Genomic DNA, 129,019 nt, shown 5'->3' on the forward strand with positions numbered 1-129,019 from the left:
TCAACTTCCTTGCGCTCTTAACACGGCGTTACCGTACAATGATTCGTAGGCGAGGGCGGATCCATTCGATAGTGGGGAGAAATGGCGGGAAACGCTGGCGTATTCAAAATGATAATAAGATTTATTGACTAAAACTAATTAAATTTAATTACTCTGTATAGTCGGGATTGTATTGTGTCATTAGTGACTCAGCGATGGTATAACGGTAGAAATTGAAAAATTAAATTACCATTCCTTCCAGCCTTTGTCATCACGAAACTGGATCCGTCCCTATTTCGTAGGCTATCAAGTTAAAGTTGTACACGTACATAGAAACATTCGTCGCACAACAAGCATGGGAACACGTGATGGACGTCGCCATGGAATATTTCCAACGATTTTGATAAGCTGATACAGGTCGTTTCGTATTTCTTCGCCCTCATTTTTCTTTTTTCGATTAAACGTGGCTTGGATGACCCACTAATCAAATTTTTATTAAACGATCTTTTAGAAATGAAAATGTTCAACGCTTAGACTGATACATAGTGATTTTCGAGAGGATAAATGAATTTGGTGAGCCATCGATGAGATGAAAAGAAAACAAAGCTGTGGTTATAGTAACTGCTTTTTATTTGTCCGGGCGACGCTCGAAACACGTTTTTTCTTTTTTTTTTTTCTTTTTCTTTTTACCATATAGCTTTCTAGATTCAAAGAATCCGAGATTTACACATAATGTTCGTTTACACTTCCTTTCTGCACCAAGCCTCAGTCCACGACCGACGTAAAACGTTCGAGATAATCGTTACACGCTGTTACAAGCGATTTCACGACCAACAGGAAACGAATCGGGCCCAAGAATCGTTGTTCCGTTAACCCTTGATCGTATTTTCTTTAACCCTTTATAGGTTTAATTTACAGTCGTTAAATGTTAGATTAACGCTATAATAATCGGGACTAAAGCTAGGCCCTGTTCTAGCACAGGACCGTTTAATAAGTCACCGAGGTTAACACTTTCGTTTAATATTAAGGTTATGTTATATACCGAACTATAAGTGAAATTTCATCTGAACTCTAGGGTGAATTAAATTTCATTTCTCTCTTTTAGGCTATGTATATATCGCGATAGGATTAAGTTTAGGCCTGAGTTAAGTCTTCGTTTACCTTTTTCGTTTCGAGTCTGAATGAGAAACTTAGACTAAGTGTGGTGTCTTTAAGTTTGGGATTAAGTTGAGCTAGGAACTATGGTCTATAGAGGGCCAACAAGAATTTTCAGTCAGTCGATCACCTTGGACGACACGATCGGTTTCGCATTGGTCAGAGCAGTCTCATGATTATACGTGGGTTAATCGTGAGCAATGGGTAGAAACGAATGTTCTTCAGTTCGGCCAGAGAACGTTTCGTCGAGGAGACTCGATACTGGCGACTGAAGGAAGAATAGGGGGAAGGGGGAGGAAGGACAAGATAGGTAGAGATGATGAGCCTAATGTTAGTGACATGACTTCGTGAAGTCGGTAGAATGTCAGAGATCTTTGAGACTATCGTCTTAAGATAAACCTCTCTGATCCTTTATACTCGTTTATAAACTTACATCGATCTAATCTATATTTCACACAAATTTCGTCCACAACGATTCCTATAATTATTCCACCAAATGAAATATACATATGTAGATCAATCAATGGAGTATAAAGGATCGTACCATTGTGACGTACATATTCACAATTCCATATAGCCAAGTAAAGCCAAAGTAACGCCAAAGTAACATTCGGAAAGTAACAGAGATTATATCCACCCCTAACACGTTTGTCTAAGTCGACTCGATGAAAACAGCGGGCTCGAATGTACGGCAGTCGAAGGGTGATCGGTACACACTGGAAGAACAAGGTTCTACGTTTCCCATTCGTATAGTTCGACTTCGTTTACCGACGTCACATCACCAGGTAGCGTACATCTATATGCAAAGGGCGGCGCAGGCGCAAGCTCTCGATTTCGTTCCCTTTCGATGCCTTATCGGTTCGATGCCTGTTTCTCGATCCGCGATCCACGATCTCGATCGATGTGTACGATGAAAAGAAATGTCAACTAAAATAACCAGACCCCATTCGATATCGCATTGTGCCCGTCTAAACGACAGCAACAAGATTTTTTTTTGTAGTAAATAGACGAGTTACAATGTTAATTAGTAGAGAGCTTGTAGTTAATAATTAGAAACTTGACGTCCATTCGACGTGTCGGTCGCCTGTTTCCTGATCGGATGATCGAATGAACGAAGATGACGATGATAGTCCCGGCAGTGACGATTGCGCCAGCCACTAGCACGTGTATCGAGAAAGATAACACTAGCAGCCGTACGCTTGGCTCATCTAATTCGGTGTCGCGTGTGGTTGCACTCGACTGGCGCTCGGCGGCGCTGCGATCGCTCCAGTGGCTGCGAAACGCGGCAATTATAAATCTGTGCGATTATACGAAAGGCAAAAGTTACAAAAAAAGATGTTTCGTTCTATAGAGAGAATACTTTGAAAGATGTGAAGTTTAAAAAAATGCTGCCTCGACGTAATCAGCTTCTCGAAGCGACTTGTTTGAAACTTTTTTTGGGAAGTATCCAGGTGGACACTTCTAGTAAGTCACGTTTGACTTACTTTTACGTAGGTTTTATACAGACCACGGGAAGCGATGCAGATGCTATCGAACGCACACGACGAAATCGAACGAAATAGTGACGATGACGGTAACAATTAGTGCCAGTAGGTAGTAACGGTAGAGTAACATTCTACGTGTTAGCACAGATTAAAACTGGGACTAGGCTGGCTGTAGTTTAGATCCTCGTTAATTCTCCTTTAATTTAAAAGCGCTTACTAGTTAATCGTTGTGTAGTTAGTTACTTCGGTAATAAGTAATTAGGCGTTAACTAACGATAGTCAGGAGTAACATGGTAAACTGTTATTAATAATTAGGTAACACTATAAAAGAAGTCCACTGGCTGTTTTTTCTCTCGCTGTTTTTTTTTTTTTTTTAACTACTTTTTTCCTCTTCTTCTTTCCATGAGGATATCCGTAGTTCATTTTAGAGCTTCTTTTTTCTTCTTTACTTCCCTTTATATCTTGTCCACTGAAGGTAGGTCTAACTACATACCATCGTTACCGCTTGCCGATCTTTCGCTTCAATTCTTTTTTTGTGTTTTTCTTTTTTTGTGTGGGGCGGGGGGTCGAGTTCATCCAAAATACGAAGAGCAACGAGTGAACACTATACAATTAGATTCACTATGGCACGCGATATTAACGCTGCTTATCGCCGCCCTGCTTTCGGATATCTACCTACCTACCGACTTATATCTTCTACTTATCCTATCTACCTCATTACGAGACCTGGCCTGTCTTGCTTGGCTATCTTGCCTAATCGAACGAAGGACAACGCGCGGATAATGGTGTACGAATACCACGTTGCCAGATTTAATGTCAATTCCTCAGGAGATACTTATGATTACGTTATGGCGTTCAGTGATTTTAAAAATACTCTTTCTTAGAATTTGGATACCTCAGAACACTTTTGTAAAATAGATATTATTTCGTGAATTAGGCCAAACTGACTGTTTTTGTTCTCCTCCATCGTATGAAGGTGAGATATAAAAGACGAAGTGAGCTAACCTGTCACTTAACCCTGAAATACTATAGTGAAATACTGCATTCCCACTCATTTTTATTTCAGCTATTCCTAAAAAGATTCTAACCGCTTTGTTACTTATGTCATGTGTACAATTTTCTAAAATAGGAGAACTAAAACTATTTTGTAATAGATTTGTTTGAAATGATTGCTGTAATCTTGTAAACCTAATCTCTATTCTTATTGAGTTCCATAATCTGAACTTAGTTTGAAACGTTGCCCGTAATATTTTAAGTCTAACCTCTATTCTTATTGATTCTCAAGATCGAAATATTGGTTTCTAGTCGCGCCATATTTAAGGTTAGAGCGGTTATGTAGCATTGCAGGGTTAAAGAAGAAATTTCCAAGGCTCCGAAACTTAGAGTTTGCGATCTATCGGGCCAAGCAGACTTTCTCGAACGATCTTAGACTACGATACACCAGGATACGAAAATATCATTGGAACAAATACTGGCAACGAGGCATCCTACTCGTCTTCTCTTCTCCTCTTCTCCTCTTCTGGCCACGCAGAATTACATCTAACGAAGTTACACCTTTAATAACTAGTATCGTCTGTAATAATCGACGATCCCCTTCAGATATTTTTCATCATCTTTTGTGCCAAACGCATTTCCATCTTATATATAATATTTAGGCTCGTCCTTCCCCGTGTTCTCCCCGCTCCTCGATATTAATTCGTCGTTAAATGCTTAACACAATTATTTATCGATAATACAATAGGTAATACGATTCTATTTATTTATCAATTAATTGTATGCTAGTTTACGATACGACGCGCCGATCTCTTCGTCCCGTTCTCGCCTCGAAACTCTGAGGAACGTTGCGAAGCAAGCGGGAGAGAGAGAGAGAGAGAGAAAGAGAGAGAGAGACAGAGAGAGTGAAAGTGAGAGAGAGAGTGTATGTGTATGTTTGTATGTATATAATAATTTCTAGATCGATTCAGAGAGAGAGAAAAAGAGAGACGGAGGGGCAGAAAATACAATTTTGGTCTAGATTTTGGAAAAGTTGATAATAGTTATTAATTTCGACTGAAATAATTGGAGACCAATGCCTCGAATCTCTCTCTCTCGTCGTCGTTCATCATCCTTCATCATTCTTTCGTCGTTCATTAATAGATTCATGTCAAAAATGTTAGTACTGGTGTCATTAAGATGTTAATTCATAGTAATTGAAATCGCACGGCGAATAGCGTCGGTTGTATAATACTTGTTTGTGTATATTGTGTATGCATGTATGTATAATACGTCTCACTAATAGGTTTGTCACTCTAACAATACACATCCTATATACAATGAGAACAACGCAGTGTGTTCATCGATCAGTTGCTCGACAATGACGATTAATTTACGATTTGCTCGACCCAATGCACGCTTCTCCGTTCATTTATCGTTTATGCAAGTGTATAGTATTATGTACCCCTCTATTTAACACGCGACGAAGCGTACGAAGCTCGTTGCCCAGTTCTTTTTATCTCGAGGAACTAATAGCGGTCTTCTCATTTTTATTTCGGCACCACGATGGAAAAACTATACATTCTTGTGTATAAAAAGTTGGAACGAATCGTCGCCACTTCGTACATGTGCTCGGAGCTTTGACGTCACGTGGCTGGCCACCATCTTGTGTCGACGAATTCGTTGTGTCACGTGATCAATGAGATACAAAATGGCCACCTTATCCAATTAAATATCACTGTTATGATTGTAAATATTTTTTCAAATTTTCGCTGAAGATATCTACTCTAAAAGGAAAATCAGAGGAAATCTGTATTAATGAATGACGGATAAATAGAATGACAGAGGGTAGCGGCCACGCGACTCGCGTAAGTTTTACGTTAATGAGAATCCTCCTTCAAACGTGGAGCAGCACTGATACCGCGCGACTAATAGGAGCCTTCTTCACAAATTAAGCCATATGTTATTGCACATTGAACGATTACGAATGCACGTTATATGAGTCCCTCTCAGCACGCTTTATACTTCGCCAGGAGTTTATTTATTAATTGATTAATTTACCCGAGTGCTTCACTTTTTTCTCTCATTTCCATATGTATACGTACATGTGTATATATGTATATTCCTGCCTCCTCTTCATACTGTACCATACAGCAGTTTTAGACCATCTATGTTATTGACCTCGAAGTAATTCCTATATATGTTGTTACATAAAAATGGATTTTTAGATATTTATTTCATGACATTGCTAGTTTATGATTCTATCTTAAATTTAGAACATTACAGAACATACATATTCCGCACAATTTCGGAACACCAAAAATGACATTATGTATATATAAAAGTGAGAATTAATGTTTCAAAAATAACTATTATTGTTATGGAAATAATGTGAAACTTAATTACCAATAATTACTAATTACCAATTCTTAATTTAAAAAATTTTAAAAAGAATTAAAATAATAGCAAATATTCTTATATTCATTCACAGAAACAAAACACTTTTAATTGATAGATGATCTAATACTTTTGCACAATACTGTATATATATATTTGTATGTATATATATATATATATATATTCCTTCATTTATTTTAATTATTTATTTTTTCATCCGTTTCTTGCTTCTTTAATTAATTATTTATCCACATCTTTCTTTGTTCGTTTATTTATATATATTTATATATTTATATATATATTTGTGTTTCTCTCATTTTAGTGCCTACTTATTGTTAATCAAGGAGGAATGTAGTCGTAGTGGTCGCGTTGGATTGAGCGAGCTAAAGAATCGTTCGAGGGAGCCGGCACGTTCATCGTCCGGTGTAAAACTAATAATTGAACAAGAAACCCAATTTCATCAATGAAAAATTAGACATGTATTCTCCATTTTAATTCCAAAATATGTGCGAAAATGCTTACATATATTGGACTATTTGAAATAGATTTAAATCGACCTGACTTCGATTTGTCACTAGTAACCTAACCTCGAACGTTTCTAACCTGTTAACCGGATCATGCCTTAATCGGAGAGTCCTGTAGTCATGAAATTAGTAGTTGATATAGAGAAAGTATTCAATTTCTAATTTTAATTCTTCGAAACAGAAATATGTTGTAATTTATTTTCTGTAGAAATGAAACGACATATTAAAATAATAAATCCGTAGGTAAAAAATTTAATAATGAAATATTGGAGCTTAAGATAATTTAATCCGCCTTTCGTTTCATTTAAGAAGTCTACGAACTTATTTAATTTGACTCAAAATTATTCAAAATTATTGAATGACAGATGTAGCGTGAAAAATGTTTCATACGAAATTTGATCATCAAGTATTAAGTGAAAGAATTTAAAACTGGAAGAAGTAGATAAACACGTCTAACCTTTCATCGCGTAAATAGAGCCAAAGTTGAATGGCTAGTGAATCCGCGGAGGCACAGGTTACGCTCTATATGACTCGACGCGTGTGGATCAGGCATAAACCAATCAGCGTTTTGGAACCAGAGAAACTGAACCGGCCTGTGATGGTTGTCTAGAAAAAATGACATTGCTATCTCTCTCTCTCGAAGTCTCCGCGAGAATCGGAATCTCAGAATTACCCTAATACATAACGATGACTCTTAAATGATAACGTGTCAAGCGTAAAGACTATACGACGTTTCTTATGTCCATTTCTTTTACCTTTAATTAATCGTCTTCATCCCCGCGAAGAAAACATGAGCTCTATAATATCCATGCGATAGCTTTACAACAACCCACGGTTGTACATCGCGTCACGAGATATGATCCATAGAATATTCTTTTTTTCTTTATTACGTGTATACGTACGTGCATTTTTATAATCGACAAGATCGATCTCGATTCACATCACTCTATAAATAGAATCGTCAATATTTCACGCGTGATTCCGTATATCGAATATACATCACGTATATATATATTTATATATTTGTATATATTAATAGTAATATATAGTATATATACATACATATACATATGTATTCGTGTATCTTAATAAGTATATTACGGAGCTCTTCTATATTTAGTTCAATTATTATTTCCTTGTTTTGGGATAATTCAATTCCTTACGATAAAGTACTAATTTCTATCATTTTACATTTTCCTTGTCTTTCGCCTCGCCGTGGAAGCAGAAACACGATATTTAAATTACATTAATTACGTAATTACAGATTAGATTTCCCGCTGGCGAAACGATGACAAGATCTCTCCGTTTTTCTCTTTTTTTTTCCTTTTTCCTGTTTATAACTTTTATAAGGCCCAAATATTGTGCGCTACCTGTTCAACATGGAAATTACGTCAAAAAAAGAAAAAAGGAGAAAAGAAAAGGAATCGCGAAAGCGTGTGATTCGGTGCTGCTTTGTGTTGAGAGAACGCCCCGGAGGACACCGCGCGTCATGGGTTCAGTTTCTCGATTCTCTCTCACTTATGTGTTATGCTTGACCCATTTAGTCAGATGCGAGGAAAGACGCTTCGTCCGATCTACGACCAACGACAACGACGGACTCACCCTATGTTGTCGTTCGATCTCTTTCGAGGACAAACAAAAAGAAACCAAGCAGAGGGAGCGCGAGTCGGGTCCGCGTATGTCATTACTAACAGAAGATCCGACAAGTTTTCTGATGTTGGCAAGCTCATGATTTTGGCACACCTAACATTCCCCAAAAATGCAATCGGTCGATCGTTTTCCTCGCTGAACACCGTGTCCTCGAAGCGTCGAGCTTGGCAGACTTAACCTAGACCTATCGAAGCTCGAGTATAGCCTCTTTCTGTCGTGACTCAAGTCAGCCAACCACAGACCACGGATGATGGGAAATGTCCTTTAATAGACGATCCAATGATACGCGGCGATCCCTGGAAGCTGGGCGAGGATCGATCTCGTCGAGGAAACTGGACGTTCTTCCCTAATATCGTCATCTTCGTTGTCTACGATCGTCGACAAATCAAACGGATTTAGAACTAGAATCCGTTTGTTATGCTCCTCTGTGTTGCTTCGTCTCGTAGTCGGTTCTCTCTTGTCCCGTTTAGTGCGTTCGTTTCCCTCGACGACACCCTCAATCAGGCGATCAGGTGACCATAGAGAACGCTTCTCCGAACTCGCTCCTACGTCGGGCCACAGCCCACAGTTGCCGTGCTACACCCCCTGGAATGCGTTGCCAGTGTTCATTTCTTTTTCTTCTAGCTGTCCACAGAAGCGTCAGCCTCAGGTGGCGTCACTGTCGCGCGCCATAGACTCCCTGGCCTCGCTGCGCCGGTGGCGTCCTCCCGTCGGCGGCGGTTGACGGTAACCGCTATTCGCGACCACGCTCTCGCTGGTGGCGCTGCTGCTAGTGGAGACGCTGTCCGCTTGTGGGTCGAGGCTGGCGCTAGAAGACGCCAGCATCGCGAGAGATGGCGAGGACGACGAAGGTGACGGCAACGAGGGTGAGGAGGAGGAGGAGGTGGAAGTGGAGGACGCATTGGTACGTTGACGCAAGCTCCCGAGACCTTTGGACGACTTGGTACGTTGACGTCGCGACGTAGACGCCTGTGGCTTGGCCTCGTGCTTGACCGAAGCCTTAATCGTCGTCGTCGACGACGTCGACGTGGGTGTAACGCGTTCAGGTGTCGACGACGTCGTCGCTGCTCCAGAGGCCACCTGGTACCTGGCTGTCGGTAGAACTTGTTGTTGCTGTATTTGCGCTCTGGAGCGATGGTCATCTCTGTGTTGTTGGGGTGGACTTGGCAGGCTGTTCTGCAAAGCCCAGTGATCTTTTCTGACGGTAGACCCACCAGTGGCGACGTTGTTGACGGACGAGGAAGAAGACGAGGCCGACAGAAGGTAGGTGCTGGCGATTGATGTTGGACCAGCAGAGGTGGAAGCGGTAACCGCTGATAGAGCTGCTTCCGGTGTACCGTCAGCCATCGGTGACCCCGCAGGGCTCGGTAGACCGCGTATGACAGGCTCAGGAACAACGACTGGAGGACGTTGCTGCTGCCCGTTGCTGCCCAGATCGCCAGCGCAGCCGTAATCGTAGCTGCAGCATAGCTGCCCGTCCTACGGAGAGGTTCGTTGGATACTGGGTTAGCCAACGGCGGAACGAACCAAGCGACTGTATCGTGTTCGCCTGACTTTCGCCCTCTTCCGTTTCTTTTTCATTTTTTTTTTTTTATTTATTTTTTCCTTTTTTTCTCATTTTTACGCAGTATCCGTACGCGGGTATTCCCCCGTCCGCGTGAAAAGTCTTGGGACGCGCGTGCGTGCTGCCATCTGTCAGGTGCGCGGTGCGGTATAAAGGATGACCAGAAGCGGGAAATTCAAATTGGGCATGGGGATTCTGCTATCTGCGTTGTGATTGCGTTTTCGTCTGATTAGCAAGTGTCTTTTGCAGATTTTGAAAGACGGTGCACTATCTTCGGCGTGAATCTGAGTTTGTGAACGTGTGCACAACTACGTCATGATGTTAAAATGTTACACAGCTAGAAGTAACTTTATGGATCGATAAGAAAATATTCGTCATCAATTTCTCATGAAAGAAGCGTGTAACGAATGAATCCGCGAGTTAAGAGGAGTCGTTACAGATGTTACCCTGGTTGACTTACGACGTTGATCCAAGACTTTTCGCGTCGCTTGGGGGGATACTCAGGTAATCCTCCACATAATATGTAATTCATTGTTTAATTGAAATCGCATACGTCGTTCCGTTGTGGTGAAAATCCACGTCCTCCATTCGCAGATGACCCAGGTTCGACGGCCCTTTCCTCTCGACCGTGCACGATCGGTAAAAATGTTGGATTTTACGAGCACAAATTACAAGGACTCGACTCATGACAATCATGCTCTGACATTCGGGGGTCAAAACAATGAATTTCCATAGTATGTATCTGACACCTTGACGACATCGTGTCTAGGTTACCACTACTTCCAGCTACGATTCTGACAGAAATAAATTTTATTGTCAAATCTTACGTTTTATAATTTTTCGTATACTTTAAAAAGTTTCAAAGCAAATATGCAATTTGTTAAAATGTGCTTATCAAGAAATTTAGTTTTGATGATGTCGTTTGAAAATTATAGGTTCGGTCGCATGAAACTTATAAATTTGGTTTGTCCTAATCTTCTTCTTTTTTATTCTTACATCTTCTTTTTAATTTCTTAATTCATAATTTCGTTTTCTTTTTTGTCAGAATCGTTGCAGGACAACACTCGATAGACAGAGAGAAAGAGACTCTTGGTGCTTCTATCGAATTTCGAATGCAGATCAGAGAAGGGTGCAAAAGAGGCTCAAGTGTAACGAAACCATAATAATAATAATAAATAATAGTAATAATAATAATATAATAATAATAATAATAATAATAATAACAATAACAATAATAACAGAAAGACAAAAACGAATCAAAATGCAATCTGTGTGTGTGTGTGTGTGTCTGCATGTGTGTGCGTGCGTGTGTCTGTATGTGTGTACGTGCGTGTCTGTCACCACGTGCGTCGTGCGCCCGACCGATACCAAATATGTAGGAAATTTCGATTTCTTTCTCTTCAATTTAACGACAATGCATCTTCAAATGTGCGCTCTTTGAATTGAGTGATTTTGACGTTAACTGAATTATAATTAGTTAGAAAATAACATGGGGTGAGTCGGTGCATGCGTATCCATTGTAAACGTGCATTTGACTACCTTAATTAACCTCAAGGATCGTACATTTCTTGATCGACCGATCGACGCAACAATAAATTTTTTAATTGCGACAATTATGAGATAATAGCTTGAATATTCTTCTTTCCTCGTAAAATATGCAGTTGAATAATACTAAAGTTAACTTAAAAGTAGCGAAAACTCTGTATACTTATTCTTGTATATTTTTATCATTCAGAGTAACTAATTTTCACTTTTTTTTATAATAAATAAATATATAATATTTTTTATAATAAATAATTAGCATTGATGTTTAAAATCATTACGAGACAATAACATAGTATTTTTATTCATGTCAAAGGCAATTTCATATTTATAAAAAATTGTCCTCAGATCGATCAAGAGTAATTCTGATTATAATTTTTAATACAAAACATGCGTACGTGCTCGCGATTCACCCTGAGAATTAGATCTTCTTGCCACACGTCTATGCCACACGCTGTCATATAGATGATCCAGATATACTCACTAATGCGTCATCTGCAAATGCTTTATCAGCTGTACCAACTTTGCCCAGAAAAGTACTAATGCAAAGTTATCGACAACCAATAGAAACATCGCCACACAATTATTCCGATTTCAACTTGATTCTCATGTAAAGACTTGCAAGTCTACACGTGGCATAGACGACCAGAGTGGTTGTAACCCAACGCAAGAAAAATTTGAGAAATTGGAAGCCTGGTGACCAGCGTGCGGCGATCAACGAACGCAAGAGACCTCTATGAACGAATGAACCAGATTACTCCCTCTAGTGGATTCTAAACGAACGTTACAACACAGAGAAATGTCAAGTTTCAAACGAAGATACAAATAAGAAGCGAGTGGGGTTGGGGCAGCGATAGCTAGAGTGGAAGAGAAATAAAGTTACCAATGTGCTATCCCATGAAGCAGGCAGAAGGAAAACGAAAGCATTTGAGAGCTCGTGGGCGCTAAAATAAGTGACAAGTAAGAAATAGAAAAAAGAAGATAGAGAGAAAAAGACATTAATAATAAATAAAAAAGAAGAAGAAGAGGCGGGTAGAGAAGATTATAGGTGAGGTAGAAGTGACGTGATTACCGATGCACACAACACGCGCTATTGCTCACCAATTGGGCGCAGTACGGCACCTGCAAGGATACCCATCGTTAGGCTAGTTAGGTTAGTCATTCACGGCCGATGTGTGTATTTACGTATGTTATGAAATGGCATGGGATATTAAAAATTTTCACAGCATGATTACACAGCATACGTTTTCGTTCTTTCTATGTTAATTAACAGGTATCCGCTCAACACATCAGCTCATCTCTCCTCGCCGATTCATTTTAAACATATAACCAACTTAACCACTTTTTCTCTTTGAAAAGCTCCATATATCACTCTAGTTACTTTTACTGATTTTTCTCTTTTTCTCCTTTTTTTTTGTAATTATGGATTATCAAGCTATATTAAATATTACGTTGAATATATTTTATATTAAGGACTATGGTATTATAATGTTGTTAGTTTTGTTTCTTTAATAAGATAGATTCTAATGAATCGACGAGGTCGAGGTCATGCTACACTCGGTCGCAATGAGATACAGGATCCACTCTCGATTAGTCGTTGTCAGGCGAATATGTATTTAATACGATCCATGCAGGGCCGACCCGAAGCAGTGAAAGTTTTCAGTTCGAATCTCATGAGAATCGGACGAAAGTTGGATCAGAGCTTAACATCTTGCGCGCGCGATTTGAATTATTTCTCGCGGCAGTGTTCAATTTGTGTGAGACCTAAAACACCATCGCTAAAGTTCAACGCAAGCTAACTGTTTATTTACCGAAAATTATTCCATAGATTTCTTAAACAATTTTTAAGCTATATATATTTGTATATATTTATAATAATTCAAGCTATTTAGCATCTGGTTTATACAGTGAGCGAGGGTTAAACGAAAAAAAAAGAATAATTATACAATTGATCAAATCAACTGTTACTACAAAAATAAATATATAGATATATATATATCAGTATATAACAACGATAACATTAACATTAATAATGATCCTCGTTTCTACGTTACGTACAGCACGTGATTACTCTGATCATTAAATAAACATGCATAGTAAATACATATATGTATATACGGTGCCGAATTAGGAATCTCGTCTTTCTTATTTAAAGTGAAGGACTAGTAATAATAATAATGAACACTGCCGCGTGCAAGGCAGCCAACGAAAAAACATTACACATAAGAAGAGTCTAGGCTAACTTAGGGACGCCCCTGAACGTGTCTCGTACGCTGGTATTGCCAGAACAGACAGATCCAATTGAAGTAATTTACATATGGTGAACACAGCTTTAGACAATCCACATAATGGCAAGAACTATAGCACGACGCAATAGTTAGCTCACGCCGAGAGAACTTATATTTAAAAAATTAAAATTTTGTTCAAGAGAGACTTCGTTCAGCCTTTGAAGTCAGGGTGTCGACAATCTATACTTTTATTCTACTCTAGATAAGGTTAGCCTTAGACCTAAGTTACGTTACATTAAGGTCAAATCTTTCTCCTTTTAAATTCTAAATTAGACTAATCGCTAGCTTCAAACAAATTTTAAATTCAGTTAAGTACTCTAAATCCAGCTTACATCTAGACTAATTCCAAGTTAGATCTAAATGTAACAGTTAATTTACGTTTTAACTAAGCTGTAATTGAATATTAGTTGGATTTAGTCTAAGTGTGTGGCTAAGCTGGATTAATCTAAGTCTTGTGTCAGCTAGGACTGTACTATATCTATGACAATGTGAGGTTATGGGACTCATGAACTCGTAGATTATACTTATACTTCAAAGACTTTAACGAAAATGAGTGGAATATTTTGATGAAATTTTTTTCTCTCAGCGTACGAAAGAACAAGATTTTATTAGCGCAGATAGCCTTGCAAGAAGTTGATTCGCGTTATACACACCGCAAAAATAAATGGCATACTGGAAATAAATGACAGTCAGTATATAGGTACCTTGTATTATAGGGTTACCTACTGACACTGTAAATAAATGACAGCGAGACGAAAACAGAGAAACAAAAGAGTGAGAGAAAAATAAATATATTTATATGCTGACACGTGTGACTCTAATTAAACACGTGGCGGATTTTATATTGCGAAGCTCGAATCTCTGAATCAATTAAAATTATCAGCTACGATTATTCTTTTATATATTATGCATACAGAGTTAATAAAATAATACTTTCTAGTTAATTAAAAAATATTAGTAAATATATTTACAATTATTTCGTGGTTTACATATATCTTAAATTAATCACATCAATACTGATGACCGTCCATGCAAAATGCAAGCCATGTTAATTTAGCGTTTGAGTTTACTGCAACTGAAGCAGAAATAGAGATAAGAAAAACAGAAGAATATTATATTAAAGAAAATGTTAATCCGCCACGTGTGTTATGTACATCAATGTTTTTGGAATGATCGCCTGCCGCACAGCAACTGGTCGCGCCTCGTCGGAACATAGTGAACGTAATTGATTAGACGCATGACAGAACCACGGCTAAATGAAGGCGACATTTAGTTTTTTGGTTATTTACTGACCTTGAGCTCTTGATTTCGCGGGAAAAGAGAGCGCGGTAAATAGAAACTTCTGGCCACGATGCTTATCTACGTTATTAAAGCGCCATATTTGAAATGTCCTCTATATGTTACCAGAAGAGAATTCACTGAACAGTATCTTATTATAAACTACCAATTTTTATTGAATACAGGAGACATTAGTGTATAAAAAAAGTAAAAGCAGAAAGAATATTCCTACGAAAACGTAATATAAATCAACAATTTCATCGCTATATCATCTAGGCCATAGTTCCTCCACTATAATTCGCGAATCTCTTTCCTCACGGACCCCCCTATTCTATCCGTATCCTGCGATACTGATGATTCTTCGTTCCCCCGATGTGACCGAGGCCAAACGTCCTCCTTACCTTGCACTCGCACGTGGTGCACTTGTCATTGGGATCCTGCCAGGAGCTGCCACTGTCGTGGATAATTCCGGAGTAGCTACATGGTCGTGGTCTGGTCAGTACTGAGAGGGAAGTGCCATTTCCAGGCAATTCTCTCGCACAGGGATCATCTTCGCAACGAGGACAACAATCCCCATCCTCTGTCACAGGGTTCGAGCAGGTCACTGGTGGACACTCCATCTGCCAGCAGTCTATTTCGCCATACTGTAACATATCAGATAGTGATTTTGTCAAAATCTATGTTCATTTGAGACCATCGTCAGCGAAAACAAATGACACTGAATTTAATTACACTACGGAAGATGGAATTTCGTGATCATTTGGGATCCGCTTTTGTCTATTATTTGAGCAATATGTATTGTATTTGATAATAATTGTTCTGTAAAGAATAAGGGGTTAGGTTAGCAATTGTTGAGGTTAGCGCTGTTACCAGGCATTCGCAAGTCTGACACTGGTATATCCATCGTTCGCCACTTCTGAAGACTAGGTGATGAAGCTCTTGATGTCTGCAAGAGGCTGCAGGATCACATTGCGGACAACATTTGTCCCTATGACTTCCAGGAGCGCTGCAGTCGCATATAGGGTCTTTGCATGTGATAACGCCATCTTTACAAGTGCATCTTCTGCAGGGATTCCCAGCTGGCGCTAGAGTCTCTCCGTTTCTCACCTCTCGATTCTCGAACCAGCAACCTGTTAAAGATACAAACATTGTTATTCTATTTTAAATATTTCTCGAACTCTTCTCATTGAAGTTCAATGAACAACGAATATTTTGTATACTTGAGAAAAAGTAAACTATTCTTAAAAGAAGACGGTAAAATAAATTAAGATGTAATATTACATTTCTGCACGAAAATATACACTTACTCAGCCTACATTCCTCCATGGTGCGATTGTCCTCCTGAAGTGGACAAACACATTCATAACCTCCTTCGGTATTGACACATTTAGCACTAGGATGACAGGTGTGCCTCCTTTCGATCGTTTGATCGTTGCACTCGTCGATATCAACACACTGTGTACCCTGAGTACTATCGTGGAGGGCGCTTCTGTAACCTGGCTTGCAACGACAGTAGTACCAACCGGGCATATTGAAACAAGTCGACGACTGATGGCATCGATGCAAATCACTCGCACACTCGTCAAGATCTAGTTCACAACTGTTGCCGATATAACCACGTCGACAGGAACACCTTCCTGGCGCCACGCACTCGCCACCATTTTGACAGGTCTGATTGCAGACAGCTATAAAGAACAAAAATGACATATAGGAATTATTTTGCCTTTCTGAAAGATTCTCTAGTTTTGAGCCATTCTAAAAGAATATAATTCTTTTTTAAACTGAATATTTTATCTCCTTTTCTTTACTTAATCATATTTGACCAAAATTAGATGCAGTAAAAACTGGGAAAATCTTTAGGATAACTTAACACAGGAAAATGAAAAGAAAGTTAAAGAAACAAACATACGTTTGCACGTGTAACCATCGCCAGTGTAGCCATCCTTGCAGATGCAATAGTAACTTCCCGCAGTGTTAACGCAGGTGGCGTGTTCGTCGCACGCATGATGGCCAGTCGCACACTCATCTAACTCGGCACAGTTGAACTTGTCTACTCTGTGATAACCCGGAAGACACTCGCACGTATAAGAACCGATCACGTTCACGCATTTTGTGTTCGCGTTACAGTGATGCCCCTCAGAACCACCTTGCTGCTTGCATTCATCTATATCTGTGGTGCCAAAGTATTTATTTAATTATTCCAAATTAATTTCCTCTGTTAGGTAGACTTTCAGATGACCTTGAGCAAATATAACTTATAAACGAATTTAGTGGTAACTTTGCAACTTAATAAACCATCTGAGTGATGGACTCTTATAAACAACTTTAATTTAGTAATTTTGTGAACATTTTCTTCAAGATCACTTAAAGTTCAAAACGATGGTGATAACCTTCCAAGGACCAAAAAATAGCTTTGAGAGATGAATATATTTATTTTCATTATAGAATTGCGAAGATGTTTGCGTGTACTTTATTTTAATGCGTACGTAAACTATGAATACACGTTATCACACGATGCTCTTTTGAAACTCATTAAACCGCCTATCAAGATGAATTTCGAGTAGTTATTTACAGACAATAAGGCGAAAACCGATTCTAATCTGACTGTAACAGAGACATGAACGCAACCATGTTACCGCAATTCTGTAACTGCAATCGTCAACGACCTGGCTGTTCGACGTGACCATCGACAAAGCCACGAGTAAGCAAACATGTTGGGATTGGCCACGTGTGCACCAACATCGATCCTCTACATATTTTACGGCAGAGGATCGATCGACGCGAAGCATCGCGATCAACCTGCCATCTCGGTAAGTTCGATCGAACTGAGGGTTGTTAAGCACCGTTCAGATTAGTCAAGTTACTCGAATCAAGTAGCTTGAATTCGAGTAACTTAACTAATTTGAACAAAGCTTCAAACGTCGACATAAAGAAAAGGAGTATGAGAAATAGAAATATAAAGAGGGAGAGAGAGAAGTTAGAGAAGCATTAGGTACCGTGACAGTTATGACCATCCCCCTGGAAACCGATATCGCAGTGGCAGGCGTACGTTGTTTGCAGGTTCAGGCAGGACGCGTTAGCGTGACACTTGTGGCCCTTCGCGCAGTAGTCCACCCCTGGTTAAATTGGGTTAGCCAGGCGGATGCAAAGACAGTTAGAACATTCGATTATTGGCATTGGATCAGGTTCTTTTCGACCTCAGGCTCAGTTTAGTTTGCTCGCCTTACATGCCATTCGACATGCTTTTATATGGTAGTAGAATATAGCGGAATTTTCTTCCAAGGATATTTTCATATATAATGTGAGTACCATGGAATGACATGCAGCGTTTTGTTTGCTAGTAGTTATGGGGTTTTAATGCTGAATTATGACTGAATTATAGCATTGAGTACAATCCTTGGCAAAATTTTAATTGATTTATGACTACGTAAAGAGCATTTAAATTAAGGAAGCGTGAAAAGTAAGAAATTAGAAATTTCTGGTATTAATTAATTTATTATCTTTTTTAATCCCATTATGTTACTAGAACTAGTACCTTTCAATATTTTTAATACTATCAATATTTTCTCCACGGATTGTACAATTAGTAGGTTAATCGTATACTGTATGGTACAAGCGAAATTTTATAAATGATTTTTATTAGAATGTTAAAATAAACGTCACTGAATAATTAAATATTATCATCGTCCGCTAAACATGTACGATCGTGATTTACTGTCAGCTGGACGTTCATGAATTGTCATAAACATCGAAGAATATTGATCAGTATAATAAGTATCATCAAATATTTAGTTATTCGAAATATGCTTGTTTGGATAACTGTACCTGGACAGAACTTGCAGCATTCTTCTGCCACACTAATCTGCTCGCTCGGTGGACAGGGCAGTGGCGGACATCTTGTTTCCGTATCGAACCTCTGACAGGTGAAGCTGCCATCGAAACAGTCACATTCTACGCACTGTTTCGGCGAAACTTTCTCACCGTGATCGTAAATAACTCCGTGCAAATAACATTGTTCTAAGGATAATAATTAATCAGAGAACATTAGTAAATAATTGGTGAAAAATGGATTTGCGCAAACTACTCTGAAGCTGTTTCCACAATTTAGATAATACGAAAATTAAGATTTGACAATTACGCGGAACTGAACTTTTGTAATTATGCAATTAAATTAATCTTTAAAAATTTGCTAATTAAGACTTAAAAATTATACAGAGATTAGAATTACAATTTGAGTGAAGTAGAATACATACTTAAGCAAGTGGGACAGCACTGTCCCTGAGAAATGACAGGATTCTTGCAGGTGACAGGTGCACAGGGTGTCGGTCTGCACTCGATCTCCCCATGAACGCAGGAACATTGTTGGCAGCCCTTCTCCCAGGTCGCACCATCCTCGTGGACGGTACCGTTTGCCCTGCATGATTTTTGGCACTCGCACTCCTCCACTCTGCTTATCCTGCCCTCTGCAGCGGCTAGCTAAAAGGAAGGACGTGAATAAGCGAATACAATGATTGTCTAGGGACTTTTCAAGTAAACCCCTAAATTAGGCAGATATTTAAATATCTATAGAAAAGATTTAAAAGCCAACCTACTAATTAAAACTAAATCTGTAACTGACTCAACTTTCCCTATTTTCTCTGATGGAGATCCTTTGAATAGGAGGATTTCTTTGAGCAGAAAGATCCGCAGTCCAGTCATAATTCTAACAAATTTAACCAGACCACTGCTGACTACTCACCCTATGCGTCAGCTCGTTAAGGTTATGCATCAGCTGTTCCACCGTGTTTTGTAATATAGAAAATTGACCGCAAGTGGGACATGATGAATCGAGCTGAGGACACTGCGACAGGTAGCCATGGGGGCCTGGTATCAGCTGCACATCCTGCAAAGCACCCTGTGGCGCGACAATCGTACGAACTTATCTCAGTTGATTGAAATTTCAAATTCTTAAAAGATTATAATTACATTCCGTTTTTTATTTTTCGTCTCTAATCAATTAGAATAGTAATTAGTATTGTATCGAAGGAAAGTATAACCTCGCTGAAGGATCTTAGGAAAGTTATATTTGTATTTTATTAAGTCATGCTAAAAATAAAAGATAAGACTTATAAGTCTTGAGATTTTAGCACGGAAATGTGGGTAAGAGAAACAGAATTAAGAAGAAGAGGAGGTCGTACCTTAAAGAGAAAGTGCCTGGCGTTTCTCTGTCCAACCCAAAGTTGAAGCTGTGGCAGAGTGAAATTGGTGTCAGGTGGTCCAGGCCTAAGCAGCCGCCTGTACAAGGGATGACAGTCGACGAGCAGCTCGACCTGCGAGCCGCTTACACTGAGGGCGACCTTGTGCCAGGCGGCGTCGGCCAGACGAAAAGGAAACGCCTCCACGTGGACGCTACCGTCCCGGCGCGATACGTAGTGAAGTCGAAGCTCGTCCTTACGGCCGCTGCTCTGCAGCTCCAAATATCTGCGAATTCATAGAAAACAGTCTGATCGAATCCCAAGTCATGGAGGTTACTGGCCATTCTATTTTATTCTAATAACTAGTAAATATTTAAGTAGTTAGTCATATATATTATAGCGCGATTATGAGAATAATTTCAAATGAATTTTCACTAGGGATATTTTATTAACATTCATTAAAGTGATACGTCGTGTTTTACTATTTTTTCTGATTTAGGTTAGGATTTGGTATAAATTGTGTGTGGCTATAGTATAATTGGATTTGACTCGGGTTATAAGATTAAATCTCTGTCACTAGAAATTTACTAGATATTGGTTACTTAATCGCATGAAATTGTTTAATAGCAACCTAGCAGACCAAGCGGTTCAATAATGCAATTACAGAATGTGGTACACGAGCCGCGTCTGTAGGTCGATTAAAATCAGCTGCAGTCTCTTAATTGAAACGTGTACACGGAATTAAATAGATTACGTGATTGAATCAGAATAGAGTTGATGGCGTGTGTGTACCGCAATTTCCGTTTCACGCTTATCGTCTATAACGGGCTCTAATGTGGAACACATCGACATTAGCACACTGTCCCTGATAATAAATGTAATCGACATTCCAGTTCCAGGAAATATTTAATATCATATGAAATATGTAAAAGGTTACAGATTTAGGTTAAACTCCGATTCATGAAAATATCTAGATCAGATTTACGAGTCGTAGGGACATCAAATCAACAATTAATTCCGCTTAAATTCTAACAGTGGTTTCTGCTTGACGAAGTGTGTTAATTACTGTCTAAATACGCAGACACGTAGGTGCATACATCCAATTTGTGTCAGCCAGGTCAAAACGACTAGACTGCGCTACTCGCGTTCCAACAGAGGGTGCAACTACTTTGAGGTTAAGTGCTCTCCTTCGTTCCCGACTCAACAATTGACACAGTAATTTCCTTAAGAATGTGTCTTCCTACCTTTTTCAGTTGGTCGATTCTATTAAACCCCGCTAACTCGTTTTCCGATCGTAACTACGTCTTCAATCGACTGGGACAAAATGGAAGGTTTAGCCATTTCCGACTAATATCCTTCGCTCATTCTATTTCGTTATTTTAAGAAAGTAAAAATATAGTAGGCAGAACAGAATGGTATTCAGAAGACTCACTTCCAGTTTATTAAAAGATTCTATTAAAAGTAAGCCGAGTTATGTTGTTAAAAATAAAGTTAGTTCTTTAACTAAGATATTTTTCATCCTGATGAAAAGTAACTGATTTTATTTCAAATAAGAGCTGTTCATTCCAAAGATAAACGAAAGAGAAGATTAGAAGAAATGTAAAATAATAAAAAAAGAAAGAAGGAATATGTATAGATTGCCCCAAAATATATAGGGTTTATTTATAAGGTCGATTCTATACATCGAAGCAATGAAAACTGTACACATATATGAAAATAAATAAATTTCTTTTAAATGATTTATCTGTATCTAACCTGATTCGCAAAAAGCAAAAAACATCGATCGTCGATGTAAATTCGCATCATCATTTGAATTCATAACATTTAATTTTTCCATAAAGAGAAACAAAAAAAGTGAAAAGAAACGAAATAAAAGCGTCAATAAGCGAAATAAAGGGATTTAACGCCATACTCTGTTTATGCGTCGCATGAACGCCACCACGATGGGGTCGCTTTGAATCGCGAATGAAATGAGAGGAACGAAATTACGCGTGATCCCTACCTATTGTTCCCATGTGAAAAGGCGACGATCGTCCCGGAATTGGCCTCCTCTTGTCGCAGAGCGGCGGCTATAGTGAATTCCGGAACCTGCCGGAGTAGCGTGGCCGCTTGTTTGAAACTCGCCTCGTTCAGTCGGAGCTCCCTCTCCTCGCCTGAAGTAGTAAAACTCAATCATTCCTGCGACCCACTCTGCCCTTCTGTGATATCGCTACTAATAACTCCGTCGATGTAATTTCATTTCAAGAAAACGATTATGCACGAATATAGATTTGTAAGAAAATTTGTAATTCAAATGGAATTAAATTCTAGAAGTAAATATGGTAGATAAAGAAAAGTTTAAAGCAAGTGTTAGTAACTTTTGTAGTAGACATTTTCATAATTATAATCTCTGTATTTTGCTACAGGAAATAAAATACAACTTCTGATTTATTAAGTAAAATTATGTTGTCTCTTCGTATCATTTAAGCGTCAATTTTTCTTTTGTCTATAGTAGTGGGCTATCAGCATACAATATAATATATTGCAGCGCAAGTAATGTGCACACTCAAAGACAAAAAGCTTGTAATTTAATTAATATATAGTGGTAAATATAGTGGTAAAATAAAGGAATAAGAAATAAAGGAAACCGGAATGATTGATGTTGATTATAGTAAGGATTTGGCCAAGTTTGCCAGTGCTGCCGCCTAAGTAGAGCAACAATGGATAAAACTACTTGTAAAGTCTGCTAGATGCGATCCATCATAGAATAGGACTGGTAGAAGTTCGGGAACATTGTTCGGCTCGACAAGGCGAGGATTCACAGACCTCGTATGTAGGTCAACCGAAATTTTTGGTGGGTTGCATCGATTAGTCTCATTCACGGTTCCTGCTCGCATAGTTACGTAATCCCGTGAACATGGGAATTCGATTGCTCACAATTGCTTCATCCGTTACGTCCAGGAAAATTCCAACAAACTTTAATATCTCTATCTCAAAGATTTCTGTACGATCCCTCTCATAGAAATTAGATAATATACGCAATATTATATCAATTATCTTATTTAATCCTATATAATTCGAAATTTATCAAAATGTATCAAAAATTTTAACGATCGAAAACCAATAGAAAGTCGATCTTTAACTTGCAAATTTAATTTTACTATTCTACATATCTAAAACATTTAAGAAACTTTGATTAAATTCTAATCTTACATTAAACTTCAAATTCTATAATACTTCTCATAAGTTTCTAATCATGATATAAATAGAAGAGAAAAAGGTCATATTGCGTGTACATGTTCGCCCATTAATTCCACTAGAGTTATACCCTAGTCACGCCATCTACACCGACTGTAAGACGACACCTTTTGCACGGTACGATGGCTCATTAGCTGGAACATGGCACGAGCGATAAAGTTTCGCTGGAAGCGGGATAAAGCGTGGTTCCTGTGCAAAGCTGATCCTTCGTTGTTCGATTAAGCGCACTGGCAGAATTAATTGTTCGCGTGGGCCTCGCCAGCGAACCGTGTAATCGGACGGGGCCCGCGGCGATTGCGCGTCTGCCCTAAGGATCGGTGTCTCCACGCATGAATGCAGCGCGCATGCGCCAGGCTTCTCGCATGGGCCTCGAGTTTCAGACGCGGCGCGCGAGCCTTAATAAAAAGTAACCAGACACCAAGGGCCTATAACGTACACCCGAGGGCCATCGAACGCTATACCACGTTCAATTATCCAAGTCCATGGTTTGTTAACGGGTAAGTGCACGTAACAGACCCTTTTAAGCCGTACGTAATCGTTTTGCACCAACTGGCACACGTATCGATGACTTCTGGTCGGTGACACTGAACGGGTGATGTAGAAGATGAAGGTAGATTAAGGCGAATTTACACTATTATACTCTGGATGTGCATGGCAGGTAATTCATGTATGTTGGACGTGAAAAATGAAAGCTACAATGTTTATACGAATGTTCATGCAATGTTTCATCTAACTGGTTTTCAAAATGTTTGTGATCAATTAGACAACTCAAATCTACAGAAATTCTAACCTCTAACTAAATGCTACTTCACTTAAATTTACTCAAGACCAAACATCGTCTATAAATACAAAATTCGTGAAGAATTTGCGAAATGTTTCACATTAAGATGCAAATACAATTCGCCAATACAAATCTAATTCAATCAGATTCCCATATTCGAAATCGATAACACAGAAGAATGATCAAAGGGAAATCCTAAACCAATAGCCAGCAATAATTTAGCATCTGCGAAGATAGTCGGCGAGAAAGTTATTCGTTTCGCAAATAAACAGCGTATAGATTAGATCGGTATAAATTCCCCCCAGATGGGATAGACATGGGGTCGAGCAATTTTAGGACCAGAGTGGTTCTGGTTCCCCATCGAACTACAAAAGGGGGATCATGAAATCTTGTTTTCCATGTTCAGAGAAAACTCTGACACGTGTCAGTGTATATCGTTCGAATCCTTTGTTCAGTGATTACAATGGTCTCCCAATACGAACTGAATGAACCGAATTTCGGGGATGCTTCCTCTTCCTCAATCCACTGTACAAAAGGATATTTATCGAGGGTGAACACGTGACAAGAAAAATAAGAACTAAGTGAACAAACACGTGTGTAATGGAAAAATAATAAAACATCCATGATGAAGTATCCATTTTACCATATGATATTATTTAAAATCTTCACAAAGAACCTAACCTTAACTGTACAGGAAAATTAATTACTATGAACAAATACTTATGATTTAAAGTAAATAGTAAAATGACTAATTCACCCTGTATTTGAAACAGATATGTATAACTGAAGTCAATAGTAAATAGCAAAGCAATGGGACATATAGTACCTAACCTTAACTATACCATAAAATTGATTACTAACAGAAAGGTCATTTATCCTGTATGTCAATCATAACTGTATTGCTAAATTCAGTATCATAACCTCATTTTTCTAAATCAAGCTAAACGAAATAGTTCCTTCATACCTCATTCATAATTGCGTTATTCAATCCTAATTTCATAATAAGTCAGAGGACTCAAACTAAATAACTATAAAATTTCTTCATATCGTACCTCAACATCAGAAATATGTACTACAAATTATCTATTCCGATTCAAATTAGATAATAAAGTAGTTCATTGATTCCATATTGGTTTACCCAAACCCCAAAAATGATTCATTCGTCCCATATATCAAATGTGATAACTGTACCTCAGATTCAGCTGTGCCAAGAACAACTACTATAACCAAACACTCCTGACTCAAGCAGAATAATCAAATGATTCATCATTCTTTGAGATTCTCCGTTACAACCACTCGCAATTCCATAAACCATCTTCTGGATCCCAATGCAAGCAAACTTTAAAAACAATCATGATCGTCTGCCAAGAACTCGTGCTAAGGCAAGGAACGTCTCAGTCGAATAACATCGACGATTTCGACTCGTAAAAACGCTCACACGCGAAGACAGAGAAATGAGCGAAAATAGGGTTGTGCAAGGGGTTGCAGTGACGAAAGGAAAGCAAGAGAAAAAGAGGGTTCCCTTTGGTTCGACGTTGCAAACCGCAAAGAACGTTCAGTTACTTCCGCGAAACCATCGACTGAGGGTGCAGACCGGGCCGGTAATTGAAATTTCTTTCGGGGAAACCCCTGCTGTCGCCCTTGGGCCAACCACCCCCCATTCTATGCTCGCTTTTCGCGGGCGTTGCACCGTCGCCCACGCTTTTAGCCACGGCTGTGTGCACGTTTCTCTGACGTCGGATGTTCGTGGGAAGGGGAGGTCGGATATTTATTCGCTATACAGGGTGTCAGCATATTCTCCATTTCATGTGGAACGTAGAACTAAACTTCGTTTTAGGGGACTTTAAATTGACTCATTTTCTTTTCTCTTTCCTTTTGACTCATAGCACTCAAATATGTCAGTTTCAAATGAAGGCAATCATGGGATCAAATGTCGTATCAATATGTAAAATATTACAATAACGATAGCGTAAGATATGTTATATTAAAAATATGATAGATAGATTATATGATCTAATATCGTGAGCCTGCGGACCAAACGTATCCATTAACTGATTAAAAACTGTTACATAACCTTAAAAAGGATTATCGCATGATGGAGAGAAGAGAATTGCTGTTGCACGTTCATAGAGTTAAAAGCCGGAAATGCCGCGAAAATGCCGGGTCAATTCGCTCGAAACTTGAAAGGACAATCGATACTCGCAGACCACGAGGGAATTCCCTCCGGAGGTCTGCCAATGGAGACGACGCGGCTATGAAACTGACCTTTCACAATATCGATTAATCAGTCGTTATGTAACCATCACGGTTCAACTGATCAGGGCCAATTGTTTTTCCAGTTGATCACTGTATCGCACGAATTCGTCCCGTTCCGAGAAATTAAAACGCTTTTTCGAGAGTAATTGGAAAAATTTCATACATGAAAGAACTTCATTGGCAAGATAAAACTTGAAAAGAATAGAAAATTCATGAGTTTTCCTTAACTAAATCTGATTCAATTAAATACCGTGTTATTTCGAATGTGACATTTTTATTTTCGATATTAACTCATTACATAACCTCAAAGATACTTTGTTCCGATTTGTTTGCAAATCGTTTTAATTCTGGATTTTGAAATTTTTTCCTTTTTTAGACACTTTTACTGAAAATAGCCCCTTAATGAACACATGATTAAATTTAACAAAATTTCCTGTATAATCGCTATTTAATTCCATTCAAGTTTCCATGTACACAGTGATCGAAAAATTGCCTAGGCACTAAAATTAATTTTTGTTATTAACGAAACATATTTTAATTTTGATCAAAGTTTAGTCAAAAATGTACATTATGTTCTTGAACCTCGATAACTTCTTGACATTAAAAGGATATGATCTTACATTTTTGTGACCTCTAATCATCGATCGTTTATCTTCGATCACAAAATAATAATAAAGGAACTGTAACTTTATTATACTTCACAGTAACTCTGACCCCCCCTTCCCCCACAAATATAATTCTAACCTTCAATGATATATACATAAAATCGCAAAGCACCTACATACATTTCCAATGGCGAATACAAAAAAGGAGGGCGAGGTAACACGCGATACGTAAGAAGTAAGAATCGACTTTATGACTGACGATGATTACCGGTCGCAAAACTCTATAGGAAGATAGCACGCGGACAAAACGGCTCTCCGATATGCAAACAGGGCTATATTCGGGTTAAGAGAACCTTCTACAGATAGCCGTTTCGGTTCCTGCACCACTCGTGAAATTTACTGCGTCCCGTACAATCTGCACGCAATACCGTGCGCCAGTGTAAATTGCGCGATATGATTTATGCTCGTTTCACCCATATTTCGAGCTGCCATGTCCCAAATATTGACACAAGTCGTCAAATTCTTCGCTTAAGTTTAAGTCTTCGGAAGAAAGGATGAAAATTGTTTTTAAAAAATGGACAAGTGTTTTTTATTTGTCTTATGAAAGCATGTATGTTGTTTATGTATGACAAACATTGAGACAAGTGGAATATTTTGGACGAAATTAGATTATTGAAGGTTCGAAGTAAAATTGAGTTAAAAATAGTTGATGGCCTTTTTTATTTCTCTAATGGAGTAATATATGTTGTTTGTATAGTACGGTATATTGGAGAAAATTAAGATAAATATGAAAATGATACTTGAAGTTCGAACATATTTAACCTCTGGACAATAAAAGATTTATCTGATACGTCATGCGATTCTCAGTACAGCGACGTGTTAAAAGTGTCATTTAACCTTAAAAATTATCTTTCTCCTAGTAGATTTTCCGCTAGACCTTTGAACTGTGATTCTCAAATTGATCTCTTGACGTAAACGGAATAGACTGTTAACCCGTTGGCGTTAAATAACGTCTCTGGCTCGTCATATGTCTCTTATACTAAAGTATACAATGTTGCACGACATCAAGACATTCACATTGCAATTTACGTAAAAGAATATTTTAATTTCAAATAATTATAAATTGTTTTCTTCAAACAATTACAGTTTACAGCGAGTGATGTATAAAAATCACAGTCAATACAAAACATGTTGACAAACAATCTTTGAAACCATAGAAACGATTCTATCCAAGAAACTGTCACGAATGACAAAACAATTTGTAAACGACACTCACCCTGAAGATAATAGGCTGGCTTTAACCTAACCAGTCCTGGCACCTGTGTAACACCCTGCCGCGTTGTATTGTGCAGCTGTAACGCTTCCAAGAGGTCTATGCCTCCACCAGATTCGCTTCGTGTCCTGGATCTCGTCCCCAGGACATCGGTGGTCTCCTCTGTGACACCGACAGTGGCCACCGCCGTCTCTTCCTCTTTCTTGTTTGTCGTGCCAGACACTGTAAAACAAACCGATCGTTAAACGTTTTCCAACACTCCACAAAGGCCAGTCATAACATGGAATTGATTTATGAACGAATTCATCACTGTTCGCTGTACATACAGAACGAATTGATCGTTTGTATATAATCGTTTATAAAGCCACTGATGAATAGGCCTTTGGAAGTTAGGGGTGGGGGATTTTTGATAGGCATCGTATGTTCTGGATTGTTTGCAAAAGGGGTTTATAAAGCGAGCGGTGATTGCGAGAAAGGAAGATAATTGTGAAATGTTTAAGATATCAATCCCTAAAGCGAATCATTAATAAGTGATTGCGATATAACATCAGAAACTTTGAATAATCTGTCCTAAAATATAATAGCGATTAATTTTGAAAGCCTATAAAACGGAATATTGATAATTTCGAGAATACTAGGAAAGTGTTTCTGCGCAGGAATCCTCGACAAAGGAAAGATATCCTTTCAAAACTTGTTCTTAGAGAGAACCAGTTCCAAGAAGAAGAGTGCTCGATATCTTCTAAAAGAAATACCGATAACTTCAAGAACCCTGAAAACCGCTTGCAAAGAAAGCAACGTTCATCGTTTGTAGAACCCCCAAAAAATCCTATCCCAGCAGCACGAAACTTTATAATCCTCTTATAAAGCTTCAAAAAAAGCAATCCCCCAAACGAAACCGATGCTCCATTCACATCGAAAACCGCAGATCTAAACGACGCGATTGAAACACCCAGTACAGTACCACCACACGCGCCGTGCAACAACCTTTCATGTGGCTCGTCAAACGAGAAAACCATCAGGGAGAAAAAGAAAATAACCACCCGTCAGCCACCTGCCAGAACTTTCAATTCCCCAAACGAGCCGCTCCTCCTGCCCTCTGGCGGTCAGCCATGGAAAAAGGACACTCTTATTAGCCATTCCCCATGATCGAGGGAAAAGGATATTGACAGGTCTACCAAAAACGTCAACCAAAAGAGAAAAAGAGAGAGAGAGAGAGAGAGAGGAAAAGAATCAACTTGCGAAAGCCTTTTCCACAGAAAATTCTGTCATAGTTCAGCGAAATGGATTTTTCATATAAAGCTCGAGCGAAACGATCCGCTGTTTACGAGTGGTAGAACGAGAACGAGGAGGAGATGAGTTTGGCGAGAGGAGATCGAGGATGGGGAGCCGAAGGGAACGAGAAAAAGCGTAGAAACACCGATAACGAGCGTCGACCGTGAAGAGTCGATCGATACCAGCACGCTACTTCGAGAGGTTACCTCGCCGCCTCTTTTCCCTATCCTTTCCTTATCTTTCAGCTTCTTCCGTTCGATCGGTTCTCGTCTGTCTCCTTTTCTCTTTAGTATTCTCTCGCCTCGAGAATGGATGCTCGACGAACGGCTCTCAACATTATTCAGAGGACAGTGAGTGGAAATACACCATTGAACTTTATTGCTGTTCGAGTGGAGGAGTCCGCGGAAACGTGGCTCGTTTCTCCAGACGAAATGGCGAGGGAATATCGAACTGTTCTCTGTAGTTTTACAAAGCAACCGGGAAATGGAGCATTTAAGAGGCGGAGTTATTGAAATCTTGCATTCGGCTGTCGATTCGTCGTGTTCTGACTTTGATGGGATGTTGCTCGAGAGAAATCGGGAAAGTCTTTTCGGCTGCTTTGTGTTTGACATGCAGGAAATGGAGGGTAACGTAGGTTTGACTTAACGCTAGGTAAATTGTACGTTGAACGAAGATAGGGTAGAGGTAAAGTAGGGTTGGTAGAATGGTAGTTCGGTAAAGATGGTCATAGAATGTTGCGAAAAATAGTAATTTAGAGTTGAAGAGTGGTATAACAAGCATAAGTAGAATGGAAGGTTAGGAGAATAGTAATTTAGTAGAGACAGTATAGAAAGTTGGCGAAAATAGTCATTTGCGACTGAGAGATTAAATAATTTAATAGACATGCCACGTTAAATTCAAAGACATAATTTAGGAGTAAGAAGTATCAGGATACAAGTAAGTAGGACAGAAATAAAATAAAAGTAGAAAAATAATTTGAAGAAGGTATACATAGGAGAGTGGTGAACAAATATAACACGGGAACTATTTCGCATAAAAGAATATTTCAGACAGGGTACGACAATTTTGATAAAGGAAAGTTCTTATTCGAAGCCGAGCAACACAACGACTATTTTATAGATGCTCAATGTACGACCGGAAAGTTGGCGCCACATGGGTTATAGCACAGGCGCTTGCGATGCTAACCTATCAACGACGACAATCTATCCAACTAACTTGATGAAACTAAGAATATAATCGTTTAGAGTGAAGTGCTATGATTGCCATTATTTTTTGTTGTTTACTATCTTTTGTTCTCACATTATACTTCCTCAGAAGTTCTATGGAGTTTTCCAAGTTCTCCAGTTTCAGATTTGTATCGTTGGATCGTAAACTAATATGGGAAGTTCGCATTAAATTACCTTTCATCTTAGAGTCCAAATCGATTCCTGTATGTTAACATTTCTATTTACGAAATAGAGGCTACGACTACAATTACATAACTTCTAAGTCAACTTTGATTGAAAGAAAATTATGTGTGGTCCAACATAAAGACTAATTTCTCTGTTATTTTCTCCCTTTCTTGCTTTTTTTATTTATTTACTTATTTGCTGTAATAACAGACTTAGATTTAGAGAGGAACTTGATATAAAAAACAGTTATTAAAATTTACAATATACGAAGATCTTTTCTTCACTTTCCGCTAATTCCACCGTGAAACAGAAGGATGAACTCTCCTTTGCATTCCAACCTCAAAAAGCGTCAAATACTTTCAATCAACCTCTTCGATAACGAAAATCCGATAAAAAGTAAAAGAGCACGAAAGAGGAAGGGAAAAAGCATACAAAGAGACGAAGAAAACGAGCTACTTAAAAATTCCAACTCGAATTCTAAAGGCTCGTTCGCTAATTGACTGGGAAGGCTCAGTGACGAATCAACGGGACCATTGAAGAGTTGCGAGGAACGGGACCAACAAAACGTAAACAACACCCGGCGAATGCTTCTAAAACGGTCCGTGAATCGGTTTGCTCAGTGGAGGAACACTTTTTTAATTGCGTAACGAGAGGGACGGTGAAAAGAGACAACGTGGAAAATCAGCATTTCCCTTTCATCCGCGTAGGAAACACAATCGGAGGATTTTGCGCGCGAGACACACTGCCGCAGACATTAATCGGGGCAAATCGTCCGCTAAATTAATGGCGCTGCTGGTACGGCAGCATTCGTGTCTAAAAGCGGCCCGATTCGCCAAACGCATGCCTCCTGCGTCTTTGATCCATTGGCGTACCTCTCTTTGTCACGCTTTACTTTGCGTTTCCAGACTAAAAGTCCCTTTGACTTGTGCGAATCCGTCATTAATCCTACAGAAATCCTTAACTTCAAAACTGAAAGTCTTTCCATTGTTGCTTTTTTCATCTTGGGTTAGAAATTTGGAAGCGTGCTGACTGAAGATCGTAGCAGTCAATCATTTTCTATTTTAGGGTTAGAATGTTTCGTATTCCTTCTCGAATGATTTTGCTTAGTAATTTCGTTTCTAAAAATCAAAAATTCATGCACATTTTTACTGTCAACAATTCAAACAAATTACTTTCTCGAAATCGGCAACAAAAAGGTAATTTTCTACAAGTCCTTCAACTACAAACGACCTAGAAGGTAATCTACACGTTAATTTCCAAAATTCGTCACCAGAGGGATACCACCTTTCCAACATTCTTCGACACAACTTAATCATTCGAAAACCGACTTAATCACCACCAAAAAAAAAAAAAAAAATTAAATATATCCTACGAATGCAATTAATTTTCATAACCTGTCTCCCACTACATTTCTCAAATACCACGGCGAGAAATAAATGCGAAGAACGTTCTTGCCAACTATCGCTCGTAACAATCCCGACGCGAAAACTTCCAAAGCTCGCGAATTCCCCTGCAACCCACTGGTAGGGCGCATAAAATCGTGGCAAACAGAAAAGTGGTGCAAGCCCCATCGATTCGTTGCAAAGGGTTAACGAACCGAGCGAATTTCTGTGGGGCGACGCCAATGCTCATCTAAGAGCGACGACGCTTTCTTGCGTCCGAAAACACGCTCGTGTGTACGTGTCTGTACGCCCTTATACACCTATATACATACATATACGTGTGTATGTGTGTGTGCTCGCGCGCGCGCGCGATAGCCCGACGCCGAACGAAACTGGATGGAATGGAACGACGGTGGCAGACTGCCGGGCGTCGCGACGCCCGCTATCGAACCGTACGCGGCATTATCGTTCTCTTCGAGCAACAGAGACGGGACGAGAGAGCAGGGTGGAGCACGAGGGTGTGCACGACTCGTAAACCAACTCCCACACGGTCAAATACACAGGCCAGATGCAAGTATGAATGTCTCGATGCCGGTGATGATGATTAACGAGCCTGGCCACACGGATTCCTTCGATATTTACGACTGTGCACCTTACACGGGACTTCCGTGTGAAGATCGACTCGGAGCCTAGGGAATGATTGGTGGTGCTGGTGTCAAGTTCAGTGTGCACTGATGAGTCTGAATGGGCATCCGTGGATCGTGTGTCGTTCCGTTCGGCCGCTACTCTCTCGGTACTATAGGTATCTATCTTTTTACTAAAGGTTTTTTTGGTCATTGGAAGAAAGATCGTTTAACGGTCCGCGTCACCGATGTCGTCTGTCTAAGTAGATGTCGCTGCGGATGTTAACGGCCGTGTCAAAATCACGCGACTTTTTGTAGGCGTCAGTTAAGAGAGTTGGAGGATCCTCTCGCGGTTACAGATTGCTTGGTTAAGGATTGCTTGGTTAAGGACTTTCTTTCTTTCTTCTTTATTTTGTTAAGGAGTGTTGCTAGAACGAGTAACGGTAGTAGTTCAGATTGAATAGGTGCTGATGAAGTGGTACGAGGGTCGTATATTATTTTGGCCAAGTGGTACTTCTGTTTTGTAGGACTTTCGCGCGCGTCAAGTAGTTTGATGGAATTTTATCTTTGTCTTTGATGAATATTGTTGTGAATTCTTTTATTTGGGTCGCTTGGACGTCGAAAAGTGAATGTAAAATGTCGCCGGTCAAATTAACGATGCGTCTAATTGTGAGCTAAGTTCAATTTAGATACGATAGGTTTCTTCCTTTTTTTAAATCATCTTAAAATCATCTGTCGTCAAATTTGAAGTTAAGGTAGCTTCTGATAAGTTTTAGTTAGAATTATGTAAGATAAATTTTGACATAAAGGTCCGTAATGTAATCTTTAAATTATTTAGTGCGAAATGTCCCTAGATTAATCAACGATATATCGAAACCGAAGCGTCTCACTTAATGTTACAGTCACGTGTTAGCTTATCGAATTACTTTATCATCATCTTTGTTATTAATGTTATTATTCGAGAATATATATTATTAGAACTTGTAACAATACTGCAACACGTGAGCCGAATGAACCGCGCGAATGCCTTTTAATGAACATGTTCCACACGCGAGGATAATGACCTTACCACGTTCTCGCGCGCGTAACGCCCACATTTATCATTCATAACGTTCTCTTTACGATACAATCCGTACGCTTAATGGTTATTAACGTTGCCGAATTTTCCAACTGGTACACGCCGCGAATTAATCCGTTTCGTTTTAATCGCGTTTGCAGTGTCCAATATCGCAGCCATCGTGTAAACGAGATTTTAGTATCCAAATTAAAGCTTCGTTTCCAATCACGAGATTACCGTACAAGTTTCGATATTGTTTATTCGCCGTTGACAAATATGCAACTAGAAATAATTAACACTGGATTCAATATTGAATTACGTTGAATTGATTCGTAGAAGTACCATTCGCGATTAACGAAACACAATTAAGAAAAGACATCGAAACTGTCCGATTTTCATTATAGCTCGTTTCAATTACATTGGTACTGTGCCCAGGAAGATAGAATTCCATTTATTTGAATCTGTCGAATGGCAAACAGTAATTCTCTGCTGTCTGGTACATCGTTACTACCTACTGATTCTCAGCGCTGCTATGTACTTATAATTAATTCCAAGCCTGTTAGTTCACATTCAGGTAAGTAGATTGGAACAGAGGTTCGTTAATTAAAATTCCATAGTTTAGATAAATGAAGTGGTAGCGCAACGATGATAGCTGGTATACGGGTTACGATATAGCAAGGTCGTAAATAAAATTATCGAATAGCGGCACTAACTGGTTACATGGAACTGAAGGCCCACTTATACAGGTATATATATATATATATGTATATACGTTGCCTTCTATTTTATATTTTCTTGCAATAGAAAAGAAAATGATGAGTACAATATAGCTTATAAACAACAATATCTAATTTATAAGTAAAACGTTAAACGCGCAGTTAAATATATTTCTTAAAATTTGTAGAAATTTTTAAATGATTTTTAAACAAATTTCAATATCGTATTAATTAATATAGAGGGTGTATCTTTATCGAATTTAAAGTATAACAGACTTAGACGACTCTTTGAAAACGAATAAGTGTCGTTTGGCAGGATTGGCAGCATACAATCCTCATTTTACTCATTAAAGCTGCAGTCTTATACAACATTTTAAAGACACACTAAAAGACAATAAAAAAATTCTCCAAACTCGAAGCCAACATCACCTTCATACCAAACGTAATACACGCGATTCCCATATTATCGATACCATGTATGAAAAGTCTAATCCTCATAGAGGCTAATGGCAGGCCCGAATCATCAATCTCACGGGGTGGTATTCTATTTAAAGCTGGCTGCGTGCAACGCGCGCCGCATTTTTCATTCACAGTAGACCGGTCATAAGGAAACGAAACGCGTCGACGAATGCCAGGGACTGGCGTCGTCGAATCGATATCACACGGCGGTCAAGCATCGTGTCCGGCGACGATACTGTTCCACGACCTGTTTCATCGATCCATCAGCCACGGGTCGAAAGCGGTTCCCGACTCTATGGGGGTCGCAGCCCCCGGAAACGTCGATGAATTTTGCTAGATACGAGCGTCACGCGGCTTGGACGCTCCTGAAACTCGTCGTTGGCAAGCTCACGGTTTCCTAGAACCTACGGCTCATACCCTCGATCACGCGACTGCCAGACGTCGGTGATTATCGTCATTAGCGCCAGTGTATCGACGGAGAATCGGCAAACTATGGATTTTTGGTGAAATAAGAAAAATAAACGACTGAACAGGGGAAAAGTGAGCGGACGTTTTTAGGGATTTTAATGTCCTTTGGTGTCTTTGGCTGTTGAAAAAGGAGTATAGTTTGAAGAAGAGGAGGATTAGACTTTTTTTTAAACGAGAAGTGCGTATAAGAAGATTATTGCAATGATTGCAATGATTCGACGCAAAGTGCTGGTACTTTCCATATGAAATTCAGTAAAATTTAAAATTCTGTAAATGTTAATAAATTTCCACTATCCTGAATAAAAAAAAATCTTAATCTATTAAAAAGTTTAATCGAGCTCTTGAATGTTTGACCGTGTTTTCGATAGTTTATTACGCTACTACAACTAGATGCGCAATATACATATTATGCGATTTTCTATTATCGTTTCATGTAGTCGATAGGAATAACAATTGAAAGCACAATTTGTTCGAACACGAAATTTCTTGGAAGAACCGATGAAACGTAACTCGTTCAATTGTACAGGTGCATCGATCCGTATATTCGACACGCAAATTTGAAGAAGTCGATTATCGTTCTCAGACGTGATAATTGCATGAAAATTGTACGAGACCTAACGTACGAGTGAAACTTACTTAGCAACTAGAAGCAACAACGATCTGTTAAAAGTTTGCACGATTATTTGAGGCGATAAATAGTTAAATGGCTCGTGTTACGAGGAAATTCGTTCGATTCGAGTTTACTCCTATTCACGATGGCAATTCATTCAATAGTTTTCAATTATTCACAACTATGGCGTGTACAGTAGTACTCAGTTACAATGACGAGCCATTCAATGCATCGAGCAAACGCATAGGCGTTCGTTGTTTGATTGTTTCGATCACTTAGTCGTGTTTTAAACAGAACATTTTTTATTATATCAATTATTTAATTAATATTATACATTCATCCACTCCAAGCTCTTAACTATTTTCTATTATTTCCAGTATATTAGTTACCTAATTAATTAGTTTCAGTAGTAGCCTCACAGTTTCCAATTCTATACAACAAACGTTCCTCTGCCAATTCGATAAATTCATTTTTATAAATAAATGCGTCAGAATTCGGGATATATGCACTTTAAATCACACGAAACCAGTGATAATAATTCTTCAAGTACTCACCTTTAACCGTCCAGAGAATGCCCTGCGCGCCCCCAAGCGTTAAACCGATTGATAATAAGAATAACCAGCACGAGGAAGCGCAAATTATCAAAGCAAACGAGATCGACATAACCAAAGCGCGATCGTTCTCGTGGCAAACGCGACACTGATCAAGCATCGAAATATGGGGAGTCCCCGGTTGCTAGCAGCACGCGCCACATTTTCGTTTCACGCGGCGGCCAGGATCGGATTTCCAGACCACGCGTTGTTTTTCTTAACGTGGCGTGATTTTACGCGTAGGATTACGCGAGATCATTGAAATTTCTCGTAACAGGGCGTAACGTGAGGAGGATTAAGATATTCTTAAACGTCGATGGAATTTAACCATAGAATACCATAACGCTGACAAAAATCGGCCTCCTCGTGAGAACTAGCGAAGTTCGATCATTGGTGACCAGGGTCAAGGTCGTTGTGGTTAACTAGTCGTGGTCGATAGTCTTGGAATATTACTCGCGTCGCGGCGCCACACGACTTTCGTGCCCACATTATGGTTTTCCCCATGAATATCAACATCAACCCCTTTATAGTGTGGTAAGAAATGTGAATTTTAACCATTTCATAATGGAAGAAAAGTAACACAAAAATAAAGAAAATTTGCTCGGCAGGATATTTTGATGTTGATATATTTTTATAAAACTCGAATCTTATTCAAATTACTTTATGTACGTAAGTACATTTTGTCGATGGATATTTTACCATTTTAAGCGAGTTGGAACTCGAATACTCTCAGCTGAAGACTATTACCGGCGTTAATATCGGAAGTTTTGGCAAGCTCGCGTGAAATTAACACAAAGGAAATCATGTTTTCGCGATGGCGGCGATCGATCGCAACGCGCCGCACAAAAGCGCCGTGATTGAGGAAAGTATTAACGTTAAGGCGGCCTTTTTCAGGCTGCAAAGGCGATTAAACAGGGTTGTGCCAGTTGGTAGTGGCCTTGTCGACGCCGTTTCATCAATTGTCGAACGCAAAGACGTTTAAACAAAAGACGTCGTTGCATAATCGAAGACCGAACATTAAACTTTTCAATACAACTCTCTCTCTCCCTCTTTATTCCATCTTCCTTCCCAAACCAAATTAATTACTCCATAATTTCAATTACATTTTGAAAATCAGAAGATATTCCGATATTTTCCGCTCTCCACTTTTCAATAATAATCAACGAAATCTCTAAAATAAATCCTAGAAAGAATTCCCACGCCTACACCTAATTCCAGTTTCCTCAAACGAGGTGGTAGCCCGGTGGTCAATAGCCTGAAGGACGGAAAGTCAAACAGTCAAATAATAAAGAAAAGGATCTTCTTGCTTTTACCTAGAAGACGTTATCAACCTTCGAGGCTCGTTATCTAACGAAAGCCACACCAGACTACGATAAGGATCTCGATGCCAGATTTTTAAGACAGAGGTTAGAGATTAGAACAAAAGATAAGAGAGGTATAGGAACAGGTACATGTTATACAGGTCTGTTGCAGCGATCGGACGAGCGGTATTTAACTTGACGTGTCAATATTTGGCGATAATCGGCACCTGTGCACACGTTTGCCTAAAGAGATTAGGCTATTTTACCCCGTGGTCGAACGTGTGTTCGCGAGTTTCAGTCAGGTGCTGCGCCACGACGAAGGCCCCACGTATATTTAAATCCACCATGTGCTATTCTTAATGGAGGTGTTGCTCGATCGGCCAGTCGCGCGGGAATTCAGCCTTTGTCGTTCCTTTGGTGTTGGGCTTCATGGCATTTCGAGCCATTGCACGACCTAACCTCAACATTTTCTATGGTTACTTCCAACCGAACTATTTTGCTTGAATAAACGATACAAATTGTTACATACAAATGGCGTGTGAGTAAATACGTTTGACTGAACTGTTGACTAAGGTAATGGAAAAACTAGATTTCCCGAAGTATTCGTGGATTTCTCGCGTGCTTCAGTTCGCTCGTTTTACTTTAACTCTCAATTGATATCGTTGGTTCGTAGATAATTACGAAAGTTTAAACAAGGTTTAGTAATAGACTGTCGATCTTTACGCGATTATGAAATATTTGAAGGCGAAAACATGTAGAAATGAAAATTAATGAGACATAACAATGATATACAAAGTATAATGCTTGGTAGAATATATAGTAAAGGAAATAATTATTATCCGTTTAAGTTCTATCCAAACGAGATTAGTGACATGTAATTTAGAAAATTTTGTTACGAAAGAGCTAGACGAAAGATAGCTAAAAATGATACGTTATACAGGCTTTTCTTTTACATTAGTATAATTTTACTTTACTCACTATGATGATATTAATTGGAGCCCTAATTAAATTTGTTCAAATATCGTTACTACCACGAATCATAGCTATCGTGTGGATGAGAATAAAAAGTTAAACTACGTGTTTTAAAATTCGGCAAACTCATTCCAAAATTATTGCACCGGCCTGTAACCCAACGGTGGCAATTTGTGGTCAATAATACGGCAGAATACATAAACATTGTTGGAAAAATGTTCAAACTGGACTTGAATTCATGGCAAGGCTGCTCGAGAAACATCGTGTGTCAGAGTCGAATTTTTATCGTGCAATCCACTCTGCGGTCGCGTGCCACGTTTACGTTAAAGAGTAACACGAAAACTTTGTGTGTGAAAAATTTATGACACGTCGTTACGTAAATCAGCGGTGTATTTTTGTCTGTACGATCGATGGAATACCCATACAGGAAAGAACTTGCCTCGAAACCCCCATTAAGATCGCATAGTAACAGTTTAGATTCTTATCTCCTACAAGAATCAAATCTACATTTATTTCCCACTATTCCACTATTTATAGATTAACAAAATGAGACTAAAATTTTTTTGTTTTCACGATTTTTTACTATCTAGAATAAAAAACGATTTTTATTTAACACCTATTTCTACATTATTAAATTTCACACGAGCCATAAATTTTGATAATCCGTTCGGAAGCCATATTGATCAACTATATAACCTCAAAAGTGGAAACAAGAAACGTTCATTATTCGTGCAACTTTCTTACGATAGATAATTTTATGGAAGCGACTTTTTTTATTTCGTCAATGTTAAACATTAATCGTGCATTCAGTTGATAAAATTGAGAAATTTATAAAAGTTAATAAGTTTGGCCATTCTAAGAGATTAATCGTTACAATGCTCCTTTTTTCATTTTCTTATTGTTATTACGTAACCTGATATGTATATCGTACAAATATGTGTCAACTCGAATTAGGAGCACCCTAACCTATAAACTGCTATTGACTCTACGAATCTAATCGATATTTCCCTGACACGGCATAATTTTGAAAATCACTGTGCCACGAATAAAATCGTCAAAATCAAAACGACGAATAAAATTCTCTCGATAAAGGGGTTAGAGTCGCGAGTTCCTCGAAGGGGTTGAAAGGTCAAAGTCACCGTGGCGCCAATGGCAGAGACGCTGGCCGTCAGACAGAAAAGAAAGGCGACGAGACGCGACAGAGACGACGATGAGAATGCGTGTTTCACAGGCGCAACAAAAGACTTTACGAGCCGACTACTATTTTCGAGGAGCGTGCGCGACCGCGCCAGCGTCGAACAGCGTCGTTTGACGAGAGGGCACAGAACACCGGCCGTGTCGCGATTCTTTCCTCCCTATTTCCCAAAATGAAACCATTCCGACACGAGAGAGCGCACGCCCCTTTCCCATTCTGCTACTATTCGTGGTACAATCTGTCAGTTTGTGAATCCCTCCAACCTTTGATCTACATTTCTAGAATGGATTCACATCTGGAGCAAATGCATTATCTTTTGGCATTTAGTAGCACCGATATAAACACGTACATGATTTATCGTACAGAAAGAACATTTCTAGCCTTCTATAAATGAAACTCCTTCTCTTTATAAATGTTTTCAACCGTCTGAATTGAAGGATTAGAGCAATTTGCACTTCCAATGAATATTGATGGAGTTTGTATTGGAATTAATACGGTATCGAGAGATGCGCAATTCGATCATTGGATGTCGGATTTTTTCAAAAGAAAACCGAGTAAATAAGACCGTGATCTTGGTAACTGAATTGCGATTGAGTTCATAGCGTGCCTCTTAACATATTCGATCAATTAACGCTAAAGTTTTTCATTCAGTTGGTCAAATCTTCTAACATCACATATGTTGATATACAGGGTGTATCGTAATCGCTTCAGCAGTAGATAGGAGGTACAGAAACAATGAAGAAGATTCGTAGGAACCTGTGTCCTTGTTTCAAAGTTATAGCCATTTTTGTATTTCAATAATCCGGAACTGGTTACCTTCGTAAAGGGTGGTCGGAATGGCCAGCCACGGTCTGTGTTATTCGACATACACTTGAAATTTTTGAAAAATTGCGAGATTCCTTGACACGGCGACTACCGGATTGCATGCATAGACCAATGCCATTTCGTGCACCTTCTATGAAGAGCAAGCAGTTGCAGATTATTGAAACACAAAAGTGGCCATAACTTTGAAACAAGGATACATGCTCTTATGAACTTTTTCATTACTTCTATGCCTCCTGTCCGCTTTTGACGTGGCTCCCCCATGTTATGATACACCCTGTATAGTGTTATTAGATGTATTTAGTTTTGCTGTCAGTGTGCATAACATTGAAAGATCGTCTTGTAATTGATGAAGATAGATTGGCATATCATAAGGCAGCATGTGTTTCAAGTTTACAAAAATAGAAGTTACTTTATCATCAGTTAACTTTGAGGTTAGGTTCATTAGGTAGCTCTCCATGCTGGCGTCTCAATTGGTCCTGATTATCCAGAAACCACAATTTTTTCGATGAATTTTGCACGCTGAAGGGATTTAACTGTCGTTCGAATGTCTACACAATGTCAAAGCCACCATATCGCGTCGATTCTATCGGTACTCAACTATCTGTTCCGTCAAGATCAGAGGCGAGTCCCAACGATCCATACACACCAGCGATCCATAATTCGCGTCAGGCGCACGTGCCGTTGCAATTGGCTGGCCTGCGTTACCCTCAGGATCTCAACTCTGTCACGAGCACAGCAACGAGATATCGTAAATTCCAGCTTGTCACCGACAACGAATAAACCACCTCTGTATCCGTAATCCCTTCCTTATTCCCTCGTTTCTCATTTCCGTCAGTGTACGCGATTTTTCCAGTCGTTTTTTCCTGCCCTATATCAACGTTGACGTTTCGTTCAATTGGACAATGTAGAATGCATGTTATTGGTACGTGACGATGGCGCATAGAACTCGTCTTATTGAAAATCGTTCAGAGAATTTGTTGGATTTGTAAATTTAGAAGTGAACGAATTTTAATGGAATAACTTCTTTCTGTTAACACGCGCAATATGAGATTCTAGTTGGTAAGAATAATTTATAGCGCGTCGTGACTCGAGTTAGGTTTAGATCAGATTTAAGTGAAATTTTTCTTACTGGAGATAGATAATAAAATTTGTTGAATTTATCGATTTAAGAATGAATAAAGTTCTATTAAATTTCTCAGATCATAACGTGAGGAATGTGAGTTTACGATTATTAACGGTAAAGTAGTGATTTATGGTTCTATGATTTCCTTGATAGAAGTGTTCGGTAACTGCGTGCGTAGGATAAAATTAGGAGGAAAAATATGAGGCGATAGATATCGAGACGTGTGGTTTTATTAGGCGTTCGAAATAGGTCGTTCACTTCCAAACGATCGACATCGCGGGAATATTTTATAGGGATTTGTGACGAGGAACCATAACAAGACATTGACTTCCAATCGTACTGTCAATCAATAAAATCTTGTACGACAGGGAATGATTTAAAGCTGTCGTAAAATTTATTAATAATAATCGAATTTTAGCAGGTAAAAATTGATCATAGCTTTTGTACCTATACAATGATTTTCAGATGGTCGTATCTTTTATATCAGGTTAATCACTGTAATTTCATCAATTTTATCTCATGTTAGACTTTCTACGAAATCGATGAATTACACAGGCGACAAGTGGAATTTAATATTGGCGTCGATCTTAAAGAGGGATGGCTATTGACCAAAAATCGTTTCTTAGGCGAGATTAATGAGAGGAAAAAAGATATAAAAAGAGGTTAGGAAGGCCTTTTAATGGGGTCATAACGGGTTCATTGTATTTAAAGTGGCGAAGGTTATCGCATCTTATTAATAGCAACCCATAAGAGATTAAGCGAAACTCATTGCTGGAACGTGAAAATAGCGACTTCTTTTCGTAAACGTTAGAATGGATCAATCGATAACGAATAAATTATTCTCGGTATCTTTCAATGAATTACATATGACTTGCTATTTCTCAACTTATTACTATTTTGCAAATATCAGAAGATAAAATGTTCAATGGAAACAAAGATAAAGTACTTTTCGAAGCATCGAAGTTAAAAGACGATTTCTCTGACTTTATTCGTGAAAGATAAAAAATCAATCTAAATGTCTCGTATATTTCGAAAGACGCTTCGAAATTCTATATAGATGGCGGTGTTTTAAATTCGCGGTTTCAGCCATTTAAATAGTCCTCTAGCCACGGAATCGAAGCGTTCGTCACAGTGATCGATTTCTATCGGTCAATTTTTAAACGTCTCTCAAATATTTAATCGTGCAGCATACGTAACGCGTATCGACGACCACGATGGAAGTCCGACAGTTGCGCCGATTTTATCCACGGCCTTGCACGAAATACGAGAGCCATTCTCGCGTTGAAACACTAGCTCGTAACTAGATTTCTAGTGACAGAACGGTCTCATTAATCGTGAAACGTGAAAACATTCAGCATGGACGAAGATATTCATATGAAGATGAGAAGTCGAATATTCTCTGTTTTCTTTAATAATTTGTATCAGAGTTATTCGATCTAATTAAAAATCAAATTGATCAATTTCACTTTCCGAATATTTTTATTTGTTGGTTGATTTCCTGTAAGTTTATGCAACTTGAGAGTCATACGACTACGATGACATCATATGAGTATATGTGTGAACTTTTTCAAATTTTATTTCGCGACTGTATTATCGTTGGTATCAAATAATTTGTTTTTTTAAATTTCCAGTTCCTATATTTCAGATTACATTAAAAAATTCCAACAAATTGTAACAATTTTAAAGATAAGAATCAGGCTTCTGTAAAGTTTACATTTGTTTCTATCAATGTATACTGATATATACTAATAATATACTATTTTATGTTATCCGCCTAATAAGATTATCTTTTATATTTCGCATTATTTTCTTTCCAGGAAACAAAATGGCTAACTTCAAAGAAAACGATCAGTTTTGCTTCTACATAGCTCATCGTTATCCTCTGCAAACGCAATAGACACTGTGTTTGACATTACCAGAATGATAATCACAATCAAACACAGCTTTGATGTAGATAGGATGACAAATAGCGCAACCTTAATTCACGTACATATATTTCAAAGCGTGAAACACAACCTAAATTCGTTCGTAGGTAAATTCGTTTCGTTTTCGAGCATCGAGTTCGTTATTAAGTATACAAAGTTGATAAATGCGTTTTTCCCACTGGCGAAATTAGCTAGACGATGACAAATTACTTTCTTCCTCAGTGAGGGTACACTGAACGGGATATACTATCGCGATAGCAACACTCTCTGGGTAGAAGTATACTCGATACTCGTACGTGAAAAGATACGTGTGTTCGAAAGCAGTTCACTTGAAGCACGGCCATTTGGAACTTGTTCGTGGCGTAAAAGGAAAGCACTTCCGGGGAAGGAGTCAATCCGGAAGCGCGCTAAAAGCCTGCTTGGAAATTGAAGTACGGCATTCCTTTAAAATCTTCTCTGTGATTACGCTATGATTCCCGCGTGTTCAATAACGACGCTACTCGTCGAATAAATTTGAGAAACTCAAAATTATTATTCTCTCGTATCCCCTCTCCCTGTTTCCGATAAACAGCTGCGTTAAAATTAAATCAAAGAAATTCGAATTAATTTTTAATTACGTGTAAAGTCATACTTATGTGACTAGATAGACATTTGTTCCGTCTATTACGCGCAAAACAATGTACGTTAAATAAATAAAATTTGTGATTCTACCATAGAATAATACCATAGAATAAATGTTGAATTACTTCAAGAAAAACTCTACATCTTTATTTATGTATATCCGTGACCTGGAGGCTGCTATTACGCAGAAATATTGTAAATAAGGAAAGGTGCATATTATTGTACCCTTGAGTATACATTATGTTTTGGATTGCAAGATCTAGGAACAAAGGAACTAATAAACAGATTTCTGTTTATGTTTTAAGTAGCCTCTAGCCAAAGCTATAAGCTTAACCTTTTTGGTAATGTCCTTTTGCTGTAAATATATGAACCTGCTCCCAACCTTTCCATTGTCTAGTAACACTAAGAGAGTAAGGATCTGAATCAGCATAAACTTATACTTTCAATTATTTCAATATACTTTTCTATTACAAATTCATCCACTCGTTCTTCGATCATTCAACCTCAACCTCGACAAAAAATGATAGAGCGATAATAATAATAATCTATCCAACACCGTGGTTTCCAAATGTAACAATGATTATACTATGTACTGCAGGACGCATCATTCACGCAGCTTCTTTTCTAAATTCGTACGAATCACTTCCGCAGCCTTGCCACCCTCGTATTTACGGTATCGAGACGACATAGGGGAGTGAGACTTGCTCGAGGGGGTGGCTCGATTGATCCCGTAGGATGAACAAAGTGGAAGTCGTCGCTTAAAGGTACCCTTCAAGAAAATCCCCATGGAGGAAGCGAGCGTACGCGAGAAAGGGAGCGATGGAGACAATTTTCGCGCGATTCATTCCTTCCCTTGACGAATCCACGGCTTCTCCAGCCCCTCTTGCCGCTTGTAAGAGAAAGAACACCAGCAGAGGCTCTCTTTATTCCTCCAGTAGCAACGGTGAAATCTCGAGCGCCCCCTCGACGCGCCCTGACCACTCGATAATGAGCAATTCGCTCTCCATTTCCCAGCCTTTTGTGCCGCCCTTGGTTGACGCGTGCCGCGTGTCCACACCCCTCCTGTGACGCTCTGACGCTCCTCCTGGAACCGCCGTATGTTCGTTAGCCCGCTTCGTTTCGTTTCATTTGGGGCGGCGCTGCCTGAATTTCGGCGGATCAGCGGGAATCCCCGGTGGATGCATAGTGGCAGAGGTTATTTTCTGGCAGATTTTTGGTAGAAACAAGACGTCCTCAGGGTTAAAGAGAATTAGGTTTCTTTGTCTGTCTTCCGTTTTATTCAGAAGGTAGGAAGGAAGCGAAGGATTTGTAGAATTTTCTTTGAAATGAGGCATTCTTAATTTTGGCAAATTGTTGGCAATCCCCGGTGGGCTCATAGCGTTATGTTCTGCGAGATTTTTGGTAGAGGCAGGAGTTTCTGGCAGTTAGGGTGACTTACATCCTTTTTCTCCTTTACATTTGTTTACAGTTGAAGCGAAGGATCTGTAGAACTCGTTTCTACGAAGCTTTTAGTAGAACTGGATATTGCACGTGTTCTGGTTTTTGGAGATTACACAGAGTTAGGCATTTTTTGTATTTCAAGATCAAATTGGGAAAGGTGTAGAGTTTCGTTACAGATGATACTATCTAAACCTAGATAAATCGACGAGAATCCCATTAGATGGATAGCGTTAAAGTTTTATCCTGGTAAGATAAAAGCTTCTAGGGATTAATGATACTTTTTCTTAGTGACGGCAGCCACGTAAATATTTTCTTGCCCTCTGGAGTATAACGCAAGAAGTTTATAAAATGAAGTTAAATATCGAAGCCTTAAAACGTAAAGCAAAATAAACTATATGATTGAGTGACATATAGGTATCCAAGAAACATATTTGAATATTCTGTTTCTCGTGACATATTCTACTTTCCCTTGATACACATTTCATAAATCTACTAAACAATTCAAGAGAAAACAGCATGTTCAAGTATTAAGGCCCGTTTCCAAGTAAATCGCCGCGATAAAAATCAATGAAAGACTCATCACTGGCAGACATAAAATAAAGCAAGTTCTGGAAAGAACGTCATTTCTCTACCTTCTGTTTAATCTATGTACATCGATCTAACTTTCAAAGATCACAAATCTTCTTTCAACATTCGTCATACGAATTTTACATTCGAGCAACGACAATTAAATAGTCTTCATTTTATTTGGTCCTCCCTATTCTATTAGCTGTCAATCATAATCGATGTTACACACTTCAGAATTGATTGAGAACAGTCGATGAGACACTCGAGGACGAAGCCACTGCGACTCGCCCTTTAAATAATCGACAAACCTGTCCCTTCAATAATCAATGCCGCCCCCACGGTGGTTACGTTCACAGAAAATGTTCAACGAGACCGAATTAACCCTGATGTGCTAAAAGTGTCAGCGTGAAATCGTAATGGCTTGTTTTCAATTGGCGAACTTGAACTAAGGATACTCGACGAGTTGCATCGTGAATTACTAAAATATCATAAATATTTCACGGTTCTTGCACATAATAAAGTAACGTTAATCGATCGACGGTTATTAGTCGAATTGACTGTAATAAAATCGTTGTACATGTTGTACAGCAATGATTGCAATTTCTAATGTTTATTTTAATTCGAGCTTAAATTTTAATATAATCATAGTTGATGAGTTGAAGTGATCAATTACGTAATTGTCAGAAGTAGACATTTTCCACACGAACGAAAGACATATACAATTAATTGTGGCGCGTGATTAACGCGTCAACAGATTGAAATTGATAATGACTAAAAATATTGAAAATAAGGTGTTTATTATAACGTTTAGACGATCACCACTTCGATTTCATTTATTCATTTGTATTCATAAAAATTTGAACTTGCGTAAATATCTGTCCAAGTGTAATTAGAAATGACAGAAAAGTTGAAAATTATGCAGCGAACGATTGAACTGGTTTCGAGATAATTCGCTTCTTGTAAAAATCGAGTTTCTCGTTCGTTTCTTTTACACGCGCGCATATATCCATACCGACGAGATTTTTAACGAGAAAATTCGTTTGCTGCGAGGCTGAAAAGGCCTGTGCGCGCAATTATCGAGAGCAGTTCGAATCCTTTTCATCACGAACACCCGTGTTAACCAATTACCTCGACCTTGACCCAGGCTTAGGGTAGTGGCTCTCGAATTGGACGCGGAGTGGCGTTCTTCAATTTTTCACGCTACTCCTCGCGAATTTTGTTCGCCACCTAACCTGAAATCTGTTTCGCGCTTAAACCTCGCAATGTAAGTCGCTGAATTTTTTCATAAGAGTACTCATCCTCGTGGTTTTCAGATATATTTCAGGTACTTGTACATATTTCCAGCCGAGAAACGATAATTATGTAGAGCTTAAATGGCAAAAGAGTTTTAAAAAGAAATCATTTGTTTAGTACAAAAAGATTATAAATTTCATCAGGCAGATTTTCTGCACCTATCTATGTGAATAATCGTTAGGTATCTGCACCTTGTACATTCTTCTCGCATTTAAATTGCCCATAAAATTTCCCAGCCTAATTGCAACATAGATTTCAAATGAGAATTGCAGAGAAACGAATAGTTTCCATCTTACTGCGTGAAAACAGTTGTAACATTCTCGTGTTATCAAAATCGTCCTTTTACTTCATTCCAGGGCCAAACGTATATTTTTCCATCCTCCTTGTGGCTTAAAAAATATTACATACCGCAATATTGAAATATCCTTCGTCTTAATGATCTACCCACTATCTAAGAATATCTGTTCCTATAAAATGACAACCACACTTTTAGGCTTTACGGTCTAGAGACAGGTTCCCTCTCTTTCTTTAGCTATTTTATAATTCGAGTAAACAAAACCTGTTCTTTTCCTGTCATAGGTTGGCAAAAATCTCTGTAACGCTAATAGAAATAATGATACACCAAACTACAGAATACGAAATTGGAGTTTCGTATCACGTAGCAGTGTTGACTCGCCGTGAGCGGAGGAGAGGCCAATTAATACGCGTGAGTAACCCGTTTTACAGGGACTTAACACCTGTTCCGAATTACAGTGGCGCGTAAGGAAGAGGATTCGTGACAGGAAGGGAATGAAGGGTCCCATCAGGCACGTGCCAAGGAGAAAAAAGTACTCGAGAGAGGTAACGGTGCGTAAAGCTGGATCCCCTGGCACTCGTGATCATGGATTACATTAGATCGTCGATCGTAATAATGATAGCTCCCGAGACTCTTGAGAAACCCTCGAAAAAACACTTTATTCTGCGTCATTTCTCCTCGGACACTTCATAAGCGCCTATTATATCTACAAGAACTTGTAAAAGTATAATAAAATAATTTCCTTAGCAGCATAACTTGTAAAAGTGTGATAAAAGAACTTTCTTTTAGTGTCTTTTTCCTCTCTTTTCTCAGATAATTTAAACGATAGTTAGCTGTAATTAATTAGTCTGTATTAACATTTTTTAAAGAGGCAAAATCATGTCATAAAAATATGTTATACATAAAAGATTATAAGTCTACTTATAGTTATAAGTAGAGAGATATGATAAAAATGAATATATATATATATATATATCTGTGTCGATAAAATTCAACGTTAATTTGGTAAAAATCCCTTCACATTTTTAACAATTACAAGGATTGATTCTGACTGGATCATTCTGACTGGTTTGGTCGTTCCAAGCGCAGTGTATTTAAAGACGAAACGAAGGGGTAACGAAAGAATCGATATAGTTGATGTGAACGTAGTTATCCGTAAGTTTAGCTTTAGTTTCGTTCATGTTCATAGATATGCAAAGCCAAGTCCAATTCCTAGACCATTTGGCTGAAATAAATAGATACATATACATCATCATATCATGTACAAAGACTAAAGTCGGCTTAACTACAATTGATTATTGCACAAACTATTAATTCTATAATTATAGTAATTTTTAGTTAATAAATGACTATAGTTAACTATAATCGAGAGTCTTGCAACCGAAACTTCGCAAACGGAGCGACGCAAGTCGTCAACGCGTTTGACAATCGGTCGTCGCTCGAACAATCCAAAAACCAATCGACAGTGTACGGTGACTGAAAACCAACTGGATGCTTATGTACATGTTTGTATGCGGCTGCGTACGTGTGATTCAACGCGCCGGGGAAGGGTGCGCCATGTTGTCTGGCCGCCCCGCATTGCGCCAGTGAACTCGGCAAAATCCGGACACAACCCGGCCGCCCGTATCTTTCACTCGCTGAAATACCCTTTCACAGATCTATTATCTCTTCTATACTTCATGCAAGAAATATAGCAAGCTGTTCTAGGCGCGTTCGAGTGGCATAGAAAACGATACCGTGTGAGCCATACGATAAATGCATAGCCATTCTTCATGGGATGAATCTACACACTGAAAATAAGCAGAAAACGTCCAACGAACATACGTCCTGCGTACCTTAATTTTTCTGTTACGGATGCGCAAAGAAAAAGCTTTTGAAGTTTCCGCCTCGTTTCCTTTTTGCAGTAAAAACATCCCTCTTAACAGGGAGAGATGGGACCATTGCATGGCTATCGTGATCCAAATCTATTAGGTCTTTGTTTTTGGGTCATTCAGGATCCATTGAGTGTTCAACGTAAGTGAACAGTGTACACGATCTATGAGAAGGGATACAAAATAGACATTAGGCTACTCGAAGAATACCTGGTACATTCGAGCGAGTACGAAACTCAATGTTCAGACGTACAGTAAGCCACGCTGAGACACGAGGAGGACACTTGGAACATTTTCTTTAATCATTCGTAATTCGAAAACTAATTTATGTAGGACATATGTCTGTCAGATATATTTTACTTATTCGGATATCATGGAAAACTAAAATTCTCTGTTACAAGTAACTTTGCGTTATATATTTTAACCTCTGCATCGTGAATATCGTTATTTTATCGAATATATCTGCTTCCATCCTGCTGACTACTTTGCTGGCCATCGTAGAACGACGAATGCAGGAAAAATTTATCACATCCTCGGGATAACAGGGAAAAACGAAAAATTCCCTATTACGAGCGATTTTACGTTACATCGTCCATCAATGTCGCAATGTACCTCGTTCCTTTGCCGCAATTACGATTCTTCCGTTGCGGATGCAGCCTCCTCCAGGACTCGTCCTCGTTTCCGCACTATCAACCTACTTCCTCGAGCGATGCAGGTTGAACGCGACCGATCGTTGCTGGATTTTAGGGCATCTTCTCTTGAAAAACGGCGTCGAAAACAATTTTGCCGGATCAGTCGTTGTGCGATTGTTGCGGCTGCAGCGGTTCCAGACAGACTGAAACTGTTTCCGTGGCACCGGTCACGATTACGCCAATGGAATTCCCTTTTTGTCCTCGTTGTAACAGTCGATAGCGAGGATAATTGATCGAGGACAAATTTACACCCTTAAAGGTGTATTTATTTCTCTTTCATCTTGGCTTCTTACTCTTCTTCTCTTCGAAACATTAAATCAACGAATTTCGCAGTTTTATCGGTTTACTATCATCGTGAAGCTAACTTATCGTTTTATCGCTATTTAATTTGCGATCGCGTGTAACACAATGGACGGAGAATCTATCAACGAACCACGAGTGAATACTTGTGAATAAATATTTGCGAACAAAATTAGCAACTTGTGACGAAGAAGCCTGCAAAATGTATAAAAAGCCTGGCCGTCGGAGAATACTTTCAGAGAATTATAGAAGTAATATAATAAAGAGAAAATAATAAATCTTATATAAGCACGATGAATCTTGGCTCTAAAAAGGACCCAGACAAAATATATACATAGGATACAAGTTATACACGCGGTATGTATTATTGATGTTCTGCTGATTTAAATAGAAATGATTATTCTACCGACCTTGCAAAATAATATTTCTCCTCTAGCACCCGCTTTAAAAGCTTTTATTTATAGAAGTACTCGTACAGCCTGATTTAAGGACTAACATGGCCAAATTATGGTAGCCGAAAATTTTATTTACCTTGCAACAAGACATAAGAGTCTTCCTCGTAATTAGAGTTCTAACGAGGCAGAAATGTTAGTTCCTGTTATATTTAGCGGTAAACGGATGGGGAGAAGTTGTCATATGGGGAATGTATGGGGCGCCAGGTGTTGCTACGCGATCTCCTTTTGCAACACCTGCCTCGCGGGAGGTATTACCTACGGAATTCACATAAATTAGACGTTTCCGCTAACCAACAAACAAACAAATCTAACCCTGTCGCAAATATTTTGTGTCTCAATAATAATTTCCTAATTATTGCACAATCGTTTCGTATTTTTCTCGCACCGAAGGGATAATCCTTTAAAGAAGAAAATAAAACACGAAATTGCCCGAAGCAACGCAGTAGGTTGGCATATTTTCCAAAGGCAACCTGGAACTTTCCTTTTCACGTAAAGAAAAACACGAAAACAAATTAGATTCGGATATTCGAACGAATGTCCCCGACATCTGTCAACAATTTACTCGAAACAAGATAAATTCGGCTATTTTAAGGAACCCCGCGGTGCAACTTCCAGACACCCCATAAGAATCCCGAGAAAAACAGTTTAAAGTATGTAGACCGAAAACGCCGACAAGCACGAGGATTGAGTTCAATTTATCAAACGCATATATAGCAAACCCTCGAGCCTAAAAGCAACAATCGGCGAAAAGAGAGTTTCGACTAAGCGAAGAGAAACTGGGAGCCAAAAATAATGTTCCCTCGAATTTATTCGATGCCATCGTCTCTTTTTTCTTCTTCTATCTCTTTCTGTTGAAAGTTTTCTCTTCTTTCGTGATGGCAAATGGCCGCGAGTGCCGCGGGGAAAGGAAGAAGGAAAGAACAGAGGAACAAGGCGAATGACAACCAACGACTACGACGAAAGTCAAGAACGTGGAGTGCCTACGAATGTGGAGAAGGCAAATTGAAGTAGGTCATAGCTTCTAGATTCTCTTTGCAGGCCGGAATAATCCTCACCTTCCCTCTTTCCTCGAATCGTACGGCCAACACGGTAATCCCCCGGGAGCACACGGTAGAAACGGGGCTTGAATTCATTATTTCCCGTTTCCACGGCCCCCGTAATTGCATTCGCTTTCGTTCGACCGTAATTTGCCTAGCGGCCATCTTCCTTCGTACCGGCTTCTCCCCCCTTTCACCACGCATCACCTGAGAGTCTGTGTGCTTTCGTTTCTTTTAGATTTGTGGACGATTCCAGCAAATGTTAGATGCAAATTGTTATGTTAAAGAAGCGACGAAATTGGCAGTATTCTTTGAATCTTCTTCTTCGAATCTACATTATCAGTGAGTTCTTGAAATATTAGAAGAGGATAACGTTTTCTATTTATATAGAATTTACGGAAATAATAAAAAGATAAATTCAAGCGTAAGGAACAAGCCAAGGTAACAAAATAATGAGAGTGGAATAATTATAACTGCTCACTAAGGGCACTTCAAAATTCCTAATAATGAAAGGAAAACTTAAATAATTCTAAAACATCCAATCGTCTACACTGCATGCGAACCTAACCTACAATCTTTGTAAATGAGACCAGAGTAACTATAACTCACCATTGAATACACTTCGAAGTACTAATCAAATATTATCAAATCATTCTTAATAGTTAAAAACAAACTCGAATAATATTGTGACATCTATTCACCTATGTTGCATGCAAACGTTATAATTCCATGAGAGAAACCTCATCTAATAAATGTATGATAATTCGAATAACAACCGCGACAATCTGGCGTCCCTTCGCGAAGATTTTCCCAGTAGTCGTCAGATCCCATCCACAATACCCGACAATCATCTGTCCTCGTTGAAACAAGCTACTTCGACCTTGACAGTAAGAAGAAGAACTCGATGGAAAATTGTGGTTGACGAGGATGCTCCCATTTTCTCGGTGGATCCTGTCGATTCATCTTGTATTTTGTTTTCTTCCAGGATGCGAAAATCTCGAAAAACCTTCGCGTCTATTACCACGATATGGATCGTCCTTGATGAGTCGAGGTCGCCGGTGAAACGAGATCGTCGATCCCCCAGGGTGATTGTTGTGTGTTTGACATCAATCACAGCCATTTCTACGAAGGGTTCCGCCTTAAAAAACTTCCAACGAGTTCCAACGATTCCTTTAGTCGGCCATAATAAGGGAAAACGATACGAATGTCAAGGCTACCGATATTATCGCGGCTTTGTCGACTTTGATTAAGGTTCTTGTATTACAGATACTTGACGAGGCAAGGTAAATACTCGTAAAGTGAACGTTTGTCATTTGAAGGTATTATCTTTTGAATGTCGCATCTAGTAATTTCTGTCGTTTGCAAGTACATGTCATTTTCTGAATATTGTATCTAGTGATTTCTGTCGTTCGTGATCTAGGGAATTTTTAATTTTTAAGATGTACACGTTGCGTCGATCTAATTATTTAAAGGGGTACGCTACCCGGAGGGTTTAACAAATCGAATTTTTTTAAAATTCTCTCAATGTCTTAGGCGCATAGAATATTATATCGAAGTGGATTATTAATATCCAATTCTTCGAGATAGCTACAGGTAAGTATATTCAAACTGTTTGTATTTTATTGTTTAAAATTGGTATGTTTAATTTTCGCACGTCTTGGAGAAATAACATAGTAAAAGCAGCGGACAGTGCTGAAGCAGAGATGGTCACTTAAAATGAAGACATTTCTGGTGCAGAAAAGAATGCAATTCCAAGAATAGGTATTTTAGTAGCAGTGAATGTGTTAAGACGAACATGTCGCGTTGGTAAGTGTCGATCGTTGGGAGTAGAAAAATTCTTGTTTTTGCGCGATTGTACCGAGACAACGTTCCAGAAATTCGTCTCACGAAGATACTTCGAACGAGACGAACCGTCCTTGATGCGACGCCACGAAGACATTCGCACGTTCGAAGGCAGCGGTCGTCGTGTTTCACCTCGACGGACGTTGTTGGATGAAAATCGGTGGAAATATATATACATCGAAATAGCATTCGACGAGACTATTTTAAGCTGCACCCCGTCACCAATTGAAATAATGATTTTGCGAAAATTTATAGAAATTGGTTTCGGCGTGGGCAATTTCCTTCGAAAATTTTGTGCCTTCTAATGCTTTCATCGTCGATCTAGGTCGTACAACTTTTCGTTTATTTCCTTATACCATATTCAAGTGTTTGTTAAATATTAAATTTGTGAAATGCATTAGCATATCGAATACAATGTGACCAATAAGAATAAGGAAATTAATACGAAGAATAGCAGACATTAGTGTCGATTTAGAAGCAAAGCGCATACAACTTAAAATGGATAAAACACTATATATAAAATAATCAAGTAAGCAGAGATACTCTAATTTCAAATGAAGCATTTTTCACCACACTTTTCATCGATAAAATCCTCCAGTCGTCGAGGAACAATTCTTCTGGAAGAGTAAAACGAAAAAGAAGAAGAGGAGAAGACCATAAAACAGTGAAACAAAAAGAAAAAAGAAAGAGTCACGATGGATCTGTTTATTGCCAGCCGGAATAAAAATCACGGTGCTGGGTGGGTGGCGCGTGGTTTCGCGACGAGGAGCAACGTGGTAATGTCAACGGCTCTTGTATCAGCTAGAGAGCCACTCGCCCTCTTCCACTGTCTTCTTCCTTTCAGCCTCCTCTTCGGGCCTCACCTCTCTACTCGCGAAAGATGCAATCAATTATGACGACTTTACAATTCCCTTCTTGTCGTCCGCGTCGTCTGCCACTTCATTCGCTTCCCCGTCATCTCTTCAACCTTTTTTTATTTGTCTTCTTACCACGGAACGTCTGGCGGATTTAAATTTCGCGCGCGTGCGACCGCTATTGGCCACTCGATAATTATTATTGAACGATTAGGATATCGGTGATTTTTTATCATTTCTGGCATTATACCCGACGCCATATATAATTTGAATTATTATCTAATTAATTGTCGGATTAATGTCGATGAATTGTTTATAACGAATTTTAATAATTCAGTTACGCATACTCTTCGTAATATGCAATGTAAAATTTGCAACTCCGTGTTCTTTCGTACGATTGGCGAATGGTTAAAATGTTTTCTTGAACTGTCATTAATAGATAACGAAGTAAAAATATTTGAATAGATTTGAATATTTATTGATAAAAATAGGAATATCAAAATTATTTTGATTAATTAAGAATATCTACATATATCTTATATATTCTATGACTGATGATAAGTTCAGTAAATTTGTAAAATTTGACTAATTAGAAATATTGTTTGTAGCGATCCTATCTATAGTTTATAAATTTTATTATTAACAATAAACTTGATGTATGTTACAAAAAATTAAAGTAACCACGAAGCAATTAGAAGTTTCAAATATTCGGTTAAAGAATAGAAAGAAAAGCACGAAGAATAATCATAATGATCACAATGGGAAATTTTGTAACGTAAAACTGTTACATATATATTCCCATGAAAAATACTGGGTGGTCCATGTCACGAAATCGGTCAGTTGGTACGTCGTATTTTTAAATCAGGCAACGGTAGTCGACTACTAGTAGCAAATAATTTTTACTCGGTGCGACACCGGCGCCGTTTCAGCTCGCGTAGGCGAGGTTAGATTTACTCGCGCTGAACCATTCGCGTCTGGCCGGCGTCTGGAGTCGCGTCTCGCTCGTAAAATCATCAGTCGCTCACAGAATTGGCCGGTTGAAATGATTACGCGCTTTTTACGATACTCGACTTTCATGTTGTCTCATTTTCATGAGCTTCATTGTAACGTTGTCGGATGTATGACGCTGTCATCGATGACACAGTTCTTACCCCTTGGCAAACGAAATTTTCATTTGCATGATGAAGCTAACAGATTAATGAGGCACTGACAGAATATTTTGCATAAACTGTTGCAATATTTCTCAACGAAATTTTTTTCTTTAGTTTCTACTTAAACGTCTTTTTTCAATAGAAACGAAAGATTCGATATTGTAATGTGTATCTGTAGTATATATGATTAACATGAAATGCGCAGAATATTTTACATGAAGTATTAGAATTTTCTCTCACTGTTTTGCCGCAAGTTTGGTTTCGATATAATTGATCTAAAGATCACGTCATATCGTCTATTATAACATAAAAAACAAATTACCTTAAATCAGATGACAGCTACCGCCATAATTCTTCTTACATGATTCACTTCTTTCTTGTTTGCAGGATAAAATTGACGGATTAACAAGAAATCTTAATCTCTTTATAAATATCGTTCGAAATAATAAAACAAACAACATCTACCCACCAATAACACTTTCACAAGAACTTTTATTGCAACACCAAACGCTACTTTAGTCGCCATGTTTGTGACGAATCGAATTCGACCTATTCAAAAAATTGATTGTTCTATTGGTTATCGACCGTATACTCGAGATACACTTCATCTTCGCTTGTATAATGAAAACGGCAAGTTAAGGAAAAACTGTTAAAAAGTTTTATATGAAGCATCAGAATTTTGTAACTTAAACTCTCTTTGGAAATAATTTAAAATTAGAAACAACAAATGACATGAACTATGCAACACGTCCACAAGAACTTTTGTAATACGAAACGACATTTCACTAACGATAAAATGACAGATTAAGAGACCGATAGAAATGACACATTAAGAAATCGATAGAAATGACAGATTAAGAAACTGATAAAACACATATCTCTTCAAATATCATGCGACGAATACATAAAATGAATATCTATTCATTTAACATCTCCACAGGAACTTTGCAACACGAAACGCTATTTCAGTCGCCATGTTTGTCGGGATCCATTAAAAAAGACGATTGTCCTATTGATTATCGGTTCTCAAATCGAGATATACGTCTTTTTCGCTTGTATAGTAGAAACGACAAGTTAAGAAGAATCTGCTAAAATATTTTACATGAATCACCAGATTTTGTAACTTAAACTCTCTTTCGAGATTATTTGAAATGGGAAAATAAATAACTGCTAATATTGAACTATGTAACACCTCCGCGAGAACTTTTGCAACACGAAACGCCATTTCAGTAATAATAAAATAATAGGTTAAGAAACTGATATGATACATATTTCTTTAAATATCATTCGAAGAATGCATAAAATAAACATCTATCCATGTAACACTTCCACAAGAACTTTTGTTGCAACGCGAAATGTCATTTCAGTCGCCATGTTTGTCACGAGTCGGATTCGATTCATTAAAAAAAATCGATTGTCCGATTGGTTATCGATCTTGTACTAAAGAAATCGAAAATTGCGGCGTGGCCAGTAGGAAGAAGACATCGAGCGTGCTGCCACGATGTGGCTATCGCGTGTACACGTGTGTACGTGCGTGTAACGTAGTGGTCTATCAATTTCGCGGGCCCGGACGTTTACGAGTAGATCGTAAAAGCGGCGTAATAGGCGCACACGGTCGTATATGCCGTCGCCGGGTGGCCAGGAAATTCGATCGAGCGCGAAGGGTTTTACGTAAGTCACGAGGTCCTTCAATCGTCCTCTGCGTGTCGCAGCGTTCTTTGCAGAACGTTACGGTACGGTAGATATAACCTCGAAACACATCCTTCGAAACTGACATTCGCTCTAATAGCGAGATGTCGCGAATGTACGAAACATCGAGAAGTAAGTTGTTCGTCTTACTTTATGTTCTCGTCTACCAGTTATTGCACGCTGGATACGGACGGATTCGCAGCAGGGAGGTTAGAAATGATGATCATTCAATTTCTACGAATCAAGATCTCAGTTTTACTGTTGCACAATGTTCATTGGAATTATGCTACGTGATTTGACTCGTGATTATGTTTAATAGGTTATGAGGAATTTGAGTACAAGAATTTTGAAAAAAGAATTTGATCTGTCATAATTGAAACAAACACAATATCTGGTAATTAATAGTAATCAACCTAGCAACTAATTGCAAGAACAATGTAATGATCAAAATCTTGTCTCACAATTGGAACAAAACCTAAGTAATCTTAGTAATTAATTACGGAAGAAACGTAGCAAGGTAAAAAAGATTAGTAACAATTATTCATAGTTCGACAACATTCAAAGAAGTCAATGAAGTCTATTTAATAATTGAAATTTGCTTTCCGTTATGCTAGTCATTTTTTTCCTGAAACAAAAGTTATTTTTACGCCTATTCGCTTCATGTTAGCTCCCCTCTTCCCTATTGGCAATATTTTAAACGTACTAGCCTGACTTCGTTTCCACGCGTACCTTTAATCTGCATTTATTCTTTCCCTCAATTTGCGGTACCGCCGCTTAGACAAACAAAGAGAAGAACAGAGGCATAATTTCCCCACATTTCCTCAGCTCTGCTGCTTTATATTCATTATCCGTGCTCTCCACCAACGCAGCGATATCGAAATCCTCGTTACAGCCTCTCCAGCGTCAAATTGAAACGCTCGACGAAAGTAAAAGTGAAATAAGAGCAAAAGTAAATTGAAAAAGCTCCCTCCACTTTCCATGGGGTGTAAATTTAATACGCGGTCATATTTATGAGCGAAACTCAACGATCTTGAAGTAAAACATACAAACAGTGTTTTGGTCATATTGATACGACGAATTGAGACACAAACATAACCTAATCTAAATACATATTTCCTTTTCCTATTTATCTTCGTAATTATGTAATCAAATACATAATTTGTGACTTATTATCGTGCAACTATATATTCCTTCGACTATCTCTTACTCTTTAACTTTGTAAAATGAACTTTTCACTCGTATAACAAACTATATTATTTGTATATCGTTATTGATCTTTCCTTCTGTATATCGTAACTGATTGTTTCGTGTATATCATTATTTTTCCTTTTTTATCGTGTCATCGCGTTCGTGTACACGATGATTACCTTGACACGATAACAGCAAGCCAGAAAACAATGAGTTCTCAGAAATAGTATTTGAAAGAACGTAGCGGGGTGGCCAGCTCTATTACCGGTACTTTATTAGCCTAGCTGGAAACCACGTGGGTTGAAACAGCGCTAGGCGGGATTTTTCTAACGTTCGATGCTAAACGACCGTGCCAGAAGTCGAATGTTATGGTGAAATGACATTTTCGCGCAAAACTTTACGTATTGTTGGCTACAACCAAGACTTCCGGTATGACAATGTTATTGTAATTCATACTTCGACGAATATGAAAAAAACTTGCTATAAAATCGAATACATACGATACTGCATACGATACTGTGACACTATCGTAAAATGATAATACGTATCATAAAGACTTCTATTCTTCATACTTTGCTATGATAAATATTACACTAACCTAGAAACGCAAATCGAAACCTCGTACTCGATAATTCCTTAAGTTCTGTTACTCCATATTTATTTTAAGAAGGAGGAAAGATAAAAAGCGCAAAAAGAGAAATTCGACGCGTCTCTCAAATTGTCCTGCGGTTTTCAGGCTATTTTTAACGTGACTGCCGCTTAAAATAACTCCTCTCCCTTTACAAATATTTCCACCTTTTTACTTCCGAGATTAGAAACACAATGAGGTATTTGTAAACTCGAGTATTGCGAATAAGATTGTTGGATAAACTTTAAATAAACAAAGGATGATTTACTTTAATTTCTACAATGTTATTTATTATGTACATCCTGCTGATAAGTCAAATTTATTTACCCCGTGAATTGTTTGACAACGTTATTATTATGTTACAAAAATATTACTTGTTATCTGAACATCTTAACATGAAGAGGACATAAAGTTATCGTTTATTACAAGATTCTAGAATACCAAATCATTTTGAGAACCAGTTCGCTGTTTTAATAAATTAATGTAATTACGAAAAATAAAATGCATTACATTTCTAGACCAAAATGTTCGAAGAAGGCAATTTATTTCAAGCAATCAGCGTCAACAGATCCTCGGCAACGATCTCCAAAACGATTCAGGAAATGTCAGTTGGAAGCAACAAGATTAAAGCGCGATTTCACGAAGACTCGAGTTTATCGGAGGGTGAAGCGTTAGAATCGCGCCGTTTTCGAGGCATCCGGCCACCTGCGGAGCCTCATCGCGAGCGTGGGCTGCCTAGGGCAAGAGGAAGGGGCGTTGAGAGCGAAACTCTCGAGAACGAGCACACGTCGACGCATATGGTGCCACAGTAACGGCGATGAGTACTACATATGCACACAGAATTTTTCTCGGGGAAACTAGTACAACAGAAAACTGTAAAGATGATTAAACAAAAGAAATGTTGGTCTGGTTTAGTTATTTCTGACAGACCCAAAAGCACGCACACTGGCAGGAAGTGTGATATGTGCAAACAATACCATATAACAGTGATTCTCAACTCTTTTCATCTCGTGACACGCATAAACCAATCACGGTAGAGAAACAAAGATTTCTTGGATCGGTGACTGAAATTTAGAGATTTCTCGGATCTTAAATCAGGAATTTCTATTATTACAAATTTCTCCAATCTTCGATTCTGAGAGATAAGGATTCCCTTAATTTACGATACAAAGTTCAAGGTTCCCCACAATTCTAACCGAGAGAGTTGGAGATTTTTTGAAGATCTGTCAAACTTCTTCGAACTCCTCAAATGGAGAATTAGAAATTTCTTGAATGGACGATTGAAAATTACGGATATCTCAAACTTGGTGCAAAGAATTAGAGATTTCTCGATTGAAAATTACCGATCTCTTAAACTTGGAAACGAGGATTACAGGTTCCTCTTGAGTCCTGCATGGAAAATTCAAGTCTCTGGAATTTCTAATCGAGTAATTAGATATCTTGGAAATTTGTAATCAGAATTTGGCGTATGGTGCGGCGCGCGGCATGCCGTTTAGCACTTCCGGTCGCGGTATTTGGCGGGACGCGGCCCTATATATGGCTCGCGTCCGTCACGCTGAGACGGATACGACGCACGCAATTTTCTAGGTCGACACGACGCAGCAGGGAAGGTCAGGATTGGTTCAAGTCCAAGCGAGTGGTCGTCGCGCGGCCGTCGACGGCTACGCGTTCGCCTCGTCGCTAGTCGATCTATAATTAGCGAATTTCCGCGGACCGTTCACTGGAAAGAGATCGAACAACGCTTCTCTTCTTCGTTCATCGTCTCTTCCGATCGACATATCGCTTCGAGTACCCTAATAACACGAGGAGAAGATGAATCTTTAACACTCTGCTTTTTAACGCAGGCTTCAATCGTCATTCATAAACGATCTGTAACTATGAGCGTGGATCGTGGATAGTGCAGCGTGCAGCGCTTCTTAAACGTTTTTCATTGGCCAGCCCATTTTGTCTGTAAAAATTGTACGCAACTCCGGTTGCATATATAAAAAGCTACGTATAATAAATGAAGCATTAATCGATGATGAATGGAAGAAGTTTAATTTTAAACAATTCTTAGTTATATTTATAATTCCTATCGCTTGTTGCCGCTTATTACGACAAAATTAAATTTGCATATTGATGAAACGAGTGTGCTGATGACGAAACTAAATTTCCATGAGATAACAACGTGCTTGTTTATTCTTGTGCAAAGAAAATCTCGACTGAATATTCGATATGATAATTAACAGAGCATCTCCAACGTTAATTGGTGTTGATTGATATTCACAATGGTCAGTGACAAAAACGTGGTTTTGCGATAGATATGGAGTGGACAATGTTACAAATGTGCTTAAGACTATCATGCGAACTGTTGGAAGTTCTAAGGCCTGATCTCATCCCATTTAAACAATTTTTTAGAAAATTGGTGTTTTCTATTTATGTCGATCTACAGGTCGGTGAATTTTTCCTGGTCCTTGGAAAAATTCACACTTTTCGTTTCACTGGTCCGTGGAAATCCGGTCGTTGCCAGAATTTTTCCACCCATCGTTGTGCACAGCTAAATAAAGGAAGAACAGAAATGAAATCACTTGTATAGAAAAACAATGAAACTTCGGTTTGTGAAAATCGATAAAAGCTTCGACGAATTTTACGAAATAGCGTGGATGAATTTGAACGTGTAGGAAATTTCAAAACGATAGAAACATGATCGTCGAAAGACCAGAACCAGCAACAACGGAAGGGACGTCGATAATAAAGTTCTGCAACTTGATAAGCGACAATAAAAACGTGTAATATATGTTGGAAAATCGTTTGCATATTGCATATCTAACAATACTGGGAGGGGGGGAAAATGTAGTACAGATACAGGATATTTACCGGTATGTAAATGTAGATTCACCACCCTCATCCGTGATATGACGGTACGCTGACAGCCCGTGCAAACATTCTACGTGTATTCCGTACGTGTATACGCGAAGAGTTATCACGGTACCGTGGCGTTTCCGCTTCTCATCTTTCTCACGTTCGATTTTATGCGATCATGTTCCAGTTTCGATAGCCTTTTCGAATCGATCGTCTTATACGTCACGCTTGCATAATGTATAGCGAGCGTGAATACGATGGAAATTCATCGTGACATACGCCGAATTGATATAAATTCATATGCTCGCTTCCAGGAAGAACGCCGAAGGAAACTTGGAAAATCTAACTGTCGCGTAGCAATGGCCTCGAAGTCGTTCGATATCGAATCGTGAAAAAACTTTGATAACTTTGATGAAACTTTGTAAACGGCGCGGAATAACTGAGAAAGAAGAAAGAAATAAAATTAGTTTGAAAAAGGCAAAATTACTGGGAAATATATCAGATTGTCCGAAAAGTGTTTTTCTTTCGCAAACGTGCTTCTTACAACAGTGCACCTTAATACAAAGGTGAAACCAAGTGTGTGAAATGACACGGTGTTTACAGAACAAAATGGATCGTACGTAATTCGAGAAAATAATATAAAACAAAGGAACATCGTGCGTCTACTATTTCCTTATAAAACGAGAGAAACTTTTCCGACAACCTATTATATACGACTGTGAAATAAACGAGCGAGAAATCTATAAATTACGAGAATAAGAAATCTCTAAAATTGATTTTCAATTTTTCCATTCTGTTCTCCGCCGAAGTGAAACGATTTAATAGAAAATCCTCGGAAGCAATTATTTCTTCTATCGAAGAGACGAATATTGAAAATGTATAAAATCGATCGTTATATACATGTTCGTAGAGAAAAGTAAAAGAAAGTGTAAACCTATGAGATTAATATTTCTTCCCATCTATCGGATAAAAACAGCCCGATAACGTTTCCATTTCCTTGTGCAGTCAGCGTTTCCGAATCCCCCATGAAAATTAATTTCCGGCTGGCCTGTTGGAAATCGTCCAGGCCGGTCGCGAGCAGCTTATGAAAGAAAAGGAATTGGGTTGGAATGGAGCGGCAGCAGTTGCACAAGAGTGGTTGTAGATACTTTGCCGCTGAAATTTCTAAGGCTCTTGTCGCGACGACCGTGACCTTACCGAATGCGTGTGTGGGCCGAAGAATAGCGTGTTGAAAGCACGATGGCGAATGGTGGCAGCCGAAACGAGCCTCAATTGAGGAAGATGCGTGCCGCTAATTAGCAGCAATTGCCATCACCGACCAGCCGACGTTAATATTCGGCTCATCGATATCAGACCCGGTGACCCTTCGGGATCGCTCGCTCTCTCTACAAGCCCCATCGATCGTAATTTTGACGGCGCCCGCGAAACTAATGGCGGCCTGGCATTGCTAAATAGATGGATCCTCGTTCTGGGATGCTGAGAATGTCTCCTCAGGGAGGAATTTTTTTTAATAATTTATCAATGCGTGTGCGAGGGTTTTGGAGGGCAAGTGGTGTTAGCGACGGAATATTTAATCTGGAAATACGGCATCACTCGTATAACGCGACTGCAAAATTGTTTAAGAAGACTCTGTGTACAGTAAACGTGGACAGTAAACGATAGACGCGCAACAACACACTTTTGCATAAGTTGCAATAAATTATTGTTTACTAGTTAATTTTAAAAAGTCAACAATAGAGTAGTGAAATTTAAGAATCGTGAGTAAGATGAAAATTGCATATAGAGGTTGGTAGGCTTCTAAATCTTCATAGAGATTTGAAAATTCGTGGAAAAGTTGTTTAGAGAAGATACAGTGTGTGAAGAACATGTATGAAGACCAAATGTAGAAATTCGGTTGTCCATATAATTTTTAAATATAATTCTTCTATGTAGAATATCGGTATGAAATTCTTTAAGAAAAAGAAAGGTTACAGAATTATTTTTTAGCAAAGAAGAAAAAATTATAGAATTGTTAGAAGGAATTATATCTGAAAATTGGAACTGCAAGGATCTCGTGAAAAATTTTGTGAAATTGTAAGAGTAAATTAGGGTGGAATATTAGAAACGTGAATAAGGACTCGTTAGAGTTTTCGTAATAGCAACGAGTTTCACGGTTTTAAAGCGAAGAAGAGCGAAAGAAGGTAAACAAACATTTGTTTTTCTCACCCCAAGAGAGAATGAGCGTGAACGATCTGGAAGAAAAACTAATTTCGATGGAAAGTAAGGTAGACTCACGCTCGGCCAGATACCGGAAATGGAATAAGGGATGAGGGGAGAACAAAGCCGTGAAATGAAACCTCGCTGTTTGCACGAGATAAAGGGCAAACCGAGGTTTTGGCTGTTCAAAGGACTGAAAGAATGCTGAGAATGAAGGCGTTTCGACAAAAGTCTGCACCGAATGTGAATTCAAGCATTTCAGTAATAATTCCTCCAACATTAAAAACAACGTAATATTAGGTATTAAATCACAGTGACAAATGAGATCCTTCTAATTTATTTTTACTCTAAAATTTCCGTTTCAAGCATCCAATAATAATATTTTTAAATATTAATAAATATTTAATTTAAATATTAATAAAAATATTTCATTTAACACGATCGATATAATACACGTTATGAAAAGAGGATGTTCGTATTGATATACTCATCAGCGTGTATCTCTATTCATTCTTGTAAAGTACGAATCCGTTTGTTAACATTCTTCGATGCGTATTATTAATTTCTCGCAGCTTAAAATAATATTTTCCGACGTTATGGCGATACTCGCGTAAATCAACAATTGGAATTTTCTCCTATCGACGTTATTACTTTCTTTCTTAAAAGCAAATCTAAATCAACCTTAACACGTCGCTCACTCTAATTACAAACGTATTAAAGAAGAATTCAAATTACCACCATCGACAATCACCGTTTTATCCTATTCCTACTTTGCCTCGACTTTGTTCTCAATATATCCATTTCCAGTAATTAGAGAACTTATCTATGAAGAAAAATCACGGTAACGAGATACAGGAAAGAAGAAAAAGTGAGAAAGAAAGCTTCCGCGACGTGGCAAGAGTCCGATAAAGAAGAGAAACTTCGTTGGATCGTAGCAAAGGAGAGAAAAGAAACGAAAAAGAGAAAGGAAGAAAAGTTATAAGAAGAAGATAGAAGAGCTAGTGTCGAGGTAAGAAAGCATTCGGGGTTTTAAGGGATGGAAAGAGGCAAGATGGTGTACGTATATGTGTGTGTGTATGTGTGTATGGCAGGTGTGGGTGATTGGGGGCGATCGATGAACCCCCGAGAAAAAGCTGGGCTTGCGGCGGGGGCATCGGGATGGAGGGGGCGTTGCCGCGGGGAGCGGAGAGGGGCGTGTGCCACGAGGGTGCCACGAGGAGAACGGTGGATGTAAGGGGTGATAGGCCGGGGGCAGCAGGTCACTCGACTCTAGCTACACCTCGCCTATGCGATTCCTTTCTACACGAATATTATTAACCTTCCTTTAGGAAGTGAGATTCTTATCCGAATTAATTTTCTGATTTGGCAACAATATCTTTTCTCGAATATTGTTAACTCGTTTTTCGAGGATGAGATTTCTATGCCAATTAATATTTCCATTTAGGAAGTGGAATTTATTTCGTACTCAAATATCGTTAACTCCTCTTTAGAGGATGAGATTCTTATACGAATTAATCTTTAACTCGAAAAACAGCATTTCTTTCTACTCGACTATTGTTCATTCTTCTGCAGAGGATTGGATTGCTTCTCGAATTAATTTTGATTCGGGAGCCAGAAATTCTTTTTGCTCTAATACTATTAATCCTTTAAGAAGTGAGATCCTTCTTCGAATTAATCTCTGATTTGGGAACCACAACATCTTTCTGCTCGAGTATCGTTAACCTATCTTCAAGGGCTGGGATTCTTCTTCGAATTAATCTTTGCATTTGAGAACCAGACGTTTCTGCTCGAATATTATTAACCCTTGTTTAGGAGGTGAAATTCTTATTCGAATTAATCTTTGATTTAGAAACAAGAACCTTCTTTTCATTGTTAGTACATTGCTTTTCAGAGTTGTCAGATCACTAGTTGTTAGCGATCATCGGCCTACGAACATTTGCAAATACATATTTTTGTTACGTGTTTCAGATGACTATCTCTGCTGCACATTAATTTCTTTATCAATCACCTGTTTCTAATAAATATCTTGTAACTCCTATTCAGATTGCTTTCAAATATTATCAATACGATAGTCCTGACTCTAACCTCGTCATCGTCTCATTATGGTGCCAGTGAGAACGTTTTATACAACACAGACAATATCTACGTAAAAGATTTCTGATGACAAGCGTTCAAATACTTCGGTGAACGACTCTGTATGAAAGACGACGAAACAAAAGAAGAAGGCGAGATCTACGTGTGTGGCCAAGAGACGATAATTGCACCGCTTAACAGGAGGGCCAAACTTCGGTGGTCATCGAAAAATCGCCGGCAGACGCGCACAATCGACCTTTGTGTCGGACCTGTGACCCATGGCGTATATATACGTCCTCGCCTGGATGTCATATTACTTATTGATATCGAAGGAATCCGATGAACGTGGAACGGCCATGACGGTGGCCGCTTAAATGGAAGTAATATTGGCCGGTTGATTTGGCAGCAGATCAAACGCGGCCTGGCGGTGAATCAAGCCCCCGTTCTGTGCGTGTGTCGCCGCCCGATTCGAATTCGAATTCCCCGCTGATGATGTCACATCGTCATCTCGCGTTTCTATATTGGCAATTTCGCCAGCCCGTGAGAACAACCGACAACACCACGTTCCGTGCCCCCTCGAAAGGTTCGCGGACCTGGCCCCGGTATATTGGATTGATCATCGACTCGATTTCGGACGCTTTCGAACCACTGCACTGTCTCGATCATTTCGTCAGTTATGAGTTGCTTGCGATTAGGCTACGATTCCTATGCATTTATAGGACATTTTGAAGTACCAAATTGGACACAATGCATGTAATATGGAAATATATACGTGTACGATAGTTGGACAGTTCGATTTAATTTAGAGCATTTGGTATTGGAATGGAACATAGAGGGAAAGAATTTTATTCCTCGGCCGAACGATCAGAAAATACTTTTTTCGTCTTTTTTCGTCATTTTCTGTTTCTCTGTGCTACGATCGAAGCTAACAATTGCAAGAAATTAGGCACAGTTTAAACGAAACTGGAAAAGTAATTCAGATCGGAATAGAATTATCCAAAGGCAGAGTTGTACTTTTCCACAAATTTCGATGATGAAAATACTATTTCTTTTGAGAGGATGAGTCACCACGGGGGAAGATCTTACTTTCTTATCGTAGAGGGGAAGAGGATCGTTCGACCAATAAATTTCTTCTCCCTAGTTTTGCTACCATCGATGACTTTCGTCTTTTACCGTCCGTATCGTTTCTCACTATGGTCAAACAACCTTCCGCTCTATCTTGACTTTTCCAGCTCGTTGAGCCAAATTTGCTGGATGACATATAACTAAGACGGGGATATAGATTCTTGGATAAGTGTTGGGTAATTAAACCTCCTTTCGATAATTCATATTCAATATGCTTTCGAGCACACCCTCTAGTCACGGGGTGTGGTCGAAAGTTATAGAACCTGGGAGAACCTAGAAAAGTTCTTCCTTGAGAGACAAAAAGGTACAATTGCGAGCCATTTTTTAAATCCAATTGAAGTGAAAAATCAAGTTGTTCGTCCAAATATTCTATTTTCCAAATTGTTAAATTCTTCTTTGTTGAAGTAATTACTGGAGACAGTAATGACCTGGAGACTGCTATTACGCAGAAGTATTCTAAATAAGGAAAGGTGCGTGTTATTGTACCCTTGAATATACGTTATGTTTTGGGTTGCAAGTTCTAGGAATAAAGAGACTAATAAACAGATTTCTATTTATGTTCCCTGTAGCCTCTAGCCAAAGCTATAAGCTTAACCTTTTTGGTAATGTCCTTTTGCTATAAATATATGAACCTGCTCCCTGCCATTCCATTGTCCAGTAACACTAAGAGTGTAAGGGTCTGAATCAGCATAAACTTATACTTATACCTTTAATTATTTCAATATACTTTTCTATTACAAATTCACTCACTCGTTCTTCAATCGCTCAACTTCAACCTCAACATATTTAACCCCTGAAATTGTTAGCACTGTACAAAAAAAAAAAAAAAAAATAATAAATTGAAAAATACAAAGATGTTTCTCGACAGTTCGTAGAGGTTCAGAAAACAGAGGATCGTGCCCGTAAGGATTAAGGATGGTCTACTATAGATGACGCCCTAGTTACGTAACTTCCTTTCCAAGGAACGCGATTGTATAACGTAATCGGAAGGGCATTGACTTCGTCGAGCTTGCAAATCGCCTCTGAGCCTGTAAATCGACCGTGTGATATCACGTTTCGCAACCCGTGACTCGGCTACGCAAACCAGCTTGCCCTCAAAGGGATGAAACGAACGTATTCAATCGATTAGTTCCTGTTAACTGGCGATGCAGCTTCGATTGCATCGGCTCAACCCATTACCCACGGAATTATACTATTCTTACTTTTATTCTAGACATCTTTTCTCTAAATATTTAAATAACACATTTTTTATACTTGTATGTACAAATTTGTTTCCTAAAGATTGCTATATTCTGCACAATATGCACGTACAGTCAGTATATTACTGTAGTAGTAGTAGTGGTACAATATGACCGTATAATAATAATCTCATCTCCCTTTCGTTGTTTGATTTACTATTATACTCTACTTTCACCCAATTGCAATTGGAAAGGGATGAAATAAGCGTGTCCGCTGCCATCGATACGGTGTTCAAGTCGGGGAAAAGAGACAGGTCACGCGAGCTCAATGGACATACCGATTTCCTGGCCCAGGGAAATTTAGTTCTATCGTGCTATAAAAGCAACTACAGCGTCATCGTCGATCGATACGCCTGGGCTCAGGATTTCACGACTGTTGCCCATTGCAGATCGAAGTATTCGAAGTTTCTTAGCGATAATGTAAATTACCGATATCGATCATTATCTGCAATAAATTCGAAACGAATAAAGTTGAAACTGGTTAAAGAAGGAGGCGGCTGTAATCGTAAATGAAGGGTGAATTCCCTTTCTCTACCTTCGTGGCTATTCAAATGGCACTGTATAAAAAAAAATTGTAAATAATAAATCTACTTTATATCTAAGAATTTTCTCACAAATACGTAAAAATTTAGTCCAATTGCAATTGTTTAGTCCAGCTAGTGTTCCCTGTGGGGAAAAATCGTTTGAAGGTGAAACAGGTGAAAGAAGCAGACGATCCTAATGGTAAATGCCCAATGAATTTCGTTCCTTTCTTCCTGACCATTCAAATGGGTCCGTGTAGAAGAGTTATAAATGTACGTGTCTTGGCGTTCGCTAAGTGCATTAAGGGTGTGCAAACAGAAGAGACGACGACGGGGAGAGTAGAGGAAACAAACGGATAGCTGAAAGCTCATTGCTCGTTATACAACCCTTATTCGACAAACAGCCACGTTATCGCCACCCTCTGCTGATGTAACTTCGTTGCAATTCAAATACGCTCGGTTATTGTCTGCGTATTTTATTCTTTGCGAGGAATAAAAATGGCATCGGACTCATTAAGAGTAAAAGACCGGAAACTGTTTACCTACGTTTGATATGAAATTAAGTATCTGTGATCAGTAGACTGCAACGTTTATACATTTATGCGAAATTGCTAAAGCGTACAGATACACAGAACACGCGTAAAAGGTAAAAACGTTCTGAAGCGTGCAAAATATCTCGTTATAACGTTCAGAGAGTATAACCAATTTCTATTTAAGTTCTGTGTTTCTTAAAAAGTTCCTGAAAGCATGAGATCACATTGACGTTTACTAGTCTAGAGATTAGATCGAGGTTGTCGTCAGAAATAAATAAAATTGATGACAGAGAGAAAATTCCACCGAGCAGTCTACTGATCTTTTGCAGCTAAGTTAATAAACGAGTTGAAATCGAAGAGTCTTTACTTAGACTCGATCTGAAGCTAAAAACGTATGATAGTAGATTGACGTTATCATTAAGAATAACGCCAAAAGTCGTTAGAGTAATACTAACACGCAACTGGCCTCGACTCAGTGAACAGAAATTTTTCTACAGATAAAAATGTGCCATTAGATTAAGATTATTTATGATTAGGATTATACAAACCCATTTTTTGCAGTATAAATATATTAATATCACAATATAGTATCTAATAGATAGGAAAAAGATGCAGGAATAATTCGTCCAAATTAGAACAATAACTCTAAGATATCTACGCACGTTTTATTAAAATTATCCAACAATTCCTCGTATAGAAAATACTATCAAAGAGAAGAAGGAAATAAACAGAAAGCAACGTCCACTTTTTACCATGAAAGAATCGCACGCACGAGGAATAGACCTAAAGGAACCACGTTTCCAGTCTCTCGACTCCCTGAACACCCTCAAATCACGAAAAGCTTCAATTTACCAAAAGCAGACAATATTGCTTCCATTAATTTCTCCAGCATCCCTCGATAAATAACAATAACCCAGGAGGCCGCAAATTCAGGCGCACGAACTACCCCCGACCATCTCACGTTCCTCGCAATTTCCCTTGAATTTCTAGGTTTTCTCTGTGAGCAATTTTCCATTCTAGCGCGTACACTGCCGCTCAAAAGTATCCGGAACACTTCCTTATCTTTGACAAGATGGATTTTAATTGGAAAACTCCGGATATACGAATCGAACTACAAACAACGTTATTCTTTATGATCGACCTCGACGACTGCGGATTTTTATGCAAATTTATATCTTCACGGACACGACTAAAGAAATTCGTTATGGTTATATTTTCAATAGATACCTCCGATTTATAGACTGGTGGTTTTAAGTATTGGTACTAATTACTATTTTGCCATTAATTTGTACACTTTTCTAAAATTAACGTTATTTCTGCAGATCAACTAAAGCGTGCAGATAATTGTGAATAGACTACGGATATTTGCGAATATTATTTTTCCCGACAAACTCATATTGTCCAGAATAAAATTAAAAAAGCAGAATCTCGGTGGAAAATTATTTTATGTAGCAAGTATTGTAGAAACCATCATACTTTGGATATTTTATGTTTTTCATGTTGCAATGAAGATATATTAGATTATGATGCAGCAGAAAGAATAGGTTTAAGATATGTACACGTTCATATTTGATATGTCCAAGTTAAATTGAATTCAAATTACAGTCTATGTCGAATTTACTTTTCGTTTGAATTCTAATCTGATGAGACCGTAAGGATAGTAAGGTAGGTTTTACGACGAGAATGGTACGTATGACGAGAGAAGATATTGTAAATGAAGCAATCAGAAGCCATCGAAAACCAGAAGGCATGGACCACAGAAAAATAATATTACGTGCATCTTGTGCAATTCTACGTTTGCAAATTTTCTGCGAATGCATAAAAGTCGATAGTCTACTTATGAACGATAGTGTACGAGCACGAGAAACGAGTGGTACTTCAATCGTACCACGCGATAATCGGGCAAGAGGAACGAGATGCACGGTCGGACGAGTTCCTTGAGTAATCCCGAGGGTTTAAGCGAAGAGACGAGCAACGGGCGCGATATTAGCAATGGGGGAGGAAGTATAGCGTAAGAAACGTAATGCCTCGCAAAGTCAACGCCCTGGTAGCTCGATGCTCGCTGTGTATTATGCAACCCTCCCGGAGCAGCCACCGAGAACCGCCCTTCACCGCCACCACCGCCTCCTCCGGAAACATCACCACCATCAGCCGCAACTTTAGCTACGACGCGATCGCTTGGCCAACCTAGTAATCCTCGAAATTCATGGAAATACGTTCATCTCGAACTGCTGATCCATTTACAAGGGTTGCTTGTAGCTTCTCTTCTTTTTGCTTTGAATATCGGTACATTTGTGAAAATTGACGCTAGGTAGCTGTTTCAGTGGAGAGATAGATTTTGAAGAGTACAAGGGTTGTAGAAGGAGTACTTGGTTTGCTTCTTCTCGGTTGCAACGTTGGAATCTGTGACATTTGTGAAAATTCGTTCCGGAGGACCCTTTTGCTTCGACTGATCGCGACAGATGGATTTTTAAGCGTTGCTGTGAAAAAGTTGCTTTGATTTAGTTTAGAGTTCAGAGTTTAGAGTTTGGAAAGTTATTGCAGCTCCGTGTTTTCGCATTTGGAAGAACTTGTGCAGGGAAGAATATGCTATTTACAATAAAAGTAGCAGGAGACCAAGGAATTGGAAAAGACTTACGAATTCTTTGCCCAGATCCGATTTAAACCCGCGTATATGTAGTTAGATCGAGGTTATTGTTAACAACAAGAAAGAAAAACCCGATTTTCTATGATGACTTTGGCAAGATCACTGTACATGTATCAAAAAACCCAGAATTTCTTAAGTTCGAATTAAAAAGCCTACAGGATGAGCGAATTTACTTACGCAATTCCACCTTTTCTATATAAACGACCCACACAGAATATTACCGTAAGAAACTAAGCCCAAGACCCTCGTAGCTTGTCAAAAAATTTTTCATAAATTTCCAACATCCCTTTGGATTTTTCCAACCCAAAACTCTATCTCCGGAGACAAACAGTAATTTATAACCTGGCAATATTTACCCGCCCCCATGAATACTTCCAAAATCCACTAACCCTCTGTCCAAACAACAAATCTTTCTATCTCTAATCCAACTCAAACACGCAGTCTGTGCGCAAACATCCACCTTCATTGCAGCGTCACCTTTGTCCCCCTTTCATACCCTTCCAAAGCAACCAGCGCACGCTATTCGAAAAAAAAAACCCTCCCCTAACTTTTCACCGGTGGCACCATAAATCTCCGGGATCATGTACGCGCTTCCATTTAATTACCCGCGGTGTTGCCCCCAAAGAATAATCTTCCACCCCAATTGTCGCAGCGCGTTTATCGACCCAGGGGCCATCGTATCTCTCGCTCCCAATTAGCCAGTGATTCACGCGCGATGGCCTTGAACCTACGCGTACACTACCATACGTAAATACGTATGTGATCAGTCGTTCGTTACATTTTGTTTGTAAACTATAACAAACACGGTTGGTTTATTTAAGAGGGAAAAGGGTGAGAATATGGGACACCAAGGTTTCGATATGTGCAACATCTTTTCGTCTATGCAAATGAAATGTCACGTGGATTACGTGACGTCCTGCTACAGCGGTTCTTCGTTCTTGTTCTTTTGTTCGATCAATACTTCTTGAATTTCATAAAAAATCAAAGGACGTACGTATTTGGTAACTTGAAATTTTCTGAAGACTCTAACATAAATCATACTAATTGTAATACTCGATTCAGGTGCAGGAATGTGAAGGTGCAGAAAGTGGAATTGTAAAATTAAACTGATCTTGAAAACGCTGTTATATTTAACACTTGTACGTCGTCAAAGCTTTTACATTGTCTAAACTCTCCAGTCTTACAACTTATTTTTCTCAAAAGTAACATTCTTTCACATCGCTACTAGAATCTGTCCCATTTTCTAATAGCAGAAGATTCAAAAGTTCCACCAGTGCCAGGATATTTACGTTCATTCGTTTGCTATTGTTTATTAATGTAAAAATAAAGAAAGTACCTGCATGCACTACATACGACGCGAATGAAGTAACAGATTTATGATGAAAATAACTAAAAAACAAAATCGCTGAAAAGTGAATGAACTTGTAATCATCATCAGCAAGCGTCGTTGTACGTATGAACTATTGGATTGGCAACTAAGTGATTACGGATTTTGTCATCAGGTGGTATTGACAAAATCTGCAATCACTTAGTTGCCAACCCAATATTAAGGTGTATCCACATTGTCGTTAATTAATGACCTTTAATTAAAGAACAGCACGGGCGATATAGGGTGGAAAGAAAGGCAGCGCATATCAAAGGGGGCGGATATGCAAGGGGACCAACACCTGCGAACAACGAGAAGCGTTTTGCGAGAGGAAAAGGCGATCGTGGGTTTCGTATGGTGTGCGAGAGCGTTTATGGCGGCGGCACGACCGGTATATGACAGCTGCTGTCACGGCTGGTGCTTCGACCATGTGCTCGCCGCTCTACGCACCCCCGTTTATTCTGATGATACAGCGAACCGCATCTATGCTGAAATTCTCGACGATTCGAGAGTGTAATGGTCATCGATTTTTCAAGTAGATTGTTTTTATGGGGAGTGGTCCGTTTATGAAGAGATGGTGAATTTTCATGGGGGTGAATCGTTGCTTCGAATTTAGTGTCATCATTGTATGGTGTGGATGGAAAGTTTTGGAATAGGATGATTTGGAAGATTTTGTGCACTGATAGAAAATGTCAATCTACATAGACAGAACGTCCAATGTGTTGGTTATGATTTTTAGAACAATCTAGCGACGAGTAGAGCAGGATATTTACGGACCAATGGGAAATTTATTTTAGATTTATTTTAAATTAATTTTGCAACGAGGAAATTGTATGTTCGAAATATGAAGCCGTAATTTGAAAACTTACGAGAGATTAAAAAATCCACTTTTAAACATCGTCGATTATTTCTTTAAGGAATTAGTAAATTAAGAAAAAATTGCAGAGTCGATAAAGAATTCTTAGAATATGAGCTGAACTCGAAGTCCCGCCAGCGATGCACGCAGCGTTTCCATTTCGAGGCCACGTAAACCTACGATTCGGCTGGTGAATTTGGGTCACTGTCTTTTGTATAGACGAAAAGGGTTGCCCCTTATTATTTTGAAACCAGTTCAGAGGAGACCTGAGCAGCGCGACAATGGAAGAAGAATCGTATCCCTTTCGAATAGAGTGAAAACCGCGATGACAGGTACGATAATGCCTCTTTTAGAGAAAGCGGTAGCCCTTTCTTGTGCCGCAAAAGTTATGCGCTTTTACTCCACCCACAAAGGCACAGATATTTTCATTTTTAGTATAGTCTCAAAGGAAAACTTTCATTCGTTACGTTCATTCAATTTTAGTGCTCAATATATTCGAGATTAACATTACTTTCAGTCACTAGAAAATTATTTTTTTAAATGGCATGCTAATGCTAATAAAATGAAATTATACTTTCAACCAGTCGTTAATTATTTTTCTCGTACTATAATTATGTAATATGTTGATAGATCTCTGATTATTTTTCAAGATTAATTTTTGTAGCAAAATACAAATATACTTTCAATTATTTTTCAACAAAAATTATTTTCCCACGTTATACTGACGTTAATAAAATAAAATCGATAAAGTGGAAAATTAATTAAAATTATCTTCAACCAGAGAAGGCAGAATCGCAACATTTCGAATATTTTTCTTTGAAAGACGTTACACTGATATTTCAATCATCAATGGAAAAGCTATTTTAATCATGTCGAACATTTCTGGCAGTGCTGACAAATCGCTGAAAGTTAAGCTCCAGCCGACCTGACGTAATTTGAAGTGACGCCTGCTGACACAGTAACTGAGCGAGAAACGCGTGCCGTCCAGATCAGCTTGATTATACAACAAAAATTCGCTCATCCGCAGTAACTGAAACACGCGAAACCCTCACGTTCGCTGATATTAATTCACCTTCGTATCAAACGTAACGGGTAAAAAAATTTTTTTAGCAAATTCATTTTTACGATTCCTTTCATCCTCTCTTAATTCTCTTTCTTAATTTTCTCAAGTTTTCCACTTTTTGGGAAAAACAAATTCCTATAGATCCATAGCGTATTTTCGTATTACGAAATTTTCATTACTTTTGTGAACATAGAAAAGCGAGGTTTGTTTTTAATTTAAACGTAGCCGATGTGAAAAATCTAAAATTAAAACCTTTAAAGCAATCTACTCATTTGGCCATTTTGTTTCGCGGGCCATTTTTGCCAGAAAATTCCTTACCTCTCATCTTCGATTTTTCATATAATATTCGCTAAATAAATTGATTATATCTATCTAATAAATCAAACTGATTTATAAATAGAGATAAATATAAGAGATAAATATATAGATAAATATAATACAAACATCAATGTATTATTATATTTTTATTAATGTATAAATAAAACAAATAGAAAAGTTAAGTTAAACGCAAAAAGAAATGAGAAAATACCATTATGAAGAGCTGAAAGGAACACCGCGATTGTGAAATCCTGGCGTGGGAAGCGTGCGTGCTTCGTTGCTTCTGATACGAGATTGTGTGAGTACGATGGGGTCGAAAGAGGATGAGGAAGCACAGCAACCCCGGAAACGTTCAAAGCGAAACAGTATTTCACCACCATCCTGATATCCAATACCGCTATCACGCTGTTCCATTTTACAAGCAAAAATTCACGATACCTAGCCAAGATTTTTATCATCAAACGAAACAATTCTCAACTCAACGATCTAGCAAACGTTCTACTGCCTAAGTTTATATACACACATGTTTCTTTATTACCATTCTTTGGCATTCATTTACCTAGAACTATACGCCAGATTTCCCGAGACAGTGGAAACAATCGTAGCGAAGAATATTTTAAACAGCGCCTTTGTCTTTGAAACTTCGACAGAGAGCGAGCGCATTGGCACGTTTGATGCGCTGTGAAGCAATTAGCGATGGAATCTGAAACACTTGGAATCGTTTCGAATTTGTATATATGGCAGAAAATTCGAAGCAATTGCAACACGATTCAAAGTATTAAAACTCCTGAAAGTCTCGATAAGCCTTGATTCTTTATCTTATCTTAATCTTTAAAAGTCCTGAAAAGTCTTCTCTCGATCGAGATGTCTTCACGGATACTCGATCGTTCTAAACTTTCTTTGATATTTTACGTCGATGATACCTTTTGAACAAGATCGATCAAGAAGTTTGTAAGATACGTAAATACTCAGCAAACGTTCAAAAGCTATCGAAACTGTTGAGATTTTCAAGACTCAGGACCTACCAAGACTCGTCAAGAGTTTCAAGAATTTTAATCCTCGAATCACGTTCCGAGTGATTCCGAATTTCTCGCCATCTATACAATTGAGATTCAAAGCGATTCCAAGTATTTCAGATCCCATCGCTAGAAACAATATTACGATAAAGCGTATCTCTATATTGCATTGTATCAACCTAACATTTCGTCTCTGTGTAAAAGTTGCCTCTATGCGAAATTAAGGTGTATTCACACTTGGAGCTCGTATCTAATCGCGCCTATTATTGCCGACTGAATTATGCTCGTTCACCGATTTTACTGTTCTCGCGAGACGGAATAGTACAATGATCATACTGTGAATGTACGAAACCATTACAATAAACCGGTCCCATTGGCTGGTGTCTGGCGCCTGGCCTCACAAAGCCCGCCCTTAAGCTTGTCGGGAAAAGTTCAAGAACAAGCAACATTTGTCCACTGTCGCACATACTTAACGACTGCTAGTGATCGTGGTCCAATTACTTGTACGATATACACCCTAATAATTTATGAAAAACATGGATTTGTTTACTCGTTTTATGGTTATGTTTACGACATTAATTGCGTGTATTTCGTTATGAAGACGTGTCATAATTGTTCCAAGTTCGTTTCACAATTTTATGACTGTGATAAATCGAAGACGTATTTTGCAATACTTGTTACTCTTCTTATTCGTATTGAATAATAAATTTTTCTTCTTTTCTTTCTTCTATCGGATAGTAGATTTTTATCTGCTTCGTTCGTATTAGATAGCCAATTTTTAATTAACCCAGAATCTTTCATGACTCTAGCGGAATACTAATTTTGGTTACAGCATCGCAAAATAATTGCAAATAGAAATATCTCGTAGCTGTTTTTAAATTGCTTGAAGGTATTTTAGTGAATTTATTTAATGTTCTCGGGGTATTCAAAGTGCGCGAAAATTACGTCAAACCTGAATATGAATTTGTATGGTAGCTCGAAAAACAATTCCAGGATTAATTCACATCGGGCAGCAATTTTCTGATAAAATTGTGTAAGATATTAAATCGGTAGGTAAACAATTTGTGAAAATACTGTGTGCACCTTTTACGTACATTTTTGAAATGATATCGAGCCAGTCGGCGGAAAAACAGAATTTCCGTGAACACGTCGAATTTTGGCCGAGAACGAGGCCACGCTGAACTTTTCGGGATGATGGATGCAAAACAACTGCGGTAAAGCACCTCGAAAGAGAGAGAGAGAGAGAGAGAAAATCGAGAACGTCGAAACGTTGAAACTTTGTATGCAATTTTATTCGAGTATCCTGCAGAAATATAGGAAATGTATATTATTATACTTAAAACGATTAAAAACAAGTGATGAACGAATAATCTATTCCGACCGAGTTTATTCATGCAGTTAGTCGACCTTGACAATCGAGAACTTTGCCGACTCCGTTTCTCCGATCTAGAAATTAAGTCATCGTCAACTGTTCGTTGCATCGTTTCATCTCGATTTCCTAATTTCGTGTTAATAATTCGTAACGTCGTATTTCTTGGAAATCATTACATAAAATACATAGAAATACATAGGAATTCATAGTGAAATATAGTGAAGTGTAAGTGTGTAAATCTGTGCAGTTGGCAACATATTCATCCTCCAAGTAATGTATCTTCTTTTTTGTCATACGAAGACTATGTATTTATTTATTTATTTATTCACTCACTGTGTATCTTATTTATGTGCTCGCAAGTTGACACAGTACGGAATTAATAATTACGTGTTGATTAGAGGGACAGATATAGGGACAATGACGTAATTGGCGTAGTNTGCGAGCTTCGAATTAGAAACTCTTCTCTGCAAATACATAATATCCTTGTCTTTATTTCGTCTAAACTACAAAATTAATATTTATACGTTTACAGGTTGACGCAGTACGAAATTAATAATTACGCGTTGATTAGAGGGACAGATATAGGGACAATGACGTAATTGGCGTAGTTGCGAGCTTCGAATTAGAAACTCTTCTTTTCAAATACATAATATCCTTGTCTTTATTTCACCTAACTACAAAATTAATATTTATGCGTTTACAGGTTGACGCAGTACGAAATTAATAATTACGTGTTGATTAGAGGGACAGATATAGGGACAATGACGTAATTGGCGTAGTTGTGAGCTTCGAATTAGAAACTTTTCTCCACAAATATAGCAAGTATCTTGGTTTTCGTTATATTTAGAGTACGAAATTAATACGTATGTTGTTATAAGTTGACACAGTACGAAATTAAGAACTATGCGTTAATTACAGTGATAGATATAGGGACATAGAATGGAAAGGTATCGATCTGAAAAGGGACCGGATCTAATTTACGATAAAGTAAAATCGGGAAACCGGCTCGTGTCTCATAAGATAGGGGAGCGGTGATGGTCTCTGACTCACCCTTGGTGAGAAAGAATTACGAGCATCGAATGTTCTTGTCATAGAAGTTCTGGGTTTTTCTTAGAAGTCTACATTTACCCATGTTGCGTTTGTCTCATGGGAGCTCATGAGACGGAAGGAACTCTGCTTACACTGTCTTCGATTGCGCAATGCTAATACGAATCATGACAGATTTGAAGGAACAATCACCTATTTATACTTTGCGCTGCATTTAATAAACTCGAAAGATTCTTGAAACTTTTTCTGTTTATTCCATATTGATAAAGATTAGATACCGAAGATCTCTTTCGTTGATTTTTCTTAGAGTATTCGATGAAGATACTGTACCGAATTAAATGAAACAAAGAATATTGGGAAGAATCACAGTTGTCGATATATCTTCCTTGAAAGTATAATAATTTTATCAAACGCTTCTACACATTTTTAATACATTGTAAACAAACGAAAAGTTAGCAAATCCTAACTCTGTTCTATTATTAAAAAAGAACATTTAATCGATACTTAGTAGCTCATAGTCAAATAGAAGAAAGAAAAGAAACCTCTAAATATCTCATCTCGTTAATTCCACCCTGCAAGAAGCCCAGGCAATAGAAACGTCTTAAAAACGAATATTTAATTGGTCTTTAATCTCTACCTTGATATTCAGTACCTTATAAGCAAACACAACGAATTAAAAACTCGTTTCATTAATTCCACCCTGAGGCCAAGCTCGCCCAATAGAAATGCAGAAAAGAGAACACGGTCAAGAAACATTAGTTTCTCCTCCATATAGACGTATCCCCTCTCCACAGCAGAGCTTTGCAAACTTTGCACGCCACAGTGTGGCTATCGATCAGACGCCGTCCAGAAAATGATGCATTACGTAAAACTTCTCTCAACCTCTCCGCCTTGTATCCCGCAATAAGGCTTTTAATTTGCAGCCCACAACCGTGTCAGTGATCCAACGTCTTCGTCGACTATTCCCAACAACGAGCGGACTCGGCTCGGTTCGCCTTAAGGCGGTAATCACCAAGAAACGAGCAAAAATTTATCGCAGCCAGGTGTCGGCGGGGGACGACGCGAGAAACGACGCAGAATATCTATTATATCCGTCTTCACGAGGATCGTGCGGAAGAGAGAGACAGCGATAGATCGTTCCTCTCTACGATATCTAAATTTAAGAAGTGGCACCACCACCGTTTCCTTCGATACGATTCGTGCACCACGACCGTTTGCTTCCTTCTAGATCGTGGAAAACACGACAGCAGCTCGAAAGAAGAAGGCGACGAAGAGGAGGAGGAAAGGTGGGCGGTGGCGATTAACGCTAAAGGCAGCAACAATGACCAGAATGATCGATTCGTGATTTTTCGCAATAATTTGATAGATTTACCATGGTAAGCTTTGGAAATTTCGAACGATTCTTTACAAAATATATGGAACAAAAGTTTGCCATTTACCTTCAACTACGTATCTTCTTGCTCTTTCTCTCTTCTTTCTTTTTCTTGGATATCGTCCGTTTTGATTTCTTCGATACGAGTCTCGCATTTTAATCGTCGGCAGTTGTAGCGTTAAGATAGAAATAGACGGATAGACGAACAGAAGGAAGATGGATGGCGGGGCAACGAGATGAAGAGGAGGGCAAAGAGATGCGACGAAGAGGTAACGGTATGCGAAAAAATGTACTCTTGGCACTTGGCTTCGGCAGACGACGAGATAAATAGCGCGCGTGGGTGCGGCTCGCCGATGTCTACGGGCCACACGCCACGTTTCCACCGGAACGCGTCAGCCACGAAGACCGAGAGAATGAGAGGGAGCCGAGGAAAACACAGCCGGAGGTGGCCGTCGAACGGCCTGCACGTTTTCCACGGAAAATATCGCTTTTTCACCGTCTTTTGTCGCATTCACCAGTCTCGCACAATGCATCCAAACGTGTGTATCTAAACGGTTCCGTTGCTTGTGCAGTGCTTTAGAACATGGTTTTTGTGAACACGGTTTGCAGTTACTTACGTGGATCATACGTTAAAACGACTACTAGACGTTGGTGCGGACTTTTATCACGTTTGTGAGAAACTTCAAGATGTAAAAATCGACGGAATATGCAGGAATATATAATATATACAAAATAGATCACACCGCTTATAATTTTCAACAATTTAAAACGAATCTCTATGGAAATGTTATCTCTTCGGTTGCATTCATAAGAATATTAACAGTCGATGAAAAGAAGTCGAAAAAGAACTCGTCGTTGGGAAGATTAATGTTAAAGTTCGCTTAGACCGGACTGAAATCAACGACCCAGCTTCCTGCACATTTAAATTCCATCCTGTGTTAAAACGAACGCTGAATAAGCAGATAGTCGAGCGATTCGATTGACGAAAATCGCGAAAACTAAGGTGCAGAGGGCGAGTCTCGTGCAACAGTTTCCTCGACACTGGATTTTGACGCAATGCGTCACATGCTTACTGTCACCACTTGCCACTTGACTATTCGTCGAAGAAAAAGTCGACCTAAAAAGCGCTGAATGCACACCTAGCTTTCTGGCCCATCCGCGCCTCTTTTTCCACTTCCCTTCGCTCTTTCAATTAATCTTCCTTAATTTCCTCCGATTTTTTTCACCGATTTTTCTCCACGACGAATGAATGAAACGAGAGACGAAAAAAATAAAAGGGAAGAGGAGAAACCGGATAAAAAAAAGAAGGAAAAAACGTGAAGAGAGGGAGGCGCGTAACGAATCACGAAACGGAGCAGCAGCATTTTAATAATACACGTATCTGCATGCTCGAGTGGAGACGTTGCAGGCGCCAACATGCCTGTGAATATTTCTCTTATTTTCCCGGCGGACAGGCCGTGCTGTTTACTTTTCGTATTTCGACCAGCCGGTCAGCGTGCTTCGAGCTTTTTGACAATAACTACGAAGGTATGTAGGAGTTCGTTGATTTAATAGGTTACCCTTAGATAATCCGCAATAATGCGCCAAGTTTCGCGACACTTTCAAAATGTTCTCACGTAGATTGTATACAGTGAACAGCTGAAATATTTTTACACCGTTGCATTTATTATATCATTTATATAATATTGATATTAAGTCAAGTCCAAGCATAAGTATAAGTCCTTCGTATTACCTGACAGTTCTTTCGTATGGCTACGAGAATTTAATGCTATGAAAATTAGATGCGCATGATAAGAAAGAGCCTGATTGAAAAATAAAGCTGTATACAAATGTGTATTTCGTATTTGTATAGCCATTGTAGTCGGAACAAATACGAATGTAATTTTCGAATTGAAACAATCGGTAGGTTCCCATGTCAACGTTCAATCGAAATAAGAAATACAGATTAGGCGATAGATGACTAGAAGATGGTTAGTAAGAGAGGAAGAAGAAAAATGAAACGGTCTCATAGGTCTCATCGTGATAAATAGACTGAGGATTTTGATGCATTTAGAGGAAGTTTGAAGGTGCGAAAAATATTTGATGCGATAAATATTCAGTGGCAATATCGAATTAAGTTGCACTTCTTTTAATTACATTCATAAAGCGATGGATCTGCATAAATATCCGCACTCCAATGATAAAGATTAACTGAACGATAATTGATAATACCTTCGGTACTTTACGTCGTTTAGAAATAGAAATAAATTATTCGCGAAGATTAAAGTAATTGATTTTGACGAGACAAACTCAAGCGTCTCGAAGTAATTGATATTTAATATGATAAACAGGCAAACGTGGTAAAGTAATAATGAATGATACCTTTCATCGGTCTATGAAAAAGTCTTATTTCAAAGACAGAAACTTCTGTTATCGTAATATGCTTATTGCTGATTGAATTTTCGTTAGCCACAGTGTTATATTCTAACAAGCAATTTTCCCAAATGAACTCCATAAACACGGTGATTAATTATATAAAATAGCATATTTGAAGTTTCTTTACTTTCGTGTCGAGGAGCAAACGTGATGACAAGATGAATAATGCTATACGATTATAAAATCGTTTAATCTTGTGAAACATTATCAAATATAATTCGTAAGATCTTACAAACTAGATATTACCATTCATCGCATGTGCATGGTATGATAAATTATTAGATCTACAAAATTTATTCATCTGTAAATTATCCTGCGAGTCTCATTCTTACGGATTATGCTATTATCAATTGTCAAGAAGAAGAAAGTTTCTTTCTTGAAATTTCACGAGCTCTTATCCACCTTCCTAGTCTAAGTTACATCCAAATCGATGTCAAATATACTTCGTAAAAAGTACGTGCCAACTCCGGTGCAAGACTTTCGCAGAAAACATGTTAAACTTATTGGAGGTGGGTCGCGACCCCCTAGAGGGAGAAACGGCCTTGAGCACCGATTGATTCCGCAGAGACTATAGTCTCACCGATTCTCCAAGCGTTCTACTCTACTCCACACCTTTTAACCCATTCGCGTAGCATTCAACGTTTCATCCTAATTAATTTACAATAATCTACTTCTAAGAATTGCTCGTAATTTGGCTATATTGTCATGTTACAGATACTCCGTGTTTCGTATCTAGCAAGCTATTTCGTCTGCTCCATTTAACGTTACACATTCGTTCGTTGCAATACTCGAATACCAGAATTTGTCAAATTCTCCATTAAATTCTAGCAACGAGATAAAAATCCATATTCTTCTGTGTCAAAATTAATCCAATACAATTATTCCTTTTAAGATACGCAAGTAACTAAAATTTCAAAAAATCTTCACCGAATTACGGATACTAAATTATGCAACATAAACGTCTAATCACAAACTATACAAAATACAAATGCGGTCTCTTCTCTGTTCCATCCTTCGGAAGCAAATTATCATAGAACAAGGAACCACAAATTTTCCCAGGACTTACTAAGAATCAATCTGAACAAACAATTGAATCCCCACGGAATCAGAGAGACAGTGGTTGAAATAATCTTAAAACTTACCAGGAGAGACGGCGAGTGCGAAGAAGGCAGCGGCAGTGGCGAGTAGCAGTATCCTAATCGCGTTTCCGCCGGTTCGTCTTCTGCCAGGCCTCGGAGCGGCGTGACAACCAATCCGATGACCATTTTTCTCGTTCGATTGCACATCGAGGACAACGTACGCCGGCTCGTGATACTGAAGTTCGTCCTCGTTGTCGGCGTCGTCCGCGACGCCGGGCGCCGCGGCAACGCGTCTACGTCGTCGTGGCCGTGGTGATCGCGGCTGCTGAAGGTCGCTGGCACTGCAGCTGCTGCCGATTGTACGGTCGATTACCGGACCGTAATACATGGCCTGCAGGAGCGACCACTGCCGTGCCACCGGGGGCTGCACTCGTCAGCGTGTCCTCGTCGCAACGACGCCGTACGAAACCGGGACTGCGGCTCCGCAAGCACCAGCGGTGTCCTTACCTACGACACCCAGCGATCTCAAGGATCCGCGGCCGCGAGGCATCACCACGACCTGGCGCAAGCCGAATCACCACCAGCACACCCGGCACCAACCACCAACTCGTGATCCTTTTCTCTTCTTCTTCCTCTTCTTTCCTTTCAGAATCTTTACAGAAAGCTTGTCTCTTTCTCCTTCGTTGTGTGTTTCGTTCTTACAGTTTAGGATCTAATCGGTGAACTTGTATTTCAATCGTTTTTTCAAGTTATTCGATGCTTCTTTGATGTAGGTTATTTATATACGTTTTTTAATCAGAATACATACATATACATATATATATATATAGGTTGAGTTTTAGTATCCTTATGGGTGTTCGAGATGGATCACTGGTGCTTTCATTTTTGTAATTGTTTCGCGTATATGTGTACGTATACGTTGGTTTCACTGGGAGAATCGGTGGAAACACGAATGGAGAAGGAGGTAAGGTGTAGACACCCCGACGGGACTCGACGTCGGTGAAGAGGAGGCACCGCGTGCGACCCGGCACTCCTACGCGCGTCGACGTCGGAGGGAAGAAACCCTCTAAACGAAAGCGTACACGCTATATTACCGGCGACACGTCGCGGCTCTCGCGGTATACGTGCACGAGTGTGCGGCCCCGTGCGTGTAAGGGAGTAGCGAAAGGGTTCGTCGCACTCGCTAGTCAAACCCTTTTTCCTCTTTTTTCCTTTCTCTCCTTTTTCCTTTTTTTTTTTTTTCGTTGCCCACGCGAATTCTTTTTCTCTCCCTCTCTCTTCCTCTGTTACACTAATAAAAAAAAAAACGTTCTTCTCGTACAGTTGAGAGCCGTAGTTCACAGAGCACCGTGTGTGTCACGCATCACCTTCTGTCACACACTTCTACCTTCTTCCCTTATCAATTCCCTGTTTTCTTTCTCTCTTTCTTTCTTCGTCTCCTGTTCCACGGCCGGCTCTTCCACGTCTTAATCCTCACAACGTTCGAACAACGGCAGCAGCGACCGGCTGCGGCTCGTCGTGTGTCCAGCGCGCCTGGACACTACCACCGTCCGGCAGGAAGTGTCGACTGCCACGAGGTGGACACCTCTGCGAGCCTCTGCCAGCGGCAGCAGCACCAGCGAGACAGCGGCGACGACGACGGCGGCAGCGCTAGGCAGCACCGCCGGTTCTGGTAGCAGTGGCGGTAGTAGCGGCACTGGCAGCTGCAGCTGGTGGTGCACCGGCGCATCCGGATACACCACGCATTCGTATACGAAACTCAAGTCACGTCTAACCGTGTCTATCTCGTGTCTAACGTCTTCACTTTGTTAATTGATCAAAACCGCTTCACTTTGCCATTTCATTCCCTATTATCGTTCGATTATTCTAAATATCTCTATATATAGTATCTTCCTTTTTAGCTCGTGTGCCTCCGAAATACCAATTGTTTCATACGTTTATAGCTATATTTATGTATACACGTGTATATTTTTATTGAAAGTAATTCGACGAACTTCAAAATCGTGACTCGAAAGAGAAACACGAATGCCTGATCCGTTCTGGCGGAGTCTTCCAAGTGTACTGAGCCGGTGTGGACACACTGGCCGCGTGTCGTGTCGTGTGCGGCAACGTCAGTACCAGCCAGTAGTAGAGGCCAAGTCTGTCGCTGTCTAAGCCAGGCAAGGCACTCGAGGCTGGCAGCACCACGACGCGGTGGTCTCTGGTCGCGCGACTGCTAAGCGGTTCGGCTACGTCCGTGGCGAGCTCGTGCGAGGCCCGCAACGCTCTCTTCGGCCACACGTTCGACTCGCGCGCAGGCGGCAAACACGAGCGCGCGCGCGCGCCTCAGCTTTCGTTCTTTCTCCCTCCGACTTGGTAAGATGAAACAGGATAGGCAGTTTCGAGGTTGGAGTGTGTATGTATCGTTGGTGGTAGTTGGAGATGGCTCGAGAACGGAGAGAAGCGCGGCTCTGTCGGTCGACTCGTACTTTCGGGTATACAGCAGCGCCGCGACGCGCTCCAACAGCACGTCGGGACGCCCCTCGATACCCCGCCGATGCCATCGGCCTGGCCCGAAATCGATGCCCCGCAACGCGACGTCTCGAAACCACCCCCTCGTTGCCGACCTGTGAGCCATCAAGCGCTGCTATACTCGCACTCTCTTTCTCTCTCTCTCTCTCGTGTTATCTCTTTACGTTTCTTCTTTACATTATACGTATCTTTACGATCCGCTTGCTTTTGTTCTTTCCTTTCTTCTTTTGCTTTTCTTGTACGTAGTGTTGTATTTTTTTTTCTTTTTTTGTCTAAGATATTCTTCTTTACTGTAGTACGTAGCCTTATCTTTCAGTGCAACATTTTTCCATCATACCTCTATACGTTTCATTCTGTAGTATTAAATTTTTTCAAGTCAGGATACTTACGAATAATAGGAAATTTCATATACTTGGATCTAATTAATTAATAACGCTATAATAAATACAATGGTACTTTCTGTAGCCATTATATTCGGACTGAGGTTTCTTAGATACATTTTATCATGTTTCGCTCGTTTCTTACATTCAGCTCTTTCTCTTCCTCTCTCCTTCACACTATAACTTCTATCTTTGCCCTTCTAGATCTTGTTACATGTTAATATTGTTTTACACGTTTCTTACCATTAATTCGTCGACCAGTGCTGTCTTGTTCGTCTCTCTTGTTCTCCTTAGAATTTAGGCCATTTTCATTTTCTTACGTGATCCTTAATATCCTCTCTGCGATTTCTTAGTTCTCTTGATCGATTAGGCTCTTTCTCTTTATCGCACTATAATTACTACTCTTCTTCCTTTAAATCCTTCCGTGGTACTGACATACATCTTGATGTAGCCTTTCTTATGTTTCTTTCGTTTTCTTTCTTCCAATTTTCTTTCCTGCGACTATTGTCTAACTTCCTTCCTTGGATAATACTGTCTTTGTCTTAGTCGAGGTTCAGAGGGTGTGTAGGTGTGGTGGTTCTGACCGTTGCATCGTACCTAGACAGGGTCGTGCCTTTTCTTCGTGGACGAACGGATACGTATTCTCTTTTTACAGCGGGATACATGAATGGTGTACCATGAACGGTGGTGTCGTGTGACACGGATCGATCGCGGAAACTAATAGCCTGCATCGATGAGAGAATTGCGTTGCAATTGGCGTTTTGTAAAATTCGCTTGTTCCGGGGGACGATGTTGAATAATCATCCATTATTACGTCACAGTACCCATATACAATTTTCTGTAATCCCTTGCTTTATAATCTTTTTTGATAGCTGTTTAAAGCAACGTCAATTGTTAACTCAGATGAAAAATTATACATAATTTATAGTTAAAAATTCTTGACCTGAAAAATTGCAACTGTAGTTCACGTCCTAACCGAACACTGTTGCAAACTCAATTTGCCTTTGTTTTTCACGTTCCTCCAAGTAACAACATAATCCCTTTGTTCGAGTCTACATTGAATGGATTAATTACATTTTTTGCGACAATTAGTAAATTAATAAATTCTTTTTCCTGTGAAAAATCTAATCGAAATTTGTAACGTGCAATAAGGTTCTTTCAACTTATGGAACAGTAGATCTCAAGGTAACATTTAAAAAGACTATAGTGTCCTGAAGACTATTGTAAGATTCCACTGTAAAAGACTGCATACCTCATTGTAAAATGTTTTATTCAATTTATTTCGTTATTAATAGAAAGATCTATCACATAATCGTGCACTGTTAAACTTGGTACTTTAGATGCGATAAAGTTATTACTGCGGTAAATAACATAATTCGTACTTAGGTCAAAGTTGACCGCGACCCATAAAAATCTGTCGCAACTTTCTGCCCATTTTTCCCGGAGTTGGCACACGGTAACCGGCACAAGTGAAACGCCCTTTTGTCGGATTGCCTATTACGAACGACGTATCCAAGTCTCCAGAAAATGGCTCACCGGCGAAATAAAATGATGCAATCAGTCGAACTCAAACTCCAGAAGCGACCAATTATAAAACTCTCGTAACTCGTTATCAAGCATCTCCATAACAAGCCATACCATAAATCACGGTATTCACAAAAATGAGCAGTTCCATTCGTCATAAACCACGTTTTGTACCTGCAAGATGTGCAATCAGTCACAAAAGTCTACACGCTATACAGCCCGTTTTCGAAATGTTATAACTGATCTGTGGATCTTTGTATCATGTTGCAAATTTATGTTTTTACAATCACACCCCTTTAAATATTACAACGACCATTTTATCTTTCCATAAATGCAACAACATCCGCGTAAAATTTTCTCAACGAAGTTTGCATCCAAAGATTGCGAATTTTATTGTAAAATAATTAATTATTTTTCTCCGGACTCTGTAGTAAAGTAAAGTAAAACTTTTACTATGTATTCTGGGTTTCTTTCACTTGCATGAAAAAATAATTCTAGTCGAGTAATCATTCCCCTGATAATCCCAAGTAATTATGAACGGGATGCGTGTAAAATTTTGTAATCTGACGTAATCGTGACGAATGCTTTCTGCAATCTGACGTAATCCAAGAAAAGACGTACCGTTCCAATCTGAAGCTAGGGCAGTCCAAATGTTTTCCGCTCACATCCTCCATCCTCGTTCCAGAAACCACTTCCGTCTTCTGTAAAAAAAATTTATTAAATTATACTACGTACTTCTTCTCTAAAAAAAGAAAATATATTGCAGAAATGTCCTCAGACTCTGCGGAACGTAGCAATTAAATAGGAACTGTACGTATAGGACATCTAAAACGTAAGTAATACGCAAAACCAGGCAAAGTACATTTTTCCTTAGAATCAAATTGACACGAAGCTGAAAAGGTTTCAAGATGTTCGCCAAGAAATTCTCCAACTACTGAGCTGTGAATATGTATGCAGATTTATATTTTTATGAATATAAAAAAATTATTAAACGGTAAAAAATTATTTTGCCTGCTAAGCATCATAGAGAAGTGTTATATTTTGGATAATTTATACAGTTTCCTATATTCTCTGCATTTGTACACATTTAAAATTCTTATAAACGCATAGAGATCTGCAGTAATTAGTAATGTAGCAATTACACGTTCCAGCGCTGGAACGTTTAAACCTTAACTGCCCGTCTAAATTCATTTTATAGCCACGCTATGTCGTTTCCTCCTACAATGCCAATAAACCAAAGAGTCGCCAGCATCAGGAGAACCGTCTGTTCTCCCGCGAGATTTCCGTGGAAAGCGGGACACGCCGCGCGTTCCATCCTGAGTCGCCTTGGAGATGCTCCGAGCAGCCAGAGGAGTCAATAGACTCTACGTTGCGGCAGATGTACGTATCGATTTTGGAACGTTGATTCGCGCGTGTTCCAGAACGATACCGTTGCCCCCCAGTGCCATAGACAGGGACGTACAAGAGAGATACACGGTGTTTCGTGATCATTTTTCGAACGACGATCCTTTTTTCCCAATGAACGACAAAGTTCACAGTTTGGCAGCAGGCATGCGGGACGAGACAGGGGGTTTTGAGAGCACCTGGAGGCCACTGGGTGGCCGGCATCGCCCTCGCCAGGTGGTTGCAACTTGTTGTTGCGGCTGCCCGAGTCTATTGTCACGAGGACTCTATGGTGTCGCAATATTCGCGTGCTTGACTCATTGACTGGCGATTCTGCTAGTTTGCTTGTTGGTGAATTGATAATTATGATTTGTCGATTTTCAGGCAAACAGGGGGATTTGAAATTGTTAAACTATATATATATAAATATAAAATATCGAAATATCTAGATATATGTATATGTGTATTGAAAATATGTGAATATTTTGGTATTTATGAGACGTTTAAAGGTACAGAAATACATAGAACACATGCAATGGCTAAAGATAAGGAATATCAAAATTATTCAAAAATATTCACATAATAAAGAAACAACAAACGGATAATACATAGAAGCAGAGAAAGTATAGTATCTATTCTAATTATAATACTTCATTGGTGGAACAAATCTACTTAGATCCTACTTAGATCCCGTTTCTTTAGTCGTGTTCATAAAAATATGAATTTGCATAAACATTCACAGTCTAGTGATCAGAGTTTAGATTTGGCTTGGTGATATTTGGGTTAGCGACGGGGTTAGTGTCCTTAGCAATTGAAGTATGGATTTTCTTGATGCGTGCTGACGACTGGAAAGCCGTTTCGACGATAGATGGTCCTGATTAAGAACGAGAGACTTGTTTATGGCGTTCCGTTCCTTCGCCTTGCTTCACTTGCAGATCGGAATTTCTGTACGTGATTTCTCTCTTGGAATTAGTTTGCTGGCTACTTTAGTTGCATACAACAGTCTCTTAATTCTCTCTCTATCCTCATCTTTCCTACTCTAGTTTTAAATCTCTTCCTTCCAATCGTACTACGAACAAATACAAGATGGTCAGCGACGTATGTTGAAAATCACGCATTTAAGGAAGAAATTTCGTGGAAATGGAAAGACAGGCGCAGCTGTGTTCTATGGATCATTTACGATGCTCGTTGCCTTCGGCTGTGAGTTGATACGTCCTTCGGGCACGATCCCATTGTCCATAGTGAAAGGAATACGTGGACTCGATCTTCCGCAAAATAAAAAGCAGCCACGGTGTGGTCACCCTTCGCGTGGCACGCGCCACGATTCACCTTTCTTCTTTTCTTTCCGTCGTGCGACCAGCCGTCGCCTTTCAGATCCCCAGGATAAGGAATCCTCCCTACTGCGAGCGGGGGAACTCTTTAGAATGTACGGTTACTTGGTTCGTGTAAGGACGAGAGATAGACAGAGAGGTCGTACGGCGTCTTTGATGTTTTCGTGACTGCCAATGGCTACTGAACGTCGCAGAACTCATTCAACTTCCTAGTTTCTTCACTGATATTGCCAGAATATCGTCACGGAGGCGTCGATTTACGTAGAAAATTGGCCCTGGCATTTGGCGTTCATACACTGTGACTCACAAAAGTATTCGAATGCTCTTAGAAACTTTGTATGTGCATATATATATATTATATGAAACATATTATTGCTAGAAAATGATATCACTGCTTAGAATATAATTTGCTGTATAATGTACAAAATTGTTCTTGGCATTCGGCGTTTATGTAGATTGGAATTTAGCTCGAGTAAAGTAAGTGCAGTTCTACTGGAATATTTTTCAAATCGATGATTATATAGTGGATTCGCTCACATATTTCAACATTTGTTATTTGAAAGTATCAGTAATCCGGAATATGCAATCTCTTAAAAGAACATGATCAATTTTTTACAATAATAAACATAGAACATGCCATTTTATGAAAATTAGAAGTGATATAGAGTACTATGATCTTAGCGCTCCATATACTTTATACCATATGTAATGTGTGTTATAAAGAAATTTGGTTTAATTTTGGTTGCTATTGTTCGGATGTTTATTATACCTTCAGATGTTATTATTCAATAATTAAATTGCAACATTTTGTCTGTACTTAAAAACAAGAATACAGGTATTTACTTTGTTTGAAAAAGAAACAGAATCTTCTTGTAATTAAATAGATAAAGGGAACAAACGAGCCGGAAGGGAGAAAAAACAGTGTATGTATTATTCCGTAGTGCACCCTATTGGTTAAACATTGCATCATATTTCGATATCGCTATTTCACCAGGGGGTGTTTTCCTCGCTGCTGCCCTTGAGGATTTAAAGAAACTGGGATAAGCGGCATCCCGCGTTGCGCCTATTCCACAGGCCGGGTCGCGACTCGCCCAAACGTCTATGATTGAACACACAAAGAAAGACAAACAACGAGACTCTCGAGGGAGCAGGTGAAAAAACCGCTGTTGCTTTTAAACCCGCGTTCGAATGTCATAATTGGTAGCAGGCTTCCTGTGTGCCCATTAAATTCACCGAAGGAGTAGTAGAAAAACAGATACATAACAGCCCTATTATATTGCTAATATTTGTTACAATGTATTTCAAAAAATATTCTGAGATTGGATTTCAATCTTTTCCAATATATCTGACACTATAAGCATCTTAAATTGTCAATCTTTGAACATTCAGGAACATACAAATTTTAATCTACAACCATCTAAACTTGGAGACATTTTATCCTGCAGAAATTCTAGAAATTAACAATTAAAATTTTACAAATTCCAAACTCTGACAAGCATAAAAATTGAAAGATTGCAACTTTCAAAAATGAAAAATTCTACGAGCTCTAGTCTATAAAAATATCAAATTCCAATGTTCTAAACATTTACTAACGTTAACATTTAACGATTACTAATTTCCCACGAACTCATACATTCTGCTAACATCTCGTATATTATTAAAACAAATCGAACAAGGTGTCCACATAACTTATGACCAATCTCCATGCATCTCGAAGGAAAGAAAGTTGTTTCGCTTTGAGAGGAAAGAAGAAGGGTGTAAGAAGGGGCTCTGCGTTGGGGGATGGCCGATACAAGTGGGACATTGAAGAAAGGGGTTAGGTCCCATACGATGACAACGGCAAAACTCGAAACGACGTCGTCGGACTTGGCTTCCGGCCATTTCCCAGCTATCGATCCACGAAGCGTTACGACGAAGCTGCCCTACGCGCAATTATAGGTGTATCGTGTGTATAATACGACCCTGGTACATGCATAGCCGGGGGATAGATCGCCGTCGGCGTACAAGGACGATCCCCGAAATTCGGCCGCGACACCGGAATCGCGAATTCTTCGATGGCCGTGCGAGGAACGCTCTATCGAGGACAGTTATACTGTTGCTTAAAACTGTTCCACCCAGGAGAGTTCCATAAACGGGTCCAATACCATCCATCTAAACATATTACTAAACATATAACAATTATTTAAAAAAATATAAATTACTATTAATTATGCGGATTTTTATGCAAATACCAATTTCTTTGTACCCAATTAAGCAAATGGAATCTATAAAATTTATTTCACCCGCTAAATATTACGATGAGTACTATACTTTTGATATTTTATATGTTTCTGCATGTCACGTACATTCTATGGATTTTTAGAATTTTAAATTTTATCAACTCTGTGAACTTATAGCCCTTCCCACGCAAATATTCAAAAGGACAAAATTATTCGATTTATTCTGCAGATAAAAGATGATTAGTTAAGTGTGATGAATGGTCGCCGCCTTGCACAATGGAGCTAATATGATTAATGAAATTTTGTAAATTGTAAGTTACAAATTATTTATGTTGATAAATTTTTCTATACAACATTAAGAAGTTTAGTCATAGAACAAATTAAATGTTAGAAGTAAAATTTATGAATGAAGAAAACTTGTAGCTTCTGATTTTATGCGTAGTATCATGAAATTACCTTTATCATTGTATCATGAAGTTACTAAGTATCATTATAACTCTAGACTTGATTCTCAGGAAACGATATTCATTTCGCAAATTTGAAATTTAATCAATATTTGTAGTTAGTATAGATAAGAAGATTGAAAGTTTTAGGAGACCTTTATAATAATTTTCTTATTAAATTTTGTTGATTTTCCAACTTTCAAAATAATTTATCTTACTGAATATAAGAATATAAAGATTGGCACGAAAGAGAAATTTATAACGTACAAATTGTACCTTGTTAATTTATTAATATTATTAAATGAAATTATATCATTAAATTATTATGCAAGAGGACCTGGGAGTCGTACTATAACCGTGTTAAAATATTATAATTTGAGATTGTTTATTCAATTATTTGTATGAATAAAACGGAATAATCAACAATGTTTATACTGAGAAATTTTTATAATAAAAGTTGGTAGAATGCAGAATTCTGACTGTAATGATTATTTCTCGTAACATATTTTGGGTGACGCGGCGTGTAAGAAAGACACAGTTCACCCACCCTACGAATGCAACACAACGGTGCGTTTCCACGTATGCGTGGAATCGATAACTGGGAATTAGTCTGACAGGCTGTCTGCCAGAACCAAGTACGTGCATCTACGTGAAAAACCTTGCCAATCATGTTAAAGTAATTACATCGTATAGGTAACCAAGTTAAATATAACTGGCAAGTACACTTGCTGAATGGAAAATTATTAGATTAATATTGTTTTCCAATTTATTTCACTGCCTGAAATGATTTTCAATAAGAGAATGTTCCTAGGTGAAGAAATATTTTTATTCAAAACAGTCGATAATGTCGTTACTTTAGTTATCGAATCGAAATTAAAATCTAGTTCATTGAATATATACCACGTTTATAAATTCTGATGTATAGGCCATTTAAAATTAAGTACTGTACATTAAAATTAATTTATCATTATTTCATTATTAAATAAGATATTGAAACGATAAATACATTAAATAACTAAGATAAAAATGAATGTTTTTCGTTGTATGTACTTAAAATTACGTAAGAAAAACGGAGTTCCAACTGAAATTCAACGAACTTCGATCAATAATTCCACAATGGAAAATGAAGATATAAGGCTCCACTCAGAACAAATAAACGATTTTGAAATTAGGTTATCATAACCAGTTCACTCGTGAAAGTTTACCTTTCTATATTTTCGTGGCTCCACCTAAACACGCTATCATCCGTGTCGTACCGGACTGAAATGTACATGAAAAAAATGCCAATCCACAGAAAGACAAACTACGGAACAAATAATATATCCGCACAAACTACGCCGTGAAAGCCAGTACGAGAACGAGATAAATAGAGGATCATCGTAGTCGGTACCGAGGATCAATATAATATGTCACAACCACGGTCACAAATATACAAAGGCATAAGAGTATATATAGCTAGTCGATACATACGATAAATACCTTGTATGTTTCGTTCCGCCATGGTTCCGCTATAAACCGTATCGACCATTTTTCGATTATCGATTATGAGAAAAATTTACATTTAGAACTCTATTGAAGTCATGAACATTATTCGTTATTAATACATGTGAGTTTCTCATGTCTTTTAAGTTAAATAAATAATATATATTTTTCGTTTGGAATAAAATTGACGTAGTAAAATACATTCTTCCATAAGTATTTATTATTACAATCAAAAATAAAAATGTATAAGTCATTCCACGTAAAAAACAATTTTGTTAAGAAAGAATATACTTTGTTTTTGTTTCATACATTAATTATTTGTTACTAGTAAAAATTGATTGTTTTGTTTATTTTGTTATACAATAGGTGTCCAACCTTAAGAGTTTTTAAAAAATTGCAATTAGACGTTTCGATAACATCGATTAATTCTGCACTCCGCGAGTGGCGCTGAAATCAGTACATTAAATATCGCGCCCTTTTTCGCACGAGGAATATTCGATCCACGACACTGAAAGTTTTTAACGGTTGAATATTGTTGTCAGTTATTAACAAATTATATTATATCTTTCTGTGATAGTTAATTAATAATACGATTCAATTTAATTCAATTCAACATCAAGATATTAAAAACTATATGAAGATGCACTTCACAACACGCACAAGTAACATTCAGAATTATTCCCGTCATAATAGTGAAACATGGAAAGGCACTTCGTAACCGAACTGGTGAGTACTTTAACGCACGATAAGTAGTATATCAACACCATTTTCCAATTGATTTTTCTTCTTTCAAATATTTTAATTAAAACGTCTTTTCAATATCAGTGTAATATAAAATAAGTTCTTTAGTTATTTCAAAGTACAAATTCAAATATTCAATATAAAAATGATTAAAGATCTAAATTTATACAAAATCATTGAATGATTCTTTCTTCAATCTGACAAAAATTTTACGATATTAGTTTAGTAAAAAAAACAATTCAATAATGCGAAAAATTAGCACCTTATCAAGCAAATTGTTATTATATAGCATATATATAAACTGCTTAGTGTATATCATAATAAACTTTGCGGTATTAAAAATACCTTCTTTTAACGCTGACCTATATACATTTGTTCGTATATAGATATGCGTGGAATTATAAATAATGTTATTTTGAAAATTTTCCTATACTTGTCTTCCCATCCTCACCACTCATTTTTCCCTAATTGTCCATAGCAATATTTTGTTCGTGATATTGCATTCTTTCATAGAAATATCGTCACTTAGAGATATGATTTAAATGAAATGTAGATTTCAGTTGAAAAAATCTTCTACCTCTGCTAGTTCCCTAGCTCGGGCTTGTTGATGAGCCCAACGTTCTTCTGCAAGCTTATCGCTTACACCCCATTTTTCATGATAGATACGTTGTTCACATGTTGGACATTTTTTACCCCCTATAACAGAATAAACAATATTATTCGAAACTAAAATGCCGATGTGTGCCTTTTTTCGGAAATATAAGTGTATAAAAATCTACAAAATACATATATACATACATAAATATATGTAAAATATCGGAAACAAAGTACTTATTACAATAGTTGGTAGATGAAACTAAGTGCTTCCTAGGTTGTACTTCTTAATTATATTCATAAAAGTATAAAATTGCATAAATATTCAAACAGTTTACCCATTAATATTACATCACACTAATGTGACAATTGAAATTCGATGCAATAATAGAAATTACCATGGAATGGAGGAGTCTTCATGTACGTCACAAGACAGTGTAGGTGAAACAAATGTCCACAGTAAAGTCTCTCTACATGCATATCTGCAGTTTCGTTGGTTTCTGCATTTTCTGGATTCTCTGGCAAACATTTTTGTTTGCATGACTGACAATGTTCTTGTGGCAAAGTCTTTACACATCTAGATGATACAATTCACAAAAAGAAAATATTAAATAAGAGTAAGAATGATATCGATATAACATAAACATCGATAAATAGACATCATACTGTATGAGAAAAGATGTGACAACTTCCAAGGATGGTGAGGGAATAAAAGGAGTGCGTGGTTTCTTCCTAAGCGGTGGTTCTACACACTGTCTGGCTAATTCCTTTCCTTGACCTGTGAAATGGCGTGTAAATAGTGGAGGAAAATTTGTATCTACATCTTCCAATCTACAAACAAAACAATTATTAAAAAGAAATATAAATTTCTTGTTTATGTTTTTAGTCATCATTGGTACATACTTTACACAGGCAACTGGATAATTATCTGGTACATCGATTTTAGCTTTGAAATAATATAACTCTTTCTTAATCTTCAAACTAATAGAAGAATATTTTTGTTTCAATTTTATTTCATCGTCGTCCCCTAAGAGTTTTTTTATGGTTGAGATTTCATCATAGCAACAAATCAAAGGATTTTCATCAATGAAATTACGGATAAATTTCAATATTGGTAACACCTACAGCATTAATTAAAATTCATATAGTAAATTCATATAAATAAGAAACTGTTCGATTTGGTAGATTCAAATATTTACCTGTGCCTTTCCCAACAATTTCTTGCATTCCTTTTCACAGACTTCTGTTAGACCGTTAAGTAACTTCACAGATATAGTTTTGCTCTTCAATTCAAGTAACAATGGAACATTAGGATAGTTCTTCGCGAATTGTATGCACACGACGATGGTCTTGAACTCGGTTTTCCTATGACGTTTGTAAATAATGGAATTAATTAGGAAGTTATCTGGTAATAGTTAGTCAATTATCATAATCGCTAGAAGTAGACTTACGTTATTTCCACTCGCACCATGGTACAAACACAAGAAACGAGACGGCTACCATCAACGACATTTTGACAAAGTTCTGATACCTCTTGTAATTCATCATCGAGAAAGCCCATGAGAAAATTGAAACAAATATTACTTCACGATCTAGTAACCTCTTATCGGTTTCGTTATCAGTTGGAAGCGATTATCTAAATCTAAAATAGTTTAATATAGCAAAACCAAACTTTTAAAAAAGACTTTACTAACGAACTTGATTCTCGAAGATTATGATTATGTCATATAAATACTATTCTTCTCAAGGTCAGTCAAGGAAGCTCTGCTTGATATACTCATCTGTTTTGAAACATGAATCATCAACATTGATATTTCCTACTATGATGTAACATATCTTAAGTAATTGAATGGAAAATAAGTATTGAGAAATAAGATTTTGGTAAAGGAAAATTTCGTTGTTAGTTTATTATTTATAATAAAATATATCAAATATATGCAATTATAAAATTATTATGGTATTATTATATATATAAATTATTTCTTTCATAAAAAATACGCTAAACGAAAAAAGTTTGTTAAGAAAGATCATTTATTCGGTCATTATAATTATTTAAGCAAAAGATTTTATGGGAATGAATGGTACTTGAGAGGTTATACTGTCCAATAGAATCGTTTCTATACTACCTAAAACAAGTCTCAACTAGTGGCTCTAAAAGCGCCATGGTTTATGGTGGAAATCTAACCTAGTGTAACGCACGTGTTTACAGGAAAGTTAGAGCTCGGCTCGAGAGAATACTAAATCGAAGGAAAAAGTTATGACAAAATATGTTAAGACTTAAAATAACCATAATCAGTTTTTAAGTTTAATAAAACTATAATAAAAATGTCGCGAATTGCCGACACGAGAGAAGTGATTTTAACTAGTGACAGTAGCGGTGAACATTGGAGTGCAGCTGTGTGGGATCACCGAACTGGTTCAATTTTATCGACTTATAAAAATGCTGGTGCTCTCAGTCATAGAACTCTTCAACTTTTAAGCGACAGTTATATAGTGGGTGCGGATTTAACGAAACCGCGTATACACGTTTGGCCATTAAACAGTCATTCTCCCGTATCTAACCTGAGACTGACAACACCGGGAAAGGTTACTGCTCTGAATTGCACGCCCAATGGCGCCTACATGGTCGCGGCCATTTCTGAAAAACTATTCCTCTGGCAATTGTGCAACGGGCGTTTGTTAAAGAATTTATCGCAACATTATCAAACAGTGAACTGTTTGACGTTCAGCAAAGACGGTTCCATTTTCGCCAGTGGCGCCGAGGACGGATTAATTTTCGTGTGGTCGTTGTATCGTGTATTGAACGAGGAGCATCCTACGCCATTGCACGCATTCTCTCATCACTCTTTGCCAGTGAAGGACCTACAATTTGGACATGCTGGCGCGCGAGGAAGACTGTGCTCCGTATCTCTCGATCGAACATGCAACGTTTACGACCCAGGCTCCGGATTGCTATTGCTCACCCTTGTGTTCGACGTGCCACTCACTTCCGTTTCCATGAACGCACGCGAAAGTGATTTATTCGTGGGCTGCACAAACGGTAACATATATGGATTCAATTTGCACGAGCCGCCACGTGGAATAGAGCATCATGTGCAGGTACGGAATGACGGAAATTCGGATGGAGTGATAGTTTTCCAGGGGCACAATTCGAGCGTAGTATCATTGTCGATATCGATCGATTGTCGATACCTGGTATCGGGCTCGATCAGCGGCGAAGTTCACGTCTGGGACATAGCGAGTCGTCAGATTCTTCGTACGATCGATCACAAGGGACCAATCACCGCTGCATTCTTCGCGAAAAACTACGACAATTTCCGGGTCACGGACCTTAAGCCACGTCTACAACTATGTAATTTACATAGGATATCGGACGATAGCGGAAAGGAAAGCTTCATCGAAGTGATTTCAAGGGATCGAGATACAACAGACATTTTAGATTTTGATTTGTACACAGAAAAAAATATCGATATGGCCGGATCGGAGGACGCAACCTCGAAAAAGTTTTCCGAGATGAGGGACGAGATCGATAAACTGAAGAAAATCAATGCTGCTATGTATCAGTATAGTGTAAAACATATTTTGAATAAGTCGAATGTAGATTTAACTTTGACTTGAAGTTTTGTATAGATATATAGTTTTTATGTCAATTGTTAAGTTATTTGGTAAAAGTTTTCTCATGAAAACTGATCATAATAAAGAGTACACGCTGTAAATAATGTAACTTATCTTACATATCTTTCACAATCCTTCTTATTCTGTTGGAAAATGGGTTATGTGGCAAAAAATGAAATTGCAGTAATATCCAATTAGCTGTAACAAGATGAATAAAATGCATTGGTTACAGAGGGAGTTAAATATTCTATACATTTTTATTTCGTATTTCTAATTCGTTTGCTTTTTGATTGTATTAGAAACGAGAACGAAAAACATTTAGCATGAATAGAATAAAATGAAAGATAAAATTTATTATAAATTTTGAGATTTACACAAGGCATATATAGAGGAATTTTCACTAATTGCCGAGAATAATTTCGTGACAGTTAAATGAATACTAGAGCATATCCCTCTTATGCCAATATCATGAACTCGTGGTTCGATAAATTCACAATTAATTCGGTACTTGAAGGTAAAATGAAACGAGATAATTCTACAGATCATAAATGAAGCTCAGACCATAATATACTCATAACATTAGTAACAGTTTTGGCATAAAGTAAGCCGACGAAGAAAGGCAATTCGTTTAACTTTTTAAAAAAGTTAAAAACAGAGGATAAATTTGCACATTCATGGGTTTGACATAAGGAGGACGATATTATCCGTGAAATTTATATTCTCATAATATTAGAGAAATAAATCATCGTACTATACAGAAGAGAAAATTTAAAAATTGCTCATGAAAAAAACATGGAAATAATAATGAAAAACTGTTTCGCTGTTTCACTCTCTGTCACCGTGGAAAAACATTCTATAAAGGGTATAACTTGTTCACGTCGCACGACGATAAAATGATTAACTCGCTGTGATACAAACACGTTAAATGAAACAAAACGTTGCTGTTTCTCGGTTTAATGGCAAGCAATATTTCAGCTATGATCGTCCCCGAAGAGCTAATGTTCGGATCGAAAATTCGGCTTCGATTCATGCTCTTTATTCTAGTTTTTGAACTTGCTGCATGGTAATTCATTTCCAAGACCCTAGAAAAAATATCTAATTTCACGATGAACAAAATTTCAAAGCTAATATACCGATGAAAATAATGGACGTAGACATTATTCAGTCCGTACACTACATAATTTTATTTTTGCGAATAAATACAAATTTTTTTTCGGATAGATGCTTCTTTTTCCACAGATTCTCGAAATCGGTGTGCAAATAGGTCGCGTTACACGTGGGATTCGCGTTACATGGGATAAAAAAGGAAGTAAATCGAAGCATTTTTTATTACGGAGATCTCCTTTCTTGCGTCTCTTTATTTCAAATTATTTTCGTTTCGATAAAAAGTTCGTTTTAATAAAATATTGGTCGGTACTCCTATATTAATTATTCTCGCGTCGATGAAAGAATTTGAATTTATATGAAAAATTCGACGCGCGTCCGATTAAATCAGACCTCCATTTTCATACGTTTAAAATTGTTCTGTTCGTCCAATTTTTTTTTTTTTTTTTTTTTTTTTAGGTGGGATGGATATGTCGATTTATTACGAAATAATTATTCGAATTTGAAATTACGTTTCACGTGACTTCTACATGATACCTTCGTTCCGTTACATTTTCGTACGAATCTCTGACAATATTTTGCTTTCTGTTCTTCAGAAAAAAACTTTAAAACTTTTCGCTATGACAAATGAGAAAATTTTTTAGTATATAAATTGAAAATGTTTTTTTAAATAAGAGAATGATACGTTGGTAGATATTTGAATACTTTATGCAATTAAAAATAAATAAAGTCGACACGTCAACACTCCTGTTATCTCTAAAATGCATTTTTGATTTAATAAAACGTTAGTATACGTGTATCGAGCAGATTTTTAGAATCGTTTCCTTCGAAATCGATGTCTCGTCTGTAGAAATATTATTCTACATTTTTAACTTATTTTTTCACGAGGAATTACCTTTGGCACGGTCGCTTGTACCGCCAGTCATCATACGTCCTGCCCACATTATATACTCGTAGTGCAAGGAGAAGGATTATTTGTAGTGACTACAAAAAATATTGGCACACTATCGTATTTATTACAGCATTTACGTATTAATTAATTAGTATGTCCAAGTATATCACACTTCGTATTATCTAGTAACACTTTTATGTGTACGGCTACAAAAATTTGGTACTCTAGAAATGAAATTTATAGAACTTGATAAAAAAGATGCTTTATTGAAAAATAAAGGTACGTGCTTACTTCTTTTTTTTTTTTTTGCTGCTATACATATGTTCCCCCTACAAGCTTTTTTATCTCAAATTAAAACCGAAGGAGCTTTCTATGGTGAACTTTTCAGTTAAATCGCCAAGGAAGCTACCCTCTTATCCTCCAAATCCAAGCTGTAGTATCATAAAACGTATCGTGATATCGCTCAACGTCGTTGAAGAATGGGATTAATTATTCGCCCAGCATTAGTCACGATCATAATATCCACGGTGCGTAATTTTCCATCGGCGGATCACGGGATTCCCCCGCATTTTTCACCCCATACTGACTACTAGCGCTGTTGCAAGCCGCTCATCTCGTTTCAAAAGCATCGGTTGATTTTTACCACCACTGTAAATTACGCTTATAATCTCGCATTGTTAATTACTCATCCTTCACGATGTAATCTCATGTTTTAAAAGAGATTCCTCGATATAATTATCCCAACTTTGGGCGATTTTAAGATGGAAGATCGCTTCTGATTTTCGCTCTTGTTTCAATCAATTTCCTTATCATTTCTTACAGTGATATTCAACTTCTCTGACGTTGCACGAGATGATTATTTGAGAAAGTCATACAGAATATCTTCAAATGAGAGGGAAGTGCTATCTGTTACTCAACAGTTGGTTTTTATCAATGTAGAACTTACTTTCTGTTAAAATGTGTAATATAATATACATACTCTTTAGATCAAAGTTTAATGCCGTATCAACAGCGTAGTTTTACATTAAATAGTATTCTATCGACCAACCAGATTTTCTTGATGAATTTTATCAATTCACTGAATGTTTTTCACGGAGTATGTCTTACTTCCGACAATTCGGAAGATTCAGTGATCTATCGTGCTTCGAGTGTTGCACTCTTCGCATTGTGGAGTTGATTCTCTTCGTAGAAAGTACGAAACATATCATTTAGACATACGAAAATACAAAATATTTCGAAAATAATATTATGTTAATCATACGATGACATACTTAGCGATAAAGTCCTTGTACGAAAATCCGCTGAATTTAGTTTGTAATTTTCACTTGAAAAAACAATCTTGAAAGTTCATATGTACAGTACTTGAAATTTTATGTCATTTAATTTTTCGCAAACAGCTCTAACACGTTGACTGCCACGAGAACTTTATGTATTTTGCTCTGGTACCCGCAATAAATTAAGCTATATTACACCGTAACATTTAATTTTGACAAAATATCATATTCTGTATTCGCGATCTTTTTCTCTGACAATGTTATCTAAAGCGCTCATATTGTTCAACGTTTCTCAGTCCACGAAATTTATCCTACTCTAATCATTTCAAAAAGATCTGGTAATCGTGAACCGTCATAAGAAGACCAGATTTAGTGACCAATGTCTTAAAAATTTATTTAAAACTTTTATATTAAAATATTTAAAACTAATTTAAAACTATACACTCGTATAAGTATGTTAAGTATCGTACACGTTGCTTTATTTGTATATCTATTTCAGAATATCGCATTCAGATAATTTTTGCCCGTCTATTTCATCGTTTGATGTTTAATAAGTTAAGAAAGAATCCATCAGTGCCGAGCTGTCTTATCACTGGTATCGCGAATCCGGCAGAGATATTGGTTATTTAAAATCTTTTACGTGTTTACCAAAGTGTGATGATATGCTCCGTCTTCTTGAAAAATGAAATTCCTCTCAGTTCAGGGGCGGCACATTTTCTAATAATTCGAGCAATTTATTCTCAAGTATACGCGTGCTCGATGAGCGTTCGATATCGATTTACTCGAGATACGAAGTTTCTCATGAGAGAATGTTAGCTTACATTTTCCAAATATTTGTGCATTTAGCGCGCGTCATTAGATTAAATGCATATTCGAGTTCTTTACGCAAATGGAATAAATAAAATTGAATCCGTCAACACGTATTTTCAGTTAGCAAACAACGCGAATAATAATAAATTTACGCGGTCCATGTCCGCGCACAGTTTCGTGGAATAAATCAATTGAAACGTACATCAGCGAAACGAACCCATAATTATACATTAGACTTACTCAGCACCAGGATTAAAGCCCCGTTCGTACCCGATAAATCGTTTTCTTCGCGCCAGTGATTTTGCATTTCATTTTATACCAAACTTTCGAGTTTGGTACTGTGACATGAAAAAGCAGAAGAAATTTTAACGATACGGAAATTATTATCTTTCAAGTTATTCGTCTTGGATTCTAAATGCCGAAGGTTTACACATATTCTGTGTGTAATACGAGAAATTCAGAACGAAATCTTGACGATATTTGTAAGAATAATTATTTTATTCCATTCAATAAGAATTCTACACCCCTTTCTGCCTCTTATATTTCCCCTTTAAACCAGATTAACATTAATTCAAAGACAAAGAGAGAAATTCTCATAACAAGGAGCTGAATTCTGAAAGCTGAAATTATTTTTCTACTTTATTGTAGTTTGCGTATTTTTCCTACTTAACATTAAAAATGGAATAATAATTTTTGATAATAGAGAAATGTTCCATATCATAGAATTACACGCTGAAAGAGTTAATATACTTTGTATTTCTCCACATTCTATAACACTCGTTTCAAACATTTTTCGACATCTTCCACGCTCTTTTCATTCAACCAAATTAATGTCTTAGAATTTCGAATGTTCACGTTCGTGGTACTTCGGTTTTCCATCGTGTTTTTCATAAGTACATCGCGCTACCGTAACTACGCTAAATTAGTATTGTTCCTTAACGTAAAAAGAAGCTGGCAATAGAGTCTTACAGCGTGCTGTAAAAAATCATGCACGATACCATGGAAGAAATAATTCAGAATATCCAGTAAAATTGACGATGCACGCGAATGAGCGGAATTTCCTTACGGTGTTGCTCGAGGGTAAGGGAGGAAAAGAGAACAGAGAATTTACTATTCGCCGTAAATTTGTTTCGTTGCACGCTTATAAGCCCCGGTTACGGGATCCTTTGCTAACAATAATGGAACTTTTCATTGTGCCTAACACAATGACCGGCTTGTTTCTCGTCGAAGAGAAAGGGGAGGGAAGTTTAAGCGGCACACGGGAACCGTGCCTGGAAAAATAGACGAGACAGCTCACGGAACGACTAGCCGAGAGAAACGTTTCAATTTTCAATCGTTTCTCACGAACGCGCTATATTTACCGATCTTCATTGAATCGGAGGAAATTTTCTCTAGTGAGACCAATATGATCGTGTACAGGCTATTACTACAAAGTTGATTGCTCAATAAATCCTGCGTAGGTGATTTTAATATTGGGACGCTATGCATGATACAGAAAGTAGATGGGAAAGATAAATAGGAAAGAATAGACAGATGTCTTCTTTATGGAGCTATTTCTATTATATTTTTTCCTGATGCATAAATTTCCTAGAAATTTAGATTAAATTAAATATTACAGGTCATATTCTAATTTAACTTGAACGATATAAACATCATACGTTGTATTGTAGTTTCGCCTGATTCATAAATTCTTCAGAAATATAGACGAAATTAAGTATGACAAGATGTATTCTAATTTAATTTAAACGATATAAATATCGTACATTATATCGTGTTTTAGCCTAATCCGCAAAATTCTTCAGAAATACAGATCAAATTAAATATTAGAAGATGTATTCTAATTGAAATTAAACGATACAAACGTAAACCAATCTCAATGTTACAAACATAAATTACTCTAAGGTAAATTATATTTTATAACTGATCTAACAAAATAGATCCTTACTCGAGGTTTCCATTCGATTCGTGAATTAAACATTTCTCAAGGAACGAGAACAAATTTAAAACATATTCATTCGTAAAAATGGAAAATTTCCATTTAGTGGATAGCTTATGACTCTTTCAGACAATATATAGCAACCGATGATATTTGCATGAGAAGTAGCAAAAAACAATGGAACGAAAGAAAGAGAAAAGAAGAAGAATTCGGTAGAATTCGCCGAGATCATCCTCTGGCATCGATTCTCTTTCTACCCATTCCCATGCAAATTCTCTTTCTAAAACGAAAGAAACCTCCTACTTCTTAATGTCCTGGACGGCCATCTTAGTCCTAATTTAATCTCGCACGCATCGGATACGCGTTTCGTAAAACGTACCTCGTTTGCATTCATTCGCGACTCATTTGAATATAAACTGCTGGCTGATACCAGCGATGTGTTCAAGATCGAACACGAGTATGTTTTTACGTTTTAATTAAACGAACTGTACCACCGGTAGAAGATAGTTGAGGATTTAAAGCTTCCTATATCATACACATTTCGCGCATTTGTTGTCGAGAAAAAGGAATTATTATAAAATATCTCCTGTTTAACTAGAAACGCTGAAATATTTGGGAAAGTAAGAATGATACGAAGAAACGTTTCAGAGAAAAATTGTCCTGATCGGGGCAAACACGTTGTTCTTTTATCTGTTTCATCTTACGATTACGACCTTGAAACAAGATGACGTACAAATTCTTCAATGGATATCTTTATTTTTGTTAGCACACGCTCCGATAGCTGACATTCGGACGTTCTCGGAACACTGCAAACTCGTGTTTTCCGCATCATACGCCAACTTTCAAATTCGACAGAGCGATACAGACAACTACCTAAAGCGACTGATTGTTTTGAAAACATTGGGAAATTGCGATTCTGTGTTCAGGTAGTATCATACCAATAGTAGGATTATGAGAAATATCTTTATGTATCCCGGCGGTCATACCTTTGTGTATGTACCGTAACGCTAATGCCGGTAGTATGGCACGTCGGATTTGAATTTCATATCTCGATAGCGGATGAAAGGCATGAGTTGGCGATGTTACGAAAATGTCTCAATTTCAGCGACGAAAATATGTAATAAAAGATGTAGGTTTAGAAATTTTTATCCGACTTTCACAAGACCTTTTAAGGTCGTCGGAAGGTCAAATACACGAGAATATAGTATGTCCTTCGTCGATATCATACAACTTTCGCCTGAAACATATTTTCATGTTATTCGTATTTTTCCATATATATCAGCGTTTTCCAGTTGAACAGGACATGTATATGTATACTAATTTACAGGCTGTAACGGAGAACACGTGGGGCTCATTTCAGGGGTTGATTGTACACCTAAGAAAAAAAAAATATAGAGAGTTTGTATAAATATATATTCTACCCATTTTCGTTCAGGAGGTATAAAGAATTTTCTATTGAATTTTCTTTCCATTTTATATTATGTAATCACCCTTGCAGAAAATGTTCAAACTAACCAACTTGCGTCTCAAAGCAACCCTGTAGACGTGTTGTTACGGATCCGCTTACATCTGAATGTTTCCTGGTATTTCCCGAATTTGTTGCGAAGCTTGTTCTATTCTGAACCTCAGCGTTTCAACATTTTCAATAGATATTGCGTACACAATAGAATCATTGTGTTTCATAAACGAAGACCAATAGACAGTGTACAATCAGTTTCTGAAGTGGGTCTCACGTGTCCTATTACAAACTGTATATTATCTCTACTAAATATTGATATACGATAAATGTTGATATTATGCTACTGTCAGTATACATTACATATATGCAAAATATATATCGTATAACGTAAAGTTTGGTACACTGTGGATGTATATATTTATGGTTGAGGAAAATATGTGTATACCTATGCATATATAATACATGTGAAAATATTTTGTAAAAATATAATTAATTGCTCTTACGAGAATACTTGTATGGGTGGTTTAACACTAGAACCACCGATAGTTAACATGTAGCTATTTCTATCAAAACCAGTCAAAATGACCGGTCTTTAAAAAATACGTAGTAATAGAATATTTTTATATTTATCGTTTTATTACTTTCTTACAGAAGCAATTCCATGTTGTGTAGTACATTTTTGGTATTATTAAACCATCTGGGGCCATTATCCCTAAACACATTTATAAAATTGTAGAACCACTCATTTTGACTGGTATGGTATTTCTAATGTTATCATTTAGCGATCTAGCGATCGATCCTGAATTTTCCTGATAATTGATATCATCGTATCGAATGATACGCGGTAAAAATTTAAAAAACGTGTGGCAAGTTGTACAAAAGGAGGAAACTGGTTAATCAGGGTTCGATAAACAGATCGCAGGACCCTTTTACACTTGAACAAGTACCAGTCATTTTGATTGCTATTTATATAAATAGTCTTGATACAAAATTATTTTCAGTTTGAATACATAAAAAGCAAAATAAAATTCATTATATTACTCTTTTAGTTATCGTTGCGACAGTCATTACATCATTGCGAAAAAAATATAACACGAAGTGGGAATTTTAAAATAAAATTGTAAAACCAGTCAATTTGACTGTGTGTGGTAGTTCTAGTGTTAAGACTTTTGCCGAGTACTGTATTGATCGTACGGTTTTGACGTTTTTATTATGCGCCTCTCTCTCGAGAAAGCCACGGATATCGGCCGAGGGGGTGATGGCGAATCAGTGAAGTATTATTTTGTATCGAATAAGTTGAAACGCGACGTTATCCGAGCTGAATCGATGCCACTCTACGGCAGAGAGTATCGACGTGTATCTGTTGCATGCGAAATGAGTATTCTATACTCGCCGTCGAGTAGATATTGGTCGCGTGTAATGTTTCGAGTAATGTCGAGGGTCGTTTATTGAGGGGCGATGAATTTGTTGGCGCATAAGGTCTTTTTGATTGCGCTGACGACGGAAAATATCGAGGGAATACAAAGTTGCAGATCCTACCAATTAATCGAACCAGTTTCAGTTACAAAGAATGTGTTTCAACGAGACAACTATTTTTCATCTACTCTATATTCTATTCTATATGAAGCACATTCTGATACAAATTTAGATAACATATTTTTAATTAAAGTAAGTTTCGCGTGATGTTATGATTTTTTTATTCTTCTCTATGATTACATAATTGTGTTATCCTTTCTATTATGAAAAAAAGTTGCGATATTTCAAATATGTTATTTCGTATCGCGTTGCAGATTGAAGAGAGAAATGTTGATGCCAAAGGCATACAATGAAATTGTTCTCGAATTTCAGCCATTCGAATTAATGTAAACCGATTGGTTTTAATGAAATTTTAGTTGAACCGTTTGAATTTCATCGGACAAGGTAAAACATACTTTTTACTCGCGATACGTTTTGCCGATATAAAACGCAGAGGTCTCTACCTATTATTCACAAGAAATATTCAATCTATCTCTCTTCCAGTTTAATAGGAAACACGCATAAATCTTTTGAATCATACATTATCAAATATATCTCTTCCCGCATCTGGTAATGGGACATGAATTTACAATCTGTAGTTGTAGGTCACAGTTACAGCTGGATCGAATGATAATGGAATTATGGAACATGTTATCGACGTGAAATAAAAAACTGACATTAATTATCGGTATTATCCGCGTAGTCTATTTAAAGGTGAACGATTGTAACGATTATCCATAATAATCCAGATACACAATGGCGCGTGTTACCCGATCATAGGATCGCGCGAAGATTTATAAACACGTGAGATGTTCATGATGAGGCAGATTAGACTGAATCAATATCATTCGAGTTCCTACGACGTACAATACAGGATACTTTGGCTCCTTTGATTTTTCATTCACGAGATCTATCACGTTCGTTTGGTATCCCTTTCTCGAATCCCAGTTAATTCCTCTTCGACATTCGATCAAACTTTCTCCGGTTATATCAAGTTGACGCACGTGAAATATCGTTTAGACGAAGTTCTGAATCAGCATACGGACACTTTTCGATATTTATGGAAATTCATATTTTTATGATGGCGAATGCAGCAACATAATCTAAATAGAAACTTATTTTATTCGAATATGAAATTTTAAAATATAAAATGTACTATAAAGAACATAAAATGTAATTAAATATTATAATGGACGTTGAATGGACGTTGGCATATTTCATATACACAGGTACCGTTGTACATTATTTGCATTCTGTGCATTCTTCTACATTTAAATTAACCGTAAATGCGATCTATTCGTAATTTATTTAAAATAATGAATTACAAGAGGCGAAAGCCGTGGCACACGAGCGTTGATTATTAAGAGGGTGCATAATAAAGCTGTTGAAACTTTGAACTCGATTCTTCCTCGTCGTGTATCATCGCGAGATTTGCGTAACTATTTCACGAGTTCCAGTTTGGAAAATGCAATGTGAAAACTGTTGAAAGTATGAATCTGCCATTCGAGGAAGTTTCTGTGTATGTAGGGGTAGTTCTACGTTGATTTGTAGAATTCGAGATCGAGATGGTCTTTCGTTGCTGGATGAGCCAAGGAAAAGGACGAGGAATGATTATGGACCACAATATTTTTACAAAAATTAGTAAAAACAAGCCACGATAAACGTAATAAAAGAGATAGTATTCTAAGCGAAACAAAGTCAGCGCAATTAGAAAAAATACAAAGAACGGACGAATGGATGCCGCGTGAGTGAAGCGATACGCGGAATGAAGATAGTCATTTCGTTATTTGAATGGAATAATTAGGATGGATCAGAGTATGAAATTTTGTTATAGCCTGTCCTATTCCTCTGATCTCGCGGATTATTGTCGTTTCAAACGTTCAACGAGGGCAATTTGTCAATTTATATCCCGTTTTAATCCAAGAATCTGTTTGAATCCTCTATTAATAAGAACTAAGAGCATCGAACAATGTAGCTCTGTATAAATTATTTTAAATAAGTATGTTTGAAGTGCCAGATAAAAAAAAAACATTTCATATGCAATAATTTAAAATCAATAAAGATGAAGTTTCGCTATATCAGAATAGTTTCTTTATGTAACGAAAGGAGACAAAAATTGCATTGCATTTTAAAATATCGAGTAAAATATTGAGTATTATTTGTTTCTTTCTATTCGGAACATTATACGGTTTAACGAATTTTTAAGTTGGAAGATTTTGAACATAATGGAAGCAATAGCAAGGTATGGAATACTACGTTACATTAGTTCCTCTTATATTCCTTGATATTTTTATATTTTCCCCCAATTATTTCCACGTGGAGTTTGTAGAAAATGATCCCGATCAAGTGGTACTAAAAAGCAAACGTTCTTCCTCCTATCAGAAAACGAACATTCATCTCGAGTTTCCTGGTATTGTTTCGAAAACGTAGTTCGATTTACTTTTTCATCATTAAAATATCTGTAGCGGCAATCGACAGCGAACTTTCCAACGGTTTCTACCCCGAATGACGGCAGCGTTGTGGTTAGCGTAATTGGTTACGAACGCTCCCAGACCCAGGTTCGAATCCCGACACTCACAGTCCTGTTTTTCACGATGTCCAGGATGAGAAGAAGGGAGCAGTCAGGATGGTTGGAAGAAAATCCCCCAACCCGGATGAAGACAAAAATCTTATACACCAGCAGTACCTATCACGACTATTACACTTATTTATGCGTTCAACCAAATATCGAAACATTATCGAAGTTACATTTCTTGTAAACATATGCCTTTTTTTATACGTAGGGAAATCCTCATGGACATCCCCTGCTCTTCTAGGAAGCGGCAGGGTAGTGTCGGACTTTACCGATTAGAATCCACGGTGGATCGCCTGACGCTCAGCTGGGATTCCCCGGGACCTCTTTCGAATTACTGCCGGAGCACTCCTGCGTCTTGAGGGACGCCTGTTTGAGGGAGTCATTCCTCAGTTCGGGTCTTGGGAGGGACCACCCCTCTCAACGCTATCCCCTGGGTCGTCGTACAAGTCTGAGGATATCCAGATCCTCCTCGGCGTGTCGGCCTCTATGACCACCTAGGGTGGCGCAGGGCCGTCCTTCGGCGCGGAACCCTGCAAGGGTGGGATGTTCTCACCCTCGCCCGCTCTGTTCGTTCCTTTAGGAGCATTTCGCCTACGCAATATGAACAGACTGCGAGGAACTTTTGTTGCCCCCTCAGCATCGCTTTCACAACTGATTAGGGGTCTAATCTCTCGCCAATGGCTAGCCTCTCACATCGGACAAAATTCCAACGTGTGCTGGGCCGTGTCCTCGCCCTCACCGCAGTGGTGACAGGTGTTCGTCACCTCTCTTCCTACTCCATATCCTGCGAGCACCTGCGTCATCCGGAAGGACAGCGGAAGCCCTCCTCCAAGCCTCCCAATTTGACAGGACCGATCTAACGGCCCGGTGGCCACGGAGCTGGTCTTCGGCAAGTAGGTCGGAGCGCCACCGCTCCCATACATCCCGTCTAGCTTCCCCCCGAACGTCTCGGGGGGAGAGTCCCCGTCTGAGCTTAGGCCCCTCTGGTTTTCGTACATTCGTCGGAGCGCCAAGGCCTGGAGCTCGAACGGAGGAGACACCGTCAGGACAGTCGCCGACGCATATGATATCGTTCGGTATCCCCTTACGATCCTGATGGCGGTCGTCCTATGAAGCCTCCTCAGCAAGAGTAGGCTGCGACGACTGATCATCAGATTCCTGCCCACATGCAAACATACGCCTAGTCAGAAATTATTATGCAGCAGAAATAGTAATCCTAAACGTACAATTAGCGTCAAAGATGATCTCATTACATATTGCAACTTATTAATATCGCGAATAATTGACTGTTCAAGTATTCTGGTTATCCAATAAATATCTTGCAATTTCTGCATACATTTTCAGACGTATTTCAAATTTTATCAATATAATCACGAGATAATCGTATCTCGTTTTGTATATTTTTTTGCACAGAAGAAATAAAAGATGGAAAGATAATTAATGCAAGAAATAAATCCAGTCTTTCTACGATCAAATATACTAAGCACGCTTTTTACGATATCCGCTGTTGTATCTTCATTTTTGTGTAATAAAACATCAAACGTGAATCTGATCTTTACGCGATCGTCCTTTCAACATTCGTCGTTACGTTTCGACGAACATGTTCGCCTTATTATAACTTATTTCTCACAATTAACAGATCTCTGACTAAATAAATTCGCATGAAGGATCAGAGCCAAGTTAAGGAAAGAAACGCAAAGCGTTTCGAAATGAAACGATTCGGACGGAACGACCGTTGGTTCCTACGGAGAATTTTCCATCGTCGTGGCGAGTGAAGATTTTTCCACGAGTAATTAACCAACGCAATTCGCCGCCGACTCGTAAACGCCTAACCCTTTGCTACGTGAAGAATAAACTTTTTGTTTACGGCCGTGAAATAATTGCATCGTGGGAACTTTGAACATTTTGGCGACTGCCGACGAAACAGCTAACAATAAAGTATCGTTCCGACGATTTTTACGGCCACTGGCCTCGAGTTGCTGGAAATTAAGAATCGCGTTTCATTCGAAACAACGAGGATTCCGTTTTTTTTTTTTTTTACGCTCTCGAAAGTAACTCGATTAATCACAGCACAAGTCAACAATCTCCGGTTAGCTACAGTAGAGCTTCCCGTATTTGAACTAAGCGATACGAAAGTGTCGAGATAATGGAATTTTCGGATAAGAAAACAATCGTTTCTCTGATATTAAATTCCATTCGTTGAAACAGAGATCGAGAAAATTGTCAGTTTGTTTTAACATATAAAGACCGATATTCTTTTTAACACTACTTTAAACTACGTAAGGATATATTATTACATCGTTCTTCTTATAGTTAGCTTACATATCTCGCCTGTAATTTCTAAACTGAGGAAGAATGAGGCTTTTCCATCTCTCTTGTACCTTTATTCGATTTAAAGCATGTAATCGTTATTTCGCCACAATCTGCATAATAGGTATAACTTTGCAGAAAAGACAAAGAACACGGGCGAACTTCAAATATTTGAACACATTTTGGAAAAGAAAAAATGTGTAGATATTTCAACTATGGTGGCTGCTATATATGTATACATATGTTTAATGAAACAAAAGGTAATGTTTTGCGTATAAAGTGATTTTACATTGATTTAGATGTTCAGCCAAATTACAATAGTAACGTAATGAGAAAAATAGAAGTGGCCAGAGATTTTATAATCTCTAGTTTATAGTTTGGGATGAGCAAAATTGCGCAGTTGAGTTTAAAAAGTCATAGTCTAACTATAATTAATTCTAATAAATCATACTCTGCTGTATATGCAATTACGATAATTATTTATTACACGATGAAAAACAGAGAATTTTATTTATTCAATCAATTTATGGTAACAACGTTCGATGAGATAAAGAGATAGAATATTTTTACAAAAAACACGTAAAAACTTTTAATAACGCACGAACCTGCCTAATCCTTTTTTAAAAAAACATACATTTCGATCTTTATTTAATTAACTCTTGATATTTTTTGTTTTTAGTTCGAATATCTTTATTTCGCAATAGCAGCAACGATTTTCATGGTTCGTACAGCTTTTGTATGCTCAGGTTGCGCAGTCGATGCATTTTATATTTCCTTTTGGTTTTATTAGAATCTTTGCTACATCCAGCACATTCGTCTTCATTCGAAGATACAAAGCTGTCGTCTTCTGCGAAACTAGGCTCTTCAAATGCCCCTTTCAAGAGAAATAAGTCACAGAAAGAAACAGATTCAGAACTATCTTGTCCCTTTCTTGTCCGTCTTCTCTTTCTTCCTCTCCCGCGAATCTTCTAGCTTGCTGCTTTTTGTTCCTGCGTTTTTCTCTTTTCGGTGCATACACCGCTTCTATATTCTTCCAGCAATAGCACTTCTTTTTCATGGAAATCATACACTCGAACATTTTTCAATTCATTCGTTCGTTACACTCGTTTGATCAAAAATCCCTTCTTTTTTCGAAAAAATGCCGTACAAATGTCATATGCCATAATGGCTTTCTTAATAGCTTTAAAAACGTAGGAAATACAATTTCGTTCGCTACTGGATAGGAACAGATTGACGATATTTGTATCAGCTTTAAAGCGTTGGAATGCAAAAATTGATCCCATTCAATTGCGAATCCTTTTGCAAATTTCTCCTTTAATTTCAACGAATGCCTTTAATTTCAATTCCTGACGCTATTAATCTTTGTTGCGTCAACTTTTTCCTTTTAAAGTTGCCCACAGGCAAAAATTCGATAATCTATTTAACGTTAATAGTAATGCACTTAGAAGTATAGTTAGTGATAATAAGCATGTAAATATTCAATATTTTAGAGCTTATGCAGATGGTCTGCCTCAGGTGTAGCATCCGACACTGGTTGAATTATCTTATTGGAAAGAAGAAAAAGTTTACGAACATAATGTGCGTGAAAAAGTTAGTTCCTACTAAAGGAAACAGTTGGAGGGAGTAACGGCGTTCCGATTTTATTTTCGCAGCACCATTATCCCCTCCTTTCTCTTTATTATCTACAATTAGTTTTTTTTACTGCACGAATGAAAATTTTCTTTCTTTTAAATTTATTTATTTAAAGTCGGGTATTTCATAGGTTTAGAAAATATTACATTAGCTTGTTATTGTTTTTCTTTTTCATTGGAAGCATACGCTGGAACATTTTTCAATTCATTCGTTCGTTACGCTCTTTTGATCAAAAATCTCATTTTTTCGAAAAAATGCCGTACAAATGTCATATGCCATAATGGTTTCCTTAATAGCTTTAAAAATGTAGGAAATACAATTTCGTTCGCTACAGGATAGAGACAGATTGACGATATTTGTATCAATTTCAAAATGTTGGAATGCAAAAATTGTGATTGTACGATACTTACATTGTATTACTTACTTCCGTACGGCTACATTTGTTGCCAAATGTTTGTGTCTTTCTGCTTGTAAGAACCGCTTTATTTCTTTCTTCTCCTTTACCTTCTTCGTTTATTTTCTTAAAGTTGCTTAGAATGTTGTGCTGTTGTCTTGCGTTTTGAAATATTGGACACTCAGTATATATTATACAGTGATTTTCACGTTGCTAATGTTACGCTTCTTCGATTCTTTCTTCGTGAAAATTAAAACTTTTATTAGCTGCTTAAACTTAGAGTTAGAAACGATGAAAGTTATTATCGATGCGTCTAAAATGAATTTCCAATTAATATTAAAATTGGCATAAGACAACGTACAGTTGCAAGAAGAAAAATAATTCTAAAATGTTTATTCGATAACGCACGAGGAAGATTGTTATTAATTCTTTGCTCGGCGAGCAAATGAAGGAAAATACGAACAGCAGGTGGACGAATTCCAAGTAGCTGGGAAATGGCGAAAGGCAAATTTGACCCGCTATTGAAACAGTTCGTGAAATTGTTTGCCCGTTTCGTTTCGCGTAATGGGAAACACCATCGTGAATGAGAATTACCGCGGTTTAATTGCTTTAAAAAATAAGAACGACGTTCGTGCATATCGTCAAGGGACAGACATAGCTAATTCAACCGGCTATGTTATGGAAATCGCGACCGCAAATTTTAAATATGTAATCGCGTGCTGACTTAATTAAACTGGTTTCAATTTTCGCGTTGTCCTCGTGTGTATTCTGTTATAACTGCACCGCGCACGTTTGTTTTACTTCTATCGCTTGGTTCATTTCTTGCACTCTTGAGAAAACTCTCAACTTTTTGAAAAAAAGTCCTTTGCTTATTCGTTAATTATATCACTGTTATTAGTAGATTAATACGTTTACTTTTGCTTGCTTCAAGCTTTATAACTTACGTTACGCGTTAATAGATATTTCTTGTTCAAAATCTATTTCTGTATCGTAAAATTTCACGTATAATATAAATATATAATATGAAAGAACAATTCGATGTCGCAATTTGTTTTAGGGAATTTCAGGATTAAAAAAAAAATACCCGTTTAGAATCACTGTATTTTGGGTACATTTTTAATCAAAGGTTGGAATCAAAATAGGAATTATCAAGTGATCCATAGAATGTAGGAAGTTGAAATGTTAAGTTAACTTTAACTGAAAATTCTGTTAGAATTTCGAACGTAATTTTAAACATGACATTTGATCAAATAAATTCCTATTAAGCTGAGAAATCAAATTGACAACATCTACTGCTATTTTAAACGTTGAAAAAAGTATTCTTTGCCTTCTAAAAATTCAGAACTTGCGAATAATTTTATTTGCCAGGGAAAGTAATAACTTTTATTAATCACACTTTTTTACCCGATTGCTTTCTCTGGTTTAAACCAGTTGGAAAAAAATTCTGTCGGTCTACTGTAATTCAGCTGAAAAATCAATGCGTGGCTAACTCTGTAATTTCTATATCATGAATAACGATCTTCTGTCGCTGCATTAAATACAGAGAGTTGCACAAGCGGTTTCTGCCAATTGCAAAATGGGATTTATGGCGAAACATCGAACGATTTGGTCAACATTAATCGCAGTTCCGTCTGTTTACATGAATTTCAACGCACCCTTTTATTGCGTATTATACGGCTATTTGCATTTATCCGTGGCTCTCATTAGGGAGATTTTAACGCCACACTTTTTCTTCATTTCATGTTTATGTAATATTTAAACATGTTTCATACGTTTTAAAATGTTTATTTAAGAAAAAATTCTCCAAAAACGCATCATCGCAAATTCGTAAATATTCTTGGATAAATTACAAATCGATTATTTTCATTACTCTGATAAGTGTAGTGATAAAATTGAACTTACTTTTGTATCGTCGAAACGCCATAACACTATATAATTTCATTCTGAAAAATTATGGCACATTCCCCGTATCACTTTATTTTCAACTGTACATGTAGACCGTTTCCCAAATCCAAGTTCTCCATCGAAATCCATAAACTCCATCCTTCCTTCGTCAATATTTCACAACCAACCTTTCTCCTTCACCAACGAATCAGGTTAAAATCCCAGAAAATCTCTGGAAATCCTTCCAAGTCTCTATCATCCCCCCTCCCCCAAAATACAACACCCTAACCTCAACGATTGCGAACGCTAACCCACTAAGGTCCAACGTTGCGTTAACGCAATATTTCATTTTGGAATCCTTTTTTTTTCTCGATCAATTTACCATATTGAATTCGGATTTTTGAACATTGTGGTGGTAGAAGGGAATTCGATGAATTTGCCCGAGAGTTTGACTCTTAAATGGTGCGCGTACGTTACGATGTATTTTTAGTTATTAATTAACTAAATGAGAAATTTAACTTGTTTGTTATTGTTTACAAAAACATGCTTCGGAAATGTTTTTGTATTATTAATAAAAATGTTTTTTTATCGTTAACAATAGTTGAGGCAACATTTCATTTGCGATACTCCTTTGTAGGAAATTTCAATTGTACGTATGAATTTTACTTGTTTAATATCGTAACATCGGCAGTTTTTAATTCCCAGCATGGGAAATATAATTTTAAATCGCTCCGTAGTGGCGAAATCCGACTGCAGAGTATTAAGAATGTTAAAATAAACGATTCGTCGAACTATTAACCAGTTTCAAATATCACCGTTAGAATTAATTACGATGGTATTTTTATCTATCTATTATTATCCCGAGAATTCCATTTTTGACGCATAGTATTACGATAGCATATTTATAATTATATGTATATTTATAATATAACATTATATACAATAAAATATTAAAGTTAAGGTTAGACAGCAGTATAAAGAAATAGTCAAGAACTATTTGTTGCGTGTAAAAGCTCAAATTTCATTAGAAACCGACATACAATGTGCGCTAATATACAGTAAATAATCGATATGTATTACGTACGAATTTATGACAGGCAAATCTGCAACGTCTAATTAAAACTCAAACAACCAGATTTCAGTGTATAATCAAAAATGCAAAGTAATATTATTTTATGCAGCACCACCCGTCTAACCAGCACGGGTACAGACAAAAGACAGCAATGTGCAATATATATTAGCCTACTTGTCCTGTTTTCATTAAAATTTGACTTATACTCTTTTGTCTGGCCATCGGAGTATCCTCACGTTTCATGGAGCCAGCAGGTGTCCTAATACCTACGAACAGTGGTGTAGGTCGAATGTATCAACAGGATGAAGAAACGAGGCGTCGAATCACCATACCGATCGCGTAGAGGGGCGAATGGAACGAGGCAATGTGGAAAGAGAGGGTTGAGAAGGCGACCGGGGGTTGGGCTGGCAACCCCCGTAGTCGGACGAGGCGCAAGGTATAAAATCAGACGTCGGATACCTGGGGGCATTCAGTGTCGAGCGAGATACCGTGCTCTGCTCAGTATCGCTTCATCGGATTCTGATCACCGTGTGACCGAACGATCGACATCGCAATGAGAAATCACTTATTTGTATTCCTGGTCGTTCTAATATTTTCCACCTCTTTCAACCGTAAGTGCAGTGCCCCTTCCGGCCTCCGAGTGGACCGGAAGGGGATGCTTCTAGTATTTTCTGGGGTTCTCTTGCACAATCGTTTCTGTCGACTGACGACATTGATAAATAACAATAGCAAAATTGATTTTGCTATTTTATGATAAATTTTATGTTTCGTTACGATCAACTGTTTCGATTCAATTTAGTCTTAAACAATCAAAAATAAGACTTGGAACCTACGGTCCAGAAATAGATAGTTAACCTGTGGTAACCACGTAGTAGTTCTTGCAAAATTTTCTCTCATCAAAAGTTCCAGCTATTCTTTGCCTGGCTATGAAACTTGTTAGTACAAAAGAATTTAGTAATACCAGTGACTCGTGATTTGTAAAATTTCATTAGTGCAATTGTGCAAAGGATCCCTGGTTTCGCGCCATCGATGGGGTTCGCCATACGACATTGCCATTATTCTTCTTCGTCTTTTAGTTTCCTGCTTTTTCTTATTTGTCTGCAGCGTTCTTAGACTTCTTGACTTTTTACTTTAACTGGATCGTTGACGACTTAAGTAACGTTTCAAGCTTAAGTTTCTTTGAAAAGAATTTTTTCGTTTCCTCCGAGTCTTCGAACCGTTCTGACGATCGGTTTGTAATTCAATTTGTTTTTTAGTCTCCCAATGTGGGCAAGGTCGGCAGTCGCAGTCTACCAAAGGCAAGACATTCGCATGAGTATTATAATTTTTTTTAATTCTTTTCTTTTCAACTTTCTTTTCAGACACTTGAAAACTTGACGATTCACTTAAACAGTCTCGTTGCTTGTAGAATTCGATAATGCAATTAAATGTGTCTATCTCTGTTACCAATTTCCTGTCGTTGCTTTATTAAATTTAGTCGTACTAATCAATTTTTCTATCAATTTATCTAAAAATTAGTAACTGAAACCCATTTTTCTGTTTTCAATAATAACGTACTCTTATTGTTTTTAGAGTTTAGTGACGAAAATCAACTTTTCTATTCTTCATACTAATTCATCGTCATAACACTGTCCATAATACGAAAACGGTATCAATGCATAAACAAATTGCACTAGATATGTAAATATAATTCGTAACTGACGCTCAGCTTGCTTGTTAATCATAAACTACGCAGGATATTTCATTTAATTTAGTCGTTATTTTTAATTAGCCTTTTACCAGCTTGGTCGAAATTTCTTTGAATCCAAACATTACACGACTCTGAACATTTTTATACTAGGAACGCTTCCTACTATCTTAACCTTCCCGTCCTTTTCATTTCTAATTAACCTAAAAAAAGAGAGAAAGAGAGAGAGAGAGAGAGAGAGAGATCGTGTTACCCTAAAAGAGGAAAACTGAATTCTCTGACGCATACATTAAAAAAACTGAAACACGCCCGCTTGTAAAAATTTATTATTCAATGAAGCAGAAATATTCGTAAGATACTGCAACTAATTGGACGTCTATTCATTAAATGAAAAACAAATGTCACATTAATTACTTCCATTAAAAATATATGCTTCTATTTGTCCTAATACAAGTTGCATAATATTATTTTCAAGCTTTCTTCGATTCTTGTATTTAACCATTTTACACATATATACAGGTTCACGAAAGTATTCGAACACATCTACATACCTTCTAAGATCGTATTACGTCGTCATACGAAACATTTCGAAGTTTCATTAGCACAGGTATATTATATAATACGTAGTTCGCGAAGGTCACAAAAGTATTTGAACAAGTAATTATTCACTATATTAGTAAATGTTAATATTCATTGGGACCATCTTTAATTTATTATACTATACTTCAAATGACTCTTCAAGCTTTATACTAATTGTCTACTTTAAATATCTGTTCCTAATGAATACTCTTTTATTATATGTACATTTTCAGATTAATTTCAAATTTGACTATTTACAGGAAGATTCTGTGGTAAGAGTTGGAATAATTTCGTGCGCCGATGTAAATTTTTATTCAATTTTGTTTGCCGCCTTAATTCTTAAATGCTTATCAAGCATTTCAATTTCCGTCATCTGTTACGTAATATATTTCAGAGGGGAAGAAGTTGAATGACAGACGAATTTCTGGTCTGATGGCGTATCCGAGGGTCGGTCGATCCAACGTGCCGATTCCTAACCTAAATTTCAACGGTCGCCACGCCATCGAACCAGACACAGATTTCCAATTTTACAGCCCCGAGTTTGACTCCGTCTCCGACAAAGATTACGAAGGTGAAGTATCGCCAATAACATTGAAACGTGCATTCGCATGCCATCCCGCAATCCCATTTTACGTGTAATTTATCTTGCTCGGTGAAAGATGGCCAATAGCCCGCGCCATTTTGCGTGCAGAACGTTCCACTTAGAGCGTGGCAACCGGCTCCTCGTTCTTCTATTCTTCTACGTGCAATTTCGACCACCTAAAACAAAATGACGAATCGTTGTATCGTTTCGTCAGCCCGACAGATCTTTCATAACAGCCATTTTTTACAGAGGTCGCTTCATTCCCTGTGCGGAGATACGAAACTGATGTTTCGAAGAAATAGCGTGACAGATCCATTTTTTTTTCTTTTTTTGCGATTATGATACAATCGTAAAGAACTTTAGTTATCGATCGAAAATTGCCAAATTTACAGTGAGAGATTAGAAATAATTATGGCTGACATTTTTATGCGTTTGTGTGAAATTTAGGGATGGAAAATAGACAGGATGCATATAACATGCAGAAGAAAGTTTATAAAATAAAACGTGTAAGAACATACAATTAATGTACAAAATGGATTTATATTTAATTAGGGCAAAGAGTAACTATAAAATCTTTAGTATTATACGAAAGTTACTAAAGTTCATACTATATCGATTTTACACTTTCTTTTATTCGCCACTGTATATAAAATATCCAAGGCAGAATACTCGTTATAATTTTTAATGAGTAAAACGAGTCTCTATCGGAACGAGTTTATATCGTTTCAGCTTCCATTTGGTTGCAGTAAGATTTATTTGCTTTATAGTATCGATATCCAAATTATATCGAACAATATAGTAGTAAGGTAGATGCGATTGAGCTTCACGGTTCCTACGTCATGTTAATATTTAACATTTTCAGTATACGTCTATGGCGTACGTAGACTTTACGCGAATACTTTATAGTCTGTCACACTAGGTTTATTCTACTTGATCTCGGTGTGTCTGGTTCGTTCTCTCCGCCGCACAATTCCACTTACGTGATTCAAATTTGTAGATACGATAGTCTCGACCAATAACCAAAATATCATGTGTCCTATATCTATAACTGTATCGAATATGCCGATGTTAATACACTGTGACCACACGTTATGGATTTACTAATTTCGCTAAATATTAAAACTCGTTACAGATCAATAGTTAAATTTAGTCAATTCTAGCTTTACAATTGTGTTAGACAAATTTGTTAGATGAATTTGTTACGCTATAAACAGTCAGCTGTTCATGTTAAACTACGTTCTTTCTATACGCTAATTCTCTAGGATCTTGTAAATATGATATGTTTGGCTAATAGCAAGAATCCAGGTGCTTATCGTTTATCAATTTGAGCAGTTTGTTTTACGAGAGAATTGGTTGTAGTTGTAAGTAAAACGATCTGTGCACAACTTTGGGAAATTGAAATTTCCTTCCCTAAAGTCTAATTCAAAGGATAGAAACACACCTCGAGCTAGCGTAATCGCATAAATTACCATACAATTTGCAGACGTTCGCAATACAGCTCCCGGATCCCTTGGGAGATCGATGAACCTTAAACACGCAGACAAATTTCCAAAGGAAGCATTATGGTTGATTTCAGATCGTATCCGTTCACCCAAAGATTATCAACTTTGGCAAAAGATCGACGATGGAAGATTCGTTTATCCCGGCTCGTTGCTACTCACTCGAGGTATGAGATAACCTTCTTTACGTTAGAACATTTTTAGGATTTATACCAATTGATCTTTGATCGAGTTACACAGCAAACAAACTGACCAATTTCCTTAACCCTGCAGCGTTCTTTCCAATATTTTCAACGCAATTGTATTTTTCTAATATTAAAAAATATCTCAAGTTTGAGCAGAATGAAAAGATTGCTGTTGTAATGTGTTTCTCAATAATTTCTCAATACAATTCAATGCCACATATGTATCCTTAAACCTTAAAGAACACCATTGAATTATACAAATTCGGGAATCGCAACAGGGTTAAGATCGATCATTTGATTTCCAAAGAATCAAATATCAATCGTGTATAAACGATTTTCAATCACAACCATTCTTCCACTTCGCATATTCTTCGTGTGATCTATCCATTGACTAATCGCCGTTACATTCTTTACGACTCTTCCTGTATAAATATCACAGTTTAATTATAAATATCCAATAACAGTTAACAAGACGCCTCATCCATCGACTCAAAGAGGCTGAAAACAGAAGAGTGTTTCTATAAGCCACGCCACTCGTTCACACTTTATTTCCTGCAATATAAACTGCCCATCGATTTATCACCGTTTCGTCGTGTACAGTCGGTCGGTTATGCTTGAAGCATTCGATCGTGATTCGAATGCTTTTTTTCGGGTTTCGCTGTGGAAACGTTGCCACACTGGCAACGTTTCGCTATTTCGATATAGCCGCGCGAAAATCCCAATCCCATTGATACGTGATCCGAGAACAAAAGCTCGAGCATTCGTCGCGAATGTTCTGTTGATGCGCGGCCCAAATGCCAATTTAATTTTTCCCCTCGTACTGATACTATTTCACTCTAGCCCTGTGTCTCGCTGTCAATGGCACAGGATAACGCGTTCGTAAACGTGCATGCCAGATTTCCAAAGAATAAAACGCTATTAATGCGTTATTTATACGGGGTGAGCGTAAAAACTCGATGGGAAGATGTTAAACCTGTGATACTCTGTGAGCTAATATTAATAGACGATTTTTGGGACGAATTGCCATACTGCAAGAAAATTCGGGTTTCTACGCTTTTATAGAAAATTTGAAAGTCCAAAATTGCGAAATTAAAAATCGCGAAAACGCACAGAATTCAAGTATCCAAAACGCTATATGTGTCATATATCCGATCACATTCTATAATCTAATCAAATACTCAATCTTTCTTCTCATCTGTAACAATTAAAATTTAAGATCAATCAGTTGCTTTAGCTCCTTAAACACTGTGAAAGAAAATCACGTTAATCCTATCATCTCGAGTGGAATTTTATTTCCGTAGTTTTCAAAAAAGTAAAAAATGGTTTGTCGTTATTTAGCAATAAACAAAAACTAGGGAAGTTGTCATTTATAGATTATATTATCGCGAGATAATTGTGTTAAAAGAAAATTTTCATAGGCTGAGATTTCATCAATGGCCTTTGAGAGTTAAACATTCGCATCAAATTTAAAGAAATTTACACGAAAGAAAAAATAAAGAAACTAAATTAAATCGAAGTATTACCTGATTAAATAAAATGAACAAATATTTCTTCCTATAGAACAATTTGCTCAGTTAATATAACCAAGCTTCAAATCCGAAGATTGTTCTTCAACAATAGGAAATCTGTTGATCCTCGACATCAATGATCGCACTATTTGCATAGTCTACGACTATTTGTGCCTTCGTTGTCGACTAATTTCAGGTTCTCGAAACATTCAACTGAATGGTTACACGCCAAGACTTGGTCGTGAAAGCGACGTCGATCGAACTGCCTGCAAATGATCTTCGAGGATCTTCAGCTGCGACTCCATGGAACTGACGCGATCTGACCTAACCTATCTCTAGCCGGTAACCAGCTACCCTCAACGATGCCAGACCTAACCTTTCTTTAATATTACCAGGAGGTTATACAAACAACAAAACTACGAGTCGATTCTGTATGTAACACACAACTGCGAGAAATATTGTTCGTAAAGAATTTATAGAAGATTGTTCTACATGTAAAGTGGTCCATAGAATTTTCGCTGACACACGAACGGGTAATAAAGCTGGTGAAACGATGTTTCGTTCTGAACAGATATCTTCTCCCCTCTATGAACTCGTCCCGTTCCTCCTTTAAAGAATTTTCTTCCCCTCGTTGTTATCGATTTCGAATTTTTCCGTTTTCTTTTTGGGAGAACTCCTCAGTTACGACGTAATATCTCAGTATTTTAGTTTTCGAAATTTTTGTTGAAAAATTTCTTTTACCTTTCGTTAAGTTCCTCTATGTTTCTTCATCTTTACTGCAATTCAGCAATTTAGCAAAGCATTTGTTTGGCGAAGAGAAAATTGAAAATTTGTTAATTGGAAATTGGAGGCTTTCCTTAATTCGTAGTCTTCTTTTCCTTGATTTCTTGACGTTCTATATGGTAACAGAAGATGACAGTAGAATATTCGACGATTTTGCTTTTTTGTAATCTGTCATGTAATGGAAATAAGCTCTCTCTCTCTCTCTCTCTTATGTATTGTTAAGTTCCATCAAATATCTTTATTTTTATACCCATTATATTTTATGTTGCATTTTGGAAAAGATCAAAAAAGTTTGCAAGCTTCCATCATGTTGTTTTCTTTAATTCTTTTGATGTTATATACTGATAAAAAAGTTTCTTTACAAAGCTCCCTTTACAGCTTTAATATACAAATTAATATCGATTGTCCTTTTTCATAGCCGACAGGCTAGAAAATAAACTAAATTACAAATTTATATTGTTTTTCTTAAAATTTATCACATCATTCGTTTGTAATATAGTCCAGAAATGAAATTTCCCTTTGATCATCGTAAGAGGCACACAGTGCATTCAATTATTAATTAACGGCGAAAGGGGATATTTCGCATCGATGTTAATCGAGTGATTAAACCCATAGGATGGATTCTGACCAACTTTCTCCGGAAGCTTCTAGCATTTTAATGAAGTTCGTTTAATCCACGAATCACCGGGGAATCAAATCTGAAAATAAATCCTCATATCTCGATCGATTATTCCTTTCTTTTTGTTCTTCATCGCAACGTGAATTATGGATGAATTCGTCGACACGATTATAAAAACATTATATATAACGATTGAAATATTAATTTTTATATGCAGTGGCGGAAAATACGATTGCATTTCGCCGGAATTATCATGCAGTTCGAATATTGTAATTAAAAAGCTGTTCACAATTTTGCTACGGTTTTAAAATTTCGAGACCAACAACGTGTCTTTAGTCAACAATTGTACACTAAAATGTTCATTTAAAGATAAGTGTAATTTTCTTGATTTTCTGACCTTAATGTCATTTTATGTCGTTTGATGTCACGATGATAAAGAATAATATTTTAATGCGACAAAATCAGTTTGCTCTAAAAGTCCAAAGAGTAAGACTCTTAAAAACAGCTTCTAAGCTGCTGAAATTTTACAGAAAGATACGAGTTTTGATATTATGACCACAATTATTTGTAGATTGATTATGAAAATACATATTTAGCTCAAATAAAAATCAAACAAAAGGACAATTTTGCTACAACAATGGAAAAATTCCCTTCTGAATATTCTCAGCTGAATTTTTAAATCGTCCTCCTATAAGATAAAAAAGACACGAGTTATCGTGTTCTTCTTTTTGTAATACGTGCACAGAGGTAACAAGTTGTATCATAAGGTTTCTCGTCTAGCGGTAATTATCACCGAATGCGAGTATTAAGCCAATTTATATCTATTCGAATCGAAACTATTCACCGATGCTATGTATAATTAGTGGATACAATGCAACGATTTAGCAAACAATGCACGTATTACTACCGATGCAAGTTCAGATTTCTAATTTCTGCGGGTCGAATGCAACGAACGGAGAACGATTACGATCGCCCTCGTCGATTCGGCCTGTTCGGAATTTCCTTTAATCTCCGGAATACCGCAGTAATGCGGCTACCATTGGCCATTCTGCTAATAATTGCCTTCATTAATTAAAGAGTTTCCTACCAGTTTTAAGGAAATCTAAATAAATGTCTTACTTATATATTCTGGGATTCCAAATAAATATTCTTTGCTTTTCGAGCGAATGTCTTATTCTTTCGATCTAATTATAAAAATAATTTACGTAAAAGGTATTTAAACTATCGTTCGTACTAAAACTATTTGAAAGTAAATTAATTCAGAATACGGTGTAAATGTTCTATTGATTTCGGTCGGATAAATATTCTATCCATATAAATGGAATCCTCAATTTTCTCTTGACAATTTGCTATTAGACCTCTTAATCAAATAAGGTTAGACTTCAATGAGTACATAAATTAAATCATTTAATTAGATATTTAAATTT

The 129,019-nt window shown here is 37.8% G+C and overlaps 4 protein-coding genes and 1 long non-coding RNA gene across 9 annotated transcripts; 3 read left to right on the top strand and 2 right to left on the bottom strand.

Annotated features, from left to right (window-relative positions):
• Positions 1 to 591: 591 nt before the first annotated feature.
• LOC122570056 (protein kinase C-binding protein NELL1-like) lies at positions 592 to 87,779 on the bottom strand. Of its 4 annotated transcripts, none has more exons than XM_043731899.1 (14): positions 85,133 to 87,779; positions 28,163 to 28,381; positions 22,010 to 22,160; positions 20,011 to 20,293; positions 19,572 to 19,727; positions 19,087 to 19,309; positions 18,659 to 18,850; positions 17,830 to 17,949; positions 16,743 to 17,003; positions 16,141 to 16,518; positions 15,704 to 15,963; positions 15,235 to 15,477; positions 12,369 to 12,389; positions 592 to 9,640 (listed from the first exon to the last, which is right to left on the bottom strand). In XM_043731899.1, the coding sequence occupies exons 1-14, from the start codon at positions 85,455 to 85,457 to the stop codon at positions 8,807 to 8,809; spliced, it is 3,666 nt and encodes a 1,221-aa protein (XP_043587834.1). In that variant the 5' UTR covers positions 85,458 to 87,779; the 3' UTR covers positions 592 to 8,806. The 4 variants fall into 4 exon arrangements, with proteins under 4 accessions (XP_043587834.1, XP_043587833.1, XP_043587835.1 ...); XM_043731898.1 differs by having other exon boundaries at positions 12,340 to 12,389; XM_043731900.1 differs by lacking the exon at positions 12,369 to 12,389 and having other exon boundaries at positions 85,133 to 87,777.
• LOC122570074 lies at positions 80,792 to 85,124 on the top strand. The gene is made up of 3 exons (XR_006317699.1): positions 80,792 to 81,579; positions 81,746 to 83,102; positions 84,705 to 85,124. It is a non-coding gene; the product is annotated as an uncharacterized LOC122570074 (long non-coding RNA).
• Positions 87,780 to 95,810: 8,031 nt separating the features above from the next.
• LOC122570066 lies at positions 95,811 to 99,401 on the bottom strand. The gene is made up of 6 exons (XM_043731915.1): positions 99,129 to 99,401; positions 98,877 to 99,042; positions 98,581 to 98,798; positions 98,344 to 98,508; positions 98,076 to 98,254; positions 95,811 to 97,779 (listed from the first exon to the last, which is right to left on the bottom strand). Exons 1-6 carry the CDS (start codon positions 99,236 to 99,238, stop codon positions 97,640 to 97,642), a joined length of 978 nt encoding a protein of 325 aa, XP_043587850.1. The 5' UTR covers positions 99,239 to 99,401; the 3' UTR covers positions 95,811 to 97,639.
• Positions 99,402 to 99,793: 392 nt separating this feature from the next.
• LOC122570065 (WD repeat-containing protein 18) lies at positions 99,794 to 101,401 on the top strand. The gene has a single exon (XM_043731914.1). The coding sequence runs from the start codon at positions 100,003 to 100,005 to the stop codon at positions 101,293 to 101,295; it is 1,293 nt and encodes a 430-aa protein (XP_043587849.1). The 5' UTR covers positions 99,794 to 100,002; the 3' UTR covers positions 101,296 to 101,401.
• A 19,204-nt stretch (positions 101,402 to 120,605) lies between these two features.
• LOC122570448 (CAPA peptides-like) lies at positions 120,606 to 126,745 on the top strand. 2 transcript variants are annotated; one of them, XM_043732772.1, is made up of 5 exons: positions 120,606 to 120,760; positions 121,406 to 121,447; positions 122,810 to 122,986; positions 124,575 to 124,664; positions 126,387 to 126,745. In XM_043732772.1, the coding sequence occupies exons 1-5, from the start codon at positions 120,703 to 120,705 to the stop codon at positions 126,464 to 126,466; spliced, it is 447 nt and encodes a 148-aa protein (XP_043588707.1). In that variant the 5' UTR covers positions 120,606 to 120,702; the 3' UTR covers positions 126,467 to 126,745. The 2 variants fall into 2 exon arrangements, with proteins under 2 accessions (XP_043588707.1, XP_043588708.1); XM_043732773.1 differs by lacking the exon at positions 121,406 to 121,447 and having other exon boundaries at positions 120,608 to 120,760.
• The last annotated feature ends 2,274 nt before the right edge of the window (positions 126,746 to 129,019 follow it).

The sequence above is a fragment of the Bombus pyrosoma genome, linkage group LG8 (genome assembly GCF_014825855.1).
Source record: "Bombus pyrosoma isolate SC7728 linkage group LG8, ASM1482585v1, whole genome shotgun sequence".
In the NCBI taxonomy this organism is placed as follows: domain Eukaryota; kingdom Metazoa; phylum Arthropoda; class Insecta; order Hymenoptera; family Apidae; genus Bombus; species Bombus pyrosoma.

Excerpts from the sequence above, each read along its gene's own strand:
- LOC122570056 (XM_043731898.1), bottom strand. The coding sequence starts at position 85,457 with ATGTATTACGGTCCGGTAATCGACCGTACAATCGGCAGCAGCTGCAGT. Across the intron at positions 28,382-85,132 it reads CGCACTCGCCGTCTCTCCTG|TGTCTGGCACGACAAACAAG; the intron begins GTAAGTTTTAAG and ends TTTGTTTTACAG. Across the intron at positions 17,950-18,658 it reads ATGCTGCAAGTTCTGTCCAG|GGGTGGACTACTGCGCGAAG; the intron begins GTACAGTTATCC and ends CAATTTAACCAG.
- LOC122570066 (XM_043731915.1), bottom strand. The coding sequence starts at position 99,238 with ATGGGCTTTCTCGATGATGAATTACAAGAGGTATCAGAACTTTGTCAA. Across the intron at positions 98,799-98,876 it reads AATTGTTGGGAAAGGCACAG|GTGTTACCAATATTGAAATT; the intron begins GTAAATATTTGA and ends TTAATGCTGTAG. Across the intron at positions 97,780-98,075 it reads GAAGACTCCTCCATTCCATG|GGGGTAAAAAATGTCCAACA; the intron begins GTAATTTCTATT and ends ATTCTGTTATAG.
- LOC122570065 (XM_043731914.1), top strand. The coding sequence starts at position 100,003 with ATGTCGCGAATTGCCGACACGAGAGAAGTGATTTTAACTAGTGACAGT.
- LOC122570448 (XM_043732772.1), top strand. The coding sequence starts at position 120,703 with ATGAGAAATCACTTATTTGTATTCCTGGTCGTTCTAATATTTTCCACC. Across the intron at positions 120,761-121,405 it reads ATTTTCCACCTCTTTCAACC|TCTCCCAATGTGGGCAAGGT; the intron begins GTAAGTGCAGTG and ends TTTGTTTTTTAG. Across the intron at positions 122,987-124,574 it reads CTCCGACAAAGATTACGAAG|ATCGTATCCGTTCACCCAAA; the intron begins GTGAAGTATCGC and ends GGTTGATTTCAG.